The sequence below is a fragment of the Magnolia sinica genome, chromosome 4 (assembly GCF_029962835.1).
Source record: "Magnolia sinica isolate HGM2019 chromosome 4, MsV1, whole genome shotgun sequence".
NCBI classification, from domain to species: domain Eukaryota; kingdom Viridiplantae; phylum Streptophyta; class Magnoliopsida; order Magnoliales; family Magnoliaceae; genus Magnolia; species Magnolia sinica.
In genome coordinates, this window is record NC_080576.1 from 46585886 (window position 1) to 46730064 (window position 144179).

Consider the following 144179-nt stretch of genomic DNA (forward strand, 5'->3'; position numbering starts at 1 on the left):
CGTAGCTGAATCACTATATATGATCATGTTTGGGATTACTATTTGCACATTTATTTAATTATGCTTATGTCTCTTGAATGTTTAAATATGATGCATGATTAAATGGATATTTAGGATTGATAAGAATCATATCCCACACACTCATATACATTATCATTTTATAGGCTATTTTCTTTACTTGTAAATTCTTTATAGCCTATGTGATTGGACCCTCTATTAGCTTGGAAGCATGAGAGTTATATTGCTTAGTTTAGTTTAATTGGCAAATTAGTTTAAACTAGTCAATTGTTGTTTTTAATAGGCAAATATTTTTAATTGGTCCCAATCACCTTGCCCCCCTCTAGGACTCAGAGCATATTCTATAACTCTGTCATACTTTCGCACTTAGACGTATTATGGCACATTAACCGCAATTTCATGATATAACTCATTTTTTAGTCACACCCAACATGATATGATGAAATAGATGGATGGAGTAGGCATTGCATGGTTATCATGGTGGGTCCTATAGTGCCAGAAATGGGTGTAATAGGAAAGTTGTGTTCTTTTGGTTTCTCTAGAGATGGGATTTTCTTAACCCACATGCTTATGCAATACAACTCATACATTTCAAACATCATGTAGGTCCAAAATCCAATCCATCCGTTAGAAAGGCACTACTATATTAATGCCCTAACCCAATAATTGGGTTGATCATTGGTTAGCCTGTCATGCCCCAGACTCGGAAACCGGGCTCACAATATTCTCGATCGCCAAATTTGATGCCGACATCCTCCTTAGTACCCCATTCTCGGCTCCTGACACCTATACACCAGGTTATGATCCTGGGATCCTACAATGAGGATTTTTATAACATACGTCTGTTTCATAATCAGCATAACCAAGATCATAACCCACAGATAACAACCACAGGAGCATCATCACAAAATCCACTAAGAATAAAAACTTTTTACAAGGCTCATAAGAAAGATATAATGCTAATAACTCCAAAAGAAAGCTCCACTGCATGCTCTTGCTCGTGCACTGCTACTACCTAGCGTCACCTGCACGCGTCAATCGTGCATAAGCTTATAGAAAGCTTAGAGGGTGGTGTTAAGTGTGTCTGGGGCAGGTGTCAAGTGCGCAATATCAGAGTATGCGGAAAATGTTGGCAAGACCATGAAAACCGACAGCCGTAACAAGGCTATGCAAATGCAAGGCAGAAATACCATCTGCCAACCAAAGGCTATGCAACTCAATGTAAAATACCATCAGCCATCCCAAGGCTAAGCAATGCGGGCTTATATAACCAAGTGACATATGCAATGTGCAATGAAATTATGCCAATCCTCATATCAAGTCCACATATCAGTACAGTTCCTCTCTGGAAAATCATCAGGATCAAGTACACTACATAAATTGCCACCTCCCTAGCCGCATAGCCTAGCGAGCATAAGAGACCTCACTACCTGCCTATGGACAGCCAATCACCAACAAGGCCTAGCTTAAATGCCCCCTCACTCGGGCGGATAAGCCCACATCCCTTTCCAACCGACCACAATACAGTGAGAGATGCGGCCTAATGGTAAAGGCACTGGTGCTCATATTTTCCACTCGGTCTCAATGTTGGAGCATCTCTTGGTACCATGAAGGTTCTGAGACTTTTACTCAAGGACATCCTATGTGCCCACAGTACTCAAACTAATATTTTCAGTGTCCAAATCTGGCCATCCACGATATGCTTGTGGAGGCTATGACCCTAATGAAGCTAGGGCGAATATCAATCGTGCTAGGCAATGTCAGATGCATGAATTACACAAATCAACCATGCATCAGTCCTGTGCATATAGCGCGCTCAAGAGGGACAATTCCATAACTCAGGGAGTCTCATAACAGCCTGCCCAATGGCATAAACCATGACCAATCACATCTCAACCAAGCACACATATGATGCACATGGGAATGGGTCATGAAGATAACTAAGTATGTTATGCAATGATGTTGGTAGGGCCTAGGTACTTAGACAATTTTACATGGAATGGAAAGAGCACAACTACTAGTGGGGCCCAACAATTTGGGGTAGCCCACAAGGACTAAGTAAGAAATACTATGGGCCTAATAGGTGAGAATGGGCCTACTAAAGGGTCTAAGGTGGACATTCAACCACCAATAGATGAGAATGGGCCTACCAAATGGGCCTAGAGGGGTCCACAATGGGGACATTTAACCACCATTGTCCCCAAGAAGGTGGCCCAACAAGAAAACTAGCTAAACCAAGGCCCAAGGCCCGAATACCACCATGTAAATAAAATGGGCAGCAATACATACATATCATCTCACATGATGGGCCTTAAGAAAACGACCCAGGGCCCTCATACAACATCATGGGCCGAAAAGGGCAAACTATGGCCCAAGAACAAAAGCCATCGAATTCATGTATTATGTTGGACCTAGTGGGCAGCCCATAAGGCCAAACACAGGCAAAAACGTACCCAAGTTAGGTCAAATGGGCCCTTCAATATCAGCCCATATTTGGGTAAAATAGGTGGGCAATCAAGGACTAATCAAACATACAAGTCAGCCCACAAGTCCAGCATAATGATGAAAACAGCCCATATATACAACTGGGCCAAGGCTAGACGTCCCAGCCCATCTGGGTCTACTGGACATCCCAAAAAAAAAATCTGGTCTATTTATTTGGGCCCAAACAATTAACTAAAAGGTGGGTCTTACTAGGCACTAATTAAGCCCAAAAATCTCAGAAATAAAGTAATAGTGTGTGTGCATAATACTCTCCATTTGGTGGGCCTCACATCCTTAAAATATTCAGCAACATGTACCAATCATTCCTTAGTACCTTTCTGGACTTTCAGCCCACCCAGCTTCCTGGGCCTGCTGAGGTCCAGCAGATAGAAATTTTGGGAGAAAATTTATTTTATATTCGCCATTAGTGATCATAGTGGGCCCTAACAAATGGAGAGTGTGGATACAACACATAAAATAAGGTGGGCTTACTGCTGAACTGCAAGTCCAGTAGCACCTAGAGAATTCTGGACGTCCCAGGTGGGCCTGGGCGTCCCTAGAGGGCTGGATGGCCCAGCCATTCAACATCAAGGTGGGGGTTCACGGGTGGACGTCCCATCAGAGGACGGTCCACACTTCAGTGGGCCACACCAGGGAGGACGACCTGGATGAAAACATACATCAAGGTGGGCCAGAGAGGGGAGGATGGCCAGCCCATGGCTGGACGTCAGCCCAGCTGGACGTTTAGCTTGGTGCTACTGTCCCAGCCCCAGAAATCTCCAAAATATGGTGTTTTAGGTGGCCCACATGCACCTGAGATCGGTCCCCACTAAGTGGGCCACAAAATGGGTAAGGAGTAAGACCAAATACATATTCAAATACATTTTATAAAAATGGACAGCAAGGTCCAGAAATAATTTACTACAGGAAATACATTGCTGCCCCTGACTTGTGCACCCCATTAGAGTGGGCTCAGGTCCGCCAAAAATTAGGAAAATGTGGCCAACATCCCTTTGCAAGTATACAACAAGGTAGGGTCCACAAAAGTGGCCCACCATCTTAGAAACAAGCTGATTTTTATGTTTTTACAACATACAGAGTGGTTGGACGGTCCAGAAATTTAGACCGTCCATCCCTCTTGGCCCACTCTTTTGGGTGATCAACCAAGGGCAGATGGAGGTGGGATTTAACATACATCAAGGTGGGGTCCACACATCCAGGAATCATCTATTAATGGGGGTAAATCAAGCCTTTAATAGGTCCATAATCCATGCTAAAGACAATAAAAAACAGTCCAGAATTTTTCTGGATAGTAAGGTATATCAGAATATATCTGACCACAACTGCTGAATAAAGGGGGAAATCCTCCGTAAAAATTAGTGATATGGTCCACCTTAGTGGGCCCCACAAACAACCAGACCAAATTCCCTTCATGAAACTCATTGCATGCATCAAATATGTGGCAAATGGGACACCAATGTCTATAAAATGGACAGCAAGGGGCGTCCACCTTGCTTGGACAGTCTGGACATTCTAGGGCCTCTAAGTAGGCCACACACCTCAAAAATTAAATGATAAGGAAAAAGTAAGATCCAACCACAAGAAAGGGGCTCTGCCATAATTGAGGCCCTCTCCCTCATCACACACATACACATCATCTACTATATCAATTACAATCTAGATCATAGACATGCATAGAACTAAGAATCAATCTAAGGTGGAGATGCCTTCCCCACCAAAATCTATGGTTTAGATGACCCCTAAAAGACATGCATCAAAGGAAAAATGCCATGATGGGGTCCATGGAGAATGGCCCCATCCATGGAACATGTATGCAACGGGGTGGGCCATTAGCCACACACATGGAGACATGGGTGACCTCCACCATCATTTGATGGGCCCCACAAGCTCCCAAAGACGAAATGAAAAAAATATCTAAACAAGAAAACTGAAAACCTATGCTAAATGCACACTCACCTCAAGGGATCTCTAAGATTCTCCTATCAACAGGTTCCTTAGGCTCCAAGGTTCATGCATCTATGGTTGAGATCACTTTTCAAAGATTAGATTGGGAAGTTTTTGAGAGAAAATGGGCTGGAAATTGCTGGACTAAAGGGGACGTCCAAGGGCTTCTAGCAAGAGCGAAAGAGAGAAATGAGGAAAAGAAAGAGGGTATGGGACTTGTAGCATGGAAGGTAATGATTAGTTTCTAGAGAAGGTAACTAATGATAGTTTTTGAAAAGAGGAGGCTCATGATTTGTTTGGGAGAGAGCTCACATGCTTCCTAGGGGCTAGGGGCTAGGCTAGCTATAGGGTGGCTAGGTAATTATGGAATGGGTGATGTCATCATACATAGGAAAATGTGCCAAGCTAGGTGGATCCTACCAAAACACAATTAATGGTCCAAATAAAGTGCGACCTACAACTTTTGATGTACACATTGGATTCACGCATGAGACACGGCATCGATGCGGTCGTAAGGGTATAGGTTTCGGGTCGAATCAGGTCGGGTTTATAGGAGAAAACTTAAGGGTCATCGCAAATGCAACCTACAGGTCGCGGGTCACCGAAATTCGACCGGAAGGACCGCGGGACCTAACGGAACAAAATGGATACTCGATTAAGGCTCGAACATAGCCTTAGCCCAATAATTAGGTTAATCATTGGTTAGGTAAGTGTGGATGCAGATCACAGCCGAATCATGCTCACAGGTGCCTTTTCAAGGATTTTGCTAATGTGTTTAAGGTGTGGGATATTAGATTTGATTTGGAGTTGTCACTAGCCAATTATTTAGATCTCCACAATGCTAAACCTTGTAAAAACCTTAGGAGAATGAATCAGATGATTTCCTGTCCGAAATTGACTCCTAATTTGGGACCAAAAATTCTAGATGAAGGACCATGGTTACAAAGAGGGAAGGTGTTGGGCACCCTCTATGCCCGTACAAGTACACGATCTCTATTTAATAGGACAATGAAATGTCAGGAATTTAGTTGGTTCTTGCAATCTGATCCACTTTACGAAACGATCAAAACCTAATTAATCTAAGTTTTTTATAGGTAAGATCCTGTATACCAGCGAAAAGTTGGAAAACTAGCAGTGAATATAGAACAACTAGTTTGTTAACTAAAATATTTGAAATATGTTAATTTGACACATTTACCCATATGAAACAATTATAATTGAATCCCTATCATTAAAAACTTCATAGATTCCTTTGGAATGTTTATTTTCCATCTAACCTGTTGATATGGTAAAAAAGACTCGAATGAAGAGACCACATAAATATCATGTTAATCCAAAGCTTTTGTAGCCCACAAGAAAATTTTAATGTATGTGTTTTATCCATGCCATCCATTCATTTTTTCAAATCATTTAAAGGAATGATCTCAAAAATGAGAATGATCTAAATCTCATGTGGCACAGAACTTTCTTGGCCCATTAATGGTTGTAAGTGCTTATATTTAAAGCACACTCGGTGTTGTCAAACTTTGTAGTCCCAGTTAGATCACAAAGCATTCATGAAGATGTTCTTCGACAACTCATGAAGATCATGTAAAGACTGGATTAACATTTCAAGGGATACTCAACATCTCAAGTCTTAAAGGTTATACATGGTTCAAAGACTGAAGCACTCTTTATGTGTCAACCAGCAGATGGTATAACCTTAGAATGACCCTAGGTTAGGTGTATTTCACGTGGTGACATAATAATATACAATACTAAGTTCGGCCAGCCTAACTACCTTTGGCCAACCCAACATAATTTGGGCAAATATTCAGCAAGTATGATGTTTTTCGTGGTAAGTTCGGCTAGCCTAAGTGTGTTCAGTCAAGTTTCCAACAATGTAAAATTTTGGATCTCATGGAGATTTGCCCAACAGAACCCTGTATTCAGCCAGATGAATTTTGGCTCGAGCCAGCCGAATTTTTGAAAGATCTTATCCCCTAAAATCCGAGAGTTGTTAGAACTCAATCATTGGAATCCAGCCAGCCGAATAAAAACTCAAGCCAACCGAATTTCCAAATCATTTGGCTATAAATAGAGGCCTTCTCTCATTCATTTACAACAAGAAAATTTGTGAAAGACCTCCTCAAAGTCATAGAGAAAGCCAGGCCTTCCTTAAGCTATTTGTGCGGTAATTCTAATTTTTCTTTAGCTTATTTTATTCTCTTTCTCAAGTTAGTTTTAATTGTTTTAAAAGAGTTATCTAGACTCGACTTGAGATTTAAATAATAGAATTTGCAGCATTTAGAGTTTTGTTTATAATATTGAAAATATATTAGATCCTTATTTCCTTTTTGGGTTGAACACATATATTGCTTCATTAATTTCCCAAGAAAGAAGATCACTACAATCAAGATACAGTTACGTCTTTGACTCGGCATCTGAAGATAAGTACTGTATATTTCTTTATTTCTTTTGGGTTTTTCTGAGATTGCCCGAAAATCTCAGTGGTTTGTTTTGTGGTGATCCTGTGAAAATTATAAAGTGGATTTTGTTGTGATAGCCTGTGAAAATCACAAGAACTGTTTCAAGTTGTTAAGGTGACCCTGTGAAAACCTTCAAATAGTGAAAGCCAAAATTATGAGGGTAGTAATTTTAGGATTGGAGTAGGTGTGGGTTTAAGCACCAAACCACTATATATCCTTGTGCATTGGTGGTGATTGATTATCTCTTTATTGCTTTATTTGTGTTGATAGTCTCTTGTAAGTTTGATGTTTCGATCTCAAAGATGTCGTGAAATAAGGTTGTCTTGCCTAAATCTTTTAGATGAACTTTGTCCTACGAACTATTTGGAATCAAGATTTCAATAATTTAAGCAATTGAAAGTAATTGTTTAATTATTCCGCATTATATCGAAATATTTTATATTTTCCTATTCACCCCCTATAGAACATCTATAGCTCATCCTTTCAATGGTCAACCACCACCGTTTATTATGTTATGGTCCTCTTAATAATTGAATTTGCTTCATTTTTTTTTATAATGCCCTAAAATGATTTGGAAAAATGGATGGCGGAGTCAATATAGAATACATACATCAAAGTGGACCCCATAGTAAGGGTTGCATCGTCTTGGGTGCATCTGGGGTGTGGCACAAAGGAAGGTGGTGGCTTGTGACACACCATACAACGCTAATTTCTTAAGAAAGGGTTTCTCGATAAGTTTGGATGCTAGGTGGGGCCCACCGGGATGTTAGTGAAAAATCCACTCGTCCATCCGTTTTACGAGCTCATTTTAGGACACACAACAAAAAATGAGGCGGATCCAAAATTCAAGTGGGTCACATGAGAGGGAAAATTGGAGAAAGAAATGCCTACCGTTGAAACCTTCCTTGGCTCCAACTTGATGTTTATATATTATCTAAACCGTTTATAAGGTCATGAACACTGAGATGAAGTGAAAATACAAAATACTTGGGCTAATACAAAATGTTTGTGGCCATACTAATGTTTCAATGGTGATCACTGAATCTTTACCATTTCTTCTCGCGTGGCCCACTTGAGCTTTGGATCTACTTCATTTTTATGTCATGGTCTAAAATGAGCTTGCAAAAAGTATGAACAAGGTGAATTTTGTATAAACATTACGGTCGTACCCAGCTAGCATCCAATGCAAGAAGTTCTTACGTCCCCGTATCATTGGGAGTGGATTAGGTGAGAACCTGCATCCGGGGGTGGGACCCTGACTGTGGGGCTTTCAATGATGTGCGTACCTTAATTTCACATAGTCCAACTATTTTGAAAGTTAATTTTAGTGCGTTATCCCAATAATGAAGATTACACAAATTTTAGGCGGACCACACCATATGAAACAATCGTAATTTAATCTTCACTATTAAAATTTTCATGAATTCTACGGAAATGTTTATTTTCCATCCAACCTATTGATAAGGGTACAAACAGAGACCACACAAATATCATGTTGATATAAAGCTTTTGTGGCCCACAAGAAGTTTTTAATGGTTAATCAGTACTGTTTCTTGTACTATAGTCCATTTGGGATTTGGACTAGCTTCATTTTTTATATGATACCCTAAAATGAGCTTTCAATATGGATGGACGGTGTGGATGTAGTCACATACATCACAGTGGGACCCACAGTAAGGGGTCCCACCCACCTAGTGGATTTGGGGTTTCACATGATCTGCTCCCCAAATCCGGGCGGATTTCCTGCGGAACCCTTCTGCCGGATGTTCCTACCTAGGTGGGGTCCACCATCATGTTCTTCAGAAATCCACTTCATTCGTCTTTTTTGAGATCATTTTAGGAAATTAGGTCAAAAAATAGCCTTATCCAATACGAAAGTGGGCCAAAAAGTCAGGACTGAACGTCCGTCGGGATTGAACTTCCACAGTTGTACAACAAGATCCATAGCACAACTGGCAGACTGAGTGGAGATACCTCGTTTCAACACTTGAGGTCTTGGTATCGATCCCTAGTGGGGGTGGCTAACATGGAGTGTGTGTACTAACATGGGTGTGTACTAACAAGCTAACCCACAAAAAAAAAAAGAAAAAAGAAAAAAGAAAGACTTCCACAGTTGAAATATTGGTGGGGCCATGGAAGTTTTAAATCAGTTTAATATTTGTGTTCTCGGTTCATCTCGGTAAGAATGACGTTATGAAAAGTAAATGATGGCATGTAAACATCACTGTCAACCCAGAGATGTTTCAATGGTTGGAATTTCCTTACCTACCTTTTCCTTTATGCGAACCACTTGAGTCTTGGATTCCATAACATTTACTCTAAAATCATAAAACAAACTTAGAAAACAGATATACGAGTGGATTTCTAAAAATATGACGATGGCCCTCCGTAGGAACTTCCTGCGAAAGGCAGCGTACTCCGCCCACCAACTGGAAGCGGATTGGCTAGTGTACCACACACCACCGATCGGGTTGGTGTATTGACGTCAGCAAATTCTGTGGGTCCATCATGAGGTATGTGTTATATCCCAATCATCCTTTCACTTGGAGAACTCGTCCTAGGGGGTCGTTTGGCATCATGGATTGGAGGGGATTTGAGGGGTTTCAAATCCCCTGGTCATTTGGCTGCATGAAGTAATTAGGGGTTTCAAATGCAGGGGTTTCCAATCTCCTCTTTGAGGGGGTTTGTAATCCACGATGAGAGTTTGGATTATACCTAAAATTATTTCAATAGTTGTAGGTATAACATGTGTGTCATTATACACTAATATTCTATTGGGCACATGGCCCACTAATGATGATTAGCACCATCCAAACATTGTCCATATAAATTAGCACTGTCCAAACATTGTCCAGCACCATCCAAACATTATCCATGTAAATCAATGATTAAAAATCATTGGTTAGTCACTCAGACATAATCTTGTGCTTGTGGCCCATCCGAGACTTGGAATTTCATCATTTTCAGGAAAAGCATATATTTCAGCGAGCTTATCACAACCATTGTGTCAAAAATTACGTATCTCACTATTTAGAGATATTAAAGTTAATTTAGTAATTAAATTCTAACCCCTGTAAATATATCATGGATAGGTACTTTTGGATGAGGATTGCAATCCAGGGGGTTTCTAACCCCGAGGGTTTCGAATCCAGGGGGGTTCTAAATCCACGCTCCCAAATAGGCTTTAAGGTTTGAACTGAAAAATAAAATAGATACAATGATCAAGTGGACCACACTGCAAAAAAATTGTGGGGGATTGAACATCTACCATTGAAACCCTTTTGGGGTTACAAAAGTTTCGGATCAATATGATACTTGTTTTTCCTCTTCATCCAAGTCTGTGTGACCTTATGAACAGATTGGACGGAAAATAAATGCTATAGTGGGCCCTACAAATGTTTTAACGGTGAGTATCATTGTCCCCACTGCTATTTCTGGTGTGGTCCAGTTAAGATTTGCATATAAATAAATTTTGGCACCATACTCTAAAATAATCTTACAAAATGAATAAATGACATATATAATACATACATCATTTTGGGCCCATGAAACTTTGATATCCTTTGAACCGTTAGTATAACTTGGAGCTGGAAGAGCGGGTGCTATGTCGGCCCTAGGAGGTTTTAAATGGTGGACATTAAATCTCTACTATTTTCCCCTGGTGTGGTCCACATGAGATTTAGATATGCCTCATTTTTAGGATCAACCCATAAAATGATCTTTAAAAATGGATGGACGGTGTGGATAAAACACACACATCACAGTAGAGCCTACAAAGAACCGACGACTAGCCACCTGGCTAGTGGCAGCGTCACTAGCCAAGTCGCGTCCTGTCTTCGCACAACACGTACCCACATAGGTACACCAGCTACTCCGTTTCCACTGAAATTAAGCTAGAGACAGATGGTCTATAAAAGCACTTTGTGGGGCCTATCGTGATGTATACGTTTTATCCACACCGTTAATCCATTTTTTCATATAATTTTAAAAAATAACACAAAAAACAAGATAGATCTAAGGCTTAAGTGGGCCACACTACAAGAAAACGTGGGAATTGGGTGCCTACCATTGAAAACTTCTTGAGGTCATGGAAGGCTTTGATCAAGTTGATACTTATGTTTTCCCTTCATACAGGTCGTTGTGACATTATGAAGAAGTTAGATGGCAAATAAGCTTCACGGTAGACCTCAGGAAGGTTTTAACTATAGTTGTTCCATTTACACAACTTTAACTTGAGCTTTAGATGTGCTTATTTTTTTGAGATCATGCTATAAAATCATATAGAAAAGTTGATAGATGTTGTTGATCTAACACACATAAATCATAGTGGGCCTAGAGAAGTGTCACACATTAAAAGTTGGGTTGTGTTTTATGTAAAGAACAAATCTCTCTTTTTAAAAAAGTACATGGAGTGCATTCTTGATTCACCGTTAAGCTGGAACTTGATTGCCGAAAAAATTCAACATAATTTGTGTTAACAAATACAGCTAAACATGTATGTTTTCCAAATTTCGCATTAAGTAAAAAAATTTAGTGTTAACAAATAGGCCCTTAGACTTGTTTAAACAAACATGTGGTTTTAAGTGGAGGGTATGATGCATGCTAAGATTGATCAGAGCTGGTTGAGCAGGTAGATGGGTTTGTCATAAGGGTTGACTTGAGTGGCTTGGATCAGAGTTTCTGGTTGCTTCGGTGGCTAGGGTGTAAGCTTGGCTAGATTGACCTGAATTGGAACTCCGCTCCTACTACTCTTTCCTCTCTGTGGATGGATGGAAGATGAGATTTGAGGACATGTATGACTTTTGTGTGCATGAATATGATTTGTGTAAGATGTGAGATGATTTTGGAAAGGGAGAGGGGGCTACTTATAGTGTTTTAGGCTGATTTTTTGGTAATTGTTTGGAAAATCTAGCGGTGAAAAGGTTATATGGGCTTGAATTGTTTACTACCACATGGGCAAGCCGGATGTTGTCATCAACTCACCTACCACCATTGCAAAAAGCGGAACATGCCCCTTGGATGTCATCACATCATTGGCTTTGCTTTATTGTGGTCCTAAATACCAATGTGCCTACTATGGGCTGACTGGTTTGACTGAGTTTGACCAGGTTGATTGAGCCTGGTTAGTTTATCAGCCCTTGGATGGGGTATATACAATGGGCTACAATTTGTAAAACAAATGCATGGTCTAAAACATTAGGTTGAAGTTTTTTAACTTATGGCCCTGCTTTCAATATTGGGCCGATCTTATGATCCAACTTGGATTAATTTTAGAGAAATCATGATTGGACCATCCAATGGATGGATTTTTTTCCTCAAACCTATGTGCGATGATGGCACATATTTGTAGATGTATGGCTCATCATTCTTGTGCAATTAACAAACCTTCCAATAAAAGAGATCTTTAAATTTATAAGTGCTTTTCGCAAGTTTGTAGAAGTTGAAATGTTTGTAGAAATGTGAGGCTAACTATTGTGTAACAAAGAGAAAATTTGGGGAAAAAAAATTAAAATTGATTACTTAAGTGCTTAGCTAAACACAATTAAAGCTGATTTTATGATAAAAAGACTTTTTTAGCAATGCCAAATAGGATTTTAATTTTCATAACTTCTGTCCATAACAGTTAAGTGATAACAAAAATGTCTATGCTTATAAAATAATGAAAGTGACTAGTACAAACAAATATAAATAATGATAAAACTCATTATCAAATATTGCATGGATAATCATCACAAATAATTCTCTGAAACCTTAAATAGAGAAAAACCTTTTATATCTTTTATTATTTTTCTTATTCTGTCTTTCGTTGCAAGGCATTTGATTTTGGTGATTGTGTAATACAAAATTATAAAAATTATAATTTCATTGTGAATGTAGATTTTGAAATATGAAAGGTCGAGCTACATCTCACCTCCACCATCAGATACATATAAATGTCACTTATCACCTACATTAGCTAATGACATAATCACTTTTCTCTCACCTCCACCATCAAATACATAAAAATATCACTTGTCACCTATCTTGGGCAATGATATATAATGTAACGCCTCGGGTTTTAGAAACCTGAGTATATAACTCGTTTTCTAAAAACCCGAACTGAACTTTTAAAAGTAGCCAAATTCCACGTGTGTGTGTATTATATATATATATATATATATATTCTTTTCTTTTCTCAGATTTAGCAGTTTAGTGGAAGATGAACAAGTTAAATATAAAGAAAAATTTGTATTTACATTCAGAATACACGAGCAGTTGCCCAAATGACTCATACTAACCAATGTCTCTATGCTAACAAATATAAAAATTACACAATTTAACACATGAGAAATAATAAAATACATATAAACTTGAGCCGCAAGATCGCGCAGCTTCCCTTGGTAGATACAGCCATGCATTCCTAATAATTGTACCTTCCTCCGTACCAATATGGATATGAATATTATTTAAACCACCTGCATTACCTGTATGCTTATATATTCGATAACTGAGTGGCCAGCTCAGTATGAATTCCCCTCAAGATTACACACCGCCACATTAGTCAAACATAGTTTAAACAAATAAGGCATCCAAAATAATACATGATGCAATCTTGTTTAAATGCATGGATGCATGAATGCATATCGACCTGGGGATGCTCATCCAGTCGGACTTGGGCTCATCACCCATGCATATGGCCGATCACCTACGAAGTACATCACATATAAGCATAGTGACCAAGACATCGTACATCACGTATGTGGGTCGATAGTCGATGGTCGATGGTTTGGGAGCTAGCGAAACAATACCACATTAAGGCCTACGGGCATGTGCTACAACATTCAGAATTAGCCATTACCCATATGCTATGAATGCATAATTAGCCAAACCGTTATTATTCCGATTACAACCTACCAATTTAACAATGCTCAAAGGTTACTACGGGGGGCTCGTCACCCAGCGTAGGCAGACAGCTCGGGTATGGTGTCCCATACCACAATTCTCGGCTCATGAGACTCCCACATTTGGATGCTTAATGGAAGGCCATTGACTAGTAGCCATAATTCAATATGTGGGACTTACCATTGCATGGTTATATGGGAATGAACCGTCGAAGCTACACAGGGCAAATATCAAATGAAAGTAACCAGAAGATCACGTAGGATAAATACCAAATCAAAACGATAAAAAGGTCGTACGAGGTAAACATTAAATTGAAGCGATAAGAGGTCACGTAGGGCAATATTAAATCAAGGCGGTAAAGAGGTTATCCCTAAAGCCACGTAGGCACAACAACCTACAGATGGTAAACCCATGTTAATATTCCACCATCCAAGGTAACCTCCAAGTCGAGGGGTCTATTTCTAACATATTCCATCCCATTACATCTTAAGTGTGAGTTCACATACATAAGTAGAGTTTTCCGCTAATAGATGTAGTGATTCAAATTCCGTAAGCGACTCACAAGCAATTCATAAGCATGAGAAAGTGTATAGATACAACATGCAAGATAAATATTGATAATAAAATTCATAACTATCACAAGAGATCACGAATCATAGGCATAAGCTATTAGTTGGAATTTAAATGGAAACTAATATGTAAGATTTAGTAACTATTGCATATGATCATGGTTTACAAGCTATCAGTTGTACTTCAAATGTAAGCTATTCCTTAAGATTCAATAACTAGTGTAAGTGATCATAAGTTATAAAATAACAACTGTGATTGAAACGAAAACTATCCCTTAGACTAATTTGGAAATGGAAAGCTCAAGGGGAAGAAATCATCACATTCTATCTTGATTTTCTTAATAATATTGTCGCTAAGGTCGTACCCTAAGGTGGTCAAATCAGGCACTACAAGAAAACCCACTTTTACCGATGAAAATTTTCATCGCTAAATCCACATTTTTCGTAGGTAAAAGGTTTTACCGATGAATTTTTTCGTTGGTAAAAGACCGAAGGTAAAGCAAAGGTAAGGCTTTTACTGACGAATTTTTTCGTCGGTAAAAAATAAGTAAAAAACTTTTACCGATAAATTTTTTCATCGGTAAAAATAAGTAAAAAAATTTTACTGACGATTTTTTTCTTAGGTAAAAATATTTACAAAACTTCTACCTTCGATTTTTTTCGTCGATAAAAAATAAGTAAAAAACTTTTACTGATGATTTGTTTCGTAGGTAAAAATATTTCACGATACTTTTACCTACGAACATTTTCATAGGTAAAAATATTTACAGAACTTTTACCGACGATTTGTTTCGTAGGTAAAAATATTTCACGATACTTTTACCTACAAAATGTTTCGTAGGTAAAGACTTTTACCTACGAAAACTTTTGTAGGTAACTTACGTGGATGAGACTTTTCCCTACGAATTATGTCGTAGGTAAAAGTCTCTCTCTCTTTTTTTTTTTCAATATTCTAGCCCAAAATTCCTGATATACACCTGTTACAATATATTTCATCATATTCTTCTTGATATACACTTGTTATATAATATATTTCATCATATTCCCATTCACATCCATCTAAACCCAAACTACGTAAATCCATCCAAACATAAACTATATCTATCCAAACACAAACAATCTTATCTACATCACATTCATTCACGCATAAATACAAATAAGTTTAACATCATAAATAAAATATAAAAAATTATTCACAGCCTATTTCCTGGTGGGGCTCACAAAATTCAGTGTGGTGAACACATCGCCGACTGTGCACACACACCTAGGTCCTTACTCATGCCTTTATGGTAGATTCAAAATAGTTTCAATACAAGGTCACGAGTTCAAGTACCCATTGTGGCCGTAAGTGACTCTGGTGTGTGAGTGTGTGTTAAAAGAAAAAGAAAGAAAGAAAATATTGATTTATCTTTTGGGTTGAGCCTAATGGTACTTGGTGATTTCTCATCAGGTAAAAATTATTATTAGTTGTTTTTAGAAAGGTGAGATTAGGCCACTTATAATTATATTAACATGATAAAATGTTGTATGTGAGCGGACACCACAAAATAAACAATCCTATGGAAAAAAAACAAATGAAAAGAGAAAGAACATATGAGAGGTGATCCTTATCTCCTTTGATGGATTCAAGCTGCATGTGCCCTACCCAACTTCCTATAAGGAGAAGTTATATGGGTCTTGGAATAATGTTGGTGACAAATCCACGTTGTCTATTAATATTATCATATTGTGTTAGGACATGACTCTAAAAATGAGATAAATCCAAATCTCAAATAATCTATGCTATAAGAGATGGTGGAGATGGAAATAAATGCATTGTGAAGCTTGAGTTCGTGTGTGCTTGCCAACAAAGCAAGATTTTCTTGTTTGTTGCCATGTGATTGGGCTACATTATTACATCAATCGAGTTCGGGTTCGGGATCGGGTTTAGGTTTGGGTTTTCAAGTTTAGGTTTAGGTTAGGGAGTTGAGATTAGGATTAGGTGTAGGTTTAGGTTTAGGGATTCGAGAATACATTTAGGTTTTAGGTTTAGGTTTAAGTTTAGGTTATAGGTTATATGTTTAGGTTTAGGTTTTAGGTTTAAGTTAAGGTTAGGTTATAGTTTATAAGTTTAGGTTATAGGTTATATGTTAAGGTTTAGGTTATAAGTTTTGGTTTAGGTTATAGGTTTAGGTTTAGGTTAATGTTTAGGTTTAGGTTATAGGTTTAGGTTAAGGTTTAGGTTTAGGTTTAGGTTATAGGTTATAGGTTATAGCTTTAGGGAATTGAGAATAGGTTTAAGGTTTAGGTTTAGGAAATCGGGTTTAGGTTTGGGTTTTCAAGTTTAGGTTTAAGTTTAGGTTTGGGAGTTGAGATTAGGATTAGGTATAGGTTTAGGTTTAGAGATTTGAGAATACATTTAGGTTATAGGTTTAGGTTTAGGTTATAGGTTTAGGTTATAGGTTATAAGTGTAGGTTATAAGTTTAGGTTTAGGTTAGGTTATAGGTTAAGGTTTAGGGAACTGAGTTTAGGTTATAGGCTATAGGTTTAGGTTATATATTATACATTATAGGTTAAGGTTTAGGTTATGGGTTAAGGTTTAGGTTTAGATTATAGGTTTAGGTTTAGGTTAAGGTTTAGGTTTATGTTTAGGTTATAGGTTTTGGGATTTGAGAATAGGTTTAGGTTAATGTTGTAGGTTATAAGTTTATGTTGCTGTTGTAGGTTATAGGTTTAGGTTTAGGTTTAGGTTTAGGGATTTGAGAATACATTTATGTTTTAGGTTTAGGTTTAGGTTTTACGTTTAGGTTAAGGTTACAGGTTTAGGTTTAGGTTATAAGTGTAGGTTATAGGTTTAAGTTTAGGTTAGGTTATAGGTTAAGGTTTAGGGAATTGAGTTTAGGTTATAGGTTATAGGTTAAGGTTTAGGTTATAGGTTAAGGTTTAGGTTTAGGTTATAGATTTAGGTTTAGGTTAAGGTTTAGGTTTAGGTTATAGGTTTTGGGATTTGAGAATAGGTTTAGGTTAATGTTGTAGGTTATAGGTTTATGTTATAAGTTTATGTTAATGTTGTCGGTTATAGGTTTAGGTTATAGGTTTAGGTTTAGGGATTTGAGAATACATTTAGGTTTTAGGTTTAGGTTTAGGTTTTATGTTTAGGTTAAGGTTACAGGTTTAGGTTATAGGTTTAGGTTTAGGTTATAGGTTTAGGTTTAGGGAATTGAGAATAGGTTAAGGTTTAGGTTTAGGAAATCAGGTTCGGGTTCGGGTTCGGGTTTATGTTTGGGTTTTCAAGTTTAGGTTTAGGTTAAAGAATTGAGATTAGGATTAGGTGTAGGTTTAGGTTTAGGGATTTGAGAATACATTTAGGTTTTAGGTTTATGTTTAGGTTTAGGTTAAGGTTATAGGTTTAGGTTTAGGTTTAGGTTATAGGTTAGAGGCTATAGCTTTAGGGAATTGAGAATAGGTTAAGGTTTAGGTTTAGGAAATCGGTTTCGGGTTCAGGATCGGGTTTTCAAGTTTAGGTTTAGGTTAAGGAATTGAGATTAGGATTAGGTGTAGGTTTAGGTTTAAGGATTTGAGAATAGATTTAGGTTTTAGGTTTAGGTTTAGGTTTTAGGTTTAGGTTAAGGTTATAAGTTTAGGTTATAGGTTTAGGTTATATGTTTAAGTTAGGTTTAGGTTTAGGTTATAGGTTATAGCTTTAGGAAATTGAGAATAGATTAAGGTTAAAGTTTAGGTTTAGGAAATCGGGTTCGGGTTCGGGATTGGGTTTAGGTTTGGGTTTTCAAGTTTAGGTTTAGGTTAAGGAGTTGAGATAAGGATTAGGTGTAGGTGTAGGTTTAGGTTTAAGGATTTGAGAATACATTTAGGTTTAGGTTATAGGTTATAGGTTTAGGTTATAGGTTTAGGTTTAGGTTATAAGTGTAGGTTATAGGTTTAGGTTTAGGTTAGGTTATAGGTTAAGGTTTAGGGAATTGAGTTTATGTTATAGGTTATAGGTTAAGGTTTAGGTTATAAGTTAAGGTTTAGGTTTAGGTTAAGGTTTAGGTTTAGGTTATAGGTTTTGGGATTTGAGATTAGGTTTAGGTTATAAGTATAGGTTTAGGTTATGTTGTAGGTTATAAGTTTATGTTAATGTTGCAGGTTATAGGTTTAAGTTTAGGGATTTGACAATACATTTAGGTTTTAGGTTTAGGTTTAGGTTTTACGTTTAGGTTAAGGTTACAGGTTTAGGTTATAGGTTTAGGTTTAGGTTATAAGTGTAGGTTTAGGTTAGGTTATAGGTTAAGGGTTTAGGGAATTGAGAATAGGTTAAGGTTTAGGTTTAAGAAATTAGGTTCGGGTTCAAGTTCAGGTTTAGGTTTGGGTTTTCAAGTTTAGGTTTAGGTTAAGGAGTTGAGATTAGGATTAGGTGTAGGTTTAGGTTTAGGGATTTGAGAATACATTTAGGTTTTAGGATTAGGTTTAGGTTTTAGGTTTAGGTTAAGGTTATAGATTTAGCTTTAGGTTTAGGTTATAGGTTATAGCTTTAGGGAATCGAGAATAGGTTAAGGTTTAGGTTTAGGAAATTGGGTTCGGGTTCGGGATCAGGTTTAGGTTTGGGTTTAGGTTTTAGGTTATAGGTTATAGGTTAAGGTTTAGGTTTAAGTTTAGATTATAGGTTTAGGTTAAGGTTATAAGTTTAGGTTTGGGTTTAGGTTATAGATTATAGGTTTAGGTTTAGGTTTAGGTTATAGGTTATAGGTTTAGGGATTTGAGAATATGTTTAGGTTATAGGTTTAGGTTTAGGTTTAGGTTTAGGAATTCGAGTTCAGGTTCGAGTTCGGGTTATATGCTTGGGTAAAGGTGTAGGTTTTAGACCTTAGTTTAAGTCCTAGTACTATCATGATATTCTCATTGGGAGTGGGGAGATTATTTACCTCCCTGTCTGAGATGGATTGACTGATTTGAACGGGTCCAAAGGAGGCCTCTTAAGAAAGGCCTTAACCTCAAACTTGAGTCGGCCCTTCTACGGCATGTTGTTGGCTTTCCTGTTGAGTCTAACCTTGCAATAGACAGGGACTCAGTGAGTCACCGAGTTGCACCATGTGAGAGCCTGAAACCAAGGATTTGTTGCCTACCATCATCAGCATGGGGCTCCTGAAATGGCCAACCTTCAATGAGAGCTGGCTGGCCGTGGATTAGGTCATTTATCAGGCTTTGACCCACCAAGTTTGCCCCCAACCCAAGTTACACCACAACTGACCCGGCGAACTCGAGCATGGGCTGGTCTGACAAAAGCCTTGGCTGCTGGTGAGGGTAGAGCTCTTTCACAGAACCTGGATAGAGACTCGGGTCCGTCACCGCGTCTGAGGGCGAGTTAACCCAGCCCGACTCAGCAGCTACGACTGTTGTGGGGCTTAACTCAATGGTCGCTTCTTGGCGCAGTGGTCTGACGACTCTAGCCTTCCCAGCCCATCTCCTTACCTAGCCGACATCCTGGAGGTGCGTCCCGGGGTGGTCCTGGACTTGTGAGTGAACTTCAGCCCTCGCTGAGTCGACTCAGCGTCCCTGCACTCGCACCAGGTGTTGCGACAACGCCCTGGCTCACATAAAAACTTTCTTTTCCTCTCGCTCTCTCTCTCTCTCTCTCTCTTTCTCACTCTTCCTCCTCTCTCTTTTCTGTCCTTCTGTTCCCCTCTTAGCACAGGGTCTCCAACTCATCCTGAGTAAGCCTGACTTAGAGCTCAGCAGCGACAAATCCTCCTGCTCCCTTTTTTCACTCAACTCCCTTTCTTTCCCTTTCTGGGTCTCTTGGTGTGAATCCCGAGATATCAGGGCCTCTTTTATAAGTCTGGGGTTGGCTGTAAGACCACATCCAGCAGTTGTTATTTCACACCAAAATTATCCAGATATGGTGGATGCATCGCAACTCTCCCTTTTGCATGGTGTCAATCCGTTGAGTGGGGTGGTCTCCTACCATTATGGCCTACTGAATGGCCATTTTGGAATCGAAAATGGGTCCCACAACATCGTGATGGAATCCCTTGCTGAACAGAGAAGATGTGGGTGCCATTAATAGCAAGTTCTCATTAACATACTAAGACGGCCATTCGAACCATCTGGATGGACTGGATGAGTCCCATGATCATTGTGGGGTCCACTAACTTCATCGCGTTTTACCCGAGTGCAACGACCCTTTTTCTCTTGTGGAGGGGGACCTTCTTGGGATAGACAGCTTGAGTCATTGCAGCCCTAAATCAGACGTCCAGGATGGCCGCATGAAGCCCCAGGGATAGTCCGGATCACGCCAACTCACATGCCCAAGGAGGAAAGCATCCGACTATTTTTCCTTCTTCAAGAGGGTGTCTACCCTTTTCTGGCACTGAATGTAGGGCAGGGATGACACTTAAAGGATGACTGAGATTGAGGGAGGAGGGCTCACACAAATTACCAGCGTGACATCAACAGTTCAGAATTTCCGTTTTTGGAAAACATTGTGCATGCAAGACCTGTTTACACCAAGAATCATGTGCATTCACACGTGCTCCTAGGTGTGGGATTAAGTGGGGTTTGCTCTAATTTTAATTCCTGACAAGATGAACGGTTCCAATCATCCGATCAACGAATGGTGGTGGGCCATAGCTCGATGCCAGCGGTGTCAAGTTCAAATGCCCTATGGGCGGGAAAGGAAAATGATAGGAATTTCTTCCTTCTTTCAAGTTTAACGAGTCAAACCTGCTTGACCGATCTGGTGCATTGCAGGTGCACTACTACTGGTGCACACACACGGATTGTGTGGGGCCTATAGTGATGTTTTGTACAATCCACACCATCCATTCTACTTTGGAGGTCCCAAACAGGGCCTTAGACCAAAGATCAGGCAGATCCAAAGCTCAGGCGGGCCATACTTTTCTTTTTATATTGGTATCTAGTTTTGGATTCTTGTCGATTCGATGACCAGATTGTATTCAAATCTAACCATCAACGGTTACCAAGGTTCCTAGTCAAATCTTGATGGGTCTTTGAGGGTTGTTTTAATAACCAAGTGGTCGAATTGTGTGATCAGATGATAAGTTGACCAATAGGGTGTTGTGGACACTACGAACGGTGGATCTCGTGATTCAAGCTTCTACATCTAAGATGGTCAGTTAGATTTGTCTATCAATAAAATCAAATCCTAAAAATAAGTTTCTCTAGTAATGTGATGGCCCGTCTTGAATAATAACGGATGGATAACTTGATATGGATGGGGATTGCTTTCAACAGTTGGATTGAGGCTAGAATGAACGTGAATGTTCACTTAAGCTAAGTTTGTATTTATAATAAATTAGATTACATGGCAACACCCGAGTACTAGAAAGTACGGGGTGTTACATATAATCACCTTAATTTAAAATAAACATCTTCTAATAAATCATTGCTTTAGTAGCCTTTGATTAGTACTTTTTATTGTAATGTTGTTTATATAAGAGAACACAGGAACAAAGATATATCTTTTGGAGATTTTTTTTGAAAGATTCTTTATATAGTTACATATTATGAATTTCATGAATTCTTGGTGGTGTGTTATTGACTCATATATGCAAGCATATTATTAAATAATATAAATCCATGTTTCTTGTCTCTTATTTTTCTCCCAGTTTTCGTTTGGCTCTTTTTTTTTTCTTTTTTTTTTCTTTTTGTGTGTATGTTTACTCTACTTGCATGGGCATTTTTCCGTAACTTGGCGTTCTTTTTTTTTTTTTTTCCGAATTAAATAAAGAAAAAAGTAGTGAATAAGAGAAGAAAGATAACTTTGAAAAGATAGATGTACATGATTTCAAGGGAAAATGGTAGTTTTTTTTTCCAAGGAGGTGAGAGGTACAAGTTTAGGATGGGTTATTTTTGTCATTTTGAAGTGGCATGTTTATGATTTTGAAAAAAATAATGCCTCTAAACATAACTGTCATCAGAAAATTAACAAAAAAAAAAAAAGGTATTTGCAATTACCAGTCAATACTTTGAGGCAAGTATAGAAAAATACCCTATTATATTGATGTAGATATTTGCAAAAACCCTTTTAGAGTTATTTATTTATTTTATCCTATTTTTAGGATATCAAATATTAATGAATTAACAAACCATTTTTTATTTTTTATTTTTTTGTAGGAAAAGTATATTTAAGGTGTTAACTTACTTTAAATCTGTTTCCTCCAATATCTCATTTATCTCCGATGATTGTTTTAATCTTGAAATATAAGATAAATACATGTCACTAAAAATATGAATAAATGATCAATCATTATGTTTAAGATTGTTTAAAAAACCCACTAAGATAAAATTTCAAGATTGCATGATGACACTTTAAAATATTCTTCCAAGCTGGCAATTCATGTGAGCACCCCCTATATAAGTTATGCAATGTCTTCAATGTATCGCTTAACATATTTATTGGTGATTTTAGGTGTGACTGCCAATAATAAATATATATACGTAATGAAAAATATTTACATGCATAGTTGATCATATACCTAATGTGTAGAGCTTGTATCTACAAATACAACAAGAACACCCGGAATTCATGCCTAATATTTAATAGGAAAATAGAGAATGATGTGGAGTATTGGTTGTTACTAAGATCCACTGGTACTCAGGTCACTGGATCCAATTTGAATGTTTCTAGGTCTAGTTTTTATTTAGCCCCAATTTGAAAAACTTAGGTCAGGTTGAAGTCCACTCTTTTGGACCTAATTAAAAGATTGGGTCAAATTTGGGTGGTCACCCGATGAACTTCAATAATATTATTCTTCATTTATATTATACATAATGCCAGTAACTCTTGTACATTTTTGCCGCGGCAAATAATTTTTTTGGACGAAAATCTTTGAATATTCAACGAATAAAAGATGACGTTTTAAATAAAGGTAAGAGTATTTTGTTAATTATTTGATAGGGCTCCATTGGAATGGGAGATGCCTGAAAACTCTCTAATTGAGTATCTTAAACCTTTGATTTATATGAAGGCTAGGGTGACCGTTCATGTTCAAGGTAAAGATTCAAATTATTAAAAGGTTGAAATAATCCAACTAAGAGATTTTATCTGTTGTCATCCATCAAAGTGAGAAACATCTTACAAATGGTTTGTATCATCTTTGATGTTCACAATGCAACAATGCCTAGAGTCCCAATTGTATTCTATTACAATACCTTTAGATGTATTCCAGTAAACTCCTCTCTTCTCAATCTTTGGATGAGAGTAGAACTATTGCTCATTGCTAGTAGCCCGAATCGCAGGTGGCTGCATGAATGATTGTGCGACAAAAGCTCTATGAGGCCCACCACAATGCCTACATGACATCCATATTGTAAATCTATTGCATTGGCTCGTGTTATGATGTTACCTTATAAACTAGGTAGATTTAAAACTTGAGTAAGATATAATGGGGGTGCACGTCGAACTGGTAGAACCGTGGAACTGGACTGGAACCGACCAAATGGTCTAGTTTGGTCCAGTTCTAGAGTGCACTAGTTCCAGTTCCGTCCGGTTCTAGAGTGCACCAGTTCCAGTTCCAGTTCCGGTTACAAAAATTAAAAAACCGTTTAGTTCAGTTCGGTTCCGGTTTGGGGGTATGTAGAACCAAACCAAACTGTGATTCGAACCGTGGATCCGAACCGTGAATCCGAACTGTAGATCCAATTCATGGAACTGAACTTGGAACCGGACTGTAAAACCAAACCTGGAACTGTGAGTTTACAATATATTTTAGTTGTATATATGACTCATGATTTATGGTTTACAATGCATCATTTACTTGTTTTCATAAATGTATTTTTTCACACCATATATAATATCTAAACCATTCATCAAGTAGATCACAATATGAATGGACATGGGCTAAACTATAAAATAGAACATGCAACTGGGCCGGATTATAAAAAGCCCAGAATCGTGAAACCGAACCGGTTTTCACAGTCCAGTTCCGGTTCGGTTCTAGGGTGCTAATAGTTCGGTTCCAGTTTTGAAAATCCTGGAATTGTAAGGAATGGTTCGGTTCCGGTTTCACTCCAGAACCGGACCGAACCGAACTGTGTGCACCCCTAAGACATAACACTAAAAACCCAAGGCATCAGTAGTCAACTGTCCAAACCCTTTTCTTTTTCTCCTTTATGTGTAGCCCGAAGTATTACAATATGATATGTTAGGACTTTTGGCCTTTGAATCTAAGTCATCTTAAGATCCCAACCATTTACACGATGAGCCTTGCTTTTTATGGCAGAAACACAATAAATAAAATCTCTCAATTGGATTATTTTAACCCTAACAATAATTAGTCATATGATCAAAGGGTTGAAATATTCAATCCTAGAGTTTTTTCGGCAATGCCTCTACCAAGAGGAGCCCTATCTAATAAACAGTAATATGTTGGGCTGTGTTCTAGCGAACCTTTCAAATCTCTGTCTTTCTCTCTCCCTTACTCTCTCCACATGCATTACAAGTGCCATACCTCCTAATGTTATTATAGATAGCTTTGCTAAGTCCACACACATGTACAAGTCAGCTACTGCATAAGCTACTTTAAGTACTAGCATGGCACTCAACTGCACTATCAGAACCATCATTCTCAGAATTATTGAGGAATTTTGCAGTAAAAAAATCTATTATTTTCACTAATCACCTTGAAAAAATAAGAGCTAATTTGCTTGATGAAGCAAAATAAGGAAAAGGAATCAGTTGCAGCAATAATGGTAATAAGCTATAATATTATATGCCTGGTCAAATCTGTTCATCAGGTGCAAATACTGTTTAGATCTTCTATACTTCAAATCAGCCCATTTCAAACTAAGGTGTGGCCCACCATATGAAACAAATGAACAACTAGAAAGAAACTGTTACAACTATACATTCACTTTCTATATTGTGGCCCGCCTAAGGAGTGAGGCTTACTGATTTGAGGAAGATGACCTAAGCATTACTTCCAACCAAATAATAATAAAAATAAAAGCTCATATCACACACGTTTTCCATATTGGCAAGTGTGGATGAGTCAAGCTCCACAATGGAATTTGCAAACCTCTATAAGAATCCAGATCCCAAGTTTCTGATGTTTCATTTATTCGCTTTGCTCTCTTTTAGAAAGCTCAGATTCATGGATTTCTCTGGAACGAGCCAACCATAATTCATGGATTTGGAGCATAGATTTGTAAAATACGTGGATTTCCCAAAGCCATACCTCCACAAATCAGACTCTTTATTATTATTATTATTTTAAAATTAAAAAAAAAAGAAAAAAAAAAAAAGAAGAACTCTTTTTTAATAAATGCTATACCACTGCAATAAAAGTGCTAACCAAATTCATGGATTCACCGCTTAATTGTCAAACAGTGGAATTTGAAATTTGCCAAATCCAAATTTCAAATCCAATGCAAATTCATGAATTTGGCAAGTTCGTCAAGTTACGAAATTCACATTTTCATGTCCATCATCCCAATCCCAACTCTATACATGCTTTGAAAATTGAAGCCAGTATTTTATGATGCTGGCTTCACAATATCTGCACTCCCATTCCTACAAATCTCACGCCTTTCTCGTTCAGAGTGTTAGTTGGTGTACCGCACATGAGAGGATATGCACGATGCTCACCTTTTAAGCAAAAGGCATCCATGCTGTTGGCCTGTAAATTCACCACCATCCAACAGCCCTAGTTGTCCTACAAATAGATGATTAAACATGAAATATGGTCAATGGGCCATATGAAATGGGAAGAAGTCCACTGTACCCCAATGTATGGTGGGGCCCAGATGATCAAGCTCTGGCTACCTCTACTCAAATTAGAGGTGGGGAGCAAACAATGATCCCTTAATAAATACTCTCCTACCCTAGGATGTTATGCACTCTGTTTCCGTACACAGGAAATGGACAGAATTCATCATCTGGCCGTCCATATCTTATAGGAAGCATGTTCCAGAGATGCACTCACTGGACAATTCCAAGCACCCCCATTGGAGGACTATTCCCATCGAATGTAGAATATTGACCTTTTCAAAAAAAAAAAAAATAATTAAAATTAAAATCCACTATCTAAGGATTGTTCCGTTAGTTGATTTTTTAGATATATTGCATCCATTGTAATTTCTACTTTCATAATGGATTTCTGTCGCTTTGTGCCGTGATTTTTTCCCAAAGAATTTTTCACGTTAAATTGTTGCGTTCTCTTTATGTTTGCTTAGTGCTTTTGGATTGCAATCCTAAATTCATCTCTGTGTGATTGCAATCCAAAAGCACTAAGCAAACATAAAGAGAACGCAACAATTTAACATGAAAAATTCTTTCGGGAAAAAATCACAGCACAAAGCAACAGAAATCCACTATGAAAGCAGAAATTACAAAGAGAAAAAGCTTATCCGATTTTAGCAATCCTCAAATTTCACCTTTGCTACACCCTTTGAAACCCTAGAACTATTTTAGAAATATTTTAGAATAGTTTAGGAAGCTTTAGAATATCGTAGAATGGCACATGGAGCACCATAGGAACTCCTATTTATAGATTAAGAACTCCAACTTTCACACCGACTTGGAATAATTCGGAAATCGCCTCAAATTTATGCAGCCTGTGCACAATTTGTGTAACTTTCGACTAGTCAAACCAGAGCTCAGACAAGTCGAACGACACTTCAGCTAGCCGAACTTGTCTTTTGACTGATCGAATTTCTCGGAAGTTCCAAAATAAGTTGTTGTTGAATTTTCACCCGAACTTTCTCAGGCTAGTTGAATTTCCTCGAATTTAAGACATTTGTTAACAATAATCTCTACCATGTCTTCAATCTTCAAACGTGTAGCTTCTTGATCATTTTTTTTTCATCTCAGCCTCGCATCATAGCTTCATCAATGCTTCTTGTACATACTCTGTCCTCCTTTTACGCCATCATCAAGTCCAGAGAAGTTGCACAGAACTTGAACTTCTCTTTAGAAGCGACCTTGGTGAGCATGTCTACCGGATTCACGCTGGTGTGAATCTTTTCCAGTATTATGCCTCATGCCTCAAGCACTTGTCGGATAAAATAGTGATGAACATCAATGTGTTTAATACGTGAGTAATAAACAGAATTTTTATCCAAATTAATAGCGCTCTTACTATCACAATTAATCGGGACAGCCTCTTGCTGAAGCCCCAACTGATTTATCATGCCTCTTAACCAAACACCATCCTTAAACGCTTCTATCACTGCCATAGATTCTACTTCGGTCGTGGAAAGAGCCACTATGGACTGAGGCTTCGACATCCAACTAATTGTTCCACCCGCTAGTACAAACGAGTAACTCGAAGTTGATTTTCTGAAATCCACACTGCCCGCATAATCTGAATCCACATACCTTACCAACTTTGCCCGTCTTCTCAAAAGTTAAGACGTAGTCTTTTGTACCTTGAATGTATCGAAGTAGCCATTTCACCGCTTCCCAATGTTGCTTGCTGGGGTTTGACATGTATTTGCTCCAAATACTGAATGCCTGTGAAATATCTAGTCTTGTACAGATGATGACATACATTAAACTGCTAACCACATTCGAATAAGGCACATGAGACATGACCTACTTTTCCTCATTTGATTTAGGACATTGTTATGAGGAAATCTTGAAGTGAGCCGCGTGGGAAAAGCTCATTGGCTTTGCTTGGTCTATCTCATACTTTATCAGCACATTTTCAAGGTATTCTTCCTATGATAACCAAAGTCTCCTCCTCGTCTTATTTATATGAATATCTATGTTGAGAACCCTCTTTGCAGCCTCCAAATCTTTTATCTAGAATATCCCTAATAACCGAGTCTTCAGTACGTTGATTTCAGACATGCCATGACAGGCGATCAACATATCATCAACATACAATACTAGGATGATGAATTTGCTATCACTCAGTGTCTCGTAATAGACACAGTGATCGTATTCATTCCGAATAAATTTCTGACTCAAACATGAAAGAATCAAATTTTTTATACCACTGCCTAGACAACTATTTCAGATTGTACAACGACCTCATTAACCTGTAAGCTTTTTTCTCTGCCCCTTTAACTTCGTAGCCCTCTGATTGTTTCATGAAGATCTGCTCTTCCAACTCCCTATGCAGGAATATAGTCTTGACATCCATCTGTTCCAACTCGATATCATATTGGGCAACAAGTGCCAACACGAATCTAATAGATACTTAACCACCGACACGAATATCTCTGTGAAGTCGATTCTTTCTCTCTGAGCATACTCTTTCGCTTCCAGCCTCGCTTTGTATTTATCTTGTTTCCTTTTGAATAACCACTTGTATTCGATCGCTTTTCGGCTCACTGAAAGCTTCACCAGCTCTCACGTGTGGTTCTTATACAAAGAATTCATCTCATCGTCCATAGCCGCCTTCCACTTTTTTGCATCAGGCTCATCAAGAGCCTCCTGAATAGTAGATGGGTCTCCCTCATCTGTAATGAGGGCATACGCAATATTAGAGTCGTCCCTGTTATCTTGCCGGTAACCTGCGACCACACGGTGAGTTTCTTCTCACAGGTGTCTGCTACACCTGATCCTGTACCTCTATCTGCACATTTGTTTCTGCCCGAGTATCATCAGTGTCAATCTGAACGTCTACGATCAACATTTTTGGTTCCTCTTGCTCCTCTTGATCATTCTTGCAGAATAAAGAGTTTTCATCGAATTTAGCATCACGGCTAGTGATGACTTTGCATGTTATCTTGTCAAATAACCTGTAACATTTCACACCAACACCACAGCTAACAAAAATATGCTTTTTAGCTCTATGGTGTCACGCCCCAAACTCGAGAACCGAGCTCACAAAATTTTCGATCGCCGAATAGATGCTGACAACCTTCATAATACTACATTCTCAACTCCCAGCGCCCATACGCCAAATTCCGATTTTAGGATCCTACAAGGAGGATTTTCAGTATGATTTTTTTTTTTTTTTTTGTAAAAGAGCATAACCACAAGCATAACCAAGTCACAACAATATCATCACCACATATCCACTAATAAAATCATTTGAGTACAATGCTGAAAAAGGAAAATACATATACATGAAACAAAACTCCAAAGTTTTGGCACCTGCTCCTGTTTCAACGTTGCTATGACTTAACGTCACCTGCACGCAATGGTCATGCATAAGCTTACTACGAAGCTTAAAGGGTGGTGTACGTGTGTGTGCAAAGCATGTGTCAAGCATATAATATTAACGTAAGCGAAATACTGGCAAGTCTATAACTCATACGATATCAAAGTATGCAATACAGATTGGCTATGTAATGTGAATCATATTAAGCCAAATATTAGATGCCGAGGATACAATGCAATATGCAATTCCTGATGAACCACGAATACCACCAGCCTCATTTAGGATATATAAATGCAGAAACATAGCAACCCAAATGTCATATGCCGCAGATGTAATGCGATATGTAGATCCTGGCGAGTCCATAATACCATTAACCTTATTCAGGCTATGCAATACAGAAGCATAGTAAAACAAATGCTATATGCTGAGGATGCAATACAATATGCGATGTGAAAAAAATGACCAAGATGGAGTGTGAAGTCGGGATGATAGTACGCAGTATTGCAAACTGTGGGGTCCATCACAAGAGACTTCTATCCAAACCAATCTCATACCTAAATTTGGATAGTTAGACTCAATGTGGTAAACTACTGATCTCAGGTTGGTCGCGTGCCCAACTGAAATCTGGGCCATTGTGACGTTACACATAATGATTTGGTTGTGCACCACCAGCCCGAGTGGATAGTGAATGAATGGATGAATGAGTCAAATGCTGAGTACACAACTCTTGCTTAGTAAGTCCACATATAACTACCACAACGCTTCCGATATGGGATAAGGTTCCACCCCACTGCATGCATAATAGCCTGCCAGCACAGTAGCCTGCCAACCACTGGTAGCTCGCCAAGGCCCTTAGGCCCCGCCCACATCAGCATCCGCCCACGTGTGCAATAGAGACGGGGTGTCACAATATCAGTACCGTATATATCTAGGATTATCACCGGGGTCTAATACACTTTATGTTAGCTTGTCACCCCATCTAAGTGCACAACTGGGTAAGTGGAAGAGACCTCACTATCCGCCTGCCAATATCGGCCCGGCTTGTTGATAGTGGACCCATTCCTCAAGCTGGGTCAAACTCAGCCTAGTCATTGCTTCCTCCCTCAGGCCACATCCCCTTCTAACCGACCACGACACATGATCGGCGCGACCTCCTAGTATTCGGCACTTGTGCGCTCATTTATCCACTCGGTCTCGACGTTGGAGCATCCTTCATGGTACTATAAGAGTTTGTGGACTTTCACCCTAGGACATTTATGATGCCCCGGTGTTAGAACCAATATTTCCGGTGTCTAATCCTACCATCCACGATACACATGTGGAGGCTACAACCCTGATGTTGTTAGGGCATATAGACATCATGTCACACAAATACGAGATGCATGAGTCATACCATCCAGTCATGCATCAATCCTGCGCGTACCGCACTCATGTGGGGCAACTCTGTCTTACAAGGAGCCACATAATAAACCATCCCAATGGCATATGCTATGATCAATAATTCCTCATAACAAGTATACATATAATGTGTATGGGCATGTATCATGATGTAATAAAGTATATAGGCATGATTATCTGATAAGGTAGACAACGATAATCCACAATTGACCATTACTGGCATGTCACATACTAGGAGTGTAAACTGAACTATAGGAGCTCATGCGGTATGTCTTAAATTAGCCTTCCAACGCTCTGCATAACCCAAGACGAGGACAACGGGTCTAGTTCATACGCTGAGATAGGTTCTACATAGTGGATATACCAAACCTGATAATACATATTCTCCTATCTACAGCAAGGGAGGTGATGATGATATACTAATGCCAAAGATAAGCCTCACACTCGTCCTAAGAAGGTAAATGGACAGTGTGAATGATACATACATAACACGAGATCCTAGCAATCGATTACAAAGTAAGATACATCTCACGGGGTGAGTCAAGTGGGTAAACAACAAGTGGGCTTTCTCTTTACATGAACAACTGGGCTTTCCTATGAGGGCCAAATACGAATACGAGGTGGGTCTTGGTAGGATTCACACATCTAGGACTATATAACCCTACAAACGGTCCAACTCATCATCTAAGTGGGCCTTGAGTTTGGGTCACTAAGCTTGGGCAAACACATGTATTTAGGCGGACCACATTTGTTATGGAAGGCCTAGTAAGAACACAAGGAGGCTCCAAGGTTTGGGTAATTCTACAGGGTGTGGTGGAGAGCATCATTATCAAATGGGGCCCAATAAGGTAAAGTGGAAATCGCTACATCAATGTGGGCCCAATGTTTGAGATAGCTCAATAAAGGAAAGGGTGGAAATGGATGTAACGATGGGCCCTATGGAGGTTTACAATGTAGACATTTAACCACCATTGCTCCTAAGGTGCGGCCCATTTGGAATATGGAATCTAGCTTATAATGGGGGCCCACGGCCTCAATACTATCTAGAAAGTGGTTGGACAATGTATACATATCACTCACACATGGTGGGCCTCATAAGGAAGCCCCTGACACGGGCATAAAACATATACATCACTATGGGCCTCTCAAGGTGGTCCATGGCCTAGGGAATGTATGGATATGATACATATAATCATATAAATCAAAGTGGGCTTCTCATGACAAAGGGGCTCATGGCCCTGAAACAATGAGTGGGCCGCATGTGCATCATGGTGGGCCTCATAGGCTAGCCCTATGGCCTAGAAAATGGGTGGACAATATGCTTGGGCCTCACAATTGCACAATGGGCAGCAAAACATACAACAAGTGGGGCCCTTGCACATCATAAATGGACCCTACCAAAAGGTGGCCAGTGTGGACATGGTACATTCGACATGGTGGACCTTACACACAATCACAATGGGCCACATATATCTCAATGGGCCTCATCACAATGGGTCACATATATCTCAATGAGCCTCATCACAGTGACCCCATATACATCTCAATGGGCCTCATGAAATCGCAATGGGCCTGACACAACACAATGGGCCTCATATATATCTCAATGGGCTTCACACAAGGGCCTCATATACATCATATTGGGCCTCATCACATGGGCCTGACATACATCACAATGGGCCTCATCACATAGGCCTCATATACATCACAATGGGCCTAATATATATCACAATGGGCCTCTCACACGGGCCTCATATACAACAGGTGGGCCCTGCACACACAGCAGATGGACCTTGCACAAACAGCGGGTGGGCTCTACACGAGTCGGATGGTCCCCACCAGATGGACAACATGAATATACAATGCATACATCACGATGGGCTGCCTGCCCTAGACGGCGTGGATAAAATACATCATGGTGGGCCGTTGCTCATGGACGACGTGCATACAAAACATACCTCAGGTGGGTCCCGTCCCAGTTGGACAGTGCAGATAAAATACATACATCACGGTGGATCCCATCCTAGCTGGACGGTGCAAATAAAATACATACACCATGGTAGGGCCCACCGTCCTATGGACGGTGTAGATAAAACACATACATCATTGTGGGACCCACCGTCTACATGCTAGATAGTGGACGGTGTGGATCAGAACATTCATCACGGTGGGCCACACCATCCCACGTACAGGGATGATATAGATAAAACATTTACATCAAGACCCCACCGTCCATGTGGCTGGATGGTGGAGTACAACACATATATCATGTGGGACCCACCATCCCTTGCTGGAGGGTGTGGGTACACCACATATATCAAGTTAGGACCCATGGCTGTTGGACAGTGTGGATAAAATACATAATGGTGGGCCCCACTTGAAATTTAGATCTGTCTCATTATCTTGTAATGCCATAAAACGATCTCTACAAATGATTGGTTGATATGGATAACACATCATGGTAGGTCCAGTAGTTGCTGGACTAACATCCAGCAATGTCCACTGATGGATGGTGTGGATATACAACACATCAAGTGGGGTCCACGTTAGTGTGGCCCACTCGTTTTGAATCAAGCTGATATTTGTGTTATCACTTCATACAGTCCAGCAAGACGTCCATGGTTGGACGGTCTGGATGAAACACCATGGTGCGCCCCATGCCGTTGGACGATCTGGATAAAAAAAAATACATACATCATGGTGGGCTGCAAAATAGGGAAGAGAGAGAGAGAGAGAGAGAGAGAGAGAGAGAGAGAGAGAGAGAGAGAGAGAGAGAGAGAGAGAGATGTGAGGTGGAGGGCTTCTCCACCATGAGCCCTCTTAGGATTACAATGCATACATCAAGATGGGTCCCAAATCATGTGGGCCTTCAAATCATAAAAAAATCAACGGTGGAAATCCCTTTCCCACACACAAGATCAAGGTCTAGATGACCTTTTTACAATAGGAAAATAAACATCATGATGGGGTCCATGGAGAATGGCCCCATCATGGGATGAACATATGAATCATGGCGGGCCATTGGCCACAATTAGGGTCCAAAATAGGATCCATACCATCAATCGGTAGGCCTCACTTGGCCCATTACTAAAATTACAATCTAATCCTACAAAACACCTACCGTTAGATCTTCTTCTTGGTTCCTTGGAATGCTAAGCTCCTTGACTCAACCTTTAATGGTGGAAGATGAAGATTGAAGGGTTTAATTGAGAGTTTTGAGGTAGGAAGTGGGCCACACACTTGGGTTAGAGCTGGACGTTCCTCTCTTTGATTGCTTGGAAATGGTGGAGAAAATGAGAGAGAGAAGAGATGTTAAGGAGAGGGATGGGAGTGTGTAAGAGAAGGATGGGTGAGAGTTGACTTTTGGATGAGAGTGAATGGGTGCCATGCCTTATTGGTAAGAGAGGGATGGGTTAGGTATGGGTTGTGATGGGATGTAATTGATTGATTGATGTGATAGGTTGGGTAGAGATTTCTCTCTAGGGATTCGCAACACGCGGTGTTTTCTTAAAATATACGCAGGCCCACAACTCCTGGCCTGGGTATCGCATCGGACCGCAAGTTGCAATGTTGGAACCGAGGTGACGGCACGGTAGCTAGGGTACAAGTTTCGAGTTAAGCCGACTCAAATCTATGAGATGCGACTTAGAGTCGTGCGCAAACGTTGTCTGTAGGTCGCAGGTCACCGAAATTTGATGGGGAGGATCGCGGGAGCCTAAGGAATGGTGCGAACTAGGATACGGGCCTTACATATGGTCTAGCTTATCTCTCTCAATTGATGGTATATGAGAGTAAGCCTTACAACCAAATATGCGCAAATCTGAATAGTCCATCTTATAACCACTCCATACTTCTTTTAAGATTTTACATTCAATTGACATAAAAGGAGACCGGTTTACCAAATAGTAAGCAATGTTAACGACCTCTGTCAATAGGTCCTTGCCTAAAGCAACATTACTTAACATGCATCTGGCCCTCTCCAAGGGAGTGATTCATCCGCTAGCCACACCTTTTTGTTCGGGCGTGTGGCACACTGTGTTGTGCCTAATTATTCATTCATCCTTGTAATATTCATTAAACTCAGTAGAAGTAAATTCTTCACCATTGTCAGTCCTTAAAACCTTTATTTTTCGCCTTGACTGTTTTTTCTACCATTATTTTCAATTGTTTGAATATAGTGAAAACTTCAAATTTACGTTTCATGAAGTAAACCCAAACTTTCTGGGAGTAGTCGTCACTGAATGAAACAAACTATGACGACCTCCCAACGAAAACCTCTGGCGATGGCCCCCATACGTCGGAGTGTACATAATCAAGCACTCCCTTACATACATATTTTTTAGATTTAAAAGACAATATAGATTGTTTGCCATATATACAATGCTCGCATATATCTAAATCGAAAATTTTTAAAGTTGGAATCAAACAAAGATCAGATAGTACCTTCATGCCCTACTCGCTCATGTGGCCCAGATGAGCATGCCACATATGTGCAGACGTGGAATCTGCAGTAGCCATTGCCGCTTCACCTGCTAAAGTGCTCCCTATCAACCTGTAATGCTTTTCATGTCTTTGCGCTCTCATAACCACGAGTGCCCCTTTTGAAACATTAAAGATACCATTAAGACCACTGAATTTGTATCCTATAGCCTCGAGTGCACCAAGAGAAATCAGACTTTTCTTCATATCAGGAACGTGTTTGACATCAGTCAAGGTACGCTCTATCCCATCAAACATCTTGATGTTCACTATACTAATAGCCACAACATTACAGGCATTGTCATTGCCCATAAAGAGCTGTCCACCATCGCATTCTTTGTAACTAGCGAACCAACTCCGATGAGGAGTCATGTGATATGACGCTCCTGTGTTGAGGATCCACTCATCTCTATGATTGTCGTGCAAGTGTCCGATCGTGGATACAAACAAAACATCACCTCTACTTGTCTCTTCATCAGATTTGACAACATTGACCTCCCTGGAAGAAGCCTCTGAGTTTTCTTTTTTCGCTTTAGGATTTGTACAATCCTTCTTCATGTGTCTAATCATCTCACAGTTCCAACACTTTAATTTGCCTTTGCCCTTGCCATTGGATTTGGATCTAGGTCTTGAAGATCCTAAACCTCGCTCATTGTTTCTGCCTCTCGTAAACAGTGCATCAGAAGATGTCCTTATGCCAACGTTTATCTTTCTCATGACCTTCCCTTGAAGGGCTGAGATAACAGTGTCCACACTTAAGGATTTATTTGTTGTGCGCAATGAGTCCCTGAATGACTCATACAATGCCGGAAGAGAATTCAATAACGTGCATGTCTGATCTTCATCTTTAACCACTTCCTCCATATCTAACAACTTGCAAATCAATTTATTAAAGTAACTGATGTAGGCCTCCACATCTCCACCCTCTGCCATCTTGAAGGTGAACAATTGTAGCTTTGTAGGTGATTTTCAGTGGACTTATTTATTTGCATACATATTCTCTAACTTAGCCCATAAACCAGCTGCAGTTTTCTCCTTCGAAACATTATAGAGAACCTCGTCTATAAGACACAAACGAATCGAGGATAAAGCCTTTTTATCAAGAGTATTTCAATCTCATCACTCATAGTCGGCTTTTGCTCCTCAAGAGCATCATCTTCACCTTACTTGGTTAAGGAACTGATCATCTTGATCTTCCATAACTCAAAGTTATTTTTACCTGAGTACTTCTTGATATCATACCTAATGTTTCCCATTATTGCTAATCCTACAGATTCAAGCCTGCGCCCTAACAATTTCTTTGATACCACTTGTTGGGATAAACGACGGAATCACACATAGATAAATCTAGGATTGCAATCCAAAAGCACCAAGCAAACACAGAGAACGCATCAATTTAACATGGAAAAATCTTTTTGGGAAAAAACCACGGCACAAAGCGACAGAAATTCACTATGAAACCGAAAATTACAAAGAGAAAAAGCTTACCTGATTTGAGTAATCCTCAAATTTTACCCTTGCTACACCCTTTGAAACCCTAGAACTATTTTAGAAATGCTTTGGAATAGTTTAGGAAGCCTTAGAATATCTTAGAATGACACATGAAGCATCTTAGAAACTCTTATTTATAGATTAGGAACCCCAACTTTCACACCGACTTGAAATAATCCGAAAACCGCCTCAAATTTACGCAGTTCGAGCACAATCTGCGTAACCTTCAACCAGTTGAACCAGAGCTCGGGCTAGACGAACGACACTTCGGCTAGCCAAACTTGTCCTTCGACTGGTCGAATTTCTCGGAAGTTTCAAAATAAATTGTTACTGGATTTTCACCTGAACTTTCTCGGGCTAGTCGAATTTCCTTAGATTTAAGACATCTGTTAACAACAGAATCTAGTCATGAATGTTTGCCGATCAATAACATGTCATTGAGTTGCATGCTCTCATTGATTTGTCAAATCCATATATTTAGAAATCAATTGATGGGCAGTCATCAGGGATTTAGTAAATTCACTCTTACTAGCTAAATCCAAGGATTTGTTTTTTTTTTTCAAAAAAAACCCTCCTACAAAAGTTGTTTTTGTCAAATCCACAAAATGATAGTTCTCCAAAAGCAAAATGCTCTACCATTGCAATAAATGCTCTCTAAATACGTAGGCTTGTGGCTTAATTTTCAACAACAAATTTAAAATTTGGGATTTTCCATATCTATGTTCTTACTTCCCTTTTGGCTTCCCAATTCACATCAACCCCTCTTAGGGCTTGAGACCTGCAAACTCCACTCTTTCCATGCGGAGTTCTTTTACAATTACACTCCGAATATGGGGAAAGATTGTGCGCACTCAAAGCACACCTATCTCCCGCCATCCAATGGTGGTGGACAAGAATCTTAACATGCACTTTAAAAAAGCATTCCAAAGAATCAGATTTTGAAATCCTTAAAGGCTCATTTGGGAGCTTGTAAATAGAGGTAAACGGGAAATGAAATTAAAGGTAGATGATTTTGGAGTAAATGGCCTACTCAATTGTGTGTGGATGGAAGTAAATGAAATGCATTTGAAATCCGAATATTCTGTTTTGAGGAGAGTAAATGGGAGGAATTGGAATGCATTGGAATTTTTCAGTATATTCACCGTAACATATGTGATATCCCAAATTAGTCTACATATGTGATATTTAACAAAATGATTGTAACAAGTCCATTGAAATAAATACTTAGCCAAAAATGAGAAATTTCGAGTCTTAAGTGGGCCACAAATGTAAGGATCAAATGTTTTTTAACTGTCCGTTTAGATGGCCAACCTTTGGACGATTTGAATCATTCTATTTGTGTGATTTTAGTGATGTAGCTAATAATTTGATTTTTTTCGGAGAATCATCAGCGTGCCATGTGAATGGTGGATGTGCGTAGCTGAACTTTTGTTTACTTGCGTGACTCTCCAAGGGAGCTCAAAAAGGCAGTTCATTCCATTTACTTCCAAATCCTCTCTCATAAAGAGCATTTCGTTTACAATCAATTTTCTCTCATGTGTGATTTTTGTGATGTAGCTAATAATTGGATTTTTTTTCAGAGTATCAACAGCATGCCATGTGAATGGCGGATGTGCATAGCTGCACTTTTGTTTACTTGTGTGACTCTCCAAGGGAGCTAAAAAAGGCAGTTCATCCCATATACTTCCAAATCCTCTCTCATAGAGAGCATTTCGTTTAGTATCAATTTTCTCTCATTTCATTTCATTTTCATTTATTTACTCCTATAGCCAAACACAACACAAATGCCATTTACCTCCATATACTACCAGCTCCCCCCATTTACCTCCATTTACTTCCATCCAAACGGCCCTAATAATTCTCGTCAACTAAGTTCAAATGGTGAGAAACTCTCCATGTCCCCCGAGCACAACCACGTGCTCTAAGAAAATTATCGGGATTTCAAAAAATAACAAATCTCACACAATAGCATTTGGCTGAAATATCCAAAAGTATACTATGAGCACCTTGTACTAGGATTATGTCATGTCCAATGTCATGCACTAAGCATAGACAAGTATCATTTTTCAAAAAATTCATCATAGTGTATCAATTTCGTTCATATTGTAAACTGAAACATTGTACTTTAAGTCATGTTTGGATATATGTATTCCAAGGGAGAAGAAAACAAAAGGTAATGATTATTTCCATGACCACTAATGAAACATAGATTCCATTTTCAAGGATCTTTTTTCGATAGTAAGTGGAAATCTCATCTTTGTAAGACTGATCATTTAATTTCTTGTTCCAGAAAATCCAAAATATGGAAAGTGCAATGATTGAAATGTGGAATCTTCCCTTTCCTTTGCTATTCAAACAACTCAAACTGTCACATCAATGGAAAACCTTCTCCATTTTCATTGATTTCCATGGAATTGGTGATTTCTTGAACTACTGGGAAATTTCAGTTATGAGTCCATCCACACACATTTACTACAGTCGCAGAATATTAGTTGGGAGACCTAGGGCCCAAGAAGACTAACATTTTACAGGGCATCGACACCTTAAAAAGATGGCGGGCCGTACTAGCTGAAGGTTGAATCCATAGAAGGGTATCGTCTATTAAAATACTTCCAAGCTTTCGGCCATGACCCTAAATGCATGCTTTGATCCGAAATGGTGGAAGTCAGCAAATTTCTTCAGGAAATATAATGTTGAAAATAAACTGCACTGCAATAAATATACTATCATGAAATCAAAAGAGACCATTCTTTTTTGCTCAAGGAAGAAAAGGGAAAACAAGGAATATGATGACTCTACTAGGTTAGGTTCCCTACCTTCCTCTTTGGGGATGTTAGGTTGATCTGCCAGGAGTTGATGGAGAGCACTCAGATCGCCACCACTGCTTTGCAAGACAACACCAATATATTCATGGATTAACATACTGTTTTTTTTTTTTTTTTAATTTTTATTTTATTTTATTTTATTTTTAAATGTGTGAGATGAAAAAATCCATGCAAACTTTGAAAGCAACAAGAAAGAGAGATGCTGGATGGTGGCTGTAGCAATCTATTAAGTCCAATGCTGCTCACAAGAGAGAGAGAGAGCTATCAAAAATCACTAACCCAGTAGTCGAATGCTGATTCCTAGTGCCTTGAGGAAAGTCACGAGTTTCTTTAACACATTTAAGATATCTTGCTCTATTGGCTAGCTAGTTGTTTGTTTGTTTGTTTGTTTGTTTTTTTTTAATAAATCATTTTCTATCAAAATTATATAGTAAATATAGTGGGGTTAGGAAGAAGTGATCCCATCGTTTAAGAATTACAAAGTTATGATATAAGGCACATTTCTATTAAAGCACACCCAAAAGAAGAAGAAGATAGAGAAGTCCATCCCACAAATGAAGCTCTGAAGCAGTTTGAATTGCATTGTGCTCTTCATGTCGGTGCACATGAAATACAATCATGCATCTTAGAGTCACCTTTGTTGAGAGAAAGAACACCCTACGACAGAGGTCTCCGATAATAACATATCTTAGTGTTTCCCAATCAAAGATGTTTGCTAGCCCCACACACACTTCCACATATGGACACATGCGTGCCAACTTGGCACTTGTGTAGGACATCCAATCTGAAATCAAGTGGGAGCCAGACATCAGTTGTCTCCATACATATGTAGTTGACCTGATCACCGCTTGAACTTTTGTCTACAGTTTTACGCAGTGTGTCCCATCTGACACACGGCCCAGGATGTCTTACTCATGTGACAGGTTAGCATGTGTCCATGTGTAGATGTGCATGTGAAGTTACCAGACCTCTTCAATGCTGAGGTTATCTAATTAAGAATTAAGATGATATCTGATGATGGATGGTAACCACAAATGGTGAAAGACAGATGCCGCTGCAATCAGTTATAAAACTCAAACAAACATATCAATCAAAATGTCAACTGGATTGCTGAAGTAGAGATGATGACAAAATAAATGAGGAAGAATTTAGAGGTAAATAATACTATAATACTAATCAGGATAGGTGATGTAAAGAGGAGATCTTGTGGATGGATATTAGTATTATCTCAAAATGTTGGGGTTAATGTTTCAAGAAGATCTAGTCGAAAACTTCAAAAACTCGACTCGACTTGATGTCTAGCCGGATTGGGTCAACTTGAAGACTTGACCAAATCTTTACTTGACTCAACTTGATATTTTAATAATTAATTAAAGTATTTAGTCTGGTGGAAGATTTTTAAATTTTTTGGGAAGAGATGAAATAAAAGAAACAAAAGAAAACACAACTTTAGTGTCAAGTGTACTGGTGGTAGTAGGTTTTGACCTTCTCATAAGAGGTTGCTTGTTTGGATCCCATCACATACAACAAATTTATTATTATTATTATTATTATTATTATTATTATTATTATTATTATTATTTTATATAGCAAAAGCTCCCAGCTGACTGGACTAGTGACTTGATCAGGCCATGTCAAGTCACCCAAGTTTTCAAACCGACTTGTTGAGTCTTGTTGAGTCGAGAGCGAGTCAGGCTCGCCAACATGTTTTTAAGAGACTCGCTCAAAATTTCATTGAGTCAAGTTGACTTAGATAAATTTGAGACGAGTCACCGAGTTTTATTGCTATGGAAAACAGTAGCTGCAGATGTTGCACAATAGTTTCTGGTGCCGCCTGTTGGTTTCTAGTGGGTGGGGGATACTATCCTGAGAACATATATGGTGTGTGTATTGGTGATAAGGATTCCTTTCCAAACTTGCCAACATCAGAGACAGCGAGACAGGAGACATAAGATTGTTCTAATGTTCTCACAGGTCCCATCACATGGCTTTTTCTTGATTTGCCTAATCAAAGGATCAATAAACCTATTATGTCACTTCAAGCAGAGATGGTTGCCTAACAAACTCATATGCATTTTGGATTACTGTGATTGCCCATTCAATCAATTTGGCATCATTGATAATAGGGGTGAGCTCTGGTGATACCAGTGGTACTGGGTAGAAGTGGGACTGGTACACTACTGGGGCTCACATGATGGATTCACAACATTCAACAGGTCCATCAGACGTGTTGCCTCACATTAACTATAAGAATAAAAAATCAGCGGAAAAGGAAACTCAGGTGGGCCACGGCACAGTGGACAAGTTGAGAGGGGATGCCAACCCTTGATTAGCTCAGGTCCCACCATGTTTCATATATAAAATCCAGGCCGTCCAGAGCCTTCATCTGCCCTAGATGAATGATCAGGATAGAAATCAGGCTATTCTGCACCTCAGGTGGACCCCAATGAGAATTAAGGGTGGAAGTCCCCTCCCACCTTGTTCCCTGTACAGTGGCCCACCAGAGTTTTGGATTAAGCTCATTTTGAGGTCCTGGGCTTGACATGAGGGGATGCATCCTATGGACCACTTGAATGTGATACATCAACCACGTAGGCCCCACATCCTGCGGTTTCTTCCTCATATGAAATATTAAGTAATTTTCTAATTTTCTTTCCTCTCTAATCTAAATATATTATAAATCACAACTGCCATAATACATAATTCTTCTAATTTTCCTTTCCCATTTTATCTAATTCATCATCACTTGCCCACACATGCACGCACAAACATAGAATCACATGCAAGCTTCTACACTAGAACTGTGCTTAAACCTTCTTCTGAAACTGATCTGCATATTTGAAGGAAAAAGTACTAACAACTGATGCATATTTGATGTAGCGTGAACTCAGATCCGGGCACGCGCTGAAAATTCTATATTATTATTTAAGCGTGCTCCTCTGATTGCTATTCACAACAAAATCTTTGAATTACCTACAATCGATCACCACCACTTCAAGTACAGCAATACCTTAAAGCAAGATGTCGAAACTGATCCACAAGCCTTACCTATGAATCATTTCCATATTCAATATTGAGTTTAACTTCTCATGCATGTAATGTGTCTCTGTTCTTGAGGAATCAGAGTCCTATTCAAACAAAGAAGCCTTATTACAGTTTTTCTAGCAGAAACAAGGCATGATTTCTGTTAGAGAGAAAAAGAACTTAGGGAAAGAGAGACAAGGTTAGGCTTCGACATCCAACCCTTTGTTCTCTAGGCCCTATTGTGGGTCCCATCAGGTATCTAGGTTGTATACACAGGCATTGTAGGGTTCTAATTCGGAAGATGAACCCAACATACCCAGTAGTTGGATAGAAAATAATGCATAAGATCAGTTGAACATACCTATAGGCTGGATCGTGTATAACAACTAAGAATTGACATGCCAATGAGAAAAGCACGAGTAACTTTTATGAGATGCATATTCCTTCTTTTGGCAATTCCATTCTGTTGTGGGATATATGCATAAGTGGTTTGAGAATTTATAACATATTCTTGTAGGTAAGACAACATAGAATTGGAAAGATATTCCTCTGCATTCTCGGTATAGTGCACCAATATTAGTATTAGAATAATTTTTAACTCAAACATGAAACACTTTGAAATTGAACCAACCTCATCTCTATTTTTCATCAAATAAATTCATGCCATATGAGAAGAATCATCAATACAAGAGGCAAAATATTTAATAAATTCATGCCATATGAGAAGAATCATCAATACAAGAGGCAAAATATTTAAAACCATTAAAAATAGTGAGAATTAGACCCCATACATTAGAATGGACCAATAAGAAAATTGCACTAGACTTTCTATCCATCGGAGGATTGACAGACTTATGATGTATAACTAAAACATAAGTCTCACATTATAAATTCTTAACATCACTATACTTAACTGACAAAAAAGCAACAAAGACTGTAAGAGTAAATTAGAAGGATGACCAAATTGACAATGCCAGTATAAGTTCTACTTTTTTATACTAAGACACTAAATTGACTTAAATAATTTAAATTAAAGATATATAATCCATCCTCCCTATGTCCACCAACAAGCGGCTTCTTCATCTTAAAATCTTGAAAAACACAATGATAAGAAAAAATGCCACATTACAATTCAATTTCTTTATAATCTGACTAATGGATAATAAATTAGTAGAAATATTAAGGACCAAGAAAACAAAGACAATGAGAATAATGGTAACATAGAAACAATATCATTCTTCCCAATAGGTGTTAGAGTACCATTTGCTAATTTCACATACCCTAAATTAGGATTAGGGGTAAACGAGGTAAAAGAAAACAGTGTACCTATCATATGGTCACTAGCCCCCGAATCAAATACTAAGGGTTTGACATAGAAGTGAAGGGTTGTGAAAGTATTACTTGTCTGGGCTAAAGATTTAGATGAAGATGTGATGAGGACATCCAAACACCATACTAGAGGAGGGTTGAGCCAGTCTCCTTATGGCTAGACGACTATTTTATGGGACTCACTTGGCCCAAGTCACATTCCTAGCCACGTTGAAGACATCACATGCATGTTTGGGCATCTTTGAGGACCCTACACTGTGAAGATGCATGTGGGCTACATATAGGAGCTTGATGGACACATCAGACCATTGGATTGAGTGGACATGATGATCGAACTAATGAATTTCGACCGAGGACCACTCTGATGGTTAGATCATCATCATCGGATATCTTGATCATGGACCCCATGAGCCACGAAATAGTTTAGTTGCTTACATATTTAATTATTTTTGGTATAGCTTATATTTGTGTTAAGATTAGGGAGTTAGGAACAACTTTTAATTCATTAAGCATCTTTATGTTGAGAATCTTATCTGAGAGCGCCTTTTTGTAAAAGGTTTTAAAAAAGATAAAAAACCTATAAAGGGTTGGATGTCCCCACCCTAACCATTATGCATGTTATGAATGAAATAGATTTCTCTCATTTTGCTTTGAGATTGAGAAAAAAAATTCATCTTGTGGTTGGATTAATGGTGCGAAACCACGAGCAATTCCCTAATTATCTTTTTTCACTTTTCCTTCTTCTCAATAAGGTATCTTCTCACATATTCTTCCTTTCTTCATTCTTCGTCTTTTTTTTTTTTTTCCTTCATAACATGAGATAGTAACAAAGAAGAAAAAAAAGAAAGAGATGAAGAAGGAAGAAAAGAAGGTAATATCTTATTGGGAATAGAGAAAAGTAGAAAAGAAAACTAGAGAATCACTCGCCGTGGTTTTGCACCACCAATCAAATCAGAGGATGATTATTTATTTATTTATTTTTTTTGCTCAATCTCAAAGCAGAAGGAGAGAAATCTCTTTCATTCATAACATGCAAATGGCTAGGGTGGGGACGTCCAATCCTTTATAGTCTCATAAAAGACCTTTTACAAAAAAGGTGCTCTTTGATAATATTTTCAACATAAAGATATTTAATGAATTAAAAGTTATTCTTAACTTCCTAATCTTAACACAAATATGAACTATATAAAAAATAACGAAACATGTAAACAAATTAAGCAACTAAACTATTTCGTAGCCCATGGAGTCTATGATCAAGATTTTCGGTGATGATCATCCAACTGTTGATGTGGTCCATAGTCGAAATCCAATGGTCCGATCATCGTATCCACTTGATCCAATAGTCTGATGTATCCGTCAAACTCTTATATGCAACCCGTGTGCATCTTCCCAGTGTGGGATTCTCAAATATGCACGAACATGCATGTGGGGTCTTCAACATGGCTAGGAATGTGAATTGAGCCCAGTGGGCCCCATGTAATAGTCTAGCCATAAGGAGACTGGCTCAGTCCTCCTCCTCTAGTATCATTCCTTTTTTTTGTTTTTTCCTTCTATGTTACCATCCAAAACCTAAATCAACCCATCCCAAGCCCAAAACTGACCATAGCCAGCCATCCTTTGCTGTCCGTACAGACATACGGATGCACGTATATGGGGTTGTCTGTATGGATAGCCTTGTATTGTGGCCCCCTTGTTTCGTTTTGAATGGTCTTCCCTTCCCTTTTCTTCCCTCTTTAAAACCCCTAAATTAATTTCACCAAATCCTAACCCTCAAATTCCTAAATTTAAAATCCCTAATTTTTCCAAACCCAAATCCCCAAAATCTAAAAATCTCCTCCAAATCATAAATCCCTAATTCCTACAACCTGAAACCCATATTCCCAATTTTAAAAACCCTAAGTCCTAAAACCCTCGACCTAAAATCTGAAATCCCAACCTGAAACCTCCCAAAACATCAACCCTAATGTTCCAACCTTAATTCCTCTAAGCCTAAATACCCCAAACCCATTTCCCACATTCCCCAGCTTTTAAATTGCCCTAAAATATCAAAACTTGTGTAAGACACATGATTTCCATTGAATTTATGTTTAACACTATGCTAGGATGGGGGTTCTATCTCCCATAGGTCCTAATAAATTAGTAATTTATCAGATTCGCATTGTGAGACTATCGTAGGCTTGAATTTGGACATGTCACGAATCTAGAATTTATGAATTTATGGTAAATTAGCTTTATTTTGTCATTCCATTGCTCAAGTTAATCGGTCTTTTAATTTCATGGCATCATATTAGGTTAGATCATTCCGTCCTGCATCAAGATGTCTTAGTCTAGGTGACGTCCCTTAGTAAGGTATCATACTCTTTTTTGGAGAGATGAACTACGTCATCAGTTGACGGAACCACATGAGAACTTGTTAAAGGCACAACAACAACAACATCATTACAGAAATTCTTACCATCTATAGCTGTAGAATTAGCAACTTGGCCTTGAAGTCTACTATGAAGTACCCAAGAATAATCAATAGTGTGTTCATATCGACCATAATTAGAGCATAGACGATCCATAAAATGATCATGGCCAAGACCGCGACCACAACCTCAGCCACCATCATGACTTCCTCTCCCAATCCTCTACCTCAGCCAACACCATCTTATCAAAATTTCTGAATCCTATCACAAGAGTAGATCTCTTAATTGCAGTTGATCCCATATCTATACGGCACTACTTTTATCTTAAAAGTAAGCATATACACTATTGAGTGAAGCCTCAACAGGTTCAAACTCAACATTAAGATCTGCTAACAATTCAAATATCCTTCTATTCTCAACCCTTTTTTATATGCATCTGCATCTATAGAACAAACAAATTGGAGATCGTCCAAGAAAGGCAATTTCTACCACAAACCATGCATCGTAATATAATAGTCAGATACTAATCTCTTCCCCTATCTCAAATTACCAATCTCTTGATAAATATAGTGAATTCGAGTCATATTATGTTGATGAACATACAACTCATAAGCAGTCAACCAAATCTCACGTGTAATAGACAACAATAAGAGTCGTTCACTAACTTTTGGTTCCATAAAATACAAAAGCGGTACATAACCAACAAATTGTTGCTTTTCCACTCTCCATAGGAAGGATCAATGATAGGAATTTCCAATATACTGCCATTAATATATCCCAGTTTCTATTTTCCTCTAACAAACATCTCAATATCCTTTAACCATTAAAGATAATTCATGGATTTAAGCTTATAATTTGTAATCTGTAATCATGGATTCTCATATTGAACAATCAACTTTTCCATCTTGGAGATGATGGGATCAAGTGTCTCATATGTTGATGATGAGGCCATATTTAATCCCCAACAATTAAAAGAATACTAAATACCAAAGCTTCACACTAATTAATATCAAATGACTATTATTATATTAACTATAGCTTGCGACAATCTCAAAGAATACCCAAAATCCATAAATAGAACTCCACATCACCAAAGAGGGGGGGAATCTTACGCTAAGTCATCAAATACCATAAAATCTAAATAGATCTTCCAAGAAAAGACTCAAATACCTTATTTCCGCAAACCAAAATCTAGAAGAAACAACTTAAAAAACTTGACCGAGTCTAAATTTCCAACAAATCCTTCAATTTCAAGTCATAAATAGGGCATGCATGCAATCTCTCAAGAAAAAAAATAAAAAAATCCAAACATCCACAATATCCCTCCACACGCATCAAATGCAATCGGTGATTTAATCACCATGACTCTCTAAATGAGAGAAGCGAGGAAAAAAAAAAGGATGAAAAAATGAGAAGAGAAAAGAAGGAAAGAAAAGAGAGAACTAGATCAAATATAGAAGAAAAACCCTAGGATCTTTATCGCTCTGAAACTGTGTTAGAGAGAGATTTTATGGTGTGGACAAATTTGTGTGGATGTGTGGATTGTGACTCAGTGGGCAATGGACCATATATCGTGAGTCTCTTATTCCTCTTATTCTTTTACTTTCTTTTATTTATTTATTATTGCTATTATTATTATTATTATTATTATTATTATTATTATTATTTTTGATGCAGGACAATTAACCACTCGCTCTAAAAGCTCGAACTGTTAGAGTATGGCGAATTAATCCATTTATCTCATAGCCCAGGCCCTACATCTCATGGGTTAGGACCTCGGCCGAACTCCCCTCGTGGGCCCCAAATCACATGGGCCGCCCACCCCGAGTGTGTCCCTGCATCCCACGGGCTACCCCACTCGAGCCCGTTGTGAAATGCACATTAACCACCCCCGATGAGGAGTCTCGAACACGAGACCTCCCCCGTGGGCCCCGCTCACCCCAAGTGTGCCCCTGCATCCCACAGGCGACCCCACTCAAGCTCGGTGTGAAAATGCCCCTGCATTAATTTTGCCCTTTTATGCTAAGGACACTTTATGTAATTTGGCAATTCACTTAATATAACTTAGAAAGGGTTGGCCGTCCAACCCTAACTGTCTTCCTCTTCCCAAGTTCTCTATTTTCTTTGACATCGTGCCAAAGTAAAAAAGTTCCTAGAGTTTCTATCTAATCTTCTTTTCTCTTCCTTCTTCTCAGATTTTTTTCCCCCTCGGCTGAGAGTCTTAGTGGCTTAATCACCAATTGAATGTGACTTGTGAGGAACAATTGTGTGGCAGTTTCTGAATTTCTTTTTAAGGATTTACTGGACGTTTAGATTCAATCAAGGTTTTGGATTTTGTTCTTTTGTCTTTTATTTATCATAAATTAGTTTGTGGCAATTAGGGTTTGGTAGACATTCACATTCGAATAGGTTTTTTCGATCGTTTTCTTCTAGATTTATAGAAATTCCTAGAAATTTGCTAGAAATTTAGATTTGGTCAATAATCAAGTGTTTGGGTTTTTTTTTTTTCCTCTAAAGATTTATCCAAATTTGTTGGTACATGTTGACTTAACAATAAGATCCTCCTCTCCTTGGTGGTTTGGTTTGTTGGTTTATGGAAGCATTTTAAATAATTTCTAGGTATTTTTTTAGATTGTCTCAAGCTATAGTTAATTTATAGGAGTAGTCTTATATTCATTAATGTGAAGCTTTTGTACTTAGTATTGTTCTAATAGTTAGGGATTAAATATGCCTTCATCACCAACATCCCAGACAATTGATCCCATTAACTCCACAATGCAAAAGTTGATTGTTCATTCTACGAATCCATGGTTGTAGATTACACCTAGTAAAGTTAGTCCAAGAATCATCTTCAATAGTCAAAAGTTGTTGAGATGTTTATTGGAAGAAAATAAAAGCTAGGATAATGTTGATATCAGTATATCGGACCTCTAATGATTAATCCATGGACATTTAACATTTAGTTGTCCTGACTTTTGAATTTTTATTTTATTTATTTATTTATATTATTATTTTTAAGGTAACGATTAACTTTTGAATTCTATAGAACCAAAGGTTAGTAAAAGAACCTTTTGTTTCTGTGTGTGAGATTTGGTTGACTGCTTATGAATTGTATATTGATTAGAATAAAATGTCTTGAATTTACAATATTTATCATGAGGTTGGTCATTTGAGACAAGGAAAGCAATCAATATCAGATTATTATGCTAAAATGTATCGCTTGTGATGGAAACTGTCTTTCTTGGATGATCACCAATTTATTTGTCCTATAAACATAGAGGCATATAAAATAAGTGTTGACAAGAAAATGAATTTGAATTATTGGCAGGTCTTAATCCTAAGCTTCAACTTGTTCGGGCTTAGATTCTTAGTTCACCTACTTCACATTCACTTAATAGTATATATCATATGCTTTTAAAAGATGAAAAACGTCGTACAGCTCTAGGATCAATTGCTATTGAGAAATCTTATCATGTGACAAGATTCACAATTTTTGATAATGCCGATGTTGCGGAGGTAGAGGTATAAGAGAGGAGGTTGTGATGGTGGCGAGGTCATGTTCATATTGTTGGTTGTGGTCATAATTTAGATCATTTGTGCACTCATTATGGTCAATATAGATACATTATTGATTATTCTAATGTACTTAAGGTTAGACCTCAAGGCCGCGCTACCAATTTGAAGCTAAGATGGTAAGACTTCTCATAATATTGTTGATGAAGTTAGACCATTAGAAAATTCTCCTATGGTTCCACTAGCTGGTGAAGTGGTCCATCTCTTGAAAAGTGAGTATTTGCCTTACTAAGAGGGACACCACTCGGAATAAGGTATCTCCGTCTACATCTTTGGCTCAAAATGGTAAAAATTTCACAACCCTTCACACTACTTTTGTGTCAAGTCCTTAGGTAATTGATTTGGGGGCTACTGATCATATGAAAGGTAAATCTATTTCTTTCTACTCGTTTACCCCGAATTCTATATTAGGTTGTGTGAAATTAGCAAACGGTCGCCTAACATCTATTGGAAAAAGGATATTGTTTCCATCTTATCATCATTCTTCTTATCCTCTTTTTTGTTAGTATCTAATGTTGTTTCTAACTTAGCACCCGTTAATCAGATTAAAAAAGATATAAATTATAATGTGACAATTTTTTCTAAGTGTCTTTCAGGATCCGAAGACGAAGAAGCTACTTTGTAGTGGATGTGAGAATGATGGATTCCCTTCATTTAAAATCTTTAAGACAATTTAGTGAGTCTCTTAATGTCAAAAGGGAAGAACTTTATACTCGAAATTATCGATTTGGTCATCATTTTAATTTAGTCTTACAGTCCATGTTACCTCAATCACTTGATTTTAGTGATGTTAAGAATTTACAATGTTAAGCTTTTATTTTACCAAACATCATAAATCTATTTATCATTCTGTTAATAATAAGTCTAATACAATTTTTTTCGTTAGTTCATTCTAATGTATAGGGTCCAATTCACATTCTTCTAATGGCTTTTAAATATTTTGTCGAATTTATTAATGACACTTTTTCCTGTTGTGTGGATTTATTTAATGAAAAAATAAAGATGAGGTTGGTTTCAGTTTCAAAGTGTTTCATGTTTGGGTTAAAAATCAATTTAATATGAATATTAGCACTCTTCGTACTCATAATTTAAAGGAATATATTTCTAATTGCATAATGTCTTATTTTTAAGAACACTGTATCAAATTTCAACCACTTGTGCATATATCCCATAACAGAATGGAATTGCCAAAAGAAAGACTAAGCATCTTCTAGAAGCTACCCATGCTCTCCTCATTGGCATGTCTGTTCCTAAGTTCTTTTAGTTAGATATTGTTTTTACTGCTTGCTATTTGATAACTTGTTTGCCTCCTAATGTTCTTTTTAGTCAGTTTCATATTCAATATTTTTGACACTATCATGTTCCTGAAATTCCATTGTGCATCTTTGGGTGTGTTTTTAATGCCTATGAATACTAATCGTCATCAAAATAAATTGTCAAATAGGGCTGTCAAATGTGTTTCTTGGGATATGCATCTTCTAAAAAACAGTATTAGTGTTTTGATCCAGTAACTAAGAGTTGTCGTCTCTATGGATGTTAAGTTTTTTTTTTTAAATGATCTGTATTTTTCTAAGGGGCAAGGAGAGCACAATTCTATGATTCTTCTTGATCTTATTCTTAAGTAAAGTCCAATTATTTTTGTTTCTCCCATTCTAAATGCATCTTCTAAACTTCATAATGTTAAAGATAAGGTTGTTCTTAATTCACAATTAGCTAAACCAAATTTGTAGGCGTATAAAAGGAGGAATATTCGTACTCCAGTCTTCCCATATGATGCAAGGACATGTGATGGCCTAATCCTAGACATGTCCGCATCACCATAGGCCACCACGAAGCATGCTTCTTTGACGACAGACACTAGTAGTATTCCTACTAGAGACAAAAGATGATCTACTTCACATCCCATTAAGCATTTTGTTTATTATTATTCTTCATCTCCAGAACACAGGTCATTTATTTCTGCCTTTGTGTTCTTGCACAATTCATAAAAATCTTAAAGCACTTAATAATCCTTTATGGCGTCAATTTATGGAGGAGATGGTTGGCTGGAAAAGAATCATCTCTGGGAGATGACTGATATACCTCCTGGAAAGAATCCAGTGGATTGTTGTTGGGTGTATTTGTTCTTAAGTACAACCTTGATAATAGTATAGCTAATATGAAGCTAGTCTAGTTTCTAAAGGGTTTATTCAGACATATGGTGAGAATTATTCTATGACTTTTGTTCATGTTACTACGATGAATTTAGTACAAGTAATAATTTCTCTTACCGCTAATTTGAATTGGTTGTTGCGCCAATCAGATGTTAAGATGTTTTTTTGAATGGTGATTTAATTGAGGAGATTTATTTGCTTCCTCCTTTTGGCTTGCTAGAAAGCTAGAGGAAAGGTTTGTTGTCTTAAGAATGATATATATGGCTTGAAGCAGGCTCCTCAAGCCTGATTTGAGAAATTTAGTATGGCTTTGATTCATATTGGATTTACTCATGTTCACTCAGATCACTTTATGTTTGTTAAGCGGCATGTACATGATATTATCGTTGTGCGTGTGTGTGGATGATATCTATTAGAGTAGATTAGTAAATTTTGGGATCTCTCCAGATCTCTATAAATCTCCCATCTCTTAGAGAAATAAGTTACAGTTTCCATCTAGTCTCCCGCGGTTTAAAAATATCACTGTTACAGGTGATGATACTACTTGATTTCTAAGTTAAAACTTTGAGTAAGGTATTTGATGTCAAAGATTTGGACTAAAATTATTTCTCGGTATTGAAGTCTCTCGTTATAAGAAGAGCATCATTTTGTCTCAACAAACATGTCTTTGATTTGTTCATTTCAGCAAGTAATCTTGGTGTCAAACCTATTAATTCCTCATTAGATATTAATAAGAAGATTCAAGCTAATGATAGGGAACTTCTTGATAATTCTTCCAAGTGCCAACATTCAGGCAGTGAGTTTGGTAAGTAAATTCATACATGCTCCTAATTCTAGTCATCTTAAGGCAGCTCATTGTATCTTACACTACAGGGTTGTTTGGAAACACCAATTTGGGTGTATTTAAGTGCATTCGGATTCCAAAAGTCGTTTGGCAACGTGGATTCAAGAGTATATAAAATTCGAAGGGAAATGAAATACACAGCTTTTGGGTGATTTGAAATCTCACCATTTTGTTGTGATTTCAGTGTAATCGGAGTGAAATGCCTTCATTATTTTTTTGCTTCTTTTTAAAGGCAGGAGAGTCGCACGTGTAATAAAGGTGTTATTAGGCTGCTAATTCATTCTACACGTGGCACATTGATGATACCTCAAAACAATCTAATTATCGATTGCATCACTAAAATCACATCAATATAATGATCCGAACTGTCCAAACATTGGCCATGTAAATCAACAGTTAAAAACATTGGTGAGTCACTCGTTTGTGATCCTTATGCTCGTGGTCTACCTAAGGCTTAGAAATTCATTATTTTTTGCCAAAGTATATATTTCTTATGGGCATTTTACAATCATTATGTCAAATATCACATATGTACACTAATTTGAGATATGAAAGTTGTTTTGTAATCAAATTCAAGTTCATATAAATATACTAAAGAATTTAAATGCATTCCTGTTTTTAGATTCCAATGGATTCCGATTAGAAGCTGCCAAACATAACTAAGGATTCGGAATCCCCGTTATTTGTGATTTGGATTCCAATGCATTCCAAATACAAGCTCCCAAATGAGCCCTATATTAAGTCTTCTCTAGAATGTGGCATCTTATTTAGTTGTCACTATAGTCCTAACATTGAAGGTTATTCTTATCTTGATTGGGTAGGCTCACTAGATCAACATTCAACAACATTATATTGTACTTTTTCAGAGGTTAATCTAGTTATCTGAAACTAAAAAGCAGACAGTTTTTTTAGCAATCCGATGCTTAGCTTGAGTACCGTGCTATGGCGAATATCGCGTGTGAAATTTTTAGTTGAAGGGTTTTGTTGTTGAGTTAGGATTTCTAGTGAAGACCCTAGTTCCCATGTATTGTAACAATTAGGCTGTGATTCATATAACTTCTTATCTTGTTTTTCATGAGTGGACAAAACATATTAAGGCTGATTGTCATTTTATTCATGAGAAGATTGTTGTTGCCATTATATCTACACCTTTTGTTCCATTTACTACATAGCTTGCTAGTATCCTCACTAAGGCTCTTACAGTTGAACTTAGACAACGTATTCTTGGCAAGTTGGGCATGATTAATATCTATGACTCAACTTGAGGAGTGTAGACATATTTGTGTGGACGGATGGACTGTGACTCAGTGGATCATGCGCTGTGACACTCTAGACAGTGGATCGTGGGCCATGCATGACTCTCTTATTCTTCTTACTCTTTTACTTTCTTTTATTATTTTCCTTTTTTGCCCATTGTGCTAAGGTCACTTAATATAATTGGGCAATTCACTTATTATAAGATAGAAAGGGTTGGGCGTCTAACCTTAAGTGCCTTCCTCTTCCCAAGTGGTTTGCTCTCTCTTACATAGGGAAAGGAAGACAAGGTTAGGGTTGGACGTCCAACCCTTCTCCTTTTATATTTACATGATTATCAATCGCATAAAGTGCCCTTGGCTTAAAGAGTAAAAAGGAAAATAAAAGAATAAGAGACTTACGGTCCCATACAAATATGCCTACAGATTCTAATAAGCCTTAACATGGATTGCCTTAGACAACAGCAACAAAAAAAAAAAAAAAGGACATCGGAGAAACAAATGTCCTGCTGTAATTTGTATTGTAGAAGAAAGGCATGCACTTCTAAAAATGAGTATTGCATGGAAAGTCATTGGGAATGATAATGCTTAAACTTTAGAAATAATCATCTTCTGGAGTAAATGGAATTAAACAGTTGTAGGGTAGTTTTCAGCTCAAGATGAAAGAGAAATACTTTAATAATCTACCAGAGTGTGATGGATGATGTGCAGGTGGTTAGAAATTACTAAGAATTGCTTACATGGAATCCAAATAATCCAAACTAAACCGTCCAATCATGAGCTCCAGTTTGGATGTGTCACGAACAAAAAAAACTCTTCCTTGGTTATCAAAATATTATATTGCTGGACACTTATTGGACAGTTAGAAATGAAAAATATCCAATGGCCTTATTTTAAAAAACAAGTCTCCATGAATTAGGGGCTAGGATTGTCCAACCAACATAATTTTTGTATTGTTACTTAACAACAGTGGGTCCACAATTTAGCCAGTTTATTTGGGTTATATACCCCAATTTCATTTCTAAGTACCTGCATATCAAGCATCATATGCAGCCAGAGTATCAACTAACTCCCCAGGATGAAACACCATTGTCCAAGATATCAAGCTTTCAAGAGGCTAGATGGAAGTACCCCAGCTCCGTACAGATTATCTACTGACCTGGAATGCAGTGTCTGAGGACTCAGAGCTGAAATTGTCGATGACTTTAGCGTGTACCTGGATAAAATAAAAATCAAGTCGGCCTCTTAGGTTGACTTCTCCACCTAAAATAAACTGATATGATGGTGTACTTTAAGATTTTAAGAAAGTCCAGTCAGATACAGAAAGGAAACATCATAAATGAAATGCATTCATCGCCATCACAGTGGCCTTGTCTAAGCTAATAGGGTTTGCCAATCATTTCTATCCAAGGTCCAATCCTTTGTAAGTCTACAAGCCTTCATATCCCTTACCACTTCAGTCCAAGCCCTCTTTGGTCTTGCCTTAGCTACCTTTTAGGTCCTTCAACCCTAATCAAAATTCCACTCCTAGTGAGGGCCTTTTACGGTTTTCATAGAACATGGGTGAACCACTTCATTGGTTCTTCAGCATTCCATCTCCTGTTGGGAAGTAAATACTATTATAATGAAAAAGAAAAAAAGAAAAAGAAAAAAGAGGCAACTGAGATGGACTAATCACCTCCAACCAATTTAATTTTATGCATCAGACTGCTCTTGAAGCGTCATATATTACCAGGGAAAAATGTCTGAAGAAAAGGGTTGTAGGTCAAGTTAGGCCATCATACGCTATGGAATGGCACCATCAGCTCAAACTACAGATGGGTTATAGGTTGACCATTTCTCAGTTAAATATAAACAAGAGGTTTGCTAGCCCCACATAGACCCTCTCTATATGCACCTTTGCATGCAGTGGCATGCGTCGTGCATCTGAAGCGTGCTAAGGTGGGATGACCATTCGGATGACCTGGTGCAAAAATATGCCAGCCCACTCATCAAGTGCACCATCCCTGTATGAAAATGATGGGCAGTATACACGTCAACAACAGTGTTTTAAATAGCGAATAGTGTGTAGCATACCGTTCACCCCTCGGAAGCATGAGGCTTAAGCTACATAGCGTGTAGCGTGAGATACACACTACTCACAAGATTTTTAATTAAGGTTGTGCTTGGTTGTGCCAAATATCATGAAATTTATGACATTTTGCACCAAATTTGTCTGATTAATAATGGAATGTAATGACATTTGGTGCAACAAAACACAACTTAAAATAACAGGAAAAATAGGCAAAGATTAAGGGCCTGTTTGGCAAAACTTCTTTTCAGCACTTATCACTGAAATATGCTATTTTCAGTGATTTTCCCTCATTCAGACCATTTGGCAAATCCAAGAAATTAAGTGCTTAATTTGGATTTTCACTGATTTTTTAAAAAAGCTTTCCTCTCTTGACTTGAGACTTCAAGGCATGCAGTAAGTGATTTTGTTTAATATCTTTGGTCACTTTCGACCAAAATATCCTCGAAAACTTTTATAAATGACAACTTTATCCTTTGGTGACTTTTGTGGAAGCTTTGAAAGGACTCGAATTTTGGAACACTTGGCAAAGTTATTGTGGGCCCCATCATAATGTATGTGTTATATCCACACTGTCCATCCATTTTGCTAGATCATCTTAGGGCATGGGCCAAAAAATGAGGAAAATTCAAAGCTCAAGTGGACCACACCACAAAAAGCAGTGTGGCAATGACATCCACCGTCAAAACCTTCCTAGGGGCTGCCATGATTTGTATTTGTCATCCAAACTGTTCATAAGGTCATCCAGACCTGGATGAAGGGAAAGCACACATATCAGTTTGATCCAAAATTTTTGTGGCCCCCAAGAAGTTTTCAATGGTAGGCATTTAATCCCCACTATTTTCTATGGTGTAGTCCACTTGAGCTTTGGATCTACCTCATTTTTGGGCTCATGCCCTAAAATGATCTAACCAAATGGATGGATGGTGTGGATAAAACACATACATCATGGTGGGGTAGACAAAACTTTGCCACATCAACTTGGTATCTAGGTGTCGTGTTCTGTACGTGCACTTTAAAAGGGAGTAGGTGTTACCCAATAACACGTTAGTGGGCGTTGCCCTGACCATGGGGCTCACTTTGATGTATGTGTTATATATCCACATCGTCCATCAGTTTTTCTTGCTCATTTTAGGGAGTGGTCCCAAAAATGAAGTAGATACAAATCTCTAGGGGACCACATAGTGGGGATTGAATGCCACCATTAAAAACTTCTCGAGGGCCACAAAAGTTTTATATCAAGCTGGTATTTGTGTTTTCCCATCATCTAGGTCCATGTGACCTTATCAATAGGTTGATGACAAATAAACATTAAGGTGGACCTTAGGAAGTGTCTATTAGTGGATGTTCACTGATAACTATTTCCTGTGGTATGGTCCACTTAAGATTTGGATCTGCTTCATTTTTTGGACCATCCCCTAAAATGAGTTGGGAAAACTAATGTGCACATGGATATACAACATATACATCGTGGTGGGGCCCACAGTCAGGGTAGCACCTGACAGTTTAGAGTCCTTTTGAAAAAGTCTGCCTTTCTTTATTGACAATTGCCCATTATATAGGTAGATTACAAGCTATTTAGGGAAGAAATACAAGCTGATCTTCAGCCCCTACCATATATACATCTATCTAAATATACTGTACAGCTAATATATCCTAATTAAGGAAGGAATAAATCTGTATAACTGTCATATCAGTCAAAGCTGTAGATATTAGCTGTAAATCTGTAAATCTGTAAATCTGTAAAAAATTCGAAGGGAAATGAAATACACAGCTTTTGGGTGATTTGAAATCTCACCATTTTGTTGTGATTTCAGTGTAATCGGAGTGAAATGCCTGCATTATTTTTTTGCTTCTTTTTAAAGGCAGGAGAGTGGCACGTTTAATAAAGGTGTTATTAGGCTGCTAATTCATTCTACACGTGGCACATTGATGATACCTCAAAACAATCTAATTATCAATTGCATCACTAAAATCACATCAATATAATGATCCGAACTGTCCAAACATTGGCCATGTAAATCAACAGTTAAAAACATGGGTGAGTCACTCGTTTGTGATCCTTATGCTCGCGGTCTACCTAAGGCTTAGAAATTCATTATTTTTTGCCAAAGTATATATTTCTTATGGGCATTTTACAATCATTATGTCAAATATCACATATGTACACTAATTTGAGATATGAAAGTTGTTTTGTAATCAAATTCAAGTTCATATAAATATACTAAAGAATTTAAATGCATTCCTGTTTTTAGATTCCAATGGATTCCAATTAGAAGCTGCCAAACATAACTAAGGATTCGGAATCCCTGTTATTTGTGATTTGGATTCCAATGCATTCCAAATACAAGCTCCCAAATGAGCCCTATATTAAGTCTTCTCTAGAATGTGGCATCTTATTTAGTTGTCACTATAGTCCTAACATTGAAGGTTATTCTTATCTTGATTGGGTAGGCTCACTAGATCAACATTCAACAACATTGTATTGTACTTTTTCAGAGGTTAATCTAGTTATCTGAAACTAAAAAGCAGACAGTTTTTTTAGCAATCCAATGCTTAGCTTGAGTACCGTGCTATGGCGAATATCGCGTGTGAAATTTTTAGTTGAAGGGTTTTGTTGTTGAGTTAGGATTTCTAGTGAAGACCCTAGTTCCCATGTTTTGTAACAATTAGGCTGTGATTCATATAACTTCTTATCTTGTTTTTCATGAGTGGACAAAACATATTAAGGCTGATTGTCATTTTATTCATGAGAAGATTGTTGTTGCCATTATATCTACACCTTTTGTTCCATTTACTACATAGCTTGCTAGTATCCTCACTAAGGCTCTTAGAGTTGAACTTAGACAACGTATTCTTGGCAAGTTGGGCATGATTAATATCTATGACTCAACTTGAGGAGTGTAGACATATGTGTGGACGGATGGACTGTGACTCAGTGGATCATGCACTGTGACACTCTAGACAGTGGATCGTGGGCCATGCATGACTCTCTTATTCTTCTTACTCTTTTACTTTCTTTTATTATTTTCCTTTTTTGCCCATTGTGCTAAGGTCACAGAATATAATTGGGCAATTCACTTATTATAAGATAGAAAGGGTTGGGCGTCTAACCTTAAGTGCCTTCCTCTTCCCAAGTGGTTTGCTCTCTCTTACATAGGGAAAGGAAGACAAGGTTAGGGTTGGACATCCAACCCTTCTCCTTTTATATTTACATGATTATCAATCGCATAAAGTGCCCTTGGCTTAGAGAGTAAAAAGGAAAATAAAAGAATAAGAGACTTATGGTCCCATACAAATATGCCTACAGATTCTAATAAGCCTTAACATGGATTGCCTTAGACAACAGCAACAAAAAAAAAAAAAAAAAAAAAAAAAAAGGAAAAAAAGAAAAAAAAAAAAAGGACATCAGAGAAACAAATGTCCCGCTGTAATTTGTATTGTAGAAGAAAGGCATGCACTTCTAAAAATGAGTATTGCATGGAAAGTCATTGGGAATGATAATGCTTAAACTTTAGAAATAATCATCTTCTGGAGTAAAAGGAATTAAACAGTTGTAGGGTAGTTTTCAGCTCAAGATGAAAGAGAAATACTTTAATAATCTACCAGAGTGTGATGGATGATGTGCAGGTGGTTAGAAATTACTCAGAATTGCTTACATGGAATCCAAATAATCCAAACTAAACTGTCCAATCATGAGCTCCAGTTTGGATGTGTCACGAACAAAAAAAACTCTTCCTTGGTTATCAAAATATTATATTGCTGGACACTTATTGGACAGTTAGAAACAAAAAATATCCAATGGCCTTATTTTAAAAAACAAGTCTCCATGAATTAGGGGCTAGGATTGTCCAACCAACATAATTTTTGTATTGTTACTTAACAACAGTGGGTCCACAATTTAGCCAGTTTATTTGGGTTATATACCCCAATTTCATTTCTAAGTACCTGCATATCAAGCATCATATGCAGCCAGAGTATCAACTAACTCCCCAGGATGAAACACCATTGTCCAAGATATCAAGCTTTCAAGAGGCTAGATGGAAGTACCCCAGCTCCGTACAGATTATCTACTGACCTGGAATGCAGTGTCTGAGGACTCAGAGCTGAAATTGTCGATGACTTTAGCGTGTACCTGGATAAAATAAAAATCAAGTCGGCCTCTTAGGTTGACTTCTCCACCTAAAATAAACTGATATGATGGTGTACTTTAAGATTTTAAGAAAGTCCAGTCAGATACAGAAAGGAAACATCATAAATGAACTGCATTCATCGCCATCACAGTGGCCTTGTCTAAGCTAATAGGGTTTGCCAATCATTTCTATCCAAGGTCCAATCCTTTGTAAGTCTACAAGCCTTCATATCCCTTACCACTTCAGTCCAAGCCCTCTTTGGTCTTGCCTTAGCTACCTTTTAGGTCCTTCAACCCTAATCAAAATTCCACTCCTAGTGAGGGCCTTTTACGGTTTTCATAGAACATGGGTGAACCACTTCATTGGTTCTTCAGCATTCCATCTCCTGTTGGGAAGTAAATACTATTATAATGAAAAAGAAAAAAAGAAAAAGAAAAAAGAGGCAACTGAGATGGACTAATCACCTCCAACCAATTTAATTTTATGCATCAGACTGCTCTTGAAGCGTCATATATTACCAGGGAAAAATGTCTGAAGAAAAGGGTTGTAGGTCAAGTTAGGCCATCATACGCTATGGAATGGCACCATCAGCTCAACCTACAGATGGGTTATAGGTTGACCATTTCTCAGTTAAATATAAACAAGAGGTTTGCTAGCCCCACATAGACCCTCTCTATATGCACCTTTGCATGCAGTGGCATGCGTGGTGCATCTGAAACGTGCAAAGGTGGGATGACCATTCGGATGACCTGGTGCAAAAATATGACAGTCCACTCATCAAGTGCACCATCCCTGTATGAAAATGATGGGCAGTATACACGTCAACAACAGTGTTTTAAATAGCAAATAGTGTGTAGCATACCGTTCACCCCTCGGAAGCATGAGGCTTAAGCTACATAGCGTGTAGCGTGAGATACACACTACTTGCGAGATTTTTAATTAAGGTTGTGTTTAGTTGTGCCAAATATCATGAAATTTATGACATTTTGCACCAAATTTGTCTGATTAATACTGGAATTTAATGACATCTGGTGCAACAAAACACAACTTAAAATAACAGGAAAAATAGGCAAAGATTAAGGGCCTGTTTGGCAAAACTTCTTTTCAGCACTTATCACTGAAATATGCTATTTTCAGTGATTTTCCCTCATTCAGACCATTTGGCAAATCCAAGAAATTAAGTGCTTAATTTGGATTTTCACTGATTTTTTAAAAAAGCTTTCCTCTCTTGACTTGAGACTTCAAGGCATGCAGTAAGTGATTTTGTTTAATATCTTTGGTCACTTTCGACCAAAATATCCTCGAAAACTTTTATAAATGACAACTTTATCCTTTGGTGACTTTTGTGGAAGCTTTGAAAGGACTCGAATTTTGGAACACTTGGCAAAGTTATTGTGGGCCCCATCATAATGTATGTGTTATATCCACACTGTCCATCCATTTTGCTAGATCATCTTAGGGCATGGGCCAAAAAATGAGGAAAATTCAAAGCTCAAGTGGACCACACCACAAAAAGCAGTGTGGCAATGACATCCACCGTCAAAACCTTCCTAGGGGCTGCCATGATTTGTATTTGTCATCCAACCTGTTCATAAGGTCATCCAGACCTGGATGAAGGGAAAGCACACATATCAGTTTGATCCAAAATTTTGTGGCCCCCAAGAAGTTTTCAATGGTAGGCATTTAATCCCCACTATTTTCTATGGTCTGGTCCACTTGAGCTTTGGATCTGCCTCATTTTTGGGCTCATGCCCTAAAATGATCTAACCAAATGGATGGACGGTGTGGATAAAACACATACATCATGGTGGGGTAGACAAAACTTTGCCACATCAACTTGGTATCTAGGTGTCGTGTTCTGTACGTGCACTTTAAAAGGGAGTAGGTGTTACCCAATAACACGTTAGTGGGCGTTGCCCTGACCATGGGGCTCACTTTGATGTATGCGTTATATATCCACGTCGTCCATCAGTTTTTCTTGCTCATTTTAGGGAGTGGTCCCAAAAATGAAGTAGATACAAATCTCTAGGGGACCACATAGTGGGGATTGAATGCCACCATTAAAAACTTCTCGAGGGCCACAAAAGTTTTATATCAAGCTGGTATTTGTGTTTTCCCTTCATCTAGGTCCATGTGACCTTATCAATAGGTTGATGACAAATAAACATTAAGGTGGGCCTTAGGAAGTGTCTATTAGTGGATGTTCACTGATAACTATTTCCTGTGGTATGGTCCACTTAAGATTTGGATCTGCTTCATTTTTTGGACCATGCCCTAAAATGAGTTGGGAAAACTAATGCGCACATGGATATACAACATATACATCGTGGTGGGGCCCACAGTCAGGGTAGCACCCACTATGGTGTTACCCCTAGTCCACCAAAAATGGGTAATGCAGGGGCATTTTCACACTGGGCTCAAGTGGGGTCGCTTGTTGGATGCAAGGGCACACTAGAGTTGGGTAACCCATGCGATTTGGGGCCCACGGGGGAGGTCTCGTGTTCGAGACTCCTTATCAGGGGTGATTAATGTGCATTTCACACCGGGCTTGAGTGGGGTAGCCCGTGGGATGCGGGGACACACTCGGGGTGGGCGGCCCATATGATTTGGGGCCCACAAAGGGGGTTCGGCCGAGGTCCTAACCCAAGGGATGTGGGGCCTAGGCTATAAGATAAATGGATTAATTTGCCATACTCTAACAGTTCGAGCTTTTAGAGCAAATGGTTGATTGTCCTGCATCAATGGGGCTCAAATCCATAGTGACCGCTCTAGTTGGTGCTAGAAAAGCTTTGGGCCCCCATGATGTATCTGTTTTATCCACATCATCCACCCATTTTTCCATATAATTTTAGGGCATGATCCCAAAAATGAGGCAGATTCAAATCTCAGATGAACCACACCACAGAAAATAATGGTGATTGAACGCCCACCATTAAAAACTTCTTGGGGGCACACAGGTTTTGGATCAAGTTGGTATTTATGTTTTCTCTTCATTACGATTGCATGACCTATTCAACAGGTTGGATGGAAAATAAACATTAAAGTGGGCCCTAAGAAGTTTTTAAAGATGGGTGTCTAATCACTATTGCTTCCTGTGGTCTGGTCCACTCGAGATTTGGATGTACACATCTTTGGGAATCTGGCAAAATGGACAAATGGCTTAGATAAAACATGGACAACATGGTGTGTCTACAGAGCACCGACCAATGCTTCGGATCACCCACTTAGTGTGCTTATCCCCTAATGACACCAATTGAACGGTTATGGTTATTCTATTAAGAAGAATATAGAGCATGGTCCATGGCGTGGCCCATCTCACCGGTGCACTTTGATCACAAAATTAAAGGCCACACCTGTATTCAGTGTTTCAAATAGCGCTCGTAGTGTATGCTACGTAGCGTAGTGTGGCCGTAGCGCTACGTAGCGTCCCAAATAGTGTAAATCCCCTGTAGTGTACGCTACATGGATCATAGTGTACACTACAGTTACGTAGCGCGTAGCGTCCATAGCGTAAGCTACAATTTATTTATTTATTTTTTCATGTTTTCTTTGTTTCTAATGTTGAGGAATGTGACAATTGTATTATACTTGATACTTTTAACCTATGGGATTTTTATTTCTTTTCATAATTGTGACTTGTGGTTTCAATTAGACATTATTAATTAAAGTTGTTTATCTGTAAAGCTGTAAATCTGCTGTGTAGATTGATATTTCCTTTGACATCCCCCCTCAAATTGATGTTGGTAAATCGACAAGCATCAATTTGCTAACGAGAAAATGATGGCGCTGACGTGGCATGGATTTTGTGAAGATATCGGCGATCTGCAAAGTTGTGGAGATATGTGGAAGAGTGATGACTTGATGATCATAGGCTTCCCTGATTGAGTGACAGTCAACCTCGATGTGCTTGGTGCGTTCGTGATAGACTGGGTTTGCGGCAATTTGGATGGCACTAGTGTTGTCAGCATGGAGTGGAGTAGGATGTACGGGAATGAAACTGAGCTCTGTGAGGAGACCACGCAGCCAAATGATCTCGGAGCATGCTGCAGACATGGCTCGGTACTCGGCCTCAGTAGATGATTTGGAGACGTGGTCTTGCTTCTTGCATTTCCAAGAGATAAGGGCATCACCAAGAAACATACACCAGCCGGTAGTAGATTTCCTGGTGTCTGGGCAGCCAGCCCAGTCGGCGTCACTATAGGCTTGTAGCTGAAGTGAAGAACCGGAAGGGAAGAATAAGCCACGAGTAGGTGTCCCAAGAATGTAGCGAATTATGCGGCGGACTGCAGATAGATGGAGATGCCTCGGTGCTTGCATGAATTTGCTGACGGTATGAACAGCATAAGAGATGTCTGGTCGGGTAATGGTTAGATAGATAAGACTACCAACTAACTTCCGATAGGTAGTAGGATCCTCAAGAAGCTCCCCTTCGTCACGTCGATATTTCACATTAAGTTCCATGGGGGTGTCAACCGAAGTAGCGTTGGTGAGACCGGCTAGCTGAACCAGATCTTGACTATACTTGTGCTGATGCAAGAGGAGACCGTGCGGCTGATGATGCACCTCCAAACCCAAGAAATAGGTGAGCTGGCCAAGATCTTTCATGTGAAATGTAGAATTCAACAAAGTCTGAACCGCAGAGATTGCCTCCAAGTCAGAGCCAGTGATGACGATATCGTCCACATAAACAAGGAGGACGACGATACCTGTGGATGTCCTTTGTAGAAAAAGAGAGGAGTCATACTGACTTTGAGTGAAAGAAAAACTAAGCAAAGTGGATCGAAACTTCTCAAACCATACTCTTGGTGCCTGCTTCAAACCATACAAAGAACGTTTCAGTTTGCAAACATCAGTAGGTGAGGAAGTGGGCATACCAGAGGGAAGTTTCAAGTAAACGTCTTCCTTGAGATCACCGTGGAGAAATGCGTTCTTAACATCCATTTGATGTAAGGGCCAGGATTGGGATGCAGCAAGAGCGAGTATAGTTCGGACAGTGGTCATTTTGGCGACCGGTGCAAAGGTCTCATCATAGTCGAGACCATATTCTTGTTTGTTGCCAAGTGCCACTAACCGAGCTTTGTAACGATCTATGGACCCATCGGAATTAAGCTTGATAGAAAACACGAACTTACTGCCAAGGGGTTTCATGGAGGAGGGACATGGAACAACATCCCATGTTTGGTTTTCTTCAAGTGCGAGAAGTTCGGTTTCAATTGCTTTTCGCCAACACTCATGCTCCATTGCCTGTTTATAAGATGAAGGAAGAGAAATAGACGACAAAGTGGCTGTGAAGGATGAAGGAGAAGAGAAACCAAACCTATCTGGGGGTCTACGAACCCGAGTACTGAGTCGGAGAGAGGGAGGTGCAGGTGCTGAAACAGGAGCAGCAGTGGAAAGAGCTTCACACCAAAATCGAGAGGGCGTGGAAGATTCTAACAGAAGAGTGCGAACCACATCAAGAAGGTGACGGTTCTTCCTTTCAGCCACTCCATTTTGTTGAGGTGTCGAAGGGCAAGACCGTTGAGAGATGATGCCATGATTCTTTAGGAAGTCCTGAAACAAATGAGACATATACTCACACCCATTGTCAGAACGAAGGATTTTGACATGGGCCGAAAATTGTGTCTGAATATATGCATGAAAAATCTTAAAAACAGAAAATACTTCGTCTTTGGAATGAAGGAAATAAATCCATGTGAAACGACTATAGTCGTCAATAAAAGTGACAAAGTATTTGTAATTAGCATGCGAAGTGACTGGTGCCATACCCCACACATCACTATGTATCAGATCGAAAGGTTTGACAACATGCGGTGTGTGAAAAGGAAAGGGTAGAGTTTTACTTTTGCCAAGTCTGCAAGAATTGCAATCAAACTGAACAACACTAAGAGATGGTGTTTCATTATTCCCAAGAAAACCAGATTTCAATAAAGCATGAAGTACATTAGAGTTTGGATGTCCGAGACGTTTATGCCACGCTCGGTAATCAACATGAGCAGAATTACAAGCGACAAAAGGCAAAGAAAAAGAAGACAAAGGAAATTGAAGAGGAAAAAGACGTCCCACTTTAGGCCCCCTCGCGATCATCCGCCCTGACTGTTGATCCTGAACAACACAACCAGATTTAGAAAACTCTACTTTACAATCATTATCAACTAACTGACCGACAGACACAAGATTGGTGGTAAGACCGGGAGATACGAAGACATCAGTGAGAGAGGAGGAAACATCACCAGTGGCCGTGATAGGTAAATGATTGCCATCAGCAGTATGAATTTTGAGATTTCCAAAATATTTGTTTACATTGGTAAGAGAAGCAACATTGTTTGTCATATGATGGGAAGCCCCGGAATCAAAGTACCAAGGAGATGATGTAGTGAAGGGTTTACCTGAGAGTCCTAAAGCTGAAAATGCAGAAATGATCATTTGTTGAATCATGTCGGGGGTCACGGGTTGGACTAAAACGGGAGCAGGAGCAGGAGCACTTTGTGTTGTATTCACCAAACTACCCGCACTAGAAGAGCCAACTGAGACAGTATATGCTGTCTCCGATTTCTTGGGGGGTCGAGTTGGGCATTCCTTGATGATATGGCCATCCTTTTTGCAATAGTTGCAGAATTTTCGGGGACAGTTTGCAACATAATGACCAAATCCCTTGCAACAGAAGCACTGAACAGTGCTCATATCCCTGCTTCGTGGCCTGCCTTGTGCTGCATAGGCTACAGGAACAGATGTAGATCGTCGTTGTTCCATGGTGGTTTGAGTGAGAAGGCGCTGTTCCTCGCGAAGAAGATCATTTAGGCATGTATCCAAGGAGGGGACAGATTCTCGGTTCATAAGATTGGATCTGGTGCCTTCAAATTCAAACCTTAGTTTCATTAGAAATTGATCCCTCTGAGTAGTTTCATGGACAGATTGAACAGAACTAAGACCTTCGGATGGTAAGTCAGCATAAACTATATCAGTGTATTCAGCCCAAAGATTAGTGAATCTAGAGTAAAAATCAGAGATAGAAAGACTATCCTGTTGGAGAGTGGCCAATTCATGTTCAAGCTGGAAACGACGAGCAGTGTTTTGTTGACTGTAGACCTTCTTCAGGTATGTCCACATCTGAGCTGCAGTCTGAGAAGATCGAAGGTTCAAGATGATGTTGGGTTCAACGGATCCCAAAATCCATGCCATAACTTGTGCGTCCTTGACTTCCCACTTGGCGTGTCGGTCTTTGTCTTTGTCTTTGTCAGGAGCTAGGTTACTGCCATCAACATGTCCCCACAGCTCCTTACCCTTGACGAAAATCCTGAAATGAAACGCCCAAGCAGAGTAGTTCTTGCCATTGAAACGAATCAAAGAAACATCAGACTTATCGGAAGACATGAGGTCAACAGAACTAGAACAAGAATAACCGAGACTAAGAAACTTGAGAGCACAAGACAAATGGAAATTTAGAGCTATAGCTCTGATACCATGACAGTTTAGAGTCCTTTTGAAAAAGTCTGTCTTTCTTTATTGACAATTGCCCATTATATAGGTAGATTACAAGCTATTTAGGGAAGAAATACAAGCAGATCTTCAGCCCCTACCATATATACATCTATCTAAATATACTGTACAGCTAATATATCCTAATTAAGGAAGGAATAAATCTGTATAACTGTCATATCAGTCAAAGCTGTAGATATTAGCTGTAAATCTGCTGTAGATATTAGCTGTAAATCTGCTATTAGCTGTAAATCTGCTGTAAATCTGTAAATCTGCAAAGCTGTAAATCTGTAAATCTGTAAATCTGTAAAGCTGTAAATCTGCTGTGTAGATTGATATTTCCTTTGATAGCACCCACTATGGTGTTACCCCTGGTCCACCAAAAATGGGGCTCAAATCCATAGTGACCGCTCTAGTTGGTGCTAGAAAAGCTCTGGGGCCCCCATGATGTATTTGTTTTATCCACGTCATCCACTCATTTTTCCATATCATTTTAGGGCATGATCCCAAAAATGAGGCAGATTCAAATCTCAGATGGACCACACCACAGAAAATAATGGTGATTGAACGCCCACCATTAAAAACTTCTTGGGGGCACACAGGTTTTGGATCAAGTTGGTATTTATGTTTTCTCTTGATTACGATTGCATGACCTATTCAACAGGTTGGATGGAAAATAAACATTAAAGTGGGCCCTAAGAAGTTTTTTAAGATGGGTGTTTAATCACTATTGCTTCCTCTGGTCTGGTCCACTCGAGATTTGGATGTACACATCTTTGGGAATCTGGCGAAATGGACAGATGGCTTAGATAAAACATGGACAACATGGTGGTGTCTACAGAGCACCGACCAATGCTTCGGATCACCCACTTAGTGTGCTTATCCCCTAATGACACCAAATGAAGGGTTATGGTTATTCTATTAAGAAGAATATAGAGCATGGTCCATGGCGTGGCCCATCTCACCGGTGCACTTTGATCACAAAATTAAAGGCCACACCTATATTCAGTGTTTCAAATAGCGCTCGTAGCGTATGCTACGTAGCGTAGTGTGGCCGTAGCGCTACGTAGCGTCCCAAATAGTGTAAATCCCCTGTAGCGTACGCTACATGGATCATAGTGTACACTACAGTTACATAGCGCGTAGCGTCCATAGCGTAAGCTACAATGTATTTATTTATTTTTTTCATGTTTTCTTTGTTTCTAATGTTGAGGAATGTGACAATTGTATTATACTTGATACTTTTAATCTATGGGATTTTTATTTCTTTTCATAATTGTGACTTGTGGTTTCAATTAGACATTATTAATTAAAGTTGTTTGCTTAGAAAGTTGTTGATGTGATAATTATTTGATTTGGCTTATATATGTGGATTGGCTTTTGATAAATGATAACTAACAACTTTTTTGAACATGCTTATAATTGATAAAATGAATCATCTTTTAGGCATTTTTATATTTTTTTCCTTTTTTTTCACTATTTATTATATTTGTCCTATTTTTAAATTAAAAAATAGAAGTATCGTATAGCTTACGCTACACGCTACATATTTACGCTACACGCTATAGAGGGTTGAGCGCTACGCATCACACTACCGCTATTTAAAACATTGCCTATATTATCACCCACTTGCCTCATTACACAATTGATTCATGTCACTGCACTTGGCAAACATGAAAGATCCAGACTGCTCATCTACTTGGCTTATTTGGTGGGGAAGGTATTAAATTTTTATTGTATTGGGCATATGTGTGCCAAATTTGAAGGCATGGCAGTAACGGGTTTCGTCTCACATTCTACAAAAGATAGAAATTGGGACAATATGGGCAAATATGACAAATTGCCAATTTTCAGACATTTCTAATTTGTGTTTACCAAACAAGTTTTTGTGGAAAAAAAGGTGCTTATTTTCACATATTAGGACTTTTTTTCAGACATTACCAAACAGATTTTCAGTAGTTTTTTTTTTTTTTTTTGAAGAGTTGTGGAATTTTATTAAAGGCCCACTAGCAACGGCCGGTGGGAAAAGAATACAAGAAATGCAAAAGCCCATAAAAAAAGGGAAAAAGCCAAAAGGAGAGGGCTGCTAGCAGTCAAGGTTGATGCGAATAGAGGCCCATTTAGCAAGCGACGCCTTCTCTGAAGAGATCACAACCGCAACTGGCCGCCAGATGTTGTCAAAGCAGCGTCGATTCCTCTCTATCCAAATTCCCCCCCAAATAGTCGGGGGAGAACCATATGCCAGAGGTTTCCTTTCTTGAAAGCTAGTCCTCCTCCGTTCCACGCCCACAAAAGGTCATTCGCATTGCTAGGCATAGCCCAAAATGAGCTGAAGGAGGCTAAAAAGTGCACACTTGGACGTGAAAGAACAGAAGAAAAACAAATGATCAATTGTCTCCACCTCTTGCTCACATAGGTAGCATCTGTTAAGGATAACCATAGAGCACTTTTGCAAGTTATTGATCGTTAGGACTTTCTTTCTGCCTACTAGCCAAGAGAAGACCACAACTTTGGGAGGAATATCATAATGCCAGAAATGGAAGGCGAATTTATCCCCACCTCCCAAGGTGGACAAGCAAATCATCTTGAAGAAGGATGCAACTGAAAACTTCCCTGAACCATGCCATTTCCAAACTATTTCATCTTTACCATCTGGTGGAGACACAACGCGAAGCCTCTCCAACATGGACAAGAGCTCTTCAAATTCCAAATCAGCAAAGTCTCTTCTACAAGGGGCAGACCAACATATGTTTTCCACCCAAACCCGAGAAGCATTCCGTGACCTTAACATCCACTAAAGGCGGTAGTCGAGCCAGGTTAAGGTAGCTTTGAGAGAGGGGGAAGTCGTCGCACCAACAATATTTCCAAAATTTGACCCCAGACCGTCGCCTTTAGAGAATTAGATTCCCTTTTTGAACACCAATAAAGCCATAATCGACTTCTGGGTATAAGAAGTCTTGTAAATCAAGGACTCATTAACTTCCTAACCTCCCGGGGTGATCCCGTACTTGGAAGCAATGATTTCCCTCCAAAAAGTCTTCCTTTGTGGCGAATCTCCATAACCACTTCACAAGAAAAGCATGATTCATATTGAATAGATCCCGCGGACCAGTCCCACCTTCCTCAATGGGTTTACAAATATCATCCCAACTCAAAAGATGGAATTTGAAACCTTCATGGCGGCCTTTCCAATAGAAATCTCTTCTAAGCTTCTCCAATTTGATTTTAACCAAGCTTGGGCATTTAAATAAGGACATGAAGTAATACGGCATATTGGAAAAAGTTGCTTTAATAAGAGTTAACCTCCCTCCCCATTAAAGGCAACGACTCTTCCAAGAGGCCAATTTTCTTTCTATCCTCTCCACCGGCACCACCTTATCCCAAAAGTCAACTGGAGGCTTACCGATACATAAAGGGAGCCCCAACTCCCAAGTAAGAAAAAGGAAAAGATCCCACCTTGCATCCTATAATCGAAGCCAATGAGGAGACCTCATTATGAGACCAATGGCTGCCCAGGACCTCACTCTTTTCCACGTTCACTTTCAGCCCAAAAACCGCCTCAAAACAGATTATGATCTTGCGCATATTGTCCAACATGAAAGGATTGGCTTCACAAAAAATGCTGGTGTCATCCGCATATTGAAGGTGAGACAGAGGTTTCCCGACTTTCGACACTTGAAACCCACGAATGAGATTTTTCAGTACTTTTAAGTACTACAATTCAGCACTGTAAGTTTTCAGCACTTAAATTAATTTTCAGACCTTATTTTCAGTTTACCAAACAGTGCCCAAGTATAAAGGTAAAGAAAGAGCAACCTAATTGATTTAATACTATTGCTTATACTGACCTTGTGACACAGAATATACCCAGAACATCAAACAAAATAAGCACAAAAGAACTACAAGCATATATCCAGAGAAAATTGTTGGCAACAGAAAAGATCTATCAGCTGAGAAAGGAACTCGAATGTATTCTCTAAATCATCCATACTCTGCAAGGTGCATGTCATAAAGAGATCTAAGCCCATCCACGCAATCAGCAAGACTTGGCCGTATCCCCACTCGCAATTGCATCTGATGCATAGTTGGCCGCATGGATCCCCCTTTCAATAGTTGCTTGCCATCTCGCACAGTCTTCTCAAGGGATATGACAATGCCATGAAACTCTTTCCTGAATTTTCAAACAGCACAGAGGATATTCTCATAATGAACTAAAACAAGCAGAAAAGTTCCAAAATATATCTAATATTAAAAATTGCTATATCTGCTTGCATTCTTTTCTTTTTTTACTTTTCTTTTGACTGATTGCTGTGTAATGAAAAAAAAAAAGTAATGCTGTCAAGCAGAGAATGAACTTTGACATTGAGAGGAACTTAGATGAAGGCCAAGGAAATGCGAAATTTCAGTTATAGAGGACCTCATTAATTAGGGATTTTTTACCATACAATATTTGCATGCCTGATGACACCTAGCATTTTAAAATAATAATAATCAGAAACTACGCTAGCATTGACTTGAAGGCGAATGGCAACCAAGAGTGATTCTCTCTGGTTTGCAGCTTCCATAATCGGTAGTGAGATGAATTTCTTGGATTGCCACTTCCTCCAAATGCATCTGATGCCTCACCTCACACAAGTTGATAGAATAAATGGGATGAGCCATTTCTACACAGGAAGTGAATGTGAAAACTATGCACTTGTAACTTCTCTAATCCATATCTAAAAACATGCATTCTCAAACTCAATTATGTTAAACCTGGCAATTACTGTCATGCTAGCCAATGTTTTAAATTTCAACGATATTGGCCGATATATCCCACGATATATCTTGTATCCCACCTGTGTGATACGAAACACACAGGTAGTACCGATATATTCCACATGTTCGGTTCGGTGAGCATTTTCAATTTCCAATACCTTTTTTTTTTTTTTTTGGTTGAAATTATGTTAAATCAGTGTCCAATGGATACAAATCCATTGGTTCTTCATGTATTACATGAAAAATTATGGAGTTCGAGCTGTGATTCCAATATGCATTGGTTCTTCCTGTTCTTCATGTTTTCGTTCGAAATTTTCCTTCAACAAGCTATCAATTGAGATTAATTTCGAATTATTTAGAAGTATTTGATGAAATGATCATCACATGCACTCTAATTTCGAAATTTGAGTGTAGGTGGTCCGATTTGGGAAATTTTGGGGAAATTTTGAAATTTCCTTAATTTCTCCCAAATTACTTGCAATGTTGCACTCCAAACATGAAATCAAGCATGTATGAGGGCTGATCTACTGATTTATTAAGTCCTTATAAATTTTCAGAAAATAAAAATCATTTTTAATTAAAATTTAATAAAAAATTTATGAAAATATTATTTTTTTTTTCGAAATTTCCCTTCAAGTAGCTGTCAATTGAGATTAATTTTGAAGTATTTAGGAGTGTTTGATGAAACAATAATCACATACAATCAAAATGTTATGCATTCAATTTAAATATATTTGCATTAGTTTAGTCAGACAGAGCATAGCTTAGGACCCTATACAAAGGCAACCTATTACATGCACTCTTTTTTGAGATGTTATGATTTAAAAGTGTGTATTAAGGTCTTTTTCATCAATCCCTGAAGTTTTATTGAAAAATTTAGCCATTTTCCCCCATGTTTCCGAAAAATGTGCGATAAATCACTTGATACAAATGATATATCCTGTGCAATAACCGATACGTATCTCTATCCTAAGGATGTGATACATAATGCGATATCGATATTTCAAACATTGACGCCAACCACCCTATCAGCAGTCAATGGAACAAAAACAAGAGCCAAACAGATTATTTGTCTTAATCTCTGTTGTTTGATAGATGGAATAGGCTATCCCTTCAAGGCTTCCTCTTTATTTCTTTTTCTTTTTTCCATTTCATTGGTAAGAGACTTTTATTAGAAGCACAGGCCAAAGGCAAATACGAGTGCTAAAGAGAGCATTGCTAAAGCATTACAACGGAAACCTTGACCAATCCCCCCCAACACACACACACACAAAAACACATAGAGGCTTCCAATTGTATGGCCACATAACCAAGCATCAATCAAATGTAGCCAAATTGAAACAAGATGGTTAAAGCATTTTGCTCTCCTCGCACACATGCAACAACCATTTGCAATAACCATGTTCCTTTGAGACCAGATAACCAGGATGTAGGATGATGGAAACTAATCCAAGATGCAAGATGAGAGATCAATTACGCATTAACTCTAGCAATCATAATGTAAAATCAAACATATCCACAAAACAGATTCAGAAATTCAGATTTCTAACACAAAGGTCCTAGGTTATCACATACGCGGTGCACAAAATATAAAATAATTCTAGAGTGGCCCACTTAGAAGTAGGGACTTCCAAATCTAGCGTGGGTAGTGCAGCATCACATGAATAGACAATGACGCAAGTAAAATTCTGGTTTGGGAAAGGTTTTACAAAAAAAAAAAAAAAAAATTCAGATTTCGTTAGGGTTTTAGGTCCACGAATTGAGATTTGGGAATCAGGGTTCTAGGGATTTAAAGGATATAGGAATGAGGTAGGGTTGGAAGGAGATAAAGGAAGGGAAAGGATATGAAATGGGGCCTACACGTGCATGTGGGTCCATACATGGATGGGTAGGGAGAAAGAAGAAAAGGGATGGATTGGGATGGGTTTTAATAGGTTTGGAAAGGTTGTAAGGTAAGGGAAAAGAAGAAGAAAAGATGAAGAAGATGAACACATTATTGGAGAAGAGAAAGAGGAAGAATGCACCTTGGAGAATCCACCACCAAACTAGCCTCTACCCTTCCACAATTCAATTAGAAGGGAGGGTTTCTCACAAACCCTAAAAACATATAGAAAAACACCTTCACAAAAGAAAGTCTTCTTTTTTCTTCTTCTAAAAAACACTCCACTGGGGTTGGAGACCCCCTCCCCCCCCACCCCATGCTTTTATAATGAAATTTTAAAATAATTACAAGGGGCAATAGTCTTTTCACACCCAAAATGACTAGCTATCCCTCCAGACATGAAGATTACGAAGGGACATACAGGGTATACACAATCTATCACCTCTAAACAAAAACTCACCAACCAAGACACACTCACTACAACCCCTAGACATATCTAACAACGATACATATGCCTCTCCAAAATCTGGACAACTAGGATAAATCTTCCTTTAAATGCTCAAACCTAGTGACTTCGACGCTCATGGAATGGAGTAATGCAACCATACAACTCAACGCATCAACAAGTTTATTCTCAACCTCGGCCTTGTGCTTCAACACAAAAGTGTACTCCTGAAGAAATTGGACCCACTTGGCATGCATCGGGTTCAACTTCTTTTGTGAGTTGAGATAGCTCAAAGCCTCATGGTCAAAGAATAAGACAAACTCCCGCGATAATAAATAATGTCGCCAATGGTGCAAGGACTGCACTCCCGCATAGAAATCCTTGCCATATGTAGAATACTTTTGCTTCGCTTCATTCGGTTTTTCGCTAAAGAATGCGACAAGATGCCCTTCCAAACTAAGCACTCCACCTATACCTACACCAGACGCATCACAAGCAACCTCAAAAGTCTTCAATCATCTTAAGCTTAATCTCTTTGAACGCCCTAGAGGCTACTTTAGTCCATTGAAACTCTCATTTTTTAATGCAATCGGTAATGGGAGCCATGATGAAACTAAACCTTCTAATGAACCGTCTTTAAAAGGTGGTTAAGCCGTGGAAGCTATACACGTCATGAATATTACGCGGCTTAGGCCAACTGACAATGGCCTTGACTTTCTCGGGATCCGATGGCATGCCCTCAGATGACACGATAAACCCTAAGAAGATGACACTACTAGACAAAAATGAACACTTCTTGAGGTTGGCATATAACTTCTCCACCCTAAGGATCCAACACGATTGCCTCAGAAGGTGGATGTATTGTTCCGTAGTCATGCTATAAATAAGGATGTCGTCAAAGCACACAACTAGGAACTTCCCCATGAAGGATCTCAACACATGGGTCATCACCCGCATAAATATACTTGGGGCATTAGTCAGCCCAATAGGCATGACTAGCCACTCATACAGCTCATCCTTCATCTTGAAGGCATTTTTCCACTCATCACCTAGGCGAATACGAATGTGGTGATACCCACTCTTAAGGTCTATTTTGGAGAAAATTGTGGCATTGGCCATCATGTTCAACGTATCATCAAGGCGTGACATAGGAAATCAGTACTTAACAGTAATCTTGTTTATGGATATGCTATCCACACATATATGCCACATGCCATCCTTCTTGAGCATCAGAAGGGTGGGCACGGCACATGAACTCATGCTCTCCTGAATGACCCATTTCCTAAGAAGCTCATCAACTTTCTTCTTGAGTTCTGCATGCTCCATGGGGTTCACATTGTAATGAGGAAGGTTTGGGAGAGTCGACCTGGGGACAAGATCAATGGCGTGCTAGATGTCCCTCATAAGTGGAAGCTCATCCGGGAGGTCGTCAGGAAAGACATCATTAAACTCATCCATCACCAAAATCACCTCACTAGGCAACTCTACACAACTTGGAGGGTAGCCTCTCTATTCATGAGGGCATACACCTCCGAATCCTTATTAGTCTCTCTTTCAAATTCTTTTTTCATCAATGATGTGAAGAGACTTAAGTTTAGACTTCCTCGAAGTTCTAAGATTATCCTTCTTAGTGGTTTCCTTCTTTTCCGGTATGCTAAGGACTCAATCTAATTTTCTTGCCCTCAAACATGAATATACAAATATTCGAGTGACCGAATATTGTAACGTCAGAGGCAAATAACCAGGGCCTACCTAAGATGATGTGGTTAACATCCATGGGAACCACATCGCACCACGACGAATCCTTAAACGACTCAAACTGAATGGGCATACAACATCATTGTGAGACCAGAATGGAAGACTCATCAACCCACAATACTCTGTAAGGCTAACGGTGAGACTTGGCTTTCAAACCTAGTCAACTCACGGTACTGGTAGAGACTACATTGGCACAGTTGCCACGGTCCACAATCACTTTACAATTCTTTTCTCCACACTTGGTATAAGTGTTAAAGATCGTGTTCCTACGCCAATCATCATTTTCTTTAGCTTGTGCAAGGGCCTATCTGACTACTACGATAGTGAGTCTCCTGATCATCAAGCTCCTTATCACTAGCACCAATATCAGGATCATGCTCCTCTACATTGCAATTGTCCTCAGTATCCTCATTTGCCTCACATATCATAAGAGCTTTACCTCTTTCTTTGTTTGGGCATTCCTTTGCGATGTGACAATAACCATTGCAATAGTAAAACTGTATGTGCTCACTTCCCTTTGAACTAGTGCTGACTAGACCCTTACCTTTAACATCTCTATTATAGGTGGGAGCACCAGTTGGGGCTTTGGTCTAGCTCCCAGGGTTAGGTTTAGCTCCCTGAGGAGCAACCCTGCCAATAGAATCACGAGACCCAAACCACTTCATGGTTAGTTGCACTAAGTATCGTTCAAGCTCCTCTACCTTAAGGTAGGCCTCCTCTAGTGTACCAACATCATGAGGGATGAGCTCACGCCTAATCTCAAGATGCAAACTCGTCCTAAAACGAGACATGGTCACAGCAAGGGATTCATCAACATCACATTGCATCATGTACTCGAATCTCTCGATGTAATCCAATACAGGCAACCCATGCCTCAAGGACTGCCACTGATCTAAAAGGCGATCACGGTAGAAGAGCCAGACGTATTTTTCTTTAGTTCTTTCATCTCAACCCATGATGTAATGAGTTCATCTCTATGCCGCTCTACCTTCCACTCTCTATTGGTCCAGAATAACTTGGCTTGACCCATTAATTTCATCTTAGTGAACCTTGCTCGATGGCAATCTAACATGTCACGCCACTCGAAGAAGTGGTCCATGTCAGCTAGCCAATCAAGGAAATGCTTCGGATTCAAGTGACCATCAAAATTGAGATCATCAACTTTTATGCTCTTCATAACTTGTTCCTCAAGGTTGTAACAATCTCAAGACTCTCTACAAGGCGCGTAGGCATGGGGTCCTACATGACCTACTCCTTGACCAAAGTTCCTATTACGACCTCTAATCGGTTCTATTAGGACTGAACCCTACTCAACTGGGTCCTCATCAGTTGGCTCTCCTGCTTGAGACTGATGGTTTTCCCTGATGACGGGGGTACCATGAGAGGTAGCCTCTAGCTGCATGATACACTAGTTACTGGCAGTCAATTGCGCGTCAGTGGTCCTATTATGCATCTCAATGGTCGTCAAATGACAGTTAATCTTTTCAAGAGCCTCGACAATCTGATCTGGGTTCAAGGTGGGGAATAGATCAAAACTATTACCTGTTTGCGTTTGCATACACTAAACGACCCAAATGAGAGGCAACCTAGCAGTATGCGTATTATATGATGAATGTAGTACAAAAATCAGATTTGATGACGCTTAAGGTGATATTATATGATGCACATGTATTTTATGTATGATGACCCTTAGTACATTAAACCCTATGGACAACCCTAGAATGATTCTAGTAAGGCTAAAACTGAAAATTCAGCACCTAGGTGTCTTAAAGTCACGAAATCTAAAAATTCCAGCAATATGGGACTTTGAAAATACCCAAGCAGGAAATTCAGCAAGCCAAATCAAAAAAATTCAACAAGCTATATGCGATCTATATGCTCTACTATGGGTATAGGAATTTTGCCAAACACCTACCCTACGCTAGACCTATATGCTCTGATGCCAAATTTAACGTATGACGATGGAAACTAACCTAGTATGCAAGATGAGAGATCAATTACGCATTAATTCCAACAATTAACATGTAAAATCAAACATATCCATAAAATATATTTAGAAATTTAGATTTGTAATACAAAGGTCCTAGGTTATTACATACGCGGTGCACAAAATATAAAATAATTCGAGAGTGGCCTACTTGGAAGTAGGGGCTTCCAATCTAGTGTGGGTAGTGCAACAACCACGTGAATAGACAATGACGCGAGTAAATTTCTGGTTTGGGAAAGGTTATACAAAAAAAAAAAAAGATCTCGTTAGGGTTTTAGGTTCACGAATTGAGATTTAGGAATAGAGGTTCTACGGATTTAGAAGATATAGGAATGAGGTAGGGTTGGAAGGATATCAAGGAGGGGAAAAGATATGAAGCGGGGCCCATACATGAAGGTCTGTACGAACGCACATGCGTGCAGGTCCACACATGAATGGGTAGGGAGAAAGAAGAAAAGGGATGGATTGGGATGAGTTTTGATAGGTTTAGAAAGGTTGTAAGGGAAGGGAAAGGAAGAAGAAAAGATAAGAAGACGAATAACTTGTTGGGGAAGAGAAAGAAGAAGAATGCACCGTGGGGAGTTTACCACCAAACAAGCCTCTACCATCCCACTACTCAATTGGAATGGAGGGTTTCTCACAAACCCTAAAAACAAAGAGGAAAACACATTCACAAAAGAAAGCCTTCTGCTTTTTTTTTTTTTTCTTCTAAAAAATACTCCACTAGGGTTGGATGTCCACCTCTCTATGCTTTTATAACGAAATTTCAAAATAATTATAACCATACCACTCAAATGATATAGGCCATTATCCAAAATAAAGAAATTAAAACGCTTACTATCAATCTCAACTGTTAAATAAATCCTAAAAAAAAAAAAAAAAAATTAATGAAGGAAGCAAGATCAGGGTCCAAGAGGCCTAGATTTGTAACATTTGATGGTCTGATGGTTTGATCGACAAGATCCAACAGTCGGATCAACATGAAATAAAAATCCTGTAACTAAAGTAGTCTCCTAAATAGCCCACATGTATCATCCCAAAGTGGGGTTTTCAAAATGGTCTGGCGGGCCTCATCTAAAACCCGTCTCCCATCCATAAAGAAAGTTGCGCTAATGTGGGTGGTCGGCTCCATCTCTGGTACACCCGAGTAGGTCCTCTGATGTCCCCATCAAACCACACAAGAGTAATGACCATGGAAGACCTTCACACAGCAATGCCAAGCAAGGTGTTCCGTATCCGTTATGATACGCACGAGGGTGAAATGAGGCAGTTGATTTTTTGTGACTGTATCAGCCGTTACGGTGGACGTAAAGCGTACCCCCCCCCAATTTTATTTTTCTCATTCCAAAAACTCTCTTAGATCATTTTACAATAGATTTCGACCACTCTTACTGTAGTTTTTAATATTAAAATGGTAGATAGAAGTGATTTGAGCAAATAGAAGCTCTGATGGCCCTTTTTCAAAAAATTTGAAAAAGTAGTATTTATTTTATTTTATTTCTAGTTTTAATGCTTTATTGTGATGTGTAAACATTAGATATATATATATATATATATATATATATATATATATGTATATATATATAATCATGTTCACAAATTCACTAGACTGCCCGATACAACACTCTCGCCAAAGAGTGGACCGTTTCACTACTATAAACATGTTCAAAACAAAAAATGAATACATAGTTGGAATATTTACATTATTCTTGATTTTCTAAATATTTTCCAGAAATTTTCGCGCAAAAGAAAATTTTCAACCATTATGGTGGTCGTAACAATCTTTACGCCCCCGTATCAGTCATTACAGCCGATACCCGTATCAGTAATGGTGGTGACCGTTACGGCCACCGTTTCCGATATGGAATGCCTTGAATTGCCAAGCAATAGGGGCACACCAGCTCCACCGATCAAAGCCAAGTTGAAGGTGCAACACCCATTCCCTTCGTCCATTAATTTCTACTAAAGCAATTTTATTGAGATGTTCCGAGAGGAGTCCCCCTTCCCCAATCTCAGGTTTCATTTCTGGTGGTCAAGCCCAACCCAGACCACATAAAATTCGAAGAATTGGAAAGTGCACGAACCTGAGATTTCAGATCAATCTACATGTCATTGTCACTAAAGCGGGCAACAATTATTGCACACTACATATTTATTTATACACAAGTGATGTATTGGACTAGGGTCAACCCAAGTCTAACCTGCTTTCTTAAATTGGCCATTTTTCTGATCAGAACCCTACCCAAGACCCGATACACTTAGCTTGACCCCAGCTTTTAAGCGGGTTTGGGTTAGTTGGCTTATGGTTGTGCTCATGACATAACCTTCACCATTTTAATATCCATTTCCAAAAGTAGAGTTCTTTTAGAGGACAGTTTAAGTTGGTCTTTCTGTCAAGCATGATTGTTTTAAAAAAGTAATCAATTGATATAAACACATTATGAATCTACTTACAAGATTTGTCTAATTTATGACAAGGATTGATGTTTGTTCGACTATTGACTCCATTACAAGGATATGCACCCCAAATATGCCTTGTTGAGAGATTTTTTTACTCTACGAACAAAGTACATTCCAGGCAGTGGTCTGGCATGGGCCTTTAATTACATTCCTTGGGAAAAACGCCTTGATTAAAAGGTTAAAACTAGAGAAAACTAACTCATTACATGGTATAGAATAGCTTATGCAAATTATGCACAAAGGTCTTTCATCTTTAGAGTGTCCAGATCATTGATCAAGTTAAGGTACTAGCAATAGTGATAGCCATTGGAGTTTACACGTCCCGTATAGCCAGTTAGGTGTCGGGATATTAGCTAATGACGCATATCATGTATCTTGAGAGGTATCAACTTCAGATGGCCATGTAGCCTTGTGGTGTACACAAGCATGATCATTCCAACATCACATAGGGTCTCATATGCTAGAGATGATGAAAAGAATGTATGAAACTGCATGTCGGTGCCTATCACCTGGAAACAAGGTCCTTAGATATTGGTGCCTAGAGATATGTGTATGGCATAGATGCTAAAATAGGTCTAGGCCCCCATGCAGACTCCTATCCCTTGGGAAGTCTAGCTATTGGTGGTAAAGCCTCCCCTGGGAGGTTTGAGCTTGGCACAAAGCCTTCCCAATGGGAATGGGAGTATTCAAACTAGTGAGGCTCAACTTCAATTAGGAGATGAATGTTGATATCAAAAGTCCCAAGAGGAAGAACAAGTTGAATCGTCTAAGTGTCCTGTAAATGATGCGCTAAGGAGTATTTATAGTCCTCGGGGGTCTTGATTTTGCTCCAAAAGTTTCTTACATAGTTACAGACACATTTCAGCCTCCCATTGGATGGAGAGGAGCTCACTTCCATGGAATCTTGGGTATCAGGCAGATGAACACTTATGATAGAAGAAGCTATGTGCCTGGTGCTTAGGCGTTAGCGCCTGAACATTAGCGGATAGGCGAAGAGAGCTTGTGCTTGGCACAAAGGCTTTTTCGAATGGTCCTTCTGCAGGATGGGTGTAGAGGGTGATTTTAGGTGTACAACATTGAAGCTTATCTAGATAGGCACTAAAACTTTGCTACATTAGTCGAGGTTCGTTTTTGGTGAGTAACAAACTCCATGTCAACAGTCATAGGAAAAATGTTTAAATGCAAATTGGGTGGAGCTTTTGACTTAGGTTTGTTTTATGCCTATAATTTGGTTTTGCAAAGGATAGCTTTCATGGGATCATTCATATTTGTCATTCTTTTCATCCTATTTACTAATGGTAGAAGAAAATAAAAGAAGAAAAAAGACAAGACAATTAGCTATATGGTTGAGAATTGAGATCCTCTCTACGGCAATCAAGGAATTTAAAAACAGTTATGTAGGGGAACTGCTATGCGTTACCAGGCCCGTGACGATGCGTTACAGGGCCGATACAGGTATTTACAAGAATAAAATAAAAATAAAGAAAGAAAGAAAAAGAAAAAAATGGTTGTCACAACCATTACAGCCCGTATCCCAACAGTAACAGCAGTGGCTGTTACGGCCACTGTTATTGTTATTACAGCCACTGTTATTGTTATTGAATACCTTGACGGTAATAGCAAGTTGTAAAAGTGCATCAACAAGCCTATTATTGCTTCAATCTTAACATGGTAGCATATATAAATTGCAATCACATCCATGATATGAGATAAGTTAGAAAGCAAGTTAATTTGCATTGTAATATATCAATCATAAGTATAACAAGATATGCCCACCTAATTTATCACTTAAGAGATATTCAAACAGTAAAGAAGAAAATGGCACATGAAATTTCTTCAGCAGAACTATGAAGCATGAGACATGATAAGCTCACAAAGTCTCTCTAATGGAACGAAAAATGATTTCCAGGGTCTCCATCTGTTTCCCCAACAGAACCTCTCTCATGCCATGGACACATGTTAGTTCCCCATAACTTCTTGAGTCGTCAAGCACCTGGTGATGAAAAAAATAAAAAGAATGAATAAATTGAAGAATCTACAATTACACTTTTTTTCAAAAATTATGGGGATTTCTCATTTTGCAAGTGAAGAAGATGGCAACCAGTCTCAAAAAAGCAAGCAGAACTTCAATACCAAAAATAAGATTCAACTGATTGTAGAAAGCGAAGACCAACACTTAACAAAAAGAAAACTAAAAGGAAAGAATAATGGAGAGAGGAAAAAAGTAAAAAAGTAAAAGAAAGACAAAAATTGAGAAAACAGTTTCAAGCATTACAATTAAAAAAAAAAATGGCACAAATCTCCTCTCAGTGATCCAGGATTTACCTTGAGGCAGCTACCACAAGCAAGGAAACTCACAAACCTTCAAAAATTGCTCACAATTTACCATGTTTTGAACATTTATTATTAGAATCTTCAACTTTGCAAATTGCCAAACTTCATACTTCTCAGAAAATGTAATTTTGATGACCATGCTGCATAACTTGTGATCCCCATTCCCCACCCGTCAAAGTTGGGAGCAGATTAGCTGTTACCCAGGTAACACCTCAGTGGGTGTTACCCTAAAAGTGTTGGGCCCACCTTGATGTATTTGTTGTATATTCATGCCGTACATCTGTTTCTCCGTCTCATTTTAGGATGAGATCCCAAAACTTAAGAAGATCAAAATCTCAGGTGGACCACACCACTAGAAACAGTGATGAATGACCATTAAAAACTTTTTGTGGGCCACAAAAGTTTTGAATCAAGCTGATCTTTATATTTTCCCTTCATCCAAATCTTCTTGACATTATCAACAAGTTGGATTGCAAATAAACATTACGAAAATCTTACGATGGGCCCTTTGGAAATTTTTATGGTGAGGCACTCAATCACCACTGTTTCCTGTGGTGTGGTCCACCTGAGATTTGGATCTGCATAACTTTTGGGACCCTGTCCCAAAATGGGCTGGAGAAACAGATGGACAGCATGGATATATAGCAAATCATCAAGGTAGGCCCCATGGTAAGGGTAACACCCACCAATCTTCTTCCCTCAAAGTCACTATCCCAGGTCCTGCGCAACAAACTAGTATATTTTTCAAACTAAAATACTGAACCAATTTGTCTGCATGATCTTGTGAAACAAATGTACTTTTGGCCATTCAAATTTCATAAAACATGCAACAGGCACAAGAAATGATTCTCAACTGCCTTTTTGAAAAATACAATTGTTCATAGGTAACTCATTGATTATGATCAATCTTTGTAATAAACTATTAGATAGCACTTAATCCTAATCAACTATGTAATAGTTTGTTAAATTGCAACTGTGGGAGTTTTATGCTCTCAATATCGGTCCGAACCCCGAATAAAAGAGTGTTGCATGACATTGGCAGCTGGTGTCAAACTTAGGGCCCGTTTGGCCGGGTGGATTGGGAGGGATTGAATGGTATTAGGCTGGATGGCATGGATTTCTAGATAATGATGGTTTTGTCAGTGGATTGGCTGGAGATCCATGGGATTGCTATATCCCTGGATTGCTATATCCAGTCTGTCTGGCGCACCCGGCCAATCCCAGGATTAAAGCTTCTCATCCCTTCCGGGTGGATTGGATGGGATTTAAAGGTAATGATGATGTTGTCAGTGGATTGTCTTAAGATCCATGGGATTGGGATCAGATCACTGACTCTGTTTGGCACGCCAGTCCAATCCTGGGATTTGACTTCCAATCCCGTCCAATACCATCCAATCCCTTCCAATCCGACCGGCCAAACAGGCCCTTATGTTATAACTTCCATCATTACTTCGAAGAATATGATGACGTTCTCAGATCGTATCTTTCTATTTGACGTGTAAAGTTTCCAAAATTATTTATGGTATTCGTACCTGTAGACACCCCACCCAAGATGAGATAAACTACTTCGTATGACTTGGGTTGGACTTTGACATAGGAACCCAGTTGACTCAGGAGGACACTTAAAACCCTAATCCAGTCAGCCAGGGCGCCCTCTCATAACCTCCAGAATCAAGCTAAGCCTAATGGGAAATCAAAGATAATGGTGTGGGCAGGAATCAGATTCTTGTCGGCCACCATCTACCAATCAGAGTTTGACACATGGAACCTTAGGTTGTTGTGTAGCAAATGCACCTTGAAAGGAGAGCTTTGCACAGCAGTGAGAATCTGATTCTCACCAGCACCCAAAGTCAACCACACTGAGCACACTACAGCAGAGGTAGGCCTTGGGATTTGAGATAGGCCACGTAGGTAGCCAACGAGAATCAAATTCCCACCAACTTTCCATATATAAGCAGGTAATGCCCACTCGAGAGAGAGAGAGAGAGAGAGAGAGAGAGAGAGAGAGAGAAGCCAAAAAAAAAACAAAATAAGAGGGAGAGGAAGTTGCTATTTACATTGAATTATTTTCGTTCCTATCTTTTATCACATGGCATCATTCACCAAACATCATGTGCACACAAACCACAATAAAATGACTTATAGAACATAAAAATTGTTATTTACTTGAGGTTGCTAAGGCATTGTTGTTAAATGTGAAGATTCTGAAAGGTTTTTGGAGTAATGTAGTTTTAACTGCATGTTATCTCATAAACTAGATGCCTTCATCATTCTTAGGTAGAAAATCTCCTTTTTGGCTATATACCCCCAGTGTCAACCGTTTACAATTCTTCCTAAAGTTTTTGGGTGTATATGCTTTGTACATCAATTTGACCATGTTTCTAATAAATTTGAACCCAAGGTTATAGTTATGAAGTGTCTTTTTTTAGATCCTCTTACACACAGAGCAGTTACAAGTGTTATAATTCAATCACTCGTAGACGATATGTATCAACTAATGTCACCTCTTTTTTTTTTTCTTTTTTCTTTTTTTTTTTTTAATTACTCCATATTTTTCTGAGGAAAAAAGATCATTGGAACCTGATGGTTCCATCACTCTTCCTATGGTGCCAGGCACAACTTCATCCATAAAGCAAGATCCTACGCAATGCTCAAATCCGCCACTGCTGCAAGTCTACTCCAAATGTTCCAAGAGAAGTGATGAAGTGCACCAACATGTCCTCTATCAATCAACTAAAGATCTTCCGGAGTCTTCACCAGTATTGTCTAGTGAAGATTATCTGCCCATTGTTCTCTGTAAGGGTATACGCTCTTGTACCCAACATCTTATCTCTCATCTTATTTCCTTTGATGGCTTATCTCATTCTTTTCGATAGTTTGTTTTGTCTTTGGCCTTTGTGTTTGTTCCTCACTCATTCTAGGAGGCTCTTAATAGTGACAGGTGGAAGCATGCTATCGAAGAAGAGATGATTGCACTTGATCAAAATCAAACTTGGACTTTAGCTAAACGACCTATAGGAAAACGTGTGGTAGAGTGTAGATGGGTATATACCGTCAAGTACAATCCAAATGACTTGATAGAGCGTTCAAAGGCTTGACTAGTTGCGAAGGGATACACTCAGACTTTACGGGTTGACTACTTTGAGACCTCCCCTTTGGCCAAGATTCATTCTATACGTGTGGTGATCTCTATTATTGTAAATTTAGAATAGCTGCCAACTTGATGTGAAGAACACCTTTCTTCATGGGGATCTGCTTGAAGCAAGGTGTCCCGTATCGGTATCGGTTGGCGTAACGGTGCCCTCCGAAACCGATACGGATACGGGGGCGTAACGGTCCGTAACGACGCAATTTTTTTTTTTTGCCAAAAAAATATGAAAAAATATAGATTAAATCCGGAATATTCTAAGCATTCCAAATATGCATTCATTTATAAATTGGAACATGTTTATGATGGTGTAACGGTCCACTCTTTGGTGAGAAGTTGTATCGGACTGTCTGATTAATTTTTTAACCAGGTAACTTGAATTTGACTACAAAATTCATATATTTAATTTTTTTAAATATGTAATTTATATACTTAACAACTTGATATCATTTCTCCCCATAGTTCTTTAAAAAAAAATGAAATTAAATTCAGGTAGATGGCGTTGCCAATTTGGGGCTGACTTGGAGGACCAATCTATTCTCCAAATCAGCCTCAAATTCATGTCATTTATTGTCATTATCCCACTTATAAATTGGTGGACATTTATTGGATAATGAATCATAAAAATAAAATAAAATCAAAGGGCCCTATTTTAAAAAATAAAAGCTCACAAATTAACAATTAAAACTATTCAAATAATTTGATTTTGGCATTGTGAGTTAGCAATTGCAGTCCATAATTTAATTGTCAAATTTTAAGTTAATATATGTCTCGTGTACAATTTTTTAAAGCTTGAATTAGGAGGGACTCAGATGTAAAGTGCAGCACATGTGTCAAAGTTTTTTGGGCCCCACCCATGATGAATGTGTTATATCCACACCGTCCCTCCATTTTGCCAAATAATTTTAGGGCATGAGCCCAAAAATGAGGCACATCCAAAGCTCAGGTGGATTGCACCATAAAAAACAACAATAATTAAATGTTCACCGTTATTGGGGCTAGAAAAGTTTTAGATCAAGCTGACATGTGTGTTTTCCCTTCATCCACCTCAATGTGACCCAATTAATAGGTTAGATTGATAATAAACATTACAGTGGACTTTAAGAAAATTTTAATGGTGAGCATTCTATAACCACTATTTTCTATGGTGTGGTCCACCTGAGATTTGGATATTATTAATTTTTTGAATCCTGACGTAAAATGACGTGGCAAAATGGATGGACGATATAGATAAAAAATATACATCATAGTGGGGCCCACTCGGATCTGATCAGATTGGATGGAAAATAAACATTACCGTGCGCCCTACAAATTATTTAACCGTGAAAATCATTATCTCTGTTGCTATTTTTGGTGTGGTCCAAATGATCTCTGGATATAATTCATTTTTTGGGTGGTGTTCAAAAATGATCTCTGAAAATAGATGAACGGTGTAGATGTAATAAATACATCACTATGGAGCCCAAATAACTTTGATCTCCTTTGAACTATTCGTACAACTCGGAGCTCGAGGACTGTCAGCGCTCGTCTTTGCGGGACACGTACCTACGGCAGTAGCAGCTAGCTGCTGCAAATTAAAAAAAAAAAAATGGAGAGAGAGGGAAACGAAAAGAAAAAAAGAGGGAAAGAAGAGAAGAAAAAAGGAGGGAAAGGGGGAAAGAAGAGATTGAGAGAGAGAGAGAGAGAGTGAGAGAGAGAGAGGAAGAAGAAGAAGAGGAAGAGGAAGAAGCAGCCGCAGCCGCAGCCGCAGCTGCTCGAGAAGAAGAAGAAGAAGAAGAAGAAGAAGAAAGAGAAGAAGAAGAAGAAAAGAAAGGAAAAAAAAAGGTAAGATTTTTTTTTTTTTTTCAGGGCTCCGTAACGGCCGTTATGGTCACAGAATTCCGTAACGGCCGTTTCGACCCCGTATCGCGTAATGGGTCACACCGTTACCGTTACGTATCGGCCGTTACGGCCAATACCAGCAAAACTCTTCTGCCGGCTCTAAGTCGTGCGCATTCTCTACCTGATAACATCAATAGCCTCTGATGTCTGCTGCACAAGCTCGAGACCTAAGAGACGACGCTCTCCAACCTTGATCCCACAACTAGGAGATTTGCACAGTCTACTATAAAGTGCCTCAAAAGGAGCCATGCTGATAGTCGCCTGATAGCTATTGTTATACGCGAACTCGGCGAGGCTCATATGCTCATCCCAACTGCCCGCAAAGTCGATCACACAAGCTCTGAGCATATCCTCAAGGACTGGTTGACCCTTTCGGTCTGCCCATCCGTTTGCGGATAATAAGCGGTGATGAGACACAAAGTGACCCCCATCGCCTGCTGGAAACTCCTGCAAAACTGAGACGTGAATTTGGAGTCTCGGTCTGAAACGATTGAAACTGGGATACCGTGCAGTCTTACTATCTCCTCAATGAACACCTTTGCAAGCTGGTCCATCGACCAGGAAGCACGCACCGGAATGAAATGAGCCGACTTCCTCAGACGATCCACGATAACCCAGATGGTATCATGACCGCGCCGAGTCCTCGGCAAACCTGTGATGAATTCCATTGACACGTGCTCCCACTTCCACTCTGGAATGCTCAACGGCTGTAAGTGATCAGGGGTCTTTGATGATTGGCCTTAACACGTTGGCATGTGTCACACTTGGCCACAAAACTAGCAATTTAGCGCTTCATCCCCTGCCAAAAATACTGCCTCCTCATATCACGATATATCTTCGTGGAGCCCGAGTGAATAGTAAGTCTCGATCGGTGTGCCTCGGTCATCAAATCACGACGCAACTCTGGCACGTTCGGGACACAATCAGCCTCTGAAGCGTAATCCACCATCGGAACCAATCTGCCAGTCTGACTGCTCCACGGATGCGGCCTCTGCTCGGTACTCCTGAAGGGACTCATCCGTCTGCTGGGCCTTGATCACCTTAGCCACCAAAGAGGGTTGAATTGATAAGCTCGAAAGCTGAACAATGGAAAACTGCATACCGAACTCAAAGTCAAACTCTGAAATATCATTGAGCGTCTGCCACTTATGCACCATCATCTGTGCCACCAGGCCTCGTGGCTGACGGCTGAGCGCGTCCACCACCACGTTTGCCTTACCCGGGTGGTACTGAAGGTCGAAATCATAGTCCTTCAATAGCTCCATCCATCGCCTCTGACGCAAGTTCAACTCGGACTGCGAAAATAGATACTTCGAGCTCTTCTCGTGAGACCCGACCTGAGTTCGCATGTGTGCATGTGTGTGTAGGTATGCATTTCATTTCTTTTGATCCTGTGGTCCTACCGGTCGAATTCCGGCAACCCGCGACCCCGGATTGTGTTTGCGATCATCCTTCAGTCTGGTCACGTAGACTCGACTCGGATAGACCTGAGACCTATGTCATCTTGTTCGCATCGTCGCAGCAGTTCCGATGCCGCGTCTCGTGCGCCAATCCGATGGGTAGATCAAAAAATGTACCAATTGCAATTCTTGACCCTTGATTTAATGTGAGACCCACTTTAGTAGGGTGTGCATATATCCCTAGGAAGCAAGGCCCACCTTAGGTGTAATCATTCCTTAGGTGTCTAGTCTAGCTAGCCTACACCTTTTCTAGCTAGCTATGATAGCTACAGCCTCCCTAAGCAACTAGCCTAGCTAGCCATCATATAACCTCTCTAACCAAGACCATCATTAGCTTCCTTCCCTAAGATAGGCATCATTATTTGCCCTTACCAAGGCCTCCCTTCCTAAGCAAACTCATTATTGCTATGGCTATAACCTTCTCTCCTCTCTCTTCCTCTTTTCTTCTCCTTCATTGCTAGAGGGGTTGGGACGTCCAACCCTCCCTCCATTTTTCCAGCCTCCTTCTTCCTTAATCCCCCACTATCTAACCTTTGAAACGCCATCTCCACCATTGATCCATTTCCCTTGGTGCTAGAGAATCTTAGTGTGGAAGTTTGGTGATCATCTTTGAGGTGGGTGCTTCTTCTTTCCTTTCTCCTTTTCCTTTTGCTACATGCATGGAAGCATGTAGGGCCCACCAATCCATGGTGGAGGCCCTACATGGCTCCTAGGATGAAGGCCATGGGCCTAGATCTTACACATTCCTTCCTTGGTGGGCCATCCTCCATGGACACACCATGATGTACTTCCTTTTCATTCTAGCATCTCATAGGCCATTTAGGTCTTTGCATGCATAGTGGGGAAAGGTGTCCCCACCATCCAGCAACTTTTCTTGATGTATAGTAGCTTGCATGTAACATATGTACATGGTGGATGGCATGGATTGCATTGTGGAAGGTCCATTAGTGGTAAGACCTTCCACCAATGGTCGGATCACTCTCCTTCTCTCTCCCTTTCCCTCCTTTTTCTTCTATTTATTTCTGATGATGTGTGGCCCACTAAGGAGGTCAGCAACGCCTCAGATCCATCAGAGAGATGGGAGGTCCAAGCCCACCTTGTTGGACGTCCAGGCCCACCATGCATGCATGGGTTGGGTGGCCTCCAAACTTGATTTTTCCTAGAGATTTTAATGCACTAATAGATCTGGAATCTTGCTAACCCATCAAGGTGGACCCCACTTGATAGATCAGGGTAATAAACCCTTGGATTAATTTATATGGGCCGAAATATGGGCAACATATGTTGCCGTTCAGATTTCAGTCCCAGTTGGAGCATGTGTTTTGGGCTATTGTTTAGACCTATTTGCAGGCCTTTTTATCCCAAATTTCTTTAGGGGTTTTGTAGTGTGTGGACCCCACTTTGATGTGGTATAGGGCCCACACCCTACCTCTTATGTTTGAGGCCCATGGGTTGGGCCAAAGATGGCCAACTATCCAGAAATTTCTGGACAGTTCAGCAATACAGTATGGAGGAAAGCAATATATTCAACTGACTTTCTAGAAGAAGTGGGCCACCCCAGTGGACCCCACTTGTTGTCCAGATGTAGGGCCACCTTTTCCCCTAATTTTTCAAGGGTTTGGGTGGGTCCAGGCCTACTCTATGTGGTCCCAAACATAGGGACAGTTATAATTCCAGCAACATTTCACCCGGGACAGATTGTAATTCCGAATTTAATTAAAATACTTCTGGATATCCAAAAATCATGAAAATTTATAAAGAGGTGGCCCACCCATGGTGGGACCCAACTACCAATTTTTGGGGCCAAAGGACCCCTGTGCACACCGTGGCAAGGGCTGGACCGGCCCACCACGTTGGGACGTCCATGTCAAACAGAATTTTTGGATTGTCTGTTTTCTTTAAATTAATTAAAACACTTCTAATCATCCAAAAATCACGAAATTTTGTGGAGGTGTGGCCCACCCATGGAAGGACCACCCTGCAAATTTTCAGGGCCATCGGGCCCCTGTACCGTCCGTGGTGCAGCTTGGAGTGGCCCACCAGGTTGGGGAGTCCAGCCTTGGTTGGCCGTCCAGGCCACCTTGTGGGCCCACCTTAATGTATTTTGTTGTCCCACCACCCATCCAATCTTGGTCCATGTGGGACATGACCACCTCCCTCTGCAGTTTCCTTTTTTGGGGTCCATTTGGGTGAGTTATGGGCCAATTACCCAGGCCCATAGGGTTGCCTACACATGGGACGCCCAGCCCATTGGGCTGCTGCTGGACGTCCAGTCCAGCAGCATGGCCCACCTTATTTATGTGTCTAATTTACTCCCTTCATCTGGTGGAACCCCCTGTGACATGTATGGGTCACCAGGATTTAAAATAAACATATAATTTAATTAATTTTTGAATTTCCAGCAATGTCAGATTGTGGGTGGGCTGAAATTCTAGCAATAGGCTCATGGTTGCTACCCATAAATGGATGTTTTGGGCTAGCATGGCCCACCAAATTTGGGGATATTGTTACACATATCTTGCCCCATTTTAATTAGATTTTTGGGCTTAATTAGTGCATATTTAAAGGCTCTTTCCAATTGGATTCTTATTGGACTAGTCTCCTAGTTAATTGTTGGGCCTTATAGCCTTAGTTGGGCTGGAACTTCTGATAGGCCCATTGGACCCTTGGGGCCTATATTTATCATGCCATAATGATGGGTTTTATGGGCCAAATACTCAAGTAGTTGAGCCCTTGCTTGCCCATTAAAATAAATCCATACTTGGGTCGAGATGTGAGGCCCGACTTACTTGTGTTAACTATAATGATTACCCATATGTTGGAATAATGGGCTGCCCATTAGGCCCACCACAATGAGTGGACCCATGACCTTGCTTGAGGGCCCACCATGTTGCCTATGTATTGGGCTTAGTGTATGACCCACTAGACCATGGATTGCTTGGGCCTTGGACTTTACTTTATATGCGTAGCGGGATACCTTTTGGGACCCAGTTGAGGTTGGATGTCCTCCCTGGTGGCCCTAAGGTAGGCCCATAGGGTTCCTATAGGTGGTTGAAGGTCTACATTGGGCCCTTGATTAGGACCGCTTCTTCCTTGGGTTTATGACTTTCTTAGCTTGTGGGCTATCCCAAACTATTGGGCACCCACTAGAGGACTTCACTTCTCCTTAGAGTACCTGTCTATGTATCTAGACCTTGTCCCTCCTTGGGAAGGAAGAATATATATATTCTACAGTTAGCGCACTTACTTCATTGTGACCCATATGCATCATTTGTGTGAATTGATTGCATTGTGTGGTGGTCATAGAGGGATGGAGTTTCTCCCCTTGTGCACATTGAGTGCCTGAAGCTTGTGCGTGATCTATACGTGTGACTCATGCATTGGCATCGCATTTCATGATGATACCGCCCTTGCTTCATTAGAGCCTTGCCTCCGCAGGGACATTCGTGGATAGGTGTATGTGTGGACACTGGAAATATTACTTGAGCATACCGGGTACATAGGATGCCCATGGGTGAAATTCCCAAAACTTCCATAGTACCAAGAATCTGCCCCAACGCCGTGATTAAGTGGAAACTATGAGCGTACGAGGGCCTTATACCGTTAGGCCGCGACTCCCACTGTCGTGTAGTCGGTTGGGTAGGGGTGTGGCCTTACTTGCCTGATGTAAGAAGGCATTACTAGGCTGAGTCTGACCAGCTTGTAAATGGGTCCGCTACTTTCAGGCCTTGCTAGTGATTGGCTATCCGCAGGCAGGGTGGTGAGGTCTCTTACGCTCGTTTGACTATGCGGGGTCTGTAGAGCGGTAGTCATCCAGCAGTGTAATGGACCCCGGTGATTTCCTTATGATTGGAAATATACTTGATATGTGGATTGGTTATGAGCACTGACATTATTTTGCATCCCATTCGCATCGGCTGTATAAGCCCCTTCATGCATTGCCTTGGTATAGCGCCCAGTACTCGTATTCATGATAAGCCTTGGTAAGGCTTGTGATATTTTCATTAAGCATGTTTCTCTTCCTATACCTCTTACTATTCTTCTGTGCACCATTGTCACACACTTGCACTACCCTCTAAGCTTCTATAAGCTTATGCACGATTGATGCGTGCAAGAGATCCTAGGCAGGCGTCGTAGCGGTAGAGCTTTGATTAGAGCTGAGCTTGAGGACCCCAGTGTTGCAGAGTTTTCTCTCCTTCTTCTATTATTTTATGTATGTCCTTTTGGACCTTATGAAAGCTTGTAAAAGTTCAAATTCATAGTGGATTTTGTGATGTGTGCCTTTGTTGTTCTCAGATATACTTGCTGTGATCTTGGGTATGCTCGTATTGGTAATGATTATACTGTTATGGAAATCCTCCTTGTAGGATCCTATAATCGGAACCTACTTCAGGAGCCGAGAATGTGGGTCTCACATTAAATCAAGGGTCAAGAATTGCAATTGGTACATCTTTTGATCTACCCATCGAATTGGCGCACGAGACGCGGCATCGGAACCGCGGCGATGATGCGAACAAGATGACATAGGTCTCGGGTCTATCCGGGTCGGGTCTACGTGACCAGACTGAAGGATGATCGCAAACACAATCCAGGGTCGCGGGTCGCCGGAATTAGACCGGTAGGACCACGGGATCAAAAGAAATGAAATGCATACCTACACACAGATGCACACATGCGAACTCAGGTCGGGTCTCACGAGAAGAGCTCGAACTATCTATTTTCGCAGTCCAAGTTGAACTTACGTCAGAGGCGATGGATGTAGCTATTGAAGGACTATGATTTCGACTTTCAGTACTACCCGGATAAGGCAAACGTGGTGGCGGACGCGCTCAGCCGTCAGCCACGAGGCCTGGTGGCATAGATGATGGTGCATAAGTGGCAGATGCTCAAGGATGTTTCAGAGTTTGACTTTGAGTTCGGTATGCAGTTTTCCATTGTTCAGCTTTCGAGCTTGTCGATTCAACCCTCTTTGGTGGCTAAGGTGATCAAGGCCCAGCAGACGGATGAGTCCCTTCAAGAGTACCGAGCAGAGGCCGCATCCATGGAGCAGCCAGACTGGCAGATTGGTTCCGATGGTGGATTACGCTTCAGAGGCTGCTTGTGTCCCGGAGGTGCCAGAGTTGCGTCGTGATTTGATGACCGAGGCACATCGATCGAGACTTATTATTCACTCGGGCTCCACGAAGATATATCGTGATATGAGGAGGTAGTATTTTTGGCAGGGGATGAAGCGCTAGATTGCTAGTTTTGTGGCCAAGTGTGACACATGCCAACGTGTCAAGGCCAATCATCAAAGACCCCCTGGTCCCTTTAAAAAGGCCTAGCTATATGTCCTAGAGGAGGGGGTGAATAGGACAATGCCAAATAAAACTTATAACAGCGGAATTAAAAGAATATGATAGCCAAAGTAAATCACAATGCAGGAAAGTAAAACAGCCTCAAAATTCAGATCTTGAGAGGTTGATACAAATGTTGTTCTAAGGACAACCTTTCACCAAAAACCAGAGTTTATGGTAGGACAACCTTATTTCTAGAAAGATCTTTGTATCAAATCTCAAACCGAAGAGGAATACAGAAATAAATACAAACTGAATTAAAATAAATTATAATCACAAATGTATTGTTCTAGGGACAGCCATACACCATAAAAATGGCAGGGCAACCTTGCTGGAACAACTTTTAAAGGAAATTGAATATCAAGCTGATAAAGGAATAGCAGAAAATAAATTCTAAACTATTACAAAATTCTCACAATGCTTGAATTAAATGATTGCAACATTCACCACCATACATACATCCCACAAAAGAATAATTAAAGATCAGACGTATAAATCATTCAACCACAACACAAGGGATTATAGTGGTTCGCCTGTGTGTTCACCAACTGTTAAACAACAGCCACACAGAATGCTACTCCACTCCTAATATCCTCACACAGGGGATATTAGCGTTCACTAACAAAATAGATTTTCCCGGTTCACCCAAAACCTTTACAATTGTGTCTTTGTCGTAGGCTTACACAATTAAAAACCCCACTTCGAGTTTTCTGGCTCTCATCAGGATAACTAATACAACAAGATTTTTCTGCAAATCTTGAAAGAAACCAAAACAGAAAGGAATTTACAATTAAATGTAAAATACCCGATTATCTCCTTCGTTGTAGCAGCCCGGTAGAACCAAATCAGAGTAGATGATTGAATGTCCAAGTTCAATGTCCAGGACTCAATTACAATGGTTCTAATTCTAATAGATTTTAAATTAAACCAAATAGGGCTTGCCTTAATTGATTTTGATTCCAAAGCAAGGGAATAACAATTCCTCTTATCAAATTAGATTGGAATAGAAAAACAAAATCAATTAAATGAAGCTAAGGAAAGAGAATATTAAATAAGCACACTTAGCTTAGATGGAGCAGAATTATCTCTCGAAGTTCGACGAAGATTGGCTTGAATGGATTAATTAATTCGATGATTTCTTCGAGATTCGTGCCCTATTTATAAGTGAGCGGATCGCGTCTTCGACTTAAGGAGCTCTTCGACTAGTCGAAGCAATATCAGATATTTGAAAAATCAGGTGCGATAAGCTTTGACCGTTCTACGATCGGTCGAAGGTCTCCTTCGATCGTCGTAGTCACCTTCGATCGTCGAAGGTCTCCTTCGAGGTCGAAGAACTCAAAAACATCGCTGGATTTTGAGTCGAAGATTTTCAATCGGTCGAAAATGCGTAACACTCTTCCTTCGATCGGTCGAACAGATTCTAGACTAGTCGAAGCTATGATTTTATCCGAAATTTGTAACAAACTCACGACTGATCGAGGAATTTCTTAGACTAGTCAAAGCAACTCTAGGACTAGTCGAAGAAGGCCTAGGACTAGTCGAAGAACAGACCAAACTTATGTAAAATAAACATTCGATTTATGTATCCAAAGTGACCTACTTCTAAGGTCAACCTAAGGTCAGTCAAACCTCAACCATGAAGTAAGGACATTGAAACATTAGGAACTAGTGACCTTGAAGTATGAGCCTTGAAGTCTTGATGTAGTTCAATCTTGAAATCTTGATGTAGCTCAATCTTGAAATCTTGATGTAGCTCAATCTTGAAAGTGTCTTGAGTTCTTTACAAACTGCCTTGTACTCTTCTTGAAGTCTTGCAGCTTGAGTCTTGTCTTGTGAGTAGTTCTTGCATTCAAGATTGATCCTTGTACTTGTGAGCTTTGCTTGTTGTGAGCTTAGCTTGTTCATGAATGTTGATCCTTGAGAGAGCTTCACTTATGCAAGTTATATATAACAGTGATTTTGGCACCACAAATTTGACAACAGACAGGGATATAAACTATAGCACTTACACCCTTGCAGCCGTTGAGCATTCCAGAGTGGAAGTGGGAGCACGTGTCAATGGAATTCATCGCAGGTTTGCAGAGGACTCGGCGCGGTTACGATACCATCTGGGTTATCGTCGATCGTCTGAGGAAGTCGGCTCATTTCATTCCAGTGCGTGCTTCCTGGTCGATGGACCAGCTTACAAAGGTGTTCATTGAGGAGATAGTGAGACTGCATGGTATCCCAGTTTCGATCGTTTCAGACCGAGACTCCAGATTCACGTCTCAGTTTTGGAGGAGTTTCCAGCAAGCGATGGGAGTCACTTTGTGTCTCATCACCGCTTATCATCCGCAGACGGATGGGCAGACTGAAAGGGTCAACCAGATCCTTGAGGATATGCTCAGAGCTTGTGTGATCGACTTTGCGGGCAGTTAGGATGAGCATATGCGCCTCGCCGAGTTCGCGTACAACAATAGCTATCAGGCGACTATCGGCATGGCTCCTTTTGAGGCACTTTATAGTAGACTGTGCAAATCTCCAAGTTGTTGGACCGAGGTTGGAGAGCGTCGTCTCTTAGGTCTCGAGCTTGTGCAGCAGACATCAGAGGCTATTGATGTTATCAGGTAGAGAATGCGCACGACTTAGAGCCGGCATAAGAGTTTTGCTGATCATCGGTGTCGACCCCTCGAGTTCGCAGTCTGGGACATGGTATATCTCAAGGTCTCACCTATGAAGGGCGTGAAGGGCAAGCTTGCCCCGAGATTCATTGGACCTTTTGAGATTACTGAGCGCGTAGGGCGCTGTGGCCTATAGGCTTGCCTTACCTCCTGAGTTGGCTGCGATCCACGACGTATTCCATGTTTCTATGTTGCGGAAATGTGGGTCGGACACTATTCCTGTGAGTGAATGACAACCACTTGAGGTCCATGAGGATGCTTCTTACATTGAGCAACCGATTCGTATTCTTGATCGAAAGGAACAGGTCCTCAGGACCAAGGTCATTCCCATGGTGAAAGTGCTATGGGGTCATCATTAGGAGGTCGAGGCATCTTCGGAACGCGAGGCCAAGATTAGAGAGCGTTATCCCCATTTGTTCAATGATTGATTGCTTGTATTGCCTTCTCTTGTGATTGATGATTGATATATATATATATGATGTGATGATGTTTATGCATTTTTATTGTTCCGATTTTGTCAATTTCGAGGATGAAATTTCTTTGTCGGTAGGGAGTTGTGAGACCAGACCCGAGTTCGCATGTGTGCACGTGTATGTAGGTATGCATTTCATTTCTCTTAATCCCACGGTCCTACCAGTCGAATTCCGGCGACCCGCGACCCTCGGATTGTGTTTGCAGTCATCTTTGAGTCCGGTCATGTAGACCCGACTCGGATCGACCCGAGACCTATGCCATCTTGTTCGCATCGTCATCGTGGTTCCGATGTTGCGTCTCGTGCACCAATCCGATGGGTAGATCAAAAGATGTACCAATTGCAGTTCTTGACCCTTGATTTAATGTAGGACCCACTTTAGTAGGGTGTGCACATCCCTAGGAAGCAAGGCCCACCCTAGGTGTAATCATTCCCTAGGTGTCTAGTTTAGCTAGCCTATACCTTTTCTAGATAACTATAATAGCTATAGCCTCCCTAAGCAACTAGCCTAGCTAGCCATCATATAACATCTCTATCCAAGACCATCATTAGCTTCCTTCCCTAAGATAGGCATCATTACTTGCCCTTACCAAGGCCTCCCTTCCCAAGCAAACTCATCATTGATATGGCTACAACCTTCCTTCTCTCCTCTCTCTTCCTCATTTCTTCTCCTTCATTACTAGAGGGGTTGGGACGTCCAACCCTCCCTCCATTTTTCAAGCCTCCTTCTTCCTTAATCCTCCACCATCTAACCTTGAAACCCCATCTCCACCATTGATCCATTTCCCTTGGTGCTAGAGAATCTTGGTGTGGAAGTTTGGTGATCATCTTTGATGTGAGTGTTTCTTCTTCTTCCCTTTCTCCTTTTCCTTTTGCTACATACATGGAAGCATGTAAGGCCCACCAATCCATGGTGGAGGCCCTACATGGCTCCTAGGATGAAGGTCATGGGCCTAGATCTTACTCATTCCTTCCATGGTGGGCCATCCTCCATGGACCCACCATGATGTACTTCCTCTTCATTCTAGCATCTCATAAGCCATTTAGGCCTTTGCATGCATAGTGGGGAAAGGTGGCCCCACCCTCCAGCAACTTTTCTTGATGTATAGTAGCTTGCATATAACATATATACAAGGTGGATAGCATGGATTGTGGTGTGGAAAGTCTATTAGTGGCGGGACTTTCCACCAATGGCCGGATCACTCTCCTTCTCTCTCCCTTTCCCTCTTTTTTCTTCTATTTATTTCTGATGATGTGTGGCCCACTAAGGAGGTCAGCAACGTCTCAGATCCATCAGGGAGATGGGACGTCCAAGCCCACCTTGTTGGACGTCCAGGCCCACCATGCATGCATGCATGGGTTGGGTGGCTTCCAAACTTGATTTTTCCTGGAGATTTTAATGCACTAATGTATCTGGAATCTTGCTAACCCATCACGGTGGACCCCACTTGATGGATCAGGGTAATAAACCCTTGGATTAATTTATATGGGCCGAAATATGGGCAGCATATGTTGCTGTCCAGATTTCAAGCCCAGTTGGAGCATGTGTTTTAGGCTACTGTTTAGACCTATTTGCAGGCCTTTTTATCCCAAATTTCTTTAGGGGTTTTGTAGTGTGTGGACCCCACTTTGATGTGGTATAGGGCCCACACCCTACCTCCCATGTTTGAGGCCCATGGGTTGGGCCAAAGATGGCTAACTATCCAGAAATTTCTGGACAGTTCAGCAATACAGTATGGAGGAAAACAATATATTCACCTGACTTTCTGGAAGAAGTGGGCCACCCCAGTGGACCCCACTTGTTGTCCAGATGGAGGGCCACCTTTTCCCCCAATTTTTCAAGGGTTTAGATGGGTCCAGGCCCACTCCATGTGGTCCCAAACATAGGGACAGTTATAATTCCAGCAACATTTCACCCGGGACAGATTATAATTCCGAATTTAATTAAAATACTCCAGGGTATCCAAAAATCATGAAAATTTACAGAGAGATGGCCCACCCATGGTAGGACCCACCTACCAATTTTTGGGGCCAAAGGACCCCTATGCACACCGTGGCAAGGGCTGGACCGGCCCACCACGTTGGGACGTCCATGTCAGACAGAATTTCTAGACTGTCTGTTTTCTTTAAATTAATTAAAACACTTCTAATCATCTAAAAATCGCGAAATTTTGTGGAGGTGTGGCCCACCCATGGAAGGACCACCCTGCAAATTTTCAGGGCCATCGGGCCCCTGTACCGTCCGTGGTGCAGCCTAGAGTGGCCCACCAGGCTGGGGCATCCAGCCTTGGCTGGTCGTCCAAGCCACCTTGTGGGCCCACCTTAATGTATTTTGTTGTCCCACCACCCATCCAATCTTGGTCCAGGTGGGACATGACCACCTCCCTCTGTAGTTTCCTTTTTTGGGGTCTATTTGGGTGAGTTATGGGCCAATTATCCAGGCCCATAGGGCTGCCTACACATAGGATGCCCAACCCATTGGGTTGCTACTGGACGTCCAGTCCAACAGCATGGCCCACCTGATTTATGTGTCTAATTTACTCCCTTCATCTGGTGGAACCCCCTGCGACATGTATGGGTCAGCAGGATCTAAAATAAACATATAATTTAATTAATTTTTGAATTTCCAATAATGTCAAATTGTGGGTGGGCTGGAATTCCAGCAATAGGCCCATGGTTGCTGCCCATGAATGGATGTTTTAGGGCAGCATGGTCCACCAAATTTAGGGATATTGTTACACATATCTTGCCCCATTTTAATTAGATTTTTGGGCTTAATTAGTGCATATTTAAAGGCCCATTCCAATTGGATTCTTATTGGACTAGTCTCCTAGTTAATTGTTAGGCCTTATAGCCTTAGTTGGGCTGGAACTTCTGATAGGTCCATTAGACCCTTGGGGCCTATATTTATCATGCCATTGTGATGGGTTTTATGGGCCAAATACTCAAGTAGTTGAGCCCTTGCTTGCCCACTAAAATGAATCCATACTTCGGCCGAGATGTGAGGCCCGACTTACGTGTGTTAACTATAAGGATTACCCATATGTTGGAATAATGGGCTGCCCATTAGGCCCACCATAATGAGTGGACCCATGACCTTTATGGTTGGGCCCAAACCTTGCTTGAGGGCCCACCATGTTGCCTATGTATTGGGCTGTGTATGGCCCACCAGACCATGGATTGCTTGGGCCTTGGACTTTACTTTATATGCGTAGTGGGCTACCTTTTGGGACCCAGTTGAGGTTAGATGTCCTCCTTGGTGGCCCTAAGGTAGGCCCATAGGGTTCCTATAGGTGGTTGAAGGTCCACCTTAGGCCTTTGATTATGACCGCTTCTTCCTTGGGCTTATGAATTTCTTACCTTGTGGGCCATCCCAAAGTATTAGGCTCCCACTAGAGGACTTCACTTCTCCTTAGTGTACCTGTCTATGTGTCTAGACCTTGTCCCTCCTTGGGAAGGAGGAATATATATATTCTACAGTTAGCGCACTCACTTCATTGTGACCCATATGCATCATTTGCGTGAATTGATTACATTGTGTAGTGGTCAGAGGAATGGAATTTCTCCCCTTGTGCACATTGAGTGATTGAAGCTTGTGCATGATCTGTATGTGTGACTCATGCATTGGCATCGCATTTCATGATAATACCGCCCTTGCTTCATTAGGGCCTTGCCTCCGTAGGGACGTTCATGGATGGCTGTATGTGTGGACACCAAAAGTATTACTTGAGCATACTGGGTGCATAAGATGCCCATGGGTGAAATATCCAAAACTTCCATGGTACCAAGGATCTGTCCCAACACCGTGACCGAGTGGAAACTATGAGCGCACGAGGGCCTTATACCATTAAGCCGCGACTCCCACTGTCATGTAGTCGGTTGGGTAAGGGTGTGGCCTTACTCACCTGATGTAAGAAGGCATTACTAGGCTGAGTCTGACTAGCTCGTAAATGGGTCCGCTACCTTCAGGCCTTGCTAGTAATTGACTGTCCGCGGGCAGGGTGGTCAGGTCTCTTACGCTCGTTTGACTGTGCGGGGTCTGTAGAGTGGCAGTCATCCAGCAATGTAATGGACATCGGTGATTTCCTTATGACTGGAAATATACTTGATATGTAGATTGGTTATGTGCACTGGCATTATTTTGCATCCCATTCGCATCGGCTGTATAAGCCCCTCATGCATTGCCTTGGTATGGCACTCAGTACTCATTACATCATATTCATGATAAGCCTTGGTAAGGCTTGTGATATTATCATTGAGCATGTTTCTCTTCCTGTAACTTCTACTATTCTTCTGTGCACCATTGTTACACACTTGCACTACCCTCTAAGCTTCTATAAGCTTATGCACGATTGATGTGTGCAGGAGATCCTCGGCAGGCGTCGTAGCGGCAGAGTTTAGATTAGAGTTGAGCTTGAGGACTCCAGTGTTGCAGACTTTTCTCTCCTTCTATTATTTTATGTATGTCCTTTTGGACCTTATGAAAACTTGTAAAAGTTCAAATTCATAGTAGATTTTGTGATGTGTGCCTTTGTTTTTCTCAGATATACTTGTTGTGATCTTGGGTATGCTCGTATTGGTAATGATTATACTGTTATAGAAATCCTCCTTGTAGGATCCCAGGATCGGAACCTACTTCAGGAACCGAGAACGGCGTGCCACGGAGGCTGTTGCGGCCAGAACCGGCTATCGGGTTCCTTGTGAATCCGGTAACCGAGTCTAGGGCGTGACAGGAGTTGGTATCAAAGCCGAGGACGACTCTGTTCCAACGGTGGGAGATTGTGCTGCCCCGGTCCCTGTTCCAATGTGGGCGGGCATGGTGTGGGCGAGGCTGAGTGCCTGGGCGAGCTACCGCGCTGGGCGAGATACTGTTGCAGTCGATTGTCGACGGAACTCTGTCCTACATCGCTTGGACAGTCGTTTGAAGTCTTGGCTATATGTGGAGGCTCTCCCTTAACTGTTGTGACACGTTTTAAAGCCGTGCGGGGGAGACCCCAAAGCGGACAATATCACAACGGTGGGGCGGGTTATCTCAGTTGATGCATTATAACCACACGTGTAAGACACCTTGGCCACATGTGTGGTCTACCAATCACTCAAGTGGTTCACAAATAGATTTGGTTTTATGTTGAGCTTGGTCATATATTTGGGTTAAAGTCTTTAAGCACATGTCATTGTTTTATGTTATCTTTAAGCAAGGGGGTATAATTGTAACTTCTATGTGATTAGTGATTGTCCTAATAATAAAAGAGAGGTGGGGGCGTATGGAGTGGTTGAAGCACTCTCTCCTCCTTTTCTTCTTTCCTCTCATCTTCCTTCTTCTCTTCTTCTCTTTTCTTCATGATTAACTATAATCTCAATGAATTTACGAATCAAATCCTTCATAATTCACCAAAATAATAATTAGTTATGAATGACTACATAAAACTTCAATAAACCATACCAACCTCATTATGAAACTAATACGTCACCAACCCACCCCAACCAAGATAATCAATCATTTTACTAATCAATATTCAATACAACCCAATATAATCAATAGAAATAGCATCATCATCATCATTTAAGCCTTATCCCCCAATTAATTGGGGTCAGCTACATGAATCATGTTCCACTATTTCAGACTATCAAGGACCATATCCTTAGAAAAACTAGAGGTTATCACATCTTTTCTTACTACCTCCACCCCACGTCCTTTTAGGGTTATTCTTGGTCTATGTTACACACGGCCAAACCACCAAGTCTACTTTCCCTTGTCTTATTACCTATAAATGTTACTCTTAAGGTTCTATTGAATGCATTCATTTCCATTTCTATCCTTCCTCGTCTTGCCACTCATCCATCCCAATATCCTCATTTCAACTACACAACCTATGAACATATTGTTCCTTAACTGCCCAACATTTTGTCCCATAAAGCATGTGATGCAGGACAATTAACCACTTGCTCTAAAAGCTTGAACTGATAGAGCATGGCGAATTAATCCATTTATCTCATAGCCTAGGCGCCAAATCCATGGGTTAGGTCCTCGACTGAACCCTCCTCGTGGGCCCCAAATCCATGGGTTCCGCCACCTCGTGGGACCCGAATCCATGGGTTCCGCCTGACACGACCCTCCCGTCTCACACGGCCCCCAAATCCATGGGTTACAGCATCCCACATGCCACCCCACGGGCCGCCCCACTCGAGCTTGGTGTGAAAATGCCCCCGCATTAGCACGGTTGGTCTTATAGCTATCTTATAAAATTTCCCCTTCAATTTGATTGGTAAGCAGAGATCACATAAAGCTCCAATGGCACATCTTTATTTCACCCATCCCACTCTAATTCTATAAGCAACATCCTTCTCAATCTCTCAATTCTCATAAATTATTGACCCAAGATATCAAAATGGTCATTTTTTGGTACTTCTTGGTTAATAATCTTAACTAATTCCTTGTTTCCACACCTATTATCGCTAAAATTATGTTCCATTTACTATGCTTAGTTCACCTAATTCTAAAACCTTTATATTTCAAAGAGCCGCTAAATAGTTCTAGCTTTTTGCTTACCCCCTCCCTCATCTCATCAATCACAACAATGTCATCTGCAACCAACATACAACATGGGACCTCTTCCTCTAAATGCCCCACCAACTTATCCATAATAGTAATAATAATAATAATAATAATAAAAAGAAGATGCAAGCCCAATGTTAGTCCCTGGTATAAGCCTATAGTAATCGGAAACTCACTTGTCCATCCACTAGTAGTAATCAGATTTGCAATAGCTCTATCATGCATATCCCTTATCATGTCAATATATCCTCATGAAACTCATTTATTTCCCAACACCCACAAGATTAACTCTAGGGACCCCATTATATGCTTTCTCTATAGTCGAGATTATGTGGAGATCCTTGCTCTTCATATATTCCTCCATCAACTATCAAGGACTTGTTTGGTATTGCTTCTAGAAAGTGTAGAATGGATTCTCAAAAAGCAATTCTCTAAAATTGTCTATTGAAAATTTGCTTATGCAAAATTGGTTCTTAGTAGGCATGTTTGGTAAACATACCTTAAAAAAGGCCGATCCAATGATCATATGGCCACCCTATGAATTTGGAGGTTTTTAGAGGGTTGTCCATTGTTTGCTTGCGTGAGGCCCACCATGTTGGGTACATGACATCCAACCTGTGCATTGCATCAACCCTGCATTGATGATGGGATGCCCCAAAAAATAGGTCTATACAATATTAGGTGGACCACACTATGTGGGAATCCATCTACAAGCCTCCAAATTCAGATAGTGTGGTTCACTTTGGATAAAGTTGATTTTTGGAGTTTCCCTTCATCCAAGTGAGTGGGACATGATGAATGAGTTGGATGGAATATACCTAGCATTGTGGGCCCACACAAAAACCTATAGTTGGCATCCCTTCCACATTGTTCCCTGTGGTGAGGCTAACCTAAATTGTGGAATGGGCTGATTTTTGGCCCCAAGGCCCAACATTAGCTGGTCCACATGATGGATGGGGTCGATGCATGCCACATAAAGTGCATGAGTATGAAGCATCATATGCTAGTAAGGTATCAAATACAGCCTTTTAGCCGATCAAATTGGAGAAGGAATCTGCGTGAGATGTTTTTGTATGCACATGTAGCATGTGTTAGAGATCAAGCGGACAACATGCGTATCAAAGATTTGGGCCATTCATCAAGTAGGGCACACCTCAAACATGGCAAGGACCAAAAATAATGTCAGTTGAATTATCAAGTAGATCAAATTTGTATGAGGAAAAAGGGCCATTGAAAAAATTCCAGCAGTCCAGATTTCACATACATGTGTAGCAGTATACTGCCCTGAATTTTGATACATAGCATGTTCAAAGTTCACTCTACTTGATAAATGGGTCGAATCTCTAACATGTGTGCTATGGACATATAGATCTAACACTTGTTCCACCGATCTCAAGTGGCGTCCGCCTGTCAGTGCATTAGCACTTTTGGAGAAACGTTTCCTGACCCGTTTTGGAAAAATACCTAGAAAAAAACCCCAGTTCAGAAAACAGGGCCATTTTCATAATCAATTCTTTAGAAGCATTAATTAGGCATGTTAACCAAACATATCTAACCCACTAGAAATGATTCTGATATTAAAAAATGCTGATAAGAACTTAAAACACCAATGCCAAACGAGCCCTAAGCAGGATAATAGACTCAATGGTTGACCTTCCTAGCATAAATCCAAACTGATTTCCTGATACATTCGTATCATGCCTTAATCTTCACTGATTCATTCTCTCCCAAAGTTTCATGGTATGACTCATAAGTTTAATACCATGTTAGTGCAGCTCTATATGTCTCCCTTATTCTTATAAATGTAAGGTATGGATTTGCTAAACTAACAAAAAACATTAACAAGAAGCCTCAATAAACATGGCATGCATGATGCCTTCCAAAGTCCAAAACATGGGCTCCATTTTATAACAGTGTGGAATCCACACGATCAAACCATCCTCACTATCCAATTTCACTAGTTGAATTTGGATTGTTGACATTTTCGTTTCACCATCTATTGGAAACCACCATTTGGGTGGTAAGGGTCGTCCAAGCAGCATGTTTTTATGATCTCCATCCACGATTGAGCTCATGATTTCGATGGTCTGGATTAATGAATAATCTATATGTACACAGCATATACTATTTGAATGTGTTGCCAATGCTCCCTTACAGGGTTGTGGACTCACACCATAGTCTAACGCATTAATAAAATCTACTGTCTCATCAATTTTCCAAAGAGAATAACTTATATACTTCAGTAGACTGTGATGCTTAATATGCAGGCAATAAAAAATTGTACAAGTTCAATACAAAAAAACATAAATTAAACCATCCAAATTGTGATCCTCAAATTGGATGAATCATAAATCAAAATCACATCCAATTGGTTATCTAACAAGCCAATTCCTGGACATTTAACGGAAGGTTGAAATGAAAAATGGCAAATTGCCCCTAATTCAGCAAACGAGTGTCCCTGAATTAGAGGTTAAGATTGTTCAACCAATCTGATTTTGGGATTAAGACCCATCTAAAGTAGGTCCTGAAATTTGGATGGTTTAATTCATGGTATTCAAAAAAGGTTATGGTAATGGTGAGACAGTTATGCGATAAAGGGCTGTACTGCCTGTTCTGAAAAATATGGCCCATAACAGCCCATATCATCCTTTTTTTAAAAATGCTGTTACAACTTAGAGGCTGTAATTGCCGTTACAGCCAGTATCATAACAGCTATAAGGTAGCTATTATGAACACCAATATTACTGCTATTGAATACCTTGGGTTAATTTGAGTTCATGAACGATACGAGTACTATTTATGAGTGGCTACATATCAACCACCACATTCATGGTTTTTTGACTCAGTAACTCGGATCAAATCGTACTGTCTGAGTTGAGTCGACTCAGGTGAGTTGAGTGTCTATTCTGAATGTTGACTGGTGGTGTCCAACAGCATCAGGCTCAACCAAGTCTGAGTTGACTCCAACTAGAAGAAGTTGTCGATCCTCAAACTCCCTTTGCAAAAAAATTGGAAATTTCACGACAATTTCTCGGGAAAAAGTTTGTGTACACATGTCATGCACCTCTGAGGGCCAATGTACACCAACCACCTACCATCTATGGACAGTAGGCAGGAACCCAAACACAACATTTCAAGATATTCAGATCCCATTTTGTAATGTGTGCTGAGATTCCCAATCACCATCCGCGGATGGTTTGAGATAAGCATATCCATTCCATTCCAAAACCTGAATTGGCACCAGTAGGCCGAAATCCTATACTTTGCAGAAAACATTTAAATTAGGCCATCGAGAAAAGAGAAAAAGGCAATTCAATTGCTTCGAGAAAAAGGGGAAACAAAAAGGAAGAGAGAAAGTAAAATGCAGCGAATTGCGGGAAGAGAGAGATAAGAGGGGGAGTAGAGAGAGGAAGAGAGGAGAAACCGGCAATCTTTGGATGATGGAAGAAGCGTTTCTGAATTGGGAGAGGAATCGAGATTGAAGTTCGTCCCATCGACACATTTCTTCTCTAACTCTTCTGTACTTTTGCTGGTATTTCTTCACCAGCATTTCCATACTCAAAAAGGAGAGAGAGAGAGAGAGAGAGAGAGAGAGAGTTGCAACGGCTTTTTGAAAGGGCTGTTGGGGATGCTTGAGGGGGTTTAGGGTTGTAAGGATACGCAGAGATATTGCACGTGCAACGCACGCAGGAGAGGAGGCCCGAGAGAGAAAGGGTGAAGAAATTGGCTCGAATGCATCCGATCGCAGAGTATGTCTGAATATAGGTAGTCTTCCAATAATCCAAACCGTTCATATGATTTGTGTTCCCTTTTACGCTTGATGGAAAACAAATAAAAGCCCTCAATTTGCATTAACCCTTTGAAATGTGGCTCTTTTGGTTAGAAAATGGACGGTTACCATTCTGCATGATCGAAGGTCTAAAACATTCCGATTGAGAGGGATGTCGGGCATCCCTATCAAGAGAATGCTTATCACGTAAAGTGTTTGCGTTGTTGAAAAGAATTCAATTGGAAGGTAGATATTAATGTACTCGAACAAACGTAGAAAGAGAAAAAGAGCAAAGGGTGTAGCTAGAGGTAGGTGCTGGCCACGCACATGCTAAGAGAAAACACCAAAATAGTTGGAGCTGTGCATAAAAAGTCAGTGTGAGCCTTAAATACATTGGCATGATCTTAGCTGTACATCATAATGACCATGTGGCCCGGTGGACAAAATGATTAAACTTAAATTCATTGGCGTGATCTTAGCTGTAGATCATGCAGATCATGGTGACCATGTGGCCTGGTGGACAAAATGATGTGACTTAGTCAATGTGTGATATCACTTTAAACATATATGGATATGGGTCAAGAGAGAGGAATGATTTCTCAATTAGTCCTTGAAAATCATAGATTTACGTATAATTGTTGTTGACCTAGAAGAGCTGTGGTACATAAATCTCACTACCTTGGGATATACTCATAGGAATCCTATGATGAGACGTATGGTCATTCCAACTGAGGGGACTAGCTTGGGTCAAGATGAACAATCCTCACCATCATGCTTGACTTGTTGCCAATATACCTTTTTTGCCCTTACCCCCGCATAAAAGTGTGAGTGTGCCAGCTTTGGATACGTGTATTAGTGAATTAAATTCAAGTTACTAGTTTGAGGTACCATTAGCCTAAACATGGATTAGTTTGATGTGGTATAAATGAAGATTCCTTAGGAATATGATGCAAGATCACAATTTTGATCGAATATCTTTAGCTCTCTTTATGAACGCTAGTTTATGGCCATTAAAAGTAGGTGTAGCTAGGTATGTTTATCAGGGTTCATTGATTCTTACATGGGCCAATAAAGGATCTATTGAGTTTCCCTAAAGACATGTATTATGACTAGATCTACTAGATCAATGACTCCTTAAGTGATTTTTCTTCCAAGGCCGATATTTTAAAAAAAATGGTTTTATGAAGGTTTTCCATTGTTACTTTTTTGTTTTAACAGTTAAAACTCTTTCAATCGTATATAATGATGATCTAATGTCTCAAGTTTAATGGTTCATTATTTGATCAATATGAGATATATATATTATATCTTTGGTGGATGATCACGTGATCTTAGCTACCCAAGTGTAGAGTTGTGAATTAGTATATACCTGGTAAGAACGAGACCGGTGCATAAAGATTGTATAGTAAGAACACTACTAGAAAGCTAATAGAATATGAGCATTCCCATTAGGGAGGATTGGAAATAGCGTACAAACAATAATAAAAGCAAACTAAGGATCTAGAGATCTACTTTTAATAAATCTTTATTATAATTTGTCGATTCAATATTAATAACTTAATTAGAATTAAATAATAATTCCTTACAATTGGAAAATAAGGCAGTTAAACCAATCTAGAATATCCAAATAATGATATGAATTTCAATTGATCAATCTCTCATAAAGAACTATGTAATTAATCAAAGGGAATTCCAAGCATCTATTGTACTCGGAGTTAATAATAAATCAAGAGATTTTACAAGTCAAAACTTTCACTAACACTAAAAATTCAATCAAAACAATCTCAATTCATCAATTAAATCAATTTTATTGAATTAAAAATAAATTAACAATAAAAAATCATTAAAAGCTTCACCCCTTAGCTTTAGCTAAGAAATTAGCCAAGCATAGCTAACATCTTAAAGAAAAACAAACTAAAACTGGAAGACGAAGAAGAAAAACCAGAAGAAGTCGAAGAAGATTAAGCTCTCTCTGCCTTTACCTTTTCTCTCCTAGAACCCCGGGATATCTTTAATCATACTTAAAAGCCTCCTTATATATATTTTGTGTCCACTGACTTTGAAACTCACACACTTATGCAACTTTACGCACACCATCGATCGAACTCCAACTGAAATCCTTTGATTGATCGAAACTTCCTGTTCGATTTGATCGAACATGTTTAAAATTGTCCAAGAAGCAAATTTAAAAATTTGGTATTTTATTGATTGATCAAACCCTTCCTTCGATTAATTGAAAGTGTCAAAAGGTGTCCAGAGAGTTTCATTTGTTTTAATGGAATTCCCGATCGACATCGATCAATGACCTCTCAATCGAATTGAACATTGATTGAAAATTTTGATTTTTTCGCTTGTCTTCTCAACATAGGTTCAACAACTTTTTATCTCAAGAACTTGTTTCCTTTAATCTTCAATGCTCGAGTTCTTTAACTTTACGTATTCAATTCTTCAATTACTTTGCTCTTGATCTCTTTTGGACTTTAAATCTTCCTTTATTTGCTCAAATTCTCTCCAACTTCTTATATTCTTTTACACATTGAAAACTCACTTAATTAAGTCATTTAAACATTCAAATGCAAGGGAAAATGATGCAATGTTGAGGATATTTATCCAATATTTAGCACTTATCATACCCCCAAACTAGTATTTGCTAGTCTTGAGAGAAACATGTGAAAATTTTCAAAAATCTAAGATAAGACTTGTTTTAAAAGAAAGACTATATACCCATGTAACCTTTAAGCGACTTAAGTAACTGAATTCTAAAACACAAAAGTTTAAAAATAATGGCAGTCTAGGAAGTCTATATTATAGTCTAAATTCCAATACACTCATTAGATAAGCAAATTCTCAGTTCAAATCATTAATCAACCAATAGAAGAATTCAAAACATTGAGTACCATGGTGCTCAGTGAATTATAAACTTAATACTAACTGGAGAATCAGCTTTCCACTGTAATGATAACACCAATAATCACCAAAAGTGAGCAGATCAACCAAAGACACTAAATCAAAACCTCACTAGCTATCCAACAATTCCATCTTATTCTCAATTTTTTTTTCACATCAATGACTTTCACTCTATTTATTCTTTTTGTTTTCAGAACATCAATCATTCTTCTTCTTCTTTTTTCAAAGACTATTTCTTTCTTTTTATATTCTCTTTTTAATATTCATTTTTTTTTTCTAAACAATAGGTAAGCTTTTTTGATGTATTCTTCTTTTTCAAAGAAACAAATAGTTAATGCAGAAATCTGGTTAACTCTTCTTAAACCTTTAAGTACCTGCACATGAAGAAGACAAAGGAGACACTGTCTGCAGCAAGGGACCTTTGATGCCTAAGTCAAACAAGGAATCTGGGTCTAGTAGAGGGTAGGGTTTTTGTGACGTCTTGGAAAAACCCGTACAAAGGCCCGAGTACCACCTCAGGCAGAAATCCCTGAGGACTGTATTCTGTAGAAATTAGAAGAAAACTAATTAAGTACTAAACTAAATTAATCGGTGGATTAGCTTGAACCACTATCTATATAAATGGTAAGACCCATACCCGTCAAAATCACTAACTCAATGCTACTTAAAAACCTAGGAGAAATCTCAAAAGCCAGTTGCTCTCAGGAGCGCGTTGAAACTCTATATCGGACCTGGACCGCACGTCGAAAGTTCGATGACCGCAAAACTATGAGGTTATGACCATCTTATTGAGCTTGACAACTATCGTGGAAATCGAGCCCAGAGAGTATCCAAAAATGCACAACTTGAGCCCTAAGCAAAGTGTGTGAGAAAAATGAATACCTTTGGAAAATGCATTGAAACTTAAGTGAATTGGGCCATTGGCTTGCAGGCGAAATTGAACATTTCAGACCGTCAGTTTCTGACCGAACTTCACCCATGGATCAGGAAAATTTCCCTGCACATATATGTATTCTTGTGGCCCTAATAAAGCGACAACGACCGTTGATCTGACACGGGTCCTCCACGGTCGATCTGCTAATCTGATCGTACCAAAATCATAACTTGGCTTAGATCCATGGTCAGAGAACTTACTCCATGCCGTAGGTGAGTAATAGACCTCTAGATGAGTCCCGTTTGCCCGAAACAAGCACCCATTGGCTGTAACCTAAGTATATCATGGCCATGGGGCCATTTACACTAGTTTTGGGCCTATATCATGCCCTTAAACCACCCCATTCCCATTTCCTATGAATTTCTCTAACCCTAGGAGAGAGAAGAGAGAAAAGATGAGAAAAGAGTGAGGAGGAGAGAGAGATAGGGAGATCGTTCCTGGGATTCACTCCCACTACTCCACGGGTTGAATCACTTCTCCTGTTTTGCTACACCATCGTTTTCAACTACGATTTGGGTAAGAAATCCTAACCCTAATCTAAATAGAGTACTCGACAAAATAGCTAACCTATGTCAATATTTAGGTAACCGTTGTTCTGTAATCGGGAACGTAGGATTCGAACCGAGTTCGAAACGAGTATCCGACGAAAGGTGCGGACTATAAATGTTTAGGGTATGGTTTTCAAGGCTTTCAATATCAGCAATGATTTATGTCTAACTTAATTGCTGCCATATGATCTTAGTTACGACGTTTTCGATAAATTATACATGTGTGAACTATGTTGAATATAAGATGCATTCCATGTGTTTGTTGAAATGTTTGAATGAGTGTGAAATCCTGATTTGTGCTTGTCATGATTTCTAATCTAAGATCCATGTTATATGCTTTATAACCGATGTTGTGTAATGAATTGCTATAGTGCATGTCGTAACTACTTTAATCTATATATTTAGTAAGGTGTAGTTTAAGTGTTTGATAAAATGTCTGAATGAGAAGTTATTGATGAATTGTATTTAATAAGGGTATTGAGATAGGATTCTCAATTTACCTTATCCATATGTGTAGTTTCCTTCACGTACTCTTAATCTTGCTACTCATTTTATGAATAGAATGCAAGTGCTTGGCGATATGTTCAATGTGTTGATAAAATGCTTAAATGAGTATTGTATTTAGATTGTTCGTTAAATGCTTATATGATTATCATATGTATTCACGTGCTACATCTGAGTAAGATTGGGACTACAACCTGGTCCAGGCAATCGGTAATGATTCCTTTTTGAGTGACCAAACTAGCTTCGCCACAGTAGATACGTTCGATGAATTTGGGTCGTACGACAATTATCGATAGTGGTTAGGCCACGTGGAGTGCTTGTGCGCTCCATGTCGATTAAGTCGGCGTGCGCCTGTACCAGTTGAACTTGTCAAATAACCCAATTGGCCTATTGTGTGTTTACCATGTCTGGACATCACTGCTTGAATCTATGGTACTACTTACCAATGTAAAGACCCGTTTCAACCATGGTACCACGATCTACTAAGACTCATGAGCCGGGCATGATGGAATGAGACACCGTGGTCGAGCTGTCGTCCTACGCTGGGGTGACGAGCATCCCCGTAGTGACCAGTGAGCAACCCAAACTCGTGGGCCGAATATGGTGGTATGAGATACTATATTCAAGCTGTCAGTTTGCGCTCAGGTGATGAGCCTCCCCATAGTGACCTCGAGTATAAACTCTCAAATTTGCCTATCTACTTCTTTCATTAGGGGTGATGCCCTACAACTTGCCTATCGTATGTAATTAACTAGGATTGACGACCCTAGACTCATGTAATTAATGATGAAAAGGGAGGTACCTTAGCTTCCCGAATCTACTGTATGAATAAGCCTAATTAAGTACTTGGCTAACACGACCATTCACTGCATTGCATGTGCTTTGGCGTGGAAGGGTATGGTTGACGGAGTCGCTTGTGAGGGAGCTTCGTGCGAGGGCATGCATCATTACAGCATACTATCCCTGCATTAACAAGAGTACTTAGGATATGATTGTTGCACTGCTTTATCATTACTACTCGACTGTATTGATAACATGTTAACCTTTGCCTTATAGTACCACTGAGTTGATCACTCACTCCCACTCTGGGACGGTGTTTTAAAACACTAACCAAACTTTGTTGTAGATGCAGGTGTCGACGGAGTCTATGTCACTGATTTGGATTTCATAGACGAGGAGGAATTCTCCTACGTTTAGCTGTCAGGCGGGTCTATGTAGACCTCGTGCTGATTTGATGAGATCATAGGGTTATATGGATTAGTTGAACACTTATATTTTGACATTTTGTATATTTTGGAACAAAACATGTATATATTCAGCCCGGTAATATACTCATACTCTGGAGGTTGTGAAACACCACGTATATGCTTTATATATCTATCTCAGTCTTCCATTTGCTTAATTATATTCACTCTATAGTATGATATGCTGATTTAGTATAATCCCTCTCATGTTTAATGCTCTAATATGGAAAATATTTAAGCATCATTATCTATATTGCATAAGTGATGCGTTGGATCTCGGGAGTTGAGCTTTACTCAGCCCTCAAAATCCAGGGCGTTACAAGTTTGTATCAGAGCATAATTTAGATTAAACTGGACCTGGGTTATAAGTAACACGACGCACTCTGACGTACTTTTACTTAGGTGGGGGCGATAAAATGTAGAAATGATTGTAGGATCCTAAGGTTTTGCCGACGGGTGAAATTGACTGTTGTAATGTAGCCCGTACGCGTCCGAGATCATGTGAAATGATCTCAGTCCCTTTGAGGCTGTCAATCGACGGGTTTAAGCTATAAGTCGGTGAATCCCAAACTTGAAACACGCCAAAAGGCACGAATATGTGCGTGTTGAATTGAGAAAATGCATCTCACAGGCAAAGGAGCCCAAACCATAAAATACGGTGGGACCTAGGGGTCCCCTGCACGTGTACGGCATCTCGGGAGGGGGTGGCCACCGCCGGCTACCCCAGGGGGGCGCGGCAGCTCCGCCCGGACGGCGGCGCGCTGGGGGCCTCCCCAGTAGACCACGGTGGCCCCGGGGCAGTGGCGGTGCGCCGCCCATCGCCTGGCCATGTGAGCCCTGGTTCACGTGTGGGACCACCCCACCACCTTTCTAAAGCCCCTTTTGGGTTGTTTAAACCCATTTCACACCCCTCCAACTCTATTTTCACTCCCAAACCCTCTAAAACTTCTTTTCCCTCTCAAATCCCTTCTTCTATACATTCAAAACCTTCAAATCTTCTATCTTGTTCATCCTTACCTTACTATTCCTCATTTTTATCTTTCCACCTTCCCTATTTCCATCTATTTGAGCATAAAAGCCCTCTTTTGTGTCTCATAACCTTCCAAACCCACAAGCCCATCTCACTCTTAAAGCTTTTTCAACCCAATGACTCTTTTGAGCTAGTCACCGCTATTTTCTCCCTCTCCACACTCCTTTCCCTTATGGGAAAGAAGAGGGCGGCCTCGGATGAAGCCGGGCTTAGCCACCCAACCCATTCAAGGAAGAAGACGAGTGCCGAGGCTAGCACAAGTATCAAGTGAGAGAGAAGATCAAAAAGGGATCTCGACCCTCGGATCCCCATCGAAAGATCCCTACCGCTGGGTGCCGAACTTGGTAAGTTCCGTGACCGCAAAGTTGTATTTGAGGCTCATGTTGATGAAAAGCTCTTCGGGTTGTATCCAATAATTGACATGCTCCTAGAAAATGGATGGGGTCCCATGTTTGATGGAAATACTCATGCTAGTGAAGGCACCATACGAGCCTTCTATACCCATATACGAAACCCACTATTAGAGCCTCTTCAGTTTACTATCCCTTTGGGGAGGCAGGAAGCCATAGTCAATGTGGATGTTATAGCTGGTATCATGGGAGTTGAACATGGACTTGTACATGCCAGCGAGAAAAACTTTACTAGTGAACGAGAAAGAAATCGCCGCACACGTTTCCTTTACGGCTAGCTTGAGCGGTGGAGGCGAGGAAATAACTTTGTATTGACCAAAATAACAAATGATTTCCATCTGCTCCACCACATATGTACGTATAATGTATTTCCCAGGTGGAGTAATCACACGGAATGTACTCGATTCATGGTGGATTTCTTGTATAGAGCTGGTCAGGAAGACAAGTTATGCCTACCTACTCTCATCTTGTCTCAGATTATCGGTACTGCATGATCAATGCGGGGAGATGCCTCACTTCCTTTCAATCGACTTATTTGTAAGATCGCCCGAAATTTCAGCTTCTGACTCCATATGGATAACCATGCCCTGATCCATATCATTAGTGACACGACACTCAACAACATGGGCATAGGCCCCAGGCAATGACAAGCAAGGCTGGATGAGTTCGGGGATGAAATAGAAGAAGAGAGTGAAGAGGAAGAAGGTAGTGAGGATGAGGAAGGTAATGATGAGGAAGGCAGTGGAGAGGAAAGTAGTGAGGAAGAAGAATAGGAAGAAGAGTCCCAAGATTTAGATGAGGGACCGCCTGCCACGCATGAAGACCGCATGATCGGGCCGCCTTAGAAGCCCGTATGGCTAAGATAAAAGAAAACCAGGCCGAATTGAAGTAAACGCTTGAAGAGAATCAAGCTTACCTGAAACAAAAATTCAAGAAGATATCTCGCACCTTGAGGGCCCTCTTGTGTTGTATGCAGGATAAGGGGGTGCCTCCACCTTCACCAGAGTCAGCAGACTAGGCATATGTAATAGTCATCTGTTGTTTTGCTTTGTTTCTTGCTTTTCTATGAAATTGCCCTTATCGGCTTAGTGGGATGCTAGAATAGTTAGTGTTAAAACTTTTACTAGATTAGCTCACATGCATCTTCTGCCATGATTCATGTAATACTACACCTCAGTTATTGTGATAATTTTTGGTTAAATGAAATGCATGAAGCTTCTTTTGAATTAAGATGTGTAAAATGTTTGGAAAGGTGGATGATATTATCCTAAACTCACACATGTTGCACCCTATGTTGTATATAGGGAATGCCTCCTAAAAACACTCGGAACATAGCACGTATCGCACTTGGCGGATCGACTAACGGGGCACCTCCCCTAAGCGATAGTCATACGGACCCCAGTTTGGGCCCAAATATTGAGACTATGCCGGATTCACAGCCGGCCACTGGCCCCACCAATGGGTCAACACCTTGTGCACCATCGGTTCCGGAATAGAACCGTGCGTCTTCATCGACGCCACGCATGCCTCAGGCGGCTCCTCCCCCTGATAGGTTAGAGTAGATGATGCTCCTAATGCAGCAACAGTAGCAAGTTTGGGCCACTATTGCAGGGGCCATTGCCCAAAACATGAATGTGGTCCTGCCTGCACTAGTGCAGCCCACTGGAACTATGAATATGAGCGGTTAATTTGAGCGCTTTCAGCGCTTCCATCCTCCTACTTTCCCAAGAACTCACCAACTTGAGGAGGCTGAGTATTAATTAGATCGTATTTTCAAGATGTTGAAGCCGTTGCACTGTACTGAGGCAGAGTAAGTTGAGCTGGTTACTTATATGTTTGAGAAGGAGGCTAGTCTTTGGTGGGACAGCATCCTACGGATCGTCCCCACAAGATACGTGTAGACGTGGGACACATTTGAAACTCGCTTCCATGGAAAGTACTTTCCCCTCACTTACCATAATGAAAAGGAGGGTGAATTTCTCCACCTCCATCAGGGAGGAATGACAGTGGCTACATACAAGAACCGATTCACAGAGTTAGCCAGATATGCTCCACTGATCCTAGTAGACAAGCCAATGAGAATGTGGTGACTTTCTGAAGGTCTGTGGCCCGATATCTGTACGAAGATGTGTTGTGCTAGCATTCCCAACTATGCTGAGCTAGTGAATATGTCCTTGCAAGCTGAGCAGGATGGAGACAGATTATCTCGCACACATTTACCAATGGGCCCAAGGCCTCGACCTGAATTACCGAACCGGCCATTTCTCGACAAGAGGCAGCGTGTAGATTTGCTTCCTAGGCTTATAGCTCCGCCGACCCAACAGAGGTGATCAGACTTTGGTGCACCTACTGTAAGAAGATGGGTTATAACGAGCCCTTTTGCTTTACTAAGATGAGAGACAACGGCTTTATGCCGCCTCGGAAGATCGACCACCAGCTGCCATAAGTTATTTCGGCTCCACTACAATCTGCGCCACCAGTATAGCCGTACAACTGACCTCCTGTATCCTGAAATAGGTCGCCTCAACAACCTATGGTAGCGCAACCCAATCGTTCTCAACAAGCGCGTGTACATGCACTTACAGTTGAAGCATCTAAGTCAGCAATTGCAGTGCCTTTAACATTTAAAGTCACAACCCACATTCAAGGTACACCTGTATTTTTGTTGGTGGACACCGGGTCCACTATTTTGATGATATCATACTCTGCAGTTAAGCGTTTGGGGTTGAATACCACCCCTATGATTGGGGTGAGAGTTATCATAGCAGTAGGAACTTTTACTGACACCACTAAGCTGTGTAGGAATTTCTTAGTAGACTGAGGAAGCAGGGTGGTGTGCATTGACCTAATTGTCACTACGATATACCATTACAATATCATCCTCGACATGGATTGGCTCACTGAAATGAAGGCAGAGATCGATTGTGAAACCAGATTAGTGACAACACATGTGCCTGAGGGCACATCCTTCACTTTCCCTATTCAGGTCAGTTACCCTTTCCGCGTCCATTGTTACGTTTTCTTATTGAAAAATGTTGGTGGTCCGACACTTGGGAATGTGCCAGTAGTCTAAGACTTCACGGACGTATTTAGAAAGATCCATGGGCTACCTCCTCAGCGTGAGATCGATTTTACCATCGACCTAGTGATGGGTGCGACACCTATCTCTTTACCGACGTATCGCATGCCTCCATGTGAAACAGAGGAGTTGAGGACACAGATTGATGATCTGTTGAATTTAGGTTTCATACGACCGAGCGTATCTCCTTAAGGAGCCCCTGTGTTGTTTGTAAAGAAGAAGGATGGATCGTTACGGTTGTATATTGATTATCGCAGATTGAATCACGTCAAGGTCAAGAATAAGTATCCTCTACCCAGGATAGATGACTTGTTTGACTAGTTGAAGGGAGCATAATATTTCTCTAAAATTGACCTACAATCTGGGTACCATCAGTTGCGCGTCAGAAATGAAGACATGCAGAAAACAACATTCAGAACCAGTTTTGGGCACTACGAGTTTCTCGTGATGCCGTTCAGACTTACAAATGCACCGGCCGTGTTCATGGACCTCATGAACCGGGTGTTTCGGCTATATCTGTACCGATTCGTCATCGTGTTTATAGATGACATCTTGATATACTCCGCGAGTTGGAAGGATCATGAAGAACACCTGTGAGTAGTCTTGGATACTCTCAGGAAAAATCACTTGTTCGCACAATATAAGAAATGCGACTTCTGGAAAGAATAGGTCAAGTTTCTGGGACACGTGGTTTCCAAGGAAGAAATAGCCATTGACCTTGCCAAGGTGGCCGCGGTTCAGGACTAAGAGCAGCTCGGTTCGGTTACAGAAGTGAGGAGTTTCCTTAGACTTGCTGGCTACTATTGCCGATTCATTAAAGACTTTTCCAACATAGCCAGGTCATTGTCTCAACTCACTCGGAAGGATCTTAAGTTTACTTGGAACGAAAAAGTAGAAGCAGCCTTTCAGGAATTAAAGGACAAGCTGACGTCCGCACCCATGCTAGTATTGCCAGAGCAAGGGGTCAGATATACTATATACACCGACGCGTCTCATGTTGGTTTGGGTTGTGTACTTATGCAAAAGGATAGAGTGATTGCCTATGCATCGCGACAGTTGAGGAAACACGAAGAAAACTACCCCACGCACGACCTAGAATTAGCGGCGGTCATTTTCGCATTAAAGCTCTGGAGACATTACCTCTATGGGGAGGAGTTCGAGCTCTTTTGTGATCACAAAAGCCTCAAGTACATCTTTACTCAGAGAGACCTGAACATGAGGCAACGACGATGGATGGAGACCATAAAAGACTTTAAGTTTGAGGTCTCCTACCATCCTGGTAAGGCCAACCTTTTGGCCGATGCGTTGAGCCGCAAGATGACAATAGAATTTGTAGCTCTGCTGATGATAGAAGAGTGGAATATGGTAGAGTTTGTGCGATACTTTGAACAGAAGCTTATAGTAGATGATTGAATCATTTTGGCTCAGAAAGAAGACGAACTATTGGTAAATATGAGAGAACGGGCAAGTGATAGTGAGGAATCTGAATGGAGGATTAGCTTAGATGGAGGTTTGAGATATCGTGGCCGTCTATGCGTCCCGAATATCCATGACTTGAGAAGGAAAGTCCTAGAAGCCACTCACAATTCAAAGTGGTAATGCATCCTGGCAGTATGAAGATATATCGAGACATGAAGCGTTCGTACTGGTGGGACAACATGAAGGCCCACATAGCAGATTATGTACCCCGTTGTCTCACGTGCCAGCAAGTCAAGGCCGAACATCGCTGACCTCTAGGTTTACTTTAGCTCATGCCCATAGCTGAATGGAAATGGGATTTCATATCTATGAATTTCATTTTCGGGTTACTGAAGACGAGAAAGGGGCATGACTCCATTTGGGTGATTGTGGACCGATTGACGAAATCAGCCCATTTCCTCCCGATTAGAATTTTTAACTCCACAGATGACTTAACTAAGCTGTACATTAAGGAGATTGTACGGCTATATGGAGTGCCAATGGAGATTGTGTCAGATTGAGACACGCGATTCACGTCCATTTTCTGGACTCGAATCTAAGAAGCAATGGGAGTGAAACTGAAGTTCAGTACTGCGTTCTACCCACAGACCGATGGGCAGACAGAACGGGTAAATCAGGTATTAGAAGATATGTTGTGAGCGTGTGTGCTTGATTTCAAGGACAGTTGAGATACTCTATGCTGAGTTTTCTTATAACAATAGCTTCCAAGCGAGCATTGACATGACTCCCTATGAAGCCTTGTACGGGCGCCCATGTCAAGCACCATATTGTTAGGCAGAAGTTGGCGAGAAGAGTTTGATTGGCCCATATTTAGTATAGGTGACCTCAGAGAAGATTGATATTATTAGACGTTGACTTCTTGCAGCACAAAATAGACAGAAGAGTTATGCTGATACAAGACAGCGATAGCTGGAATTTAAAGTCAGAGACCATGTATTCTTTAAGGTTTTTCCAATGAAGAGAGTCCTTTGATTTGGCAAGAAAGGGTCGTTGAGATTCATTGGCCCATTCCAGATTTTAGACCGAGTGGGTGTGGTGGCATACCGCCTCAATTTGCCCACACCACTCGCAGGCGTGCACAACATATTTCACGTATTAATGTTGAAGAAATATGTTCCTGACCCTTCCCATATTATCAAATGGGAGCAAGTACAGTTAAGTGAAGATGCTACCTATGTACTACGACCAACACGTATTCTTGATAAGAAGGAACAAGTGTTACGCAGGAAGGTTATCCCGCTTGTGAATGTACTATGGACGCACCATACTAAGGAAGATGCTACTTGGAAAATAGAAGTGGATGTCCGTAAGAACTACTCTCAGATCCTCGAGGAGTACGAAAATGTACTAATTTCGGGGATGAAATTTTTCTTTAAGGGGGGTAGATTGTAACGTCTCGGAAAAATCTGTACAAAAGCCCGAGTATCACCTCAGGCAGAAATCTGTAAGGACCGTATTCTTTAGAAATTAGACAAAAATTAATTAAGTACTAAACTGAATTAATCGATGGATTAGCTTGAACCACTATCTATACAAATGGCAAGACCCAAACCCGTTAAAATCACTAACTCAACACTACTTAAAAACCTAGGAGAAATCTCAAAAGCTGGTTGCTCTTGGGAGCACGTTGAAAATCTGTTTCGGACCTATACCACACGTCGAAAGTCTGATGACGACAAAACATAAGGTTATGATAGTCTTATTGGGCTTAGCAACCATCACGGGAATCGAGCCCAGATAGTATCTAAAAATGCACAACTTGAGCCCTGAGCAAAGTGTGTGAGAAACGTGAAAGCCTTTGGAAAATGCATTGAAACTTAAGTGAATTAGGCCATTGGCTTATGGATAAAATTGAAGATTTCAGACCTTCAGTTTCTGACCGAACTTCACCCATGGATCAGGGAAATTTCCCTTCACATATGTGTATTCTTGTGACCCTGATCGAGTGACAATGACTGTTAATTTGACACGGGTCCTCCACGGTTGATCCTCTAATCCGATTGTACCAAAATCATAACCTACCTTAGATCCATGGTCAGAGAACTTACTCCATGCCATAGGTGAGTAATGGGCCTCCAAATGAGTCCCGTTTGCCCGAAACGGGCACCCTTTGGCTGTAACCTAAGTATACCATGGCCCTAGGGCCATTTACACCAGTTCTGGGCCTATATAATGCCCTTAAACCACCCCATTCCCATTTCCTACTAATTTCTTTAACCCTAGGAGAGAGAAGAGAGAAAAGATGAGAAAAGAGTGAGGAGAAGGGAGAGAGAGATAGGGAGATCTTTGTTGGTATTTACTCTCACTACTCCACGGGCTGAATCACCTCTCCCGTTTCACTACACCATCATTTTGAACTACGATTTGGGTAAGAAATCCTAACTATAATCTTAGTTTAGGAATCCAAATAGAGTACTCGATGAAATAGCTAACCTATTTCAATGTTTAGGTAACCGTTGTTCTGTATTCGGGAACGTAGGATTCGAACCGAGTTCGAAACGAGTATTTCGACGAAAGGTGCAGACTATAAACATTTAAGCTATGGTTTTCAAGGCTTTCAATGTCAGCAATAATTTATGTCTAACTTGATTGCTGCCATATGATCTTAGTTACAACGTTTTCGATAAATTATATATGTGTGAACTATGTTGAATATAAGATGCATTCCATGTGTTAGTTGAAATGTTTGAATGAGTGTGAAATCCTGATTTGTGCTTTTCATGATTTCTAATCTAAGATCCATGTATGTTATATGCTTTATAACCGATGTTGTGCAATGAATTGCTATAGTGCATGTCGTAACTAATTTAGTCTATGTATTTAGTAAGGTGTAGTGTAAGTGTTTGATAAAATGTCTAAATGAGAAGTTATTGATGAATTGTATTTATTAAGGGTATTGAGATAGGATTCTTAATTTACCTTATCCATATGTGTAGTTTCCTTTACGTACTCTTAATCTTGCCACACAATTTATGAATAAAATGCAAGTGCTTGGTGATATGTTTAATGTGTTGATAAAATGCTCAATTGAGTGTTGTATTTAGATTATTCTTGAAATGCTTATATGATTGTCACATGTATTCACGTACTACATCTGAGTAAGATTGGGACTACAACGTGGTCTAGGCAATCGGTAATGATTCCTGTTTGAGTGGCCGAACTGGCTTTGTCACAGTAGATACATTCGATGAATTCGGGTCGTACGATGATTATCAACAGTGGTTAGGCCACGTGGAGTGCTTGTGCGCTCCATGTCGATTAAGTCGGCGTGCGCTCATACCAGTTGAACTTGTCAAATAACTCGATTGGCCTATTATGTGTTTACCATGTATGGACATCACTGCTTGAATCTATGGTACCACTTACCAATGTAAAGACCCGTTTCAACCATGGTACCACGATATGCTAATACTCATGAGCCGGGCATGGTAGTATGGGACACCGTGGTCGAGCTGTTGGCCTACGCTGTGGTGACGAGCCTCTCTGTAGTGACCAGTGAGGAACCTAACTTATAAGCTGAATATGGTGGTATAGGACACTGTATTCGAGCTGTCGGCCTGCGCTCCGGTGATGAGCATCCCCGTAGTGACCTCGAATGTTTTGTATATTTTGGAACAAAACATGTATATATTCAGCCCGGTAATATACTCATACTCTGGAGGTTGTGAAACACGTATATGCTTTATATATCTATCTCAGTCTTCCGCTTGCTTAATTATATTAACTCTGGAGTATGATATGCTGATTTAGTATAATCCCTCTCATGTTTAATGCTCTAATATGGACATTTAAACATCATTATCTTTGTTACATAAGTGATGCGTTGGATCTCGGGAGTTGAGCTTTGCTCGGCCCGCGAAATCCAGGGCGTTACAGTTTTTGTGCGTAGAGTTGTGTGAACCTTTCACCGTTGGAGGGGCTCTTATTTATAAACTTTTGAGTGCGGTTGCGTAGATGGCGATTTCCCTATTTAATAGGTGTGGATCGTAGATGAATCATATTCCGAACATGTTATGATTATCTTCTGAGATCTTTAGCTAGGATCTTAGATAGATCTGTGCTCTCGAGATCCTCAGCTGAGATCTCTGGTAGGTCTCTTCAATAAGACCTGAATAATCGGAAACAGTGGAAACACATAGTAGGAGGCCGATGTCGAACATCTAAGGTGACCAACATAGTTATCCTGAGGAGTGATCTTCTGACATGAATCCTCTGATGAGCGGTGGTTGAGCTTTCTCCTTAATCACTGAGTGGATCACCGACCTGCCAACCTTCCCTCAGGCATCATATTCGAGTGCCGAGACCGATCTTCCTTAATTAGAGGAAATAAGATGAAGTCAGGGATGACTGTCCTCTTTATTTTATTGTATGATGCAGGGCTTCTCTAAGTGTAGAAGCTCTGAGTCTTGTCCCATATAGAGCCAAACCTTGGGGATTTTTTACCAAGAGATGATCTGAGCAACAACTCAGAAATGGATGGGACCGTGGTAGGGATCGATGTCTGATAGAAGGGGAGACACTTCATCTTTTAATGGTCAGGTTTGGGGAATAAACGATTTCTCCAACAATGGATTACAATTCTGATCATTGAGGAGCTCCTTGGTCACATCTGGCGCTGGCTGATCACACGACGGGCACATATGTCCGAGCTGACTCATTCTCTTTGGCTAGTTCATTTTTACTCATAACAATAGCCCCCTACTTTGAGCTTGTGCAGTGGCCTCGGGAAGTAAGTCGGTTTTGGTGAGGTCAGACTCTCTTGTGCATCGGTGTTAACTCTACTTATCATTAATGCCAAACAAGGCGGTAAGCACGGGGATTGAAGTGGATCCGCAATCATGGTACGACATACTCGAGGTAGCATGCGCCGGCTTGAGGTCATGTGCGCTGGCAGGGTGCCTATTAGGTTCTTGGCTTATGGGGTTGTAACAGCCCGAGATTTCACGGCTAGAGTTTATACTCATGCCCAAGAAAATCGAGTGTTAATAATGTAAAACTGAGATGTTTTGAAAAATCGCACCATATTTTTTTTTCATTTGGATTACATCCAGATACATTTCTGAAGGTAGCATTCACAAGAATAAGATCAACTATATTGATTATATTTCATCAGAGTAAAAGAACAATTAAATGCTCTCTCAATGGGAGCTTATTATGAGTTTGCAGCAGAAGTATAAAACTAAATCCTAAATTGTCTTCTCATTCTTTCAACATAATCTTCCTTAGGGAGAATGTTCACTAGGTCTTCAATCTGTACGTCACCTCCATAATCTGTACGGTTGAGAGAGGGTCAATGCCCTACTCATAGTGATGGTTATCCTTTAAAATTTACAGTAATTCAAGAGATTTATAAGACAATGTAAAGGTTTTGATACGTCAAGTACTCCACACTACAAGAGGCATCAATGCATAATCAATCTATATGAGATGCATGCCTAGTAAAGTATATGTGGTGTATCACACTTAGCGATCGCCATAATGTGAAATATGATTAAAGTTATCTGACTCGCCCCACATCTCATACTAAGGAGATTCGCTGGCATCTCCCATGCTTAACATGGTTTTACACGGTTGTCCTAAGATGGCCACAACACATGAACCAAGAGAATACGCCCTTAGAGATTGGAGCAACTATTTGCGACAACCAACCCTCCATAAAAAGGAATTGATGTACTGCATATACAAAACATCTCACGTACATCAACTGGGATACCATCAACCCGAGAAACATGGAATTACGTGTCGCCCAGGGTCGCTACCGAAAACGCATTACATCCATGATATTTAATCGATCGCTAGAGGAGGGATTCCCATCATAGTACTTGCACCAAGAGAGAATTCCTTTATCTATGAAAGGTTAAGAATATCAAGATACCTGCTGAGCTCTTAAGAAAAAAGGGCGAGTGACAATAACCAATTCGAATAAGAGGCGGTGACGAAGGTCGAACGTGAGGAGAGTGGTTAAAGCCAACTTAATAAATAGAAGAGCGGTAACGACCGATTCTTTAATAACGGTGGCAACAACTAACTCTGTAATTAGAAGAGCGACCACCGTCAATTCTTGGTAACAGAGAGTGGCAGAGCCAAATCAATGGTAAAGTAAGAGCAAGGCTTATATCCATAGCATCCCGTGAATCTAGGAAAGCCTCTTACAATGGATATCATGTAAAAATCTCAAAAGGGCTAATAATTGATGATAACAAATTAAAATGAAAACATAGGAAAAGTAATAGAAATTTGAGATAAGATAAAAGTATGTAAATGACAAGTGTATAGGCAAGATAAAAAGCATCAACTCAATTAAGACAAAAGGTACATAAAAGGCACGATAAAATAGCATGAAGGCATAAATGGGTAGGATAAATATATCAACTTAAATTAACTTAAGCTTAAAGGATAAAACTCTCACCTCTAATGTTATTCCTTCCCTGAAGGTAGGTGAGTGTCGACGGGCTTGGTCTTAATCTATCATCAGCAATGGTTAGCTTGATTTACACTAATCGGGTCGGATCAACGGGTTAGGGAAATGGGAAAGAAAGAAATCTAAGGGAGATTGGAATGTGGCATAACTCAAATTATTCGACTTGAACCGATCAGCTTCTATGGGCGTCATAAACCTCTCTTCTTCTCTCTTTCTCTTTCTTTCCTTTCTCTTTTCTTTTCCTTTTCTTTTCTTCTTTTCTTTTCTTTTCTTTCCTCTTTCTCTTCTTTCTTTCCTTCCTTTCCTTCCTTCCTTTCTTTCTTTCTCTTCCTCTTCTTTTCTTTTCTTTCCCATTTCTTTCCTTTTCTTTTCCTCCTTCTCTTTTTCTCACGGTTGGATGACTCCCTTCTTTATAGGCATGAGAATCTTTTAGATTCCACCTAGGTATCCTTACGCAGACTTAGTGCGTAAGTGAGGGAAAATCTTATGGTTTCTCTCTTTCTTGCGGATCGGGTTTTCTGCACAGTGAAAACTGGAAATATCAACTTGCGCCAAAAAAAATTTGGTGACATGATTAGTGTTCATTCAATCAGATCTTTCCAGCCACCTCCATGGAAGGAGCCGGAATCCCCGACGTTCTTGAACAGTTTTGATTACATGATGGGTCGAGCAGTTGATATTAGTGCGGCCGTTTTCTTTCCAGCATATAGGTTTCAATAGGAAAAGATTTCCTTCGTGCCTGTTGTTGCATACGCAACTGCTTGCATGGATCCTCACGAATCCTATGTTCTTGGTCAGGATTACTAGCCAGGCTTGATAAACGGTTCAGATTTCTCATATTTATCAAAGTGGTGGCCCACTTGGATCATCAGTTCGCCGATCAATTGTAGCTTGGTGATTCACGTCGGTCCGCGTTCGTACGTGGAAGTCTGGATGGTGTGCAAGGAAGCCCAGGGTCTAGTCGGTTCTGTTCCATCTACGAGATGGACGGTTTAGATTGATTAGATGGATGGTCCTGATGATCCAAAGGCCATTCTAAGCAGACGCTGCCTGCTTGTTTGGTGTGGTAGTTATCAACACATTGCCCTGTCACTGTGGGTATGTGTGAGTGTATGGATACACGAGGTCAATATGGTTTTGACCAGAACGAGCCCCTCAACGTGATGGACGGATCAGATCAGGCGTGAGAGTGGTGATTGTAATGCCCCAAACTAGGAAATCGGGCTCACAAAATTCTCGATTGCCAAATTCGGTGCCGACAGCCTCCGTAGTATCCCATTCTTGGCTCCCAGTGCCCAAACGGCAGATTCCGATCCTGGGATCCTACAAGGATGATATTTTTTAATGTACATTTGTCTCATAAGAAGCATAACCACAAGTTTACCCAAATCACAAAGGCAACATCATCATCATATATCCACTAATATAAACACTTGAATACAATGTTGAAAGGGAAATACATATATCGAAATCAAAGCTCCAGAAGACCGCTGCACTCTCCACACTCAATGCTGCTGTAACCTAATGTCACTTGCATGCATCTATCGTGCATAAGCTTATAGAAAGCTTAGATGGTGGTGTAAGTGTGTGGACAAGATAAGTGCCAAGTATTCAATACAATGCCATAATCATACAATATCAGAATTACTGGCAAGATCATAAATCAGACAATATCAGAGTAAGTGGAAATACTGACAAGTCTATAAATCATTCAATATCAGAATATGCAACGCGGATCGACTATGCAAATGCAGAATCATAAAGAGCTAAATATCAGATGACAATGATGCAATGCAATATGCAAATCCTTAAGAGCTACGAATACCATTAACCTCATCTAAGCCATATAAATGCAGAAACATAATAACCCAAAATGCTAAATGTTGTGAATGCAATACAATATGCGGTGCGAATGAAATGACTAAGCTAAAGTGAAGTCAGGATGATACTACATAGTATCGCAGGCTATGGGGTATATCACAAGAGACTTCTATCCAAACCAGTCCCATACCTAAATTTGGATAGCCAGACTCAATGTGGTAAACCCCTGACCTCAGGTTAGTCACGCGCCCCCATCGAAATCCTTGCCATTGTGAAAGTACACAATAATTAGTTATGCACCACCAGCCCGAGTGGATAGTGAATAAATGAATAAATAAGTATGCAACTCCTGCTCAATAAGTCCACGTATCAGTATTGTACATCTTTAGGATCATCACTGGGGTCTAGTACACTTTAAACCAGATTGCCGCCCCATCGCCCATAACCAGGTGAGTGAAAGATACCTCACTATTTGCCTGACCAGTAGTCAGCTAATACCTACCTAGCACGTCTATAATGGACCTATTTATGAGCTGGTCAAACTTAAGCTAGTTTTGCCCACTATGAATCGGGCGGATAAGGCCACACCCCCTTCCAACCGACCATGATACAGTGGGAGACGCGGCCTATAGGTATTCGGCACTCGAGCGCTTATGTAATCCACTCGGTATAAACGTTGGAGCGTCTGGCCATGGAGGTTTAAGGACTTTCACCCACGGACATCTAAAGTGCCCAGATGCTCGAACCAAACATTTTCAGTGTCCCATCTGGCCATCCACGACATGCTTATGGAGGCCATAGCCCTAATGTTGCTAGGGCGTATAGTAATAACAATCACATAATGCAAGATGCATGAGTCATACAATCCAGTCATGCATCAATCCTGCGCATATCGTGCGCTCATGTGAGACAATCTCCGCTTATCAAGAGTCTTATAACAACCTACCCAATGACATATGCAATGGTCAACCACATCTCATAATAAACATGCAGATGATGCGTATGGGCATGTACATGATGCAATGCTCTCACATACTCATAATCGGTATCAATAATCGGTATTGATAATCAGCGTCGATAATCGGTCTTGGCAATCGGAATTAACCTTGACAATCGAAATCGGCCTCGATAATTGGAATCAACCTCAATAATCAAAATCAGCCTCGACAATCAGAATTGGCCTCGACAATCGGCCTTGATAATTGGAATCGGTCTCGATAATTAGAATCAGCCTCACAATTAGAATTGGCCTCGATAATTGGAATTGACCTTGACAATCAAAATTAGTCTCGATAATTAGAATTGGCCTCGACAATCAGAATTGGCCTCGATAATCAAAATCGGCCTTAACAATCGAAATCGGCATCGACAATCAGAATCGGCCTCGCCAATCGGAATCGACCTCAACAATCGGAATCAGCGTCAATAATCGGAATTGACCTTGATCATCGGAATCAGCCTCAACAATCAGAATCGGCCTCGACAATTAGAATCGACAATTTGAATCGGCTTCGACAATCAGAATCGGCCTCAACAATCGGCATCGATAATCGTAATCGGCCTCGACAATCGAAATCGGCCTCGATAATCAGAATCAGCCTCGACAATCGGCCTCGATAATTGGAATCAGCCTTGACAATTGTCCTCGACAATTATAATCAGCCTAGCAAAGGGCCTATGGGAAGGTCATAATGTGGACATTTAACCATCATTGCCCATCAATGTGGACATTTAACCAACATCACTCCCAAGGAGTGACCCTCATAGGAGCAAACGTATAGTGGGCCTATGGCCTCACACAAAGGCCTTATACACAACTTAATGGGCCGCGTCACATGGGCCTAATACACATCACATGGGCCGCATCACATAGGCCTAATACACATCACATAGGCCGCATCATATGGGCCTATATACACCATAATGGGCCGCATCATGGTAGGCCATATACAATCTCGATGGGCCATATCCCATGGGCCTCAAATACATCTCAATGGGCCTCGACACATGGGCCATAAATACATCACATCGGGCCTCACTCATGGGCTGCATATACATCAAGTAGACCGCATTAATGGGCCTCATATACATTAAGTGGGCCGCATCCACGGGCCGCACCAATGAGCCTCATACACAACACATGGGCCACACCAATGGGCCTCATTACATCAAGTGGGCTGCATCAATGGGCCGCACCAATGGGCCTTATATACATTAAGTGGGCCGCATCAATGGGCCGCACCAATGGGCCTTATATACATCAAGTGGGCCGCATTAACAGTCCGCACGATCAACACCATTCACCTATTTTTTGAGAGATCATTTTAGAGCATTACCTAAAAATAAATCACATCGGAAGACCATCTAGACTATACCACAAATAACAGTGGAGATAATTATCGAAAGATCATCTGGACCACATTACAAATAGTAGCGAAGATAGTGATTTTCACTATTAAAAATTCACAGGGCCACCATAACGTTTATTTTCCATTTAGTCTGTTCATAAGGTCACAATGACCTGAGCCAAGAGGAAGAACAAATATCATATTGATCCAAAACTTCTGTTACCCAAGAAGGGTTTCAATGGTATACGTTCAATCCCCTACTGCTTTTGGCAGTGTGGTCCACTTGATAATTAGATCTGTCTTATTTTTTGTTTCAAGCCTTAAGATGAGTTCACCATTCGGATGGACGGTTTGAATGTAATACATATATCATACGGTGGGTCCACACATGGATGGTGTGGATGAATGTGTACCTCATGGAGGGACCTCGAGAACTTGTCACGTCAATACAGCAGCTGTGAAGCCGATGGATTCCCACCATCCATCAAAAACACATCAGCAAGGTGGGTCCCACCACATACATATGTATCATATGTATATATGTATATATCTAATATAATAATATTATATTTATTATTATTATTATTTTAAAAAAGGGGGGGTCCAGTGTCCAGACCTGGATGTTGGATGGACGGACGGTGTAGGATTTAGAATACATCCATCAGGTGGGTCCCATCCCACACGTGCAGTACGTGTGGGTACGCCCCATGTCTAAACAGATGGACAAAGGGTATAAAACGCATACATCATAGTAGCCACAGAGCCTGTTGTCGTCACTTGCAGACAGATGGACGGCTTGGATCAATGGATACGTCACGGTGGAGTCTCACCATCCCAACAAATGGACAGTGAGGACATACCATACATACTCCAAGGGGACTCACCATTACCACACATGCAGATGGGTCCCATGTCCAAGGCCTGTTGGATGGTAGCATGGATAAAACACATCTATCATGGTGGGTCTACATGGTGGCCCACCATCGCTGGATCGAACAGACAGTTGTGATCTCCCTCATCCAGGCTGGTCAGCAAGGTGGGCCACTGGTGCTGGATAGTGGGTGGCCCACTGCTAGACAATGGGAAATACAACACACATATCAAGATAGAGAGAGAGAAAGAGAGAGAGAGAGAGATGGTGTGATGGAGACGCCCCGCCACTATGGGCCCCTCTAATACATACATCATTACATACATTAAAATGGGTCCCACCATAAGTGGGCCCTCAAATCATCAAAACCAAATGCTTATGAACACCCACCTTGGATCTCCTCTTCCTTCTTCCACCAATGCATCCTAGAGCTTCAATGGAACATGATTCAGTGGTTGAGATTGATCATGGAGGGTGGGATTGGGTGGTAGGAAGGTGGGCCACACTAGCTTCTTTCTCTCCTTGGAAGCCATGGATGATTGCTTGGGAGCTTAGGAGGAAATGAGAGAGAGATTAGAGAGAGATGTGACGTAAGGAGAGAGAGGGATGGTGAGTGATGGGTGAGTGATGGGTGGAGAGAGAGAGAGTTGACTTTAGGGTACTTGTGTAAGAGAGAGGTAAGGGTTGCTTGTACTTGAGGATGGAATGTGGTACTTGACATATGATGGGATTGATTTGAAAGATTCTCTTGGCTTTGCAAATACGTAGTGTTTTTCTTGAAATAAACGCGGGCCCACATCTCTTGGTCAGGGTATCACCTCGGCGCATGAGATGCGGCATCGAAATCGCAGTGATGGCGCTGTCGCAAGGGAGTTTTAGGTAGAGCCGACTCTGGAATACGGGATACGACCCAGGATCGCGTGCAAACGCTGATAACAGATCGCGGGTCACTGGAATTTGACCAGGAGGACCATAGAAGCCTATAGAACGGTACAGGATAGGATACGGGTCTTACAGCTCTCTCCTCGTAATAAAATTTAAATCCTCAAAATTTATAGAATAGACAAGGGAAGAGGAAACATCATCAAGTAAATAAGTCAAGGCACAATCAATCTAACAAAGGATAAAGCTAGCACTCTTTAATCTCAACCTCACCCTCCTATGATGATATAAGGGCTGAAATTTGATGTGTATGGTTAATTGATTCGTAAGCATGGTATAAAATTTCCCATTAATCGGATAGTGGGAACTAAGTGATATAGAATCCAGGGTTTAGGTTAATGGCATTTTTGTAATTATTGTTGATCCAAGAGTTTTGGAAAATCTAATGGTTCTAGAGGGTTTTAGGCATGTTTCCAAGTAATCCTTATAAAATAACTTACATATAAATTCTCATGGATGAGGAGTTATTCATCGATTCCTTCGAAGGAAGGTGTGTAGTCAAATCAGATGATGAATGGTCCTGTCTCCAAAATCAATGGTCAGATTGCTAGATCTATGCATGGAGATCATTCCCAGTAATTAAATTCATGTATATAAGGTTAGGGTAATTAGTTTGGTACCGTACACATGTACGTATTACGTTAAATTTCATGGTAACGCTCGAGAACTTTCGATGCTTGAGTATTGAAAAGTTAGGGGCATTACAGGGGCACTGACTCGTAGCACCTTTTAGGGAGTCAAGTCATTCAAGGAGTGGGAGAGCCCCACATGGCCAAGAGTGGGCATCGAGGAGCTGTTTTGGCTACTGCATTAAATGCGAGCAGTCATTGTTGTACGAAAGTATTCCTTATAAAAGGGGGATGCCCTAGTAGCGTGAGGGGAATTTGCTTCCGCTGCCCATCTCTATTGCTGCTACCCACTGGAGTTGACGATTTTCGGTAAGTAAGAATCTTGTCTCTCCGACCTTCTTCCTTCCTTCTCTCTTTTATCTGTTTTACTGCTCTCATTTTTCGGCCAAAAGATGTTAGATTCTTCGGACACCTAGGATGAACCCGCTACATTCCAGGGTGATTTAGAGAGGGGGGGACTAAGATTGGCCAGAGGAAGCTCTACGCAACTTGCCATCACCAATCATGATGATGAGTGATAGGGAGATCAACCCATTTTGAGGGCCAGGGCTGTCACTTAGTCTTCTGCTGAGCAGCATGTGGGAGTCGATTCGGTAAGGGAAGAGGCAACCCCATCTTTCGCGAAGTCTGAGAAGATCGGCTCAGTTGGGTTGTGCTTTAAGGAGTCTGACTTGGTGCGGATCAGGTCAATGTACCACATACCAAACTCAATGGTACTTCAAGCTCCCGCACTAGGCGAACTTCCAAGTGAACCTAGGCAGGACGAGGTGGCAATGTTTCTCGTCACCCTCAAGTGCTGCTTGAGGCTTCCTCTCCCACACATTGTTAGGGAGGTCGTCTCTCATCTGAAGCTAGCCCTTGGCCAGATAATCTCAAATGCCTAGAGGGCTTTGGTGGGGGCCTTCATCTTGTGGTTTCAGCTTAGACACCCCGTCCTAACCACGGGTGAATTCCTTCACATATACCAAGTGAAGTCCAACCCTCTTCATAAGGGTTAGTATTATTTTTTATCTTGGACGAATATGGGTAAGGGCATCATTACAGACATCCCGACCTCCAATAAGAATTGGAAGAAAAAATAGTTTTGGGCGTCGGGGGAGTGGGAGGCTCCGGCGACTGTAAAGCTGCGATCAAGGGTTCTGACTTGCTTTGCCTCCTAGGTCAAGCATATTCAGACCATTGTTTTCTCTTCTCTTTCTTTTTTATTCTTGTCTTACTCCTTACTGTTGTGGTTTTTGGCAGCTCTGCCCAAGTATCCGACCTTAGTGACCGACTCGGAGAGTAACTGGATCGCATACGCAACATAGGTGGAGGCTTCGGTGAGGTCTTGGAAGTAGCTGATTACTCCTGACCTCCTCTACCTATCAGGTCTTACCCCCTCCATGCCAAGTATATTTAGTTGATTTCTTCGAGAATTCGAAAGTTGTCATTTCTTTTGCAATTGATCACTTGCTTTTTCTATATAGAGATGGCCAACCAAGCCCCTTCCACCAAATGAGCTCGGGTTCCCTTTGGAGGGAAGTCTAGATCAAGCTCAGACAAGCCCACAAGAAGGTAGTTGAGTTCGACTATTGATGAGGGTAGGGCTTCTGCTGCTCCCGACACTACCATCACAAACTCGCCATCGGCCTCAGAGGTGGTTGATGCGGGTCAACAAGAGGTTGTCCCAGTGAGAGAGGTTGCCCCTGTAACTGACCCTCAGTCCTTTGGGGCCCAAGCAGAGCCATCCTTTGAGATCCAGGCGGGTACTTCGTCTAGTCGGCAATGGGACGGAGCCCATGGGGGCTCTTACATGGCAGGTCTTCTTTGATGGATAGCTCGGCATGTCCCTGATGTCGAGATCACTGAGGTGATGGACGTTGACCCGATAAAAGCTATGGGCTAGGTGGCCACATTTTTCTATAAGGTATAACTCTATCATCGAAATCAAAGCTCCGAATACAACCGCACGCTCCAAGCTCAACGCGGCTACCTAACGCCACCGCACGCATCTATCGTGCATAAGCTTATAAAGCTTAGGAGGTGGTGTAAGTGTGTGCACAAGGTAAGTGCCAAGTATTCAATACAATGTCATTATCATAAAAACTGGAAGTACCTGGTAATCCATAAATCGTACAATATCGGAATAAGCAAAGATACTAGCAAGATCATGAATTATCTGAGTAAGCAGAAATATTAACAAGAGCAGGAATTATCAAAGTAAACAAAAATACTCACAAGATCATATATCATATGATAACAGAGTAAGCGGAAATACGAGCAAGTCCATGAGCCAATCAATATCAGAATACGCAATATATAACAACTACGCAAACGAGGAGTCATAAAGAGCCAAATATCAAATGCCCAGAATGCAATGGGGTATATAATTCCTTATTTGTTCACAAATACGTCATCCATATCTAGACCATATAAATGCAGAAGCACAGTAACCCAAGATGTCGTATGTCGCGGATGTAATGCAATATGCGGTGCGAATGGAATGACCATGCTGGAGTGTGAAGTCGGGATGGTAGTGCGTAGTATCACAGGCTATGGGGTCCATCACAAGGGACTTCTATCCAAACCAGTCCCATACCTAAATTTGGATAGTCAGACTCAATATGGTAAACTCCTGATCTCAGGTTAGTCGCGCGCCCCAACCGAAATCGTGGCCATTGCGAAGGCACACGTAACAACTAGTTGCATCCACCAACCCGAATAGATAGTGAATAAATGAATGTATGAATGAGTATGCAACTCCTGCTCACTAAATCCACATATCAGTACATTTCATCTCTGAGATCATCACCGGGGTTTAGTACACTCCAAATGGCACTGCCGCTCTCCCAGCCGCACAGTCCAAGTGAGCATAAGAAACCTCACTATCCGCCTTGCCAATAGTCTGCCAATACCTATCCGGCACGTCGATAGCGGACCCATTCACGAGCTGGTCAAACTCAGCCTAGTATTGCCCCCTACCCTCGGGCGAGTAAGGCCACACCCCCTCCCAACCGACCACGACACAGTGGGAGACGCGGCCTCCGGTATTTGGCACTCGGGCGCTCATGTATCCACTCGGTCTCGACGTTGGGGCGTCTCCGCCACGGAGGTTTAGGGATTTTCACCCAGGGGACATCTATGGCGCCGTATGCTAGAACCAAACATTTCCGGTGTCCTATTTGGCTATCCACGATATGCCCGTGGAGGCTACGACCGATGTCGCTAGGGCGTATAGTAATCATAATGCGAGATGCATGAGTCATACAATCCATCATGCATCAATTCCCGCACATACCGTGTGCTCATGTGAGATAACCTCCACCTACCAGGAGTCTCATAACAACATGCTCAATGACATATGCAATGATCAACCACCTCTCATAACAAACATGCAGATGATGCGTATGGGCATGTATCATGATGCTATCCTGTCACATACTCATAATCGGTATCAGCAACCGGCGTCGATAATCGACCTCGACCATGTGGACACTTAACCAACATTGCCCCCAAGGAATGGCCTACATAGAGTCAAACATATAATGGGCCCATGGCCTCACACAAGGGCCTAATATACAACACAATGAGTCTTACTCAAAGGCCACATATACACAACAGGTGGACCCTGCTCATGGGTCTAATACATATCACAATGGGCCTTGCCCATGGGCCATGAATACATCACAATGGGCCTTGCCCATAGGCCTCAAACACAGGACATGTGGGCCCTACACATGGGTCTTGAATTCATTAAATGGACCATGCATCATAGGCTTAATACATATCACAATGGCCCTCAACTACGGGTCACATATACATCATGCAGGTCTCGACAATCGGCCATGGCAATCGAATTCGATACTCAGAATCGGCCTCGACAATCGGAACCGGCCAATACAATCGACCTCGACAAATCAACACCGATAATCTACATCGATAATTAGCACCAACAATCAGCTTCGATAATCAACACCGACGACCGGTCACATAGACAAGACTGGGTCCATAGATGAACATCTGATCAATCATAATATAAAGATCAGCCCTCGACCATGGTTTTATCAAATCTGGTAGCATGGAGCCATCAGTCCATGGTAAATGGAGCCCACTTATTTGGGTTAACCCACTAAGAGAATGATGAGAATGGGCCTGATAAGGCTTAAGGAAGGGTCACAATGTGGACATCCAACCATCACTGCCCAGCAATGTGGACATTTAACCAACATTGCTCCCAATGAGTGGTCCACATAGAGTCAAACATAAGATGGGCCCAAATATCCAACAAGTGGGCCTCAAATAGTCATCACAGGTGGGCCTTACACATACAGCACGTGGACCTACACATCACGGTGGGTCGATACATTGGGCCGCACGCCACACCAATGGGCCTCAATTCAACAAGTGGGCCGCATCAATGAGCCAGAAATACATCTCAATGGGCCTCATCACAAGAGTAGGAATATTTCACAATGGCCTCACTAAATGGGTCGGAAACACATCTCAATGGGCCACGACGTATGGGCAGAGTATCTATCCCAATGGGCCACGACCCCTGGGCCGCACCCCGTGGGCCTCAAATACCAGTGGGCGACATTAATGGGGCCCTTCTAAAAACCTCAGGGGGGCCCTGCTCATGGGCTACAAATACATAATATGTGGGCCCTAACAATGGGTCTTATACGCTTCAAATGGGTCACGCGTCATGGGCCCAATACATGTCACAATAGGCCTTGCATCATGGGCCGCACTAATGGGCCTCGTACACATCAAGTGGGTTGTATCAAATAGGCAGCACTAATGGGCCTCGACCCTTGAGCCCCTGATATATATCATAATGGGGTGCCTACCCTGGATGGTGTGGATAAAAATACATCAAAGTGGGCCGACAAATGGGCCACAACATACATCAAAGTAGGCCTCATAACATGGTCATACATACATCAAATGGGCCACACCAATGGGCCCCATATATATCAAATGGGCCACACTCAAATATAAGTGGTGATAATGATTTTCACTACTAAAATTTTCAAGGCCCGCCATAACATTTATTTCCCATCTAATCTAATCATAAGGTCTCAAGATTTCAAAGATAGCCGTTCAATCCTCACCGTGCACTATGGTCCACTTGATAAATAAATCTGTATTATTTTCATCCTAAACATTAAAATCATTTTTCCAAAAATGGTTGGACGGTTGGATGAAACACATGCATCGTGGTGCGTCCCATTGGGATGGAAGGCATAGATAAGTCACATATCCCGCTATGGAGGTCCACAATTGTGGACACAACACATGCATAAATGGGTCTTAAGTAAGACCCACCAAAATGTTTATTTTCCACCCATCCTAGGGCCCAACATACTGTCCATCCAAACTGGGGCCAACATGATGTTTATTTTCCATCCATACTAATCGGTGATAGGGTCACATGGGCACTAGGGCCCGCTATAATATTTATTTGCATCCAACCTAGGCCATTGTAATATTTATTTGCATTCAACCTGGGCCACTGTAATATTTATTTGCATCCAACCTGTTAATAAGGTCATATAGACCTGGGGCCCACTACAATATTTATTTATTTATTTATTTATTATTATTATTATTATTATTTTAACCTGTTGATAGGGTCACACGACATTGGACCCACTACAACATTTACTTGCATCCAATCTGTTGATAAAGTCACATGGGCCAAGGGCCCACCGCAATGTTTACTTGCCATACAACCTCTTTATAAAGTCACGTGGACTAAGCCACGTAATATTTATTTGTCCACCAAACTTTTGGTACGATTATGTGATCTTGGGGTCCACCATGATGTAGTTCACAAATCCAACCCATTCATTGTGTGTGTCCCACCAATTTAAGGGTCCAAACAGAGTTTCAGGTGGATCCAAGCTGCATGTGGACCCCAACAGTTGATTCCATGTGGCTTGACATACCACCGCATGAAAGATGATGGTGTGGGCCATACGAGAACGTTTTATAACTGATTTTTAGAACCAACGTATCAAATAAAGGGACCTATCAAATGAATGGCGTGGATGTAGAACATACATCATGGTAGGGTCCACCATTGGGGCCAATGGGATCCTCCCTACTTAACGTTGGACGTCCAGAGAGTCTGGACGTCAATGTACATGCATGCATATATATTTATATTTTTTTTAATCCTAGGTGGGACCCACATTAACCAGATCTACTCCGTCCATTATATCTGTCCCATAAAGTTAGGGGTCCAAACCAAGTTTCAATCACATCCAAAACTCAAGGAGGCCCCACCAGATGATTTTATATTTTTAGGCATGTTATCACATGATTTTAGATGGTATGGCCCACCCGAGTTCCGTATACAGCTAATTTTTGGGATGGACGGCTAGTCCATGGGGACCCATCAAATGCACGGTTTCGATGTTCAAAACGCATCACGGCTGGAGCCGTGAGGTCCAGCCAAGCCGTCCGCCCGCCCATGCAGTCTTCTGACAGCAACAGCGTTGCTGCCTTATGATTCTGTGTTTTTTTTTTTCTCTAAATCCAATTTTTCTAGGGAATTTCTTAGGTGGGGCCCTCATCAGGAAAATCCATCCTGACCATTGCATCTCACGGCTCAATATTGACCAAACAAGACCAATATTGAGTATTTTTCAACATGTAGAATCGTTGGGTGAGTTTTCAACGGTAAAAATTTCCATTTCCTACAGTATGGCCCGCTTGATTGTCAGATTAGCCTCATCTTTTGGCTCAACGCCTAAAATGAGATGAGAAGTGAAATGGGCGGCGTGGATTTTATACATACATCAAGGTGGGGCCTGCATGAGCAGCCCACCTCCAAATACTATTCTTCTTCCTCTCCTTTGCTTATTAGTACACCACCATTTCAGTGCACGCACACCACTTTAGCCACTCTCTGTCCAGCGTCCCTTGGACGTTGGACAGCATAGGTATAACACAATCATCATAGTGGGTCCTACGTGTAGGTGGTCCACGTGTCACCAAGGTGGGTCCCACATGAACGTGGCCCACCATATTTAAATCAACTTGATATTTGTGTGTTTCCATCACTATAAAGTAAAGTCCACATGACTTGTACGGTTGGGATAAAACATACCTCAAGAGGGGATTCATCCAAGTGGGCCACACATCACAAAAAAATGAGAGGAAAAGAAAGGAGCACCCACCTCGAGATCTCTTCTTCCTTCTTCCGCCAATGCATGATAGAGCCCCAAAGAAACAATTTCAATGGCGGAGATGATCATTGGATGGTGGAGATGGGAGATAGGGAGGTGGGCCACACTAGCTCTCTCATGGGAGCCATGGACGTGGGTTGCTCCATGGAGGGATTGCTTGGAATGGAGAGAAGTGAAAGAGAGAAATGATGTAAGGGAGTGATGGGAGAGAGGGATGGTGAGGTAATGGGAATTAATGAGTTGACTTATGGGGAAAAGGGAAGGTAAGGTGGTATGGTAGGGTGATGTCACCCCTAGGGTGACATCATAGTAATTAATGTTTTTAGGGAAGTACAACAATAGGGATAGGTGGGTCCCACAATCAAGCGATCAACGGCCTAGATAATGCACGGGCCGGATCTTATAATCTGAGCATCGTATTGACGCACAAGACGCATCGTCGGAACCGCGGCGACGGCGCGGTCAAAATGACATAGGTCTCATTTTGAGTCGGCTCGGGTTTACAGGATGTGACTCAAGAGCATGCGCCAATGCTATCTACTCGTCCTGGGTCGCCGAAACTCGACTAGAGGGAACCGTAGAAGTTTATGGAATGGTACAGGCTAGGTTATGGGTCTTACTGTAACTAACCCTCAGTCCTTTGGGGCCCAAGCAGAGCCATCCTTTGAGATCCAGGTGGGCACTTCGTCTGGTGGGCAATGGGACGGAGCCCATGGGGGCTCTTACATGGTAGGTCTTCTTTGATGGATAGCTCGGCATGTCCCTGATGTTGAGATCACTGAGGTGATGAACGTTGACCTGATAAAAGCTATGGGCTAGGTAGCCACATTTTTTTTATAAGGTATAAGTCTATCATCTCCTTGTGGTTGCTTCCATACTTGAATTTTTCTGACGTGAATCTCTTTTCAGTTCGACCTTGTGGTCCTGAACGCTCATCGTGCAATGATAAGCGTCGGGAAGGAGTGTGAGGAGGCAGAGGTAGGCCTTGCAAGTAAAGCTAATGAGGTCGAGAATCTTCGATCTGCCTTGTAAAAGTCTGGGGAGGAGCATGCGACTCTCAAGACCGAAGCTGGAGAGGCTCAGAAGGAGAGGGATTAGATGAAGATCGAGTTGGATGCAACACGATCACTTTTGAAGGTGGCCCAGACGAAAGCTATTAAATGGAAGGTTGATCCGACTGAGCTGAAGATCAGCTTTGTGGCAAAGTCGGCAGAGGCCGAGGCATCCATTCCGGCGGCCCGGGGGGTGGTCGTGGAGGAATTCAAGGCTTTCAGAGAATGGGCTGAAGAGAAGGAGCTAATGTATAATTACGTATGATAAATGCCTTGAGAATGTCAAGGAGAAATATCCTGAGCTCAACCTCAGTAGCCTAAAAGACAGCCTTGCCGAGGACCCGATGTCATCTGGAGCAGATGCCTCAAGCCTAGTTGAAGCCGAACAATTGACCTTAGCAGAAGTTTGAGCGGACTTCTTTAGCCTCTTTTTGTATTTCTCATATGCAATATCTTTTATATCAATGAAAAGATAATTTTTTGTAGCAATTGTTGTGTATGGGATTTTAAATGGATTTAACAGGTTGGTTTGCCGCATGTCAGTCATAGTGGTAGGTTGAACATTTTAGTCGAGTAGGTGCAATGGGCATGAGCTCTTGAGCTCTTCCCTTTATTAAGGGAATCCTACCCTTATAGAACAGATGGATTAGGCGCAACGACCCCTTTATAAAGGGCTGAACAATTCATTTAAGAGGACTCTTTCCCTTGCACTAAGAGAAATCCCCATAGTAGATCGCGCAATATGAGTAGCGTCGCCAATTAGTGGTTTGACCTCCTTTAAGGGTCAGATAACTGGTGAGAGGATGGTTCTCCCTCGCACTAAAGGAAGTCCTCAGTAGACTACGTAGTAAAATCGGTTAATACCCTGACCTCTTCTCTAAGGCTCGGACAATTAACGAGAGGGCTTTTTTCCTTTGCACTAAGTGAAGTCCTTAGTAGTCTATGCAGTTTAGATAGTGTAAACAATGAATATAAGTTTAAATTTCCCTGCCTCAGGATTTTTATTGTAGATTCTGAAAAGTAGACATGTAGATTCTGACCTAACAGGTCAATTATTGTAGATTTCGAACAATAGACATATAAGTTCTGATTTAAGATATGATCGGCCTTTACGGATAGTAGATCTTCAAATACTTGGCATTCTATGAATGTAAAAAGGTAGTCCCTTTATGTTTTTGAGTCGATAGGTCCTTGATCGGGTTGTGCCCGTTATCTTGTAGGGTCCCTCCCAGTTCGGCCCTAAGGTCCCCAACTCAGGATCCTTGGTGTTTTGAAAGGTTCTACGGAGGACCAAATCTCCTACTCGGAATCTTCTCGACCTTACTCAGGAATTTTAGAATTGGGTGACCTGTTGTTGTCAGGTTGCGACCTTAAGTTGAGCTTGCTCCCTCCTCTCTTCGAGCAGATCAAGGTTCAGAGCCATCTGCTTGGTATTCTGAGCTTCATCATAGGATTGAACCCATGTAGTAGGGAGCCCTATCTCGATTGGGACAACAACCTTTGCTCTGAAGGCTAGGGAGAAGGGAGTTTCTCCTGTGGTTGTCCAGACGGTGGTCTGATATGCCCAGAGGACATAAGGGAGCTCTTCGGCCCAAGCCCCTTTTGGTTTCTTAAGTTTAGTTTGGAGGTAGTTTTTGATGATCTTGTTAAATGCCTCCTATTCACAACCCTAAGTGTAGGGTCCCGATGTAGTAATAATCTCGGTAAGACCGAGGTCGAATCCACAGGGACTAATCTTGTGTGTATTATGAAAGTAACTAGAATCAAAACTAGAGGAAGATCCAAATCTAAATTAGGAATAAAAAGGAAGTAATTGTGAAGTGTTTAATTAAAAACTTAAGAATTCAAAGGTGGGAACTAGGGTGTCCAAGGGAGCCCTCTTACTTGATTCATGTCACACAATTGGAATTGGAGTCTTATCCTATCCAATTGGAAGATATACAATTAAGATCAATCTGAACTTCCTTTGGCCTAGTTCTCAA

General features: G+C 40.5%; 1 protein-coding gene across 9 annotated transcripts; it reads right to left on the reverse strand.

The window, feature by feature from the left end:
- Window positions 1-35272: 35272 nt before the first annotated feature.
- Window positions 35273-109115, reverse strand: LOC131243080 (uncharacterized protein At5g43822-like). Of its 9 annotated transcripts, XR_009169847.1 has the most exons (7): window positions 108459-109107; window positions 83062-83180; window positions 71889-72068; window positions 55374-55430; window positions 46439-46652; window positions 39622-39686; window positions 38764-39509 (listed from the first exon to the last, which is right to left on the reverse strand). XR_009169847.1 is itself a non-coding variant. In XM_058242160.1 (6 exons), exons 1-6 carry the CDS (start codon window positions 108588-108590, stop codon window positions 35288-35290), a joined length of 699 nt encoding a protein of 232 aa, XP_058098143.1. In that variant the 5' UTR covers window positions 108591-109115; the 3' UTR covers window positions 35273-35287. The 9 variants fall into 9 exon arrangements, 7 of the variants coding, with proteins under 7 accessions (XP_058098143.1, XP_058098144.1, XP_058098146.1 ...); XM_058242160.1 differs by lacking the exons at window positions 38764-39509; window positions 46439-46652 and adding an exon at window positions 35273-35433 and having other exon boundaries at window positions 108459-109115; XM_058242161.1 differs by lacking the exon at window positions 46439-46652 and having other exon boundaries at window positions 38764-39528; window positions 108459-109110.
- Between the last annotated feature and the right edge of the window lie 35064 nt (window positions 109116-144179).

Coding starts and splice junctions, on each gene's coding strand:
- LOC131243080 (XM_058242160.1), bottom strand. CDS start 108,590: ATGGAAATGCTGGTGAAGAAATACCAGCAAAAGTACAGAAGAGTTAGA. Junction 55,431..71,888: donor TATGACATGCACCTTGCAGA/GTATGGATGATT, acceptor TATTTTATCCAG/GTACACGCTAAAGTCATCGA. Junction 35,434..39,621: donor TAACATCCCCAAAGAGGAAG/GTAGGGAACCTA, acceptor ATGTTTCAAAAG/GGGCACTCGTGGTTATGAGA.